A 121,636-nucleotide genomic window follows, 5' to 3' on the forward strand; every position below is an offset into this window, starting at 1 on the left:
AGGTAGAATCCTCTGAGCTCTGTTCTTGCCAATAAAGTATGGGGAAAGTTGGCTAAATCAGGGGTTACTGCCAGCCAGTGACATCTGCAGCCATAGCCTCAAGATACTTCAACTTGGCAGTAATGGTATATGTGTAATGGCTGGAAATGAGCAAGAAAGGATTCCTTCGTGAGTCTAACTGGAAAGATCCCAAAGGAGCTGGAATAAATACCTTGCCCTAGGAAGGACTAGGAAGAAGCTTCCTTATTGGAAAATCATGTGCATGTTGAGTAAGGATGTGATATCAAGAAGAAGAAAAATCTCTAGTCAACTTGTGACTAATTAACAGCCTTCTGGTAGAAGACCAGAGTAGCTGCCTCCTCCAAGGACAGAGGCTGGAGCTAAAAACACAAAACAGGAAGGAGAATTAGGGTACGGACTAGAATAGCTGTCAGGAAATGAACAGGAACAAAAAAAAAAAAAAAAAAAAAAAAAAAAAAAAAAAAAAAAAAAAAGTGGACAGTTGCATGTAAATAGTCCTGCTGAGCAGAAGGCTTCTGTAATTGTGAGAGAAATGTTAAAGGTTAAAACACTGAAACAATTAGACGTTTGCAAAAGTAGCAGGTGCTATGCTAAGGCCAGGTTTGCACCCCTCAACCAAATGGGAGGAGAGCTTTTGTGTGTTGTGGCAAAACCTCTGATCTGCATAAGAACGGCACAGGTGCAGAGAAGTGTGCTCCCACCACCAGAGGATGATCACAACAAACAAACTTTTGTCTAGCAATAAGCTGGGATTTGAGCCAGGTAAGTGAAAAGGTTGATAAGCAGCAGATCCTTCGAGGTGGGAAAATTCTTTTTATCATGCCAATGTCTTCCTTCCCCATGAGACTCAGGTGTAAAACTTTCCTCCCCATGGGGCTCAGGTGTAAAATTTCCCTCCCTCCAGCCCCGGGGGAGGCACTGGAACATAAGTCTGAAGGTGTTCATGCCTTCTGATAAAGCACAACTGGCTCAACTATGCAGGTGTGAGAAACAGCCACCATGTCTTAGAACGGATCATCAACCAACAAAGACCCCTGAAGTGCCCCCAAGTCATTTCTGGGGCCTTCCACCAGAGAATTAAGCATGATCCATAGTGTTGCATCAGACAGTGTAAAACTCCCCCAAGCAAGGAAGGTACCTGGGTGTCCCTACCTGAACCTGAATGTACGGAACTTTTGAACCCACTGAACTTCTTGTTTTACAGGCCCCCCCACTCCCAATGGGTCAAGACAGTGACCATCACTTTGACCTACAGACATCTAAATTGCATCAACCAAATATTGTTTGTGGACCCATGGGTTCCTCTCACTGTCTACTCTTGTCCTTTCTTTCTGCTTTTCTCTTTTCCTTATGTGCTATCTTTATACTTTTATATTGTTATATTACTATAGACAATGCAAAATGGCTACATATGTTCTTTCCACTGCAACCAAATTGTCCCAAAATATATAGATACAGATATATAGATATAGATATATACACACATACACACACACTGGTCATTCAATGTCATTTCACTCTAACGCACCCCAACAGACCTATTAACAAGAACCTCAGTTTACCTTGCCTCAGCAGTAGGTCCTAATAAATGTTTAAGCAAAAGAGAGGAAGATTACAAGTATCTGTAAAAAATTTTTCTCCGGCTCACAAATGAGTCCTTTCTTTCAGGCTTGGTCTTAGATCAACAACATGATGATGTTCTAAGATGCAGCCAATGATGCACAATGTCTCCTAGGTCCCCAGGAATCACTGCTTCCATCACTGCTCAGGTATGGCTGTGTATCTGTTCTCTCTTCTGTGCAATGTCCTATTTTCACCTAATGCTGAGTTCTTCCTGTCCAAGTGCCCTACATATTGAAAACTTTTCTGCCTAAGCACATTCAGTTACTCCTCCGGGAGAAGTCATCTTCCTGCTTTCTTTCAAAGGCTCCGGACCCCATCAGTCTCAAACAAATAAAGCAAATGTGATTCATTGCATGGGGATTACAAGACAAAAGGATTTGGGAAATGGGAGGTTGCACATGCCCTCAGGGTAAGATCAACAGAAGGGATGTCAAGAGAACAACTCTCAGGAACTCTGATAAAATTATTAAAATCCTGGCTACAAAATCTGAAAATATATTCTCTTAGCCTACATTATGCTAGCAAATTTTGCTATTTTGGTGTATGTCTGTATCCACGTGTATTTGATGGATGTCTTAGAAGTTGAATTTATTCTATGTCTACCACAAATCAGAGTTTATAATAAACTAAGAAAAGTAACACTGCATTTCTACACAGGCTATACGTGGGAGACTTTTTGGGACCATCTCTTAGTGAAGTCATAGTACAGTTTTTTCCAAGGGACTGTAAGGAAATCATAAGCTGCCCTCTATCACTGTTGTTGGTTGTGGGTCTATGCTAGATTTATTGTTAGATACATCATTTCCTGTTTGGAAGTTTTGTCACAAAAGTGACTATTGAAAATTACTATATAAAATTGACAAAATTGACTATGGCTTGCACTTTGCTGTACACAGACTATTTCAAAATTCTCAGCTCCTGAGATAAAATCCAAATTTTAATTTTCAGCATTGTCCATTGCTGTTAGTCACAAGTTTTGGGGAATCTTTTGTAGACCCAATCCTGTAATCTGGTTTAGTTCCTATATGAATTTGAGGCACCAGGAGATACACGGGGTCAGACCAGGAAGAACCATCACTGGATAGTTCAGTGGGTTCCTGGCTTATAAAACAAGCATAAATTAAGCTACACACTACTGAGGGTCAGGTGGGGCTTTTATCTGAGGTCACAAGAAATGCACTTTTGTGACACTACAACTAGAATTCCTATTAAACCAGTTTGTTCACTCTTTTGATCAACCTAATTTCCTTACCTATTGAGAAGTGTTGTTTGAGCTGTAGTAGTGTCCATTGCCAAGAGCATTAGACATGTTGATTGACCTGTCCTCACAGGCATCCTGTCTCCTGTAGAACTATTGATGCTTCCAGCAGTAGTTTTCAGGCAGCAGTTTTCCAGACAGTAGTATGTACTGCTTTTGAAATTCTACCTAAGGATCACATTCGGAAGGTATCCAAAAGGAAACTGGAATAAACAACTTGTTTTCACTTGTAAAGGAGCCTGTAGGGTATTTGTCTACATCACAAGTGCTCAATTGTCAGGGCCAAGGCTGAGCCCTTCAGCAATGGTGGCAGAGCCTCTGGGATAGCAGATTTAGGAAGGAGGGAAAAGTGTTGTGCAACAGCTGCTGTAAGAGAGGAATAAGCACGTGTGAAAGAAACAACACTGCTATCATCAGTGAAAAAAAATGGTCCAAAGAAAAGTAAGTTTGTCATAAAACAACTGCAGATCACAAAACAATGTAAAATACATGCAGAACCCCTCAATTTCAAAAGGTAAGGGAATATGTAATTGAGGAGAATGAAATCAGTAAAATAATTACAGGTTTTCAATAACTGATTTCTCAGTATATAAAGAAACTATATTTTGGTGTGGTTGTTGTAAGAAACCAGAATAAGAAAACTTCATCATATGGAATTATACAATACCTTTTGGTTTGTTTTGGTTTTGTTTTACTTCGTATTTTAAAATATAATGCAAGGCTTTGTTTTCCATTAAATGCTTCCATAGAAATTTAGCTGTGTGGAACTCCCCAGCAGCAATGATTTTTGTTTCATTAAACAGTGTCATGGCCCAATCTCTTTGCTTGTTTAACTGCATGCCATTTCACTGCCTCCAGGGGTATCTCTTATTTAAGGTAATAAAGAATTTACCCTGGAATCCAGATAAAGAACACATGGATAGATCCCACTCTGTGAGTGGACATGGTGCTTATAATGCAGGCAATAAGCTTCTAAGGCAGATGCCTGATTCTCCTTTTTACTAAATGGAGATCTAAATGATATAGTGAGAGGAGTTCACTGCAATTTGATCAAACCCTGACTGCGTCTTTGGGGCTGAGATGAAGGATGCTACAGATCCTGTTGACTACAAAGGCAGGTTCATTTAGACGGAGGGATGTATTCTGTCCACACTCAAGTTCAAGCAGATGAATCTTGTTCACACTCTCTAAGAGACTATAGGCACAACAGCCTGTCCTAATTAAGGGCACCTCTGGAAACACTGTCAATAATGGCCAGTGTAAAGAGCCACTACTTTTGTAACACCATAATACGTTGCCAGATTTTTGGGTCCTTAATGGTATACAAATCTTTGACCAAAATAAGTATTTTGAATACACACTTTTGAAGAAAACTACTTATTCTCACAATGAAACTATCATCTTAGTTTTTAAACAAATATTATAGTAGAAGAAAGAAACACCAATTGCTCCTAGAGACAAGAAAACTGGGCAACATAATTCCATATCACACATCTACATTTCACAAAACTAAAAAAGACCAATTACATAAAACAGGCCTTTAGTAAAGCTTGCCAGTGTTAGGTAAATGAATACAGATGCTGTGCATTGCTTGGAAAAATAATTTATTATGTTAGCTTACAAAAATGACAAGTTTTCATTTTATACTTTAAATTACAAGTACAGCTAGCAACTTTGATCCTGCAAAGGTACCAGCTATCTCCTGAGATGCAATGAGGACTTGCAACCCGGCCTTCAGGAGTTGCTTGAAGTAAGTCCCAGCAAAATTGTAATGTATTATGATATTTTTGTTACTGCCTCACTGGCTAACATTTTATAGTCTAATTGCAGAAACTAGGTACAAATGTTGATGTTAAATTAACATATGAACTTTCCTAGTAGAGCCTTAACCAAACTTAAACATACCTGCAAACTGTGCCAAGCTTTCAGCTTGCAGCAACATACTCAGAGCACAAAAGACAGCTTTCATACACTTCATACTGCAATCACTTGACATCATCTCACTACTTAGTACTTTGATTGGTAGTTTGGCTTTATAAATGAGATTTCATTCTGACTTTATACTGGTATAAATCAGGCACAGGCGTTCTGAAGTCAGAGCAGCAACTCAATAATAAAATTGGTGTTCTGGTGTGACATGAGTCATACCTCATGTGTAACCAAGTACCTCAAACTTCACAGGTTGGTAAGGACTTGTGCATCAAATCAACATGGTAATAGCTCCTCCTTTCATACATCTACAATGCATTGTTCCTATGTTCTGAAAGTCCAACCTGTATACTTAGTTTTATGTGCATCCATGCGATTTACAGGAGGTAACAGTCAAGCAGTAGTTTGGCTGAACTTGATCTAAAGGATCTTTTCCAACCTAAATGATTCTATGACTCTAGATTTTTTTAAAATTCATTACTACATACTTCTCAAGATCGTCAAGTTGGATTTTTTTCCTCCAGATGGCAGACAATGGAAAAGGTGGACTGCAAATACCTTGTGAAGCCATCTTGGAACAAAAATATAATGGGACAAAAAAGTCAAAACTGGTTTTATTTCATGAGTCTTTTGTTAAAAAAGAATACCAATAATGCTGGAATTTAAGATGTAAGATGTAATTAGCTTCCTCCTACACACATAAAAATCCCCATTTTGGGTACTCATTGAATTACTAGATCAGTTGAAAAACTGATATGAAACAAAATATTTAGTCATGGGTGTGAAATATAATTGATACATATTAACAGATGAACCATCTCTCCTTAGAGATGGCTTCAGTATTTTGACAAAGCTGTAGTAGACCACATTAAAGTGGAACAAAGAGCTGCAACATTTCAGAGTTTTTCAAATTTCATAAGTTTGATGTTATTTAGAAGTACTATGGTTTTCATTATATAACTAACTTTGATTTAGTCTTCTTGAAAAAAATAAAGGAACCTAACTGAACTCAAAATCTCATTTCTCAGATTCTGAAAAAAATTAAAATATAAAAATGAGATAGTGTCAAATGATTCCAAGTGTTTTGGAGTCTGCTACCATATGATTTTTATAAGGTCATGTATTTTTCAGCAAGCATTTGTTGTTCATCAGACCAACACATATGGTAGACTTGCAGACCTCCAAAATGCAATGAAAAAAATAGACAAAGAAAATATTTCTCTCCCCTTTTCTAAAACTCGGCACAAATTTGTAACTCCACTGATATTACAGGCCTCTGCTAGCCTTACTGCAGTCAGGCTTTCCAAGCATAAAAGGAAATCTTTCTTTTTGAGCAGTAAAATTTTACACTGTATGAACATGTTTCTACATGTCAATGTCTATAAGAAACAAAAAAGAGACATAACTATGTGGACAGGATATACCTGATGTCTACACAGGTATTAGAAGTCTGAACACACCTTTACGTTTCAGAAATCAAGTCTGAAGGAAACTGCAATAGTTCTGGTTACTAAAGTAAGATGAACTTCAAGCATGAAGAGCTGGCCTCCCTGCTAAACATTCAAGGACTTTATCTCAAGAAATAATTCAATGTTGAGGAATTTCATTCCACTATGGCAATTTCTATCATATTAACCAATACAATCAGGTTTAGAAGCATTAAACAGATCTTTCTGACTTCACACCAGCACAGAAACGTTTCATGTTTTCATATTTTTGTTGAAATTCTTCAGATTCTTTGTTGTTACTTTATACTATAGTGCAGTGACAATAGTTGACTGGGAAATATGATGTGATATAGTCAGTGTCACCTGTATGAAGTGCCTGGGAAAATCTTAGTTTTGGAATGTTTGGAATGTCCCAACCAAAATGCTAGTTCACAAGAATAATTTTGTTCCAGTTTTAGGACACTAACTGCAAAAAACCACCGTATTTCATTCAACTGAAATGAAAACAAAAGATCTGGAGGAAAGTGACTCATGATGTATCAACTAATTTAATAGCTCAATTAGGAGTGCTTGTAATGAAGTACCAGAATTAGATGGTAGGTTTTTTTAGCTAACCCCAAATTAAATAGAAACAGGCAGCACGAAATGGTGAAACGCGTTCCAGAAATCAAAAGTGAAAAACATACTTTCTTCTCATATGCTGTAAGGGAAAAAAAAAAATAGAATAGAATATTTGCTAATAAGCACATATAGAAATGTCAGCTTTAAAAGTGATACACCTTCAAAGCCTCAGTAATACACTGTTACTGACACCCTCACCTACAATCTAAATATTTCTATTTGTTGCTTTTTCTGGTAATGTAATACCACATCAGAAATTTGAACATTTGAACTACTTGTTAAAACACAGTGCAAGAGCCAGCTTTTCTTCTGTAGCATATCAGCTGCCTCCAGTGGAATTATTTCAACTTTGCTATCCAGTGCACAGCGCACATAACAGACTTTCCCTGAGTATGGAACATAGTTAAGTCTAAATCAAAGTGATCAAGTCTCACATGTTAAGAGATGACAGAAAATGGGATTGATGTCTGTTGACTAACATATCCAGGAGCTTCATTTTCGTCTGTCATTCTACTGAAATTTAAGAAATTACTAGCATTCTGGAAAAATGAAGTGTTTCTTGACTTTGATACTTCATTTTTCCATATTCCAAAAATAGAGATTTTTTGGCTATCATATAGGAATAATTTGTCTCACTTTAAAAACATTTTAGCTTTTTGTTAATTTATAGACCTCTAATCAATCAATGGACAACATACAAATGGATTCACGCTCCATGGCTAGTGAGCCTCCCTGCTGATGTAGCTCACACTGAACAAAGGATTGTGCATTTTCTAGCTTTATGACTGCACTGAAAACTGCTCCAGTGAGGACAAAACAAACAGCTCCAAGGTTTCTGATGGACTTGTTGACATTCTGTTAGTCAAAACATGTAACAAAAGTTCTGCCAGCTCCATGATGTCTTCATGGTTGCAGCTGTTTGAGTGAAATGGTGCTGTCAGTGCTGTACCCGGCAGTGAAAGCCTCAATAAAAATGGTGCACGCGTTGAGCTCCATACACCAAACAGCCACAGATACAAACGGTTCTCTTGGCCAGCAGCAAAACACAGCTCATCTTCATCATTTTCCACACTAAGTACAAAACTGCATCACTGGTGGTTTCTGTGAAATGCCGCATGCCAGAAACATAAATTGGACTGTTTCCCAGTTCCATGCTTGTTTAACACTGGGAGTGACACAGAAATCCTTTTGATGGTCTTTAGCAAATTTTAGTATCGCTTTTCAAAAATATTTAGGTGTCAACAACCGTTTATAAGGAGGATGATTTGATATTAACACACTGAAGAAATACACTTTGTGTGTAAATACGAGTAAATTTGAGTACAAATATGAGTATTTTAAGTCCTAGATTAAGCACCTAGATATCCTAAATTCGTTGTAGTCTCATTTTTTGCCTTGAATAAATAATATTTCAGGGTTAGTGCAGCGAAGTCTATCTTTTACCATTTCCTTCTACAAACTGATAGAATCAATGCTAGCAATCAGAAAATCTAGTAGTAGTAAGACAATGTTATCATCAGTAAACAAATATACTAAGATACATTTACTTTGGCCTGTGGAATAATCTCTAAAATTAGAAGGCATGTGACCTGATGTTAGCCCATTTATTAAGCAGCTTTTATTTTTGTAAGCAAATAAGAGTGTCAGAGTTCATATGAAAAGAACTTATAAGAAACAACCACCATCAACACGATGGGAACGTGAACTACCAAATTTATGTATGGAGGGTAGGTGAAGAAATCATGGTATGCCTTCTGACACACCAGTGTACTGTTGATGGCAGATGAGAAAAGCAGTCTAAGATCAAAACAACTTTGGTCTGAAGAGAGATGATAATAACAGACTACTCAAGAACAACTGTTGTATTTACTAAAAAAAAAACACCTATCAAGGAGCCATATCCCTAAAAAAAAGACAGCAAAATTATCCTAAAAGAGATATCTCTATGCAGTTCTTGTTTTTAAATGTAATGATTTAACACAAACGTGTTAACAATCATGTTCCATAAATATTTAGTTACAAATAGCAGCTGGTAGATTCCTTAACAAAATGACTAGAAATTTAAAAATATCATCACTTCATATTCTCACACTACAGATTTTGTCATTATTAGGGAAAGAGAAAAAAAAATCTCATTATCTCAGCCAGAGAAATGATAGATGTGCAACTTCAGCTTTAGAAACAGGAGACCTATTGTTAGCACAAATGATAAATGTTGGATGTTGCTGGATTTTAACCACAGCAATCTCCTTCATTTTGCTGTCAACATTCCCAGAAGCCTTACAGATTTTTGAATGACTAGGTTATTGCATTTTGCTGTTTTGTACTCTTGTACAGACCACTAAAATATTCTTCAGAGTTGAAATCTAATTTAGTTATTTACATAGAGAAGAAAATAAGTTCATATTCACAGGAGTCTATACACGCTTACAGTAAAGAGTTGAGTTGTGCTAGAGTAGAAAGTACTTAAGCATGAAAAAAAAAAGTATCCAAGATCAAATTTTATTTAGGGATCACTTTTATTCAGCTATAAATACTAGCTCTAAGGCAGTTTTTAAGCTAAGGGATCAAGAAGAAAAGTGTTCTGTAATTTTAATTTAATCACGAATTGCTTTCCATGTCTTCTACTGCTAGTTTTCCTCACAACTGCTTCTAAATTCTACAATTACATCAAAACAACAGGACTTTAACATGACGTCCTCCTGCACATCCATTTTTGACAAGGCTATATCATCAGATATTGACCTGCAGCTCACATTGACTTCAGTATCAATTACTTCTGTGGGGTGAGAAGGTCTTAGAAAAAGATAAATTTGTTACTAACACACTGCAGACACAAGGAGTTTAACATTAGTACTATAAAATTCCACTGTAACAAGCAGTGCTGCAAAAAATTATGAAAAAAATTTTCTGCATGTTATAGATACGAAAATGCATCCAGGTTGCAGACTTCTCATTTTTAGCCAAAAAAGTTACATCAGTCTTACAAAAATATCTAATGATTTCCTTTCAGATTAATACTGGCATTTTCATGCATGAAAAACCATTCAGTGCTACCCAGTGCAGAGACTATGCCTTGAAAGCCAGAGATTAACTGATACGTAGAGTTCTTAGCTCAGAAATGAATTTTAGAACAGTACTTTCTATGTTGTATGGGTTTTTCATATAGTTTCTTTATTTACTTTGCTGTAATAGATAGTAAAAATGTGGTTGAGCTTTGAATATCCAAGGTGTACTTTCACCATCCCTAAAGACTGGCTTCCATCAAAAATTTGAGAAGTAAGTGTAAGAAAATTGCTTTGTTTTGCACTGCAAAATTTTATTTTTTTATTTTTATTTTGACATTTCTTCTTAGGATGACATAATTACATAATAAAAATAAATTATTTTGTCTATTTAGTAAATATAATCTCAAAAGTAATTAAGCACTCTCAAGTCTGCTGTAAAACATTAGGAACTGAAGGGCATAAAATTTATAGCTTATTCATGTGACAACTATTTGATGCTCAAATAGAGGGCCAATGCATTTTTGAAAGCACAATATTAAAGCATTGTATTTCAGTACAGCATTAAAAAAAAGAATGCCTGATACTAGCTTATAAAATCTGTATGTACTTAGTACATACATAAAAAATTGCCTGATTTACCAAATGCTAAACAGAACAAAGATTTAAACCATCAATTCTTGTGTGTGTAGTACCACATTTTTTATTATTGAAAACCACTGCTTTGGGCAAGATTTGAGTAGCAGGTCATTAAAGGGTTAAAGTATAAAAAATACAGCTACCAGAATGGACAGCAATTTTTAAATGTGAAATATACAAAAGGTTTCATTTAAAAATTATCTGTTTTTCTACTTTAAAAACTGAAACTGTGCAGAAGAGTATTATTTCAGACCAATATGGAAAAAATATTAGTTAAACCACAAAGGGACAGTTTCACATAATGTCATGAATGGAACTTCAGCCTTCAGTAATGAGGAAACAAAATTCACTTTGTAATATGAACCTCTATCAAAGGTGGAAGAGAGACAAATATTACATGCTATCTAGACTGCCATGCCAAGAGGGTAAATTTAAGAAAGAATTTCCTGGCTTTAGAGTCTGTAAGTCTACTCAGTAAAATTTTTTTTTCTTTTTTTTTTCTGTGTTTGTGGTTTGACCTCTCCTGTTCTTCTAGCCCCTTTAGAAAATTTTACAAAAGGATATAAAACTGATGAAAACCCAGTCACATGGGCAAAGGCAAATATAGTAAGCACTGAACATACTTTAAGTTTTAAAGCCAAAATTATTCACCCAGCAGTAATTTCTGTCCTGTATAGTACAAAAGTCGATTCAATACTTGATGTAATAGTGAGGGATATCAGACTGCTTATCCATATTTTTCTAACAATATAAAGCAGTAGTGGTCCTGTTTTAAGAAGACATACTTCAGATTTCTAAGTTACAAGTCAGGGAATAAAATGTATAAATACATAAAATGGTAAGATTTTTACAAATTCCTTAGCAAAAGAGAGGACATTATATTTCTGGTATACCTTCTCAGCTAAGACTCTTAAAGCCCCATTTATTTACCTACAGGCATTTTCATGGTAAAAAAACCCATTAAACTTATTAAAACGGTTAGGGTATACATTCATCCATTAGCAATCCATGCACCAGACCTTGTTACCACATAAGGTGTTTTGACAGCATGATTTACTGCTTCATAATATATTTTGAAGTGACCTTTCTATGTTTTGGCCACAATTTGTAGGTACCATGAAGTCTGCAAGCTGGTGACATTTCCACCTCTGCTCTGATCTAATAATAATAATATTAATACAAATGTTGGATCCACCTAAAGTAAGTTTAGTTTATAGTATGTGTGGCTTGAGCTAAACACTGTTTCATGACATCCACACTCTTTGTAGAGAGCAGAAGTTTATTTGTTGATTTTTTTTTCTTCTCCCTGTCATGGTCTTTGAGATCAGAACAGATGGATGTGCCTGTTTTGTTTTCTTGACCCTCTGAATGATCAGATGTGCCAGAAGTCTGCAAAAAGCCAATGCCAGCACAACCATGCACAGCATAATATGCAACGAAAGGTAAAGAAAACTTTTTAACCAAATCAGATTTTCTTTTTAATTTTAAGCAATTTAATTTAATAGAAAATGAATGGAGAATAAACACAATCTTTTTTCTCATTTCTGTGTCAGATTTTGATGTTCTCAGCATGGTTTTCTGTTTTAAACAGGTTGAACACAAGGTGATGTCAAGGAAGTGCACTGTCCAGAGCACTCACTGGGACTACAGAACATTTCACCAGAGTATTAAAAAAGTCCTCTTTTGAGATGGCACATCATAGCCTGTGAATTACACCTGAGACACCTACAGTGCTAAAAGATGACAGTGCTTCAGAGAAGAAATAGGCTTCCTACATATGACAGAAGTCTGCAAAACAAAATTGTTTGAATGGTGTTAATGTTGCTACAGTACTCTTATAGCTTTGGCAAATCGTTTTAGGCACTATAGCAGTGATCCAGTCAGAAGCAGCTGAGAGGAGAATAAAACAAGAATCATCAGAAACACTTGCATTTCTTTAGACAACAGAAAATTCTTCTGTGATTTGCTCTTTGAGACCGCTGTAATAGAAAATTGTGTCCAACTTGTTTAGAATAGTGGTATCTGAACAAATACAAATGTCCAATATTGCATTTCCATAGTATTTTACAATCAATATGACACATCTTCTCTAACAGAGAACAAAACAGAATAAATAAATGAACATTAAACACTGCTTTTAAAATTTTCACAGCCACACAGAAATGCCTTTCAACACTCTTGACACAGATGGGTGAGATTTGGATTCTTTAAAGTGCCTAATTGAGGCCATCTGATAAAACTGTTCTGGCCAAAAGAATAATTCTAGACAAACTATAATATATACATGTTGAACCTGAAACCAAGATGTGAATTTTCACTTGCTTTGAGAAAATTTCATTTTATCACTTCTTCCTTAAATGATTTTTTTCAAACTGAGGGATCTAAAATCACAAATGTGTCTGTACAACACTGTATAATGACTCTCTCTAATAATAATAGGCAATTTCTGAATATTTTTTCATTATTAATAATGTTATTAAACATAATAAAAAACCAAGTGTCGGAACAATTCCTGTATAGGGGTGAACAAACTCATAGCAAAGATTAATGTCAAAGGTATTTCACTTCACAGTATTTCAGGAATACAATAAATTTAGTCTAGGAGGACTGCAGAAACAAATACAAGAGAATAGCAAAATCTCAGAAAGCCTTTGGTGTACAAGTCACCTACATTATCACAAGTGTTCATCACGATCCCTCTTGTTGCTCTTTGATTTGAGTGTTTGGCAATTGCTGAATCATTAAGGGTGTTCACTCCTACAGCAGATGGAATTACTACTGTTCAAAACCCCAAAAAAAGTGGAGTGGAATTTACCACAGAAAAAACTGGTGAGGTGTTGTAAAGTATTCTACCGCTTTCCTCCTTCTGCTTGCAGCTTCATTTCACTATCAGCAACATTTGCAGAGTCTTCCTTGGTGGCAGTTGTATCCAAAGGAACCATTTCTTTCCTAAGTGCTAGAAATAAGTCACACAAAAAAGGTGATTAAGCATCTTCAGAGTCACACATTAAGTCAGTTAGACTCAGTGATCTTAGAGGCCTTTTCAAACCTATCATTCTCAGATTTGGTTGACTGACCATTAGTTTTTATTTAAAACATATATTTCATTATATGATATTATAATTTATTCAGCAAGTAATACGGTGTTAACAAATATTCAATATTCATAGGCTATGAATTGAGAGACTGACTTATTTTTCTAGAGAAATAGATTTTAATGCTCTATAATTCAGGCATAGCCAAGAGCTTTCTTATACAAAAGAAATGTAGACTGTGTTTTAAAAAAATTGATTATTTCACTAAGATTTATTTTCAATTTATTTTTCCAGAATTTTTGTTAAAATAAGATAAGACAAACCTCTCAAAAAATTTGAGAAGGAATAACTTTACCAACAGCGTGGACTTAAGTCACCAAGTGACACTGAACAAGCACCCATACAATGTCGTACTGTGTACACACTTTGACAACAGGGTAGACATATAGTGCTTATTTCTAAATATATTATATTTCATCAAAATCCACACCATATGAATAGACAAAAAGTCTTATAATAAAACGCTGAAGAAAAAAAATCAAATATCCAAACATTTAGCAAAAGGCAGAAATTAAGGGAAGGAAAGTGGCTACCAGCTTATACAGCATACCCTTCTTCTAATGGCCTTCTCTATAGCACAAGCATGTAAGAAAAGTAGTCCTACTGAATATCCAGAGCACAATTTTTAACAACCCAGTAAAATTGTAGCAGTACATAAGCAAAAGTTATTTAGTAAGAAGCGAGACTTTACAGTTTGGTTAGGAGGGGTGAGATGTTTTCATTTTCAGAAGAATGAAATCACTGTGTTTGGGACATTGGTATAACAATGAGTTTTAAGTTTTCAGCCTGAAGTTTTCAGAATTGGTCCAAAGCTCTGCTGCTGTATGTTATGTCAGTGGTACCTCCTGTGGACAGTATTCAAAGCAAGGTGAAAAATCTTAAAGTTCACTGCTTAACTAATTCAATTTGCATTTTTCTAAGCGATGATGTCAAGTTTTCAGTCATTCCAAGTTCTTATGCTTAAGCAGCCCTAGTTCTGTTCTAGAAGGGTGTCCATGGCATAGTGATGTTGCAATGTCTTTTTACTTGTAAGTACATTACATTATTTATAAATGCCAATAAAAATAGTCTTAAGAATATATCAAGAAGTGTACATAGAGGGATAAAGACAGGCATCAGCAATACAGTGCAAGAGTTAATAGTTATGACAATAAAGCCTGTACTCAGGACAACCTGGTTTTATTCCGCTGTGGTATCAGTCAAACTGCATACCATGTTGACACAAGAGTGTTGTCTATCACAGCTTATGAAGCCCTGGAGCATAAATTCCCAACAACAATAGAAAGCCTCTAAGACATATGGTTTCTGGGAAACCATCCAGATTAAAACCTCAAAGTGATAAAATGTGCAAAGAGAAGGGCAGGACCCAATTCATGAAGTTAATGCAAAGCATATGTAACTCTAGGGACTTTTATACTCAACATTTCAGGAAAATACAGTGGCCATAAAAACAGTTTCTGAGGATTATTCTTTAGATTAACAACTATTAGTGACTGGACCAACCATTTTGGTCTGATAATACTATAGACTGCAAACCACATCTAGTGAATGTTTCCTTGAATAAATTATTTTCTCATTTAAAATTCTTCATTTCCAAGAAAATGGATACAGAAATAAAAGCATGTTTCCTCAACATATTTTAAAATATGTTTGTAATGGAAAAGCTGTTATAATTGCAGAAATTATACCAGAAACAAAACACAATGTTGATGTTAATTACTTTTCTTTTAACTGCTTGCTGTGTTGGCAACTTTTTAGCAAATATACATATATGGAAACAGATTATTGTTCCCTTATTTATTTTCCCATACCATTTGTACTTCTTTCTTTAACCAATTTTAAACTTAAATCCCATGATCCCCCCACAGACAAGTTAAATTATATCAAAAGAGTCTGCTCTCCTTCCAGGTGCTCTCTACAAGTCATAGAAGACCCACATTGGGAAGGAAGTTTCTGGTACTAATGATTGACTCTATAGTCTCTAAGGCTTCATGAACTGAAGAGAGATGGAATGGGGAAACATAAATCACAAAGGCTTGCAAAAGGCTCCAAAAGCTAAATGAAAGAAAAAAAATTCCATCCTTCTGTTTCTGAAGAAGGAGACAATTAATCACAGAAAATAGATGATGACATGTATAGGAAGATTTATTAAAAGCTACAGTAGGTTTGGGAGCAAAGATGTCAAATTATACTTCACTGTCAAAGTCTCAAATGATAATTAATTAATATCATTACTGAAATTAAAAGTTCATGATGTTTTTGTGACTATCATGACTGAAGTAGCTGACTTTTCATTTGCCACTCACTGGAAAAAGCTCCTTAATGCTAATACCACTGCAGAATTTTCAGTGTCCTCAAGAACTATACCAACGAAATACACATTTGACTGGTGGAAACTGGTTTCAGCATAAAGTGCCAATCAGTCTCAAACCAAAGTCTGTGAAGTAATCCACATATTTTAGTGCCACGAGAATGAAGTAGTGAATTGAATCACCACTGTCTTTTGTTAATCACTTATTTCTTTATCTCCAGAAAATTTAGTACTGAGTGCTGGTACGAAACAGTTGAATCAGAGAATAAATATGCAGAACTGTTTCATCACATTGGTATTCAGATCACATGGATCCTATTTCTCTTAAAACTGCCTAAAATTTATTAAAAAGTTTTAAAGCAACAAAGTCCTAGCTTGTTTAATTTGGGTTAAGTAGCATAAAGACATTGTAATATTTTAGGAACATTTATGCTGCATTTTTAAATTTCAGTAAATTTTTGCAATGAATCACTTTTGGAATTCTTGAGATTGGAAGGGACTGCTGGAGGCCATTTATCTGAACCTGCTGTGAGGCATTGGTTCCTTCTTTCTATACCCAAAACAGGCTCAGCTGTACTTTGATTTGCAAGACTTTGACAGGAATGAGGTTTAGGAAAACGGAAAAATCAACTCCGAGTCAAGGTAAAGTGTTCCTGAAGTACAGATGATACAGAGGTATTTGGTCCTATGCTTATTATTAAGTATTGTTGGGGGTTGGGTTCGGTCCTTCTTTCTCTGGGGAATTTTTTCCCCACGGGTTGCCAAGGGGACCGGGTGTTGGATACTTGAGAGTGCTTGGCTGAAACAAAGAGATGGACAAAAGGTGGAAGGGGGAGATAACGCAGGTAAAAGACACAGCTTGAGGCAGCTGCGTGCTTTTCTGCTTCCGGCGTTCGGGAGACGCGTGTCGGCCGCTCCTCAAGGAGCTCAGCCGCCGCAAAGCACGCCGAGCAGAAGCTGCGCCGCTTTTCTGCCTCGCCTTCGGCTTCTTCGGCGCTGCTCCTCTTGCTGCAGCGTGACCCTGCACCCCCTGCCCTGCCGGGACATCCTGCCCCTGCCTGCCGGGACACCCTGCCATCCCAGCTACCAGCCCGGGACTTTTCCACTGTTCCAGCTTGGTGCTCTGAGGATCCTGCAGGGACACCGAAACCAAACTGCCCTGGGTTTTGTGAAACAAAGCCCTCAAGGTTCTTGGTACTGTTGTCGTTTGTCATTAATGCTGTAGTTGTTTGGTGGGGGGGGAGTTTTTTTGTGTTTGTTTGCTTTGTATTACATACTAGTAAAGAACTGCTATTCCTATTTCCCAAATCTTTGCCAAAGAGCCTCTGATTGTAATTTTACCTAGCAGATACCTGTCTTCCTAAACCAAGACAAGTATGCTCTGCAAAAAGATACTAATCCCAACCCATAGATTCTGAAAGGAAGAGAAACCTTTAACCTCATAAGATCAGCTCAGGACTTACTGGTGAGCAGTAATGTACCACAGCACTCATTCTAAGATGCAATGCTCTCAACACAATGAAGCCTGAAATAGGACTTACCACCACACAGAATGCAACTTTCTAAATAGGTGTCCAGTACAGAAACTGGCTATATTGAAAAGAAATGGAAGGTGATACCCTTCTGAAGAGAAGTACTTTGATATCCATGTATTGATATGCTCAAAAAAAAAAACCCTTAAAACCCTGGTTTTTAAGTTATTTTTGACACTCATGCAAAGGTGTGCCTACATACCCAATCAAGACCTAACATGTCCTATGTTTTATTGAGCATTTCCTACCTGTATCAGAGATCCCATGACTTCACATGAACACAAGTTGTATACACACAAGGGGGTAGATAAAAAAAAAGTTAAAAACACTATTGAAGTAGAATTAGTGAATTCATCTTTCACTGGGAAAATGCTATGTAAGCATGTAGCACATGTAAGATCTTGGAAAGAATCCATGTTTGAGGATATCTCTCTGGTCCCTCAGAAGATATACAGGTTACACAGGTATGACTCATTATGCAGAGATTCAGAATTCAAGGGCAGCCCTTTTCTTTGGCATAGGTTTGGGTGACAAACAAAATATATTGCACGTCCCAGTCAAAGAAACCCAAACAACTATCAGTGGGATGTAATTAAGTACTTCCTAGGCAAAGACACCCCCATCCAGCATCTAAGACTAAAATACAGAAGGATACTTAAGATGGTTCTAGCACTTCTTATTTGAAAAGTAATGTCTCACTCTTTCAAGTAAAAAAAGATTTTTTAGAAGAAAAAAAATATATGTTACCTGTAGATTTTTTTCTGTGATATAATACTTACAACCTGAACTTGAAAGCAGTGAGCTGCACAAAAAGCTGTTTTGAGTTCGCCAACCAGAAGATATATCAGAAGTTTCAGCATTCCTTCTCACATCCTATAGGAACCAAATAAAAATAATTTTATCTGTTACTATCAAGCAGCTGCAAACTTTAACAAAAAGCATACAGTAGTACACATACAGGCACATGCTGTGATTTCACACACACTGGAAAAGACTGATTTGAATTCTCTGAATTCTCAGTATTGCGAGTTTTATCCCCATTTCACCACTATAAAATGTCTGCAAAAAACTGCTTTGCCTTGAAAAAAGCACTGGCAGCATTGCAAGTCTTTGCCACTATGGCAAGTTTTAAAAATGCTCTTTCCTGTTCACATCACATACACAGTTCAGGACATACCATATCAGCAGGGTAGACATCAGTGAATTATGACTTCCTCATCAATGAATAGTTCATATTAATTCACTTGAAGTTCCACAAGTAGTAATAAATATGAATCTATTTTCTCTGCCACTGAGGAAATTTAAAGTTCGTTGATTTCTCATATCAAAATACCTAAAGGTGCTTTTGAATATTTTGTTAAACCATTAAATAAAGTCTGCAATACAATGTTACTATTTATGGTTAAACCCATACAGCATAGCTTCTTGGAGGAAAGTCATTTGGTCTATAAGCTAAAAAAGGGAAGATAAATTTAAAAAGGCAATTTAAACAAAAATCTCTGAAAAATCTCTATTAGCTCTGCAGCAAGTAGTCCCCAGTTACAACACTATCCAAAATAAGATTAAAAGCTTGGCTTGGTATCCAAATTACTCAGTTTCTTGAAATGAGAAGAGGTAATAATGAATAAATGCATCAGTTCATAAAATACATAATTTTACTGCTGAATTCTTATCATAAACAGCCTCAGGGAATTTTGTTAAAACATCTTGCAATTTATCATTCATGCTGATACTAAGATTTGAAAACTAAACAGAAAAAAAATTCTACATTAATTTAGAGATACAATGAGCTTTTGTTCCATCACTGAAGAAGGATTTACTCTTGTTAAGACTAATGGGAATTATACATATTAATCCCCTTATGTCCTGATGAGAGACTTAATACCTAACATGTTCATAGCACAATAACATTTTTTAAATAAAAAAAGGTTTTGTCTTTCCATTCTGCTTCCAGAAATGCTTTAAAAGAAGAACTTTTAAACAAGAAAGGTGCTTCTACCAGTATCTGCAATACCAAATGGCTTTCTGTTTACAGAAATACTAACATATAGAATGTGCCTTTTGTCATGTGCTTCATTGACAATTACATCTGTATGTTGTGTTTGAGTAGATGGTCAATTGTCCATGGCAGGGAAACTCTCCTAAAATATTTGTTTCTCTACATCAAAACATTTATCTCTAGTTTTCTCTTTTGATTTTGCTTCTATTGCTGTTTTCTTTTACTACGTTACATTTCTGAGTTTTCCCCCCAATTTCATCTTTATCAACTGTTATTTGTCCCTTTCTTAGTTGCAAAATCAAGATTGTTGTACCTGATGGTATTCTGCCAGCCTATGACCTACTTTTATTACTGGAAATCTTCCATTTTAACACATACAAATAGAAATTATGATTTTTCTGGGCTTCTAAGCAACGGGTATTTTAAAGCCATCCGACAAAACTACAGAAGAGTAGGAAGATTGACTGGTGGCAAAAACAATCATGAGAAAGAGAGAAAGAGAGAGAGAGAGAGAGAGAGAGAGAGAGAGAGAGAGAGAGAGAGAAAGAGAGAAAGAGAGAAAGAGAGAGAAAGAGAGAAAGAGAGAAAGAGAGAGAAAGAAAGAGAGAGAGAGAGAGAGAGAGAAAGAAAGAGAGAGAGAGAGAGAGAGAGAAAGAAAGAGAGAGAGAGAGAGAAAGAAAGAGAGAGAGAGAGAAAGAAAGAGAGAGAGAGAGAGAGAGAGAGAAGAAAAGAAAGAAAGAAAGAAAGAAAGAAAGAAAGAAAGAAAGAAAGAAAGAAAGAAAGAAAGAAAGAAAGAAAGAAAGAAAGAAAGAAAGAAAGAAAGAAAGAAAGAAAGAAAGAAAGAAAGAAAGAAAGAAAGAAAGAAAGAAAGAAAGAAAGAAAGAAAGAAAGAAAGAAAGAAAGAAAGAAAGAAAGAAAGAAAGAAAGAAAGAAAGAAAGAAAGAAAGAAAGAAAGAAAGAAAGAAAGAAAGAAAGAAAGAAAGAAAGAAAGAAAGAAAGAAAGAAAGAAAGAAAGAAAGAAAGAAAGAAAGAAAGAAAGAAAGAAAGAAAGAAAGAAAGAAAGAAAGAAAGAAAGAAAGAAAGAAAGAAAGAAAGAAAGAAAGAAAGAAAGAAAGAAAGAAAGAAAGAAAGAAAGAAAGAAAGAAAGAAAGAAAGAAAGAAAGAAAGAAAGAACCTGCTTTTAGAGGAACATTCAATTTTGGTTTAATTTTTCCTCCTTAAAATAAAAAAAGGCTGGGACACAAGATTAGATAATTCCTGTGTGAGATCAATGTTGGCAACCAAGCTGAAACAAGTGTATCATAAGAAAGGCTAGAAAGAAAAAGATAACAGAGGAGAAAGGTTAATTTCAGAAGTAATTTCATGTTAAATGACCAATGTAAAAATTTTATAGGAAACATGGATTTTTTTATCACCTATCAAATATCTGTCTACTTTGTGTAGCAGGGGCACTATGTACACAGCGTGAACCAAAAATATCAGAAAGAATCAACTTTGATGTCCTCAAACCTACACTCTTCCAGCAATCTATTTTAGAGACTCCCAACCGACAAACAGTAAAATAAAAAAGAAATTTTTTTTTAAAGGCATTTGAGTTAGTTTCAAAGGAGTGTAAGAAAGGCAAGCATTAAAAAGGGTTTTTTTTAGTCTAAGCTAGCCTGATCACTGAAATCAGATTAGCACCCCTCTGTAACTTGGTTTTGAACATTCTGTTCTATTTGCAAACAGCTGTGACAGCAAAGTGTACTGTATGTCATGCAAAAACCCAATTAGGCCTGACTAAATGGAAGCCATTAAATGCTCTCGGTTGTCTAAAGAAAGAGAATTGTTTTGGAATGAGCTTTGTACTGGATTCTGATTATTGAGTTCAAATCACACAAGCTCAGTAAGTTCAGTCAGCTTAGTGCAATGTTATGTTCTACTGTCAGCTGATTGCATTCCACTTAGCTTTTCAATGTTTTCCAAATTTCAATAGCTAGTGATTTAGTAATGCTTGTAGGAGGGAAGAGAAATTCACAATACTGAATATTATCATCAGCAAAAGACTGATTGTGCCTGTTACCTCCTTTCAATTCTTTCTTACAGAAGAGCAAAATGGGTTTTTCAAGTAACTTAATACCTTCTTACAACAGCAACTTACTAAGCTAAAATATTCTGTATTTACCTTTTCCACTTTTTAAAAGACATACTGTAAATATGTCCACATTCTAAAGAAGGAAGATGGTTACAGATAAGTTGGGGAACACAAACATGTTTTTGATAGTGTGTGATCCTTGATTTGAGCTCAATTGCTTAGAGACACAGGTATGATACATTGCCAAAGAAACTGATTTTTTTGAGACATGCAGCAGAAATACTAGTATGACTCTTCAGGTCTGATCACTTATTTCAATCACTTCCATAAGGAATTGTAGTTCTGCTGAAGTAAGCTGCTATCACAATGACAGTGCTATGACAATGAACAAGCTAATAAGGGAAAGAAAACATGTTAATAATTGGAAAGTTGAACTCATTACAGGGAAAGTTTCTAAGGAAGAGCACTGGATTTGTATTGTAGGGAGTTAGTTATTCATGCTTTGCACTGCTATAAGTCCAGTGAGTGACCTTTAGCAAATCACTTCCCTTCTGTTTGCCTGGATTTCCTTTACATATGAAAGAGACATCATACAGAATCATTTGCAAAGAATGCAAATATCTACTACAGAAAAATTATTACGTGTGACTTATAAATTAGTCAACCTTTTTATAGAGGAAACAGGTTTCTATATCTTTTACTTGAAAGAACAAGAGAAAATTGAACAAAACAATTAAAAATTGCTGTAGACAGCAATTTGACAAAGCAGGTAAACACCTCAGAGTAGTAATACACAGTAAGATACCTTTCTGTGAAAGTTGAAAGATTTTTGGAAAGTATCCATGGCACTTACAATTAAGGCAACCCTTAATTGATCAAATTTCATGCCATGTCAATACACCTGCCATGCCGTCAGCCATGGAAGCTATCTGAAACAGAGACATTCACGCATGATTTTTGTCTGTGTTTGTACTAGGAGCTAAGAAGGTAAGGTTACGTTGCTGATTGAAAGTAATTGGGACACAAAAGTGGAGTGTACACACACGTACCTTGACTTGCCTGACTCTTTGTTTTGAATCTTCCAGCTGTTGCTGCAAAGAACTCACTATGTCTTTGTACTTCAAATACCTCTCCTCAATCATCTCCCTTCGGCAATGAGACTCCTAGAAATGCATTTAAAGATTTAGCTGATTTCATAATGTGAAAAGTAGCTAGAAATTCTGACTTTTGCAAACACGGGTATCATCAAGGATTTTCACCACAGCAAGAACCAATTAAGTATTAACTTTCAGAGGCTGAACTACAGGGGCCATACAAAAGCATAATGTTCTGTACAGAAAAATAATGTTAAAATGCACGTAGATTAAAATAGAAATGGCCTTATCCTTAACTGGTGAATGATTTCTTGTAACCCTTTCCAAACTTCAGCATTATCACACCTTCTAACAAAAATTCTGTAATGGTGAAAAATTAATTACAACTCTACAGAAACATGCACTTGAAGAAAATAAAGTTCTAAGGATCTGGACAAAACAGTATTTTCAAGAAGGAAACATAATGCTTCTCACTGAACTAGCTAATGATTCACTTGAATTAACAACCTCCTAGACAACCTGAGAGGTTTATCAAAACTTACTTCCTCTTTCCTTCTCCCTTCCTTTGAAAACATTGAGGGAAGAATTTGCTAGCTATTGTACAAAAAAACTCAATATGTTATTTGTAAATAGAAACAGTAATGAAGCTCCAAACTGACATCCTTCTCAAAGCTAAGGCATAAAGCTTAGCTCTCTTGACTAATAAATTATTTCTTAAACAAAACACTGTGTTGAGAGGGACTCATCTTCAGAAAATCATCTTTAAAAAATTAAGCATGATGGAGAAGGGCAGAGCCCAACTGAAACCAAAGATTCTGCATTCCAATCTCACAAATATTGGCTAAGTTATAACTATAATTGCGGATGCCTGCTGAGAACAAAATTTTTCCTTTAGTAGAAACAGAAGGTAAACACAAACCTCTGTCAGAGCAAAAAATCTCTTCTGGGGATACCTGGAATATGAAATTAAAACTACACATCTCAAAAGTATTGTTCATAAAAAACCCAAACATTTCAACCAGTACTTGCATTACCAAATCTGTTAATGATGACACTAATAAAATGGTGTAGAATTATTAACTGATGACCTCATGCAGAAACACAAAATAAACAATGCTCCAAACAAGTATGTTTTTAAATGTTTATGACAACCACAGATTAAGAAATTTTATATATCAAATAAAATGCAAATCATTATGTATGTGTTGATCTGTGGTTTAATACTGATTTAGAATTTATATTGGGCAAGGAAGTTACAAATTCTTTTTATTAAACCACCCACTTCATAAATGGAAAGTAACTATAGTACAGAGGTTTAGCCACTTAGCCACTGAAAAGCTAATCTGAGCCTTATTACTCTTGACAGTATGTCACCACTACTGTCAATATGTCCTACTGTGTCCAAACACATCTTGATTGGATAGTGGTGCTCAGAAAATAAGTGACAAGTATCATCATTATGTCAAAACAAAACAAAAAGTTCTAAAGATCATCTATCTTCATTAAGTTAAATATTGAAACAATTGGCATAATTTAATTTAAAAATTTCCATTTTTTAACATGTAATATCAGAATTTAGCACTCAATAAAAATATTCTGAAACAGTAATTATGACCTGTTAATGCCCAGTTATCAATGTTTGCCTACATTATGGAACAGTGTTAATAATTAGAACTAAATTTATAACTTCAAAAAGATCCATATAAACATGAAAATAAATTTCAGTATGTTTCTGTCTATATAATATGTACATATGCAACCGTAAATATCTTATTAAACAACTTATCTGTGCATTCATAGAGAATATTAATTAACCAAAACATTTTAGAAGTACTGAGAGAGTCAAATGAAATCTTTCTCACTGCAGTATCTTTGCAATCTTCTAACAGGCTCAGTTTCTCAGGCACAGATTCCAGGTGGTTTAAAGCTACTCGGGTACTCTAAAGAACAGAACACAAGTTAAAACATGAAAAAAGAATCCATTCTTTCAGCCACCTCACACATTAAAAACCCCAGTCTTATTAGCATACTAGTTCATGCTTCCCCAGTCCTGGTGTTCACTTGCCCTAAAGCTCAATCACATGCAGCTGTGGGACTCACTGAAGCAGCCACGCCTGAGACTCCAGCCAGCCAGGCCTGCTGATGGGAGATGGAGCTCTCCAGGTCAGGGGCTGCCAGGAGTGCCTGATGCCGCTCTTCACGAGGCTGGGGCTGACAGTTCTTTTGCAGAAGGTGAGCTGTGCTTGAGGAGTGGTCACCAAGTGAACAAGCTACGTAGCATTTGAGCAAACAAGCAAGAGAGAGAGTCGTGAACCTCCATTATAGTGAAGAAGCAGATGGACTCAGAACCGTACAGGGTAATTAGTCAAAGGACTGTTAGCTAAGGGTCTGTTAAAGATGAAGGCTGGAAGCAGGTCACAGCAGGTACTAGGAGGAAGGTTCCTCCATCTTCTCAGAATTTAACACAGGTAGGACTGGCAAGTTCTACAATGCATGTGAGGCTGTGGCATTAGAAGGTCAGACTACTGATGAGCTGGGTGAAGGTCTTTCTCAGATAATGAGCCCTTCTAAAACACCACCACCTGCACGTGGTACCAAGACCTCTGTTAACAGGAAAATGAAGGGTATTTGTAATACAAAACATCCTTCTAAAGCAAATGGAGGGCCCAATATGCAACTGGACCCAGCTCACAGGGAAGTCTGCTGTCTCCAGGGACTAGAGTAAGAGACGTTACTGATATGGGAGGAATACAGAGATGCTGCTTGTCACTGCAGGGAGAAAATTCATGGCACCAAAACTCTACTGGAGTTGAAGGTGGCCAGAAATATGGAGGACAATAAAAAGAGTTTTAAAAATACATTTTAATGGCAATAGGCAGTGTAAAAAAACCCTCATCCCCTTGCAGGATGAGGATGGTCACTTCACAAACAGGGACAGAGACAAGGCAATGGCATTTAATACATTCTTTGCCTCTGTCTTCAACATGGATGATTGACCAAGGGAATCACAGTGCCCTGAGCAGGAGGACCATGGCTGTGAGAATGATCAACTCCCAGCTTCGACCCTGAAGTTTTGTGGGATTTGCTGCTCCAGTTGGATCCCTATAAATCTATGAGGCCTGAAAGGATTCATTCAAGACTTCTCAAAGAGCCAGTTGATGTCATCACAAAATCTCTCTCGATATTTTTTGAGTGGTCTTGGGAATCCAGAATGGTTCCAGCTTACTGGAAGCTGGCGAACCTTGTCACAATTTTAAAGGGTAAGAAAGAGGACCCCAGGAACTACAGGACTGTCAGTTTCACTATAATGCTTGGTAAAGTTATGGAAAAGATTGTGCTAGGAGGTATTGAAAAACACCTGAAAGACAACGTTGTCATTGCTCACAGCCACCTTGATTTCATGACAGGACAGTCCCATTATTATCAAATGTTATTTCCTTTTATGACCCCCTTGAGTCCTATGTGCAGTTTTGATCATCACACTATAAGACATATACTAAACTGTTAGAGAGCATCCAGAGGAGGGCAATGAAGATGGTGAAGGGCATTGAGGGGAAGCCACGTGAGGAGTGACTGAGGTCACTTGGTCTGTTCAGCCTGGAGGAGACTGAGGGGAGAGCTCATTGCAGTTACAACTTCCTCATGAGATGAAGAGGAGGGGCAGGCACTGATCTCTGCTCTCTGGTGACCAGTGACAGGACCTGAGGGAATGGCCTGAAGTTGTGTCAGGGAAGGCTGAGGATGGATGTTAGAAAACGGTTCTTCACCCAGAGGGTGGTTGGGCCCTGGAACAAGCTCCCCAGGGAAGTGGTCACAGCACCAAACCTGACAGAGTTCAAGAAGAGTTTGGACAATGCTTTGGGCACATGGTGTGACTCTTGGGGATGGTGCTGTGCAGGGACAGTAGTAAGACTCAATGATCCTTGTGAGTCCCTTCCAACTCATAATAATTCTATGATTAATGATAATAATTCTTCCAAGCATAATTCTATGATTCTATGATTTTTTTTAATAAAAATATATGTGGTGAGCACTTAGCTTAGAATAAATATAGAACAATCAAATTTCCTATTTCAGATTAGGCATATGGGGTATGTACTACTGAAGACTGAATAACCACTCTAGGGAGAGTTAGGGCTGGACTCAACAATAAGATTTCACATTCACACCCATCATGCAAAAAAATGTAGTCTATTGCAAACTGCAAAGAACTGAAGAAAATAAATATATTAGTTTTGGTTTCGTGTGCAGATGAAGTTGGTTGATCATGCACAAAAAACAGTCATGTCTCACAGACCAGATGCTTCTGCAGCTTCTCAAAGACTGCCCTTCTATTATTTGCCGAAGAGAAAGTAAAACCACAACTGTTTGTACTTTCTGAACAACAGTTAGTATTTCCTCCACAATTCTAAAAATCACACTTCTTTGATAAGATTCTGCTAGTTTGGTATTCAATCAACCAATAATGGGTTTAATTAACCATATTACTGCCTTGGTACTTTAAAGCAAAATCTTACAACAAATAATATCCATCAATTCTGAAATCAAATATTGTGTTGTAAAGCCTGTGCAAACTGAGTTAACTCACCCTTAACTACAAAAGCTCTGTTACTAATTCTGGAAAATGTCAATTTGCCCACCATGAAAAACATTCCATTTAGATCCCAGACTTAAGACCTGAAAAGACTCAAAGTTTCAGTCACAACAGAAGAAAAATCAATGGGAACCTCTCTGCACAAACGGCATCAACTTCAAAAAGCTGGAGACTAGGAGTGAGGAGTGGAGAATTAGACATTAACAAGGTAACCTAAAAGAAGACATTTAAACCATCTGTTTAAAAGCAATTATGTCTGCCTTGTTGTTAGTTCCAAACATTCCGTTTTTAAGGTTTTAAGGAATATTCATAACAAACAAAGGTCAAATTTCATAAACAATGGGATTCATTTGCAGCTAACTTGGACTGAACTTGTAGTCAATACTCAGTACCAATAAACTAAATTAGGTAGAGGATATGAGACTCGTTCTTCTGTTTCTGAAATTATATGTATGCAAAAATATTATGCATATAGATATGTTTCTCTATCTATTTACCCACCCTGTTCTAATATAGATGATCTGTGATTCTCATCAAAAAAGGAACTCAGGTCCTAGGTGCAAGCCTATGCCTTAAGCCATCCCATTTTTCAACTCCTCTAATTTCAATGCCAAGACCTCATGTCAACACTGTCTGTAAGTGGATTTAAAGGAAGATGTTAATCATCTGTTCTTCCAAAGTGTCTCCTAAATATATCCCCTCTATTTCATGCACTTTTTGTAGCAGAAAAAAAAATTAGGTGTTTCTCTGCTAGTCCTTATTAGTTACAATATTAAATATAAACCCAAAAACAGAAGACCAGCCTTTGGGTTAGATGCATATTCAGTCCTTGGTTTTTTGGTTTTGTTGAGAATCACGAGGATCAAGAATGGTATAGGCTACTTGGATTTCTGAAAGGTGTTTTAGACTCCTAAAGTTTAAATCTAACTTCACATTCAAAATGATGGGCTCTAAAGTAACCATTGCTGCTCAGGAAGATCATGAGGCAGTGATACATATTACCAAGAATCTGCTAATGCAGTGCTCAGTATCAATCAGAAAAGCAAAATCAACACTCAGTATAATCAGGAAAGGATAAAAAAGCCAGAAAACATAACTGTCCCAGATCATTAATCCAATTGCATCTTGACTGCTGAGTGCAGATGTGGATCTTTAAAGGTCAGAGAAGTTGAACAAGAATTTTCAATGCTATGGAGTGCTGTTTCCAAGTGAGAAATGATAAATACAATATTCTAAAGAACAGGACCCTTCAGCCAGGAAAAGAGATGCCTGAGGGGGCTAATGACCAATTTGCATAAAATCCGAAGTCATATAAAGATAGAAAATTCTATATGGCTTTAAACAGAAAACTGGGCAAGTTCATGAATGAGAAAGACCACAAAATGGTTCTAAATTCACGGAAACTGCATTTAAGTCTGGAAGCTTTTGAGCTTTGAACGTCTGGAATCAGAACGAATGAATGGGAAAGAAAATACATGTCAGTTCTGTTCATACAGTCTTCCCTAAGCATTTTACTTTGGCCATTGTTGCGATGTCTATAGCTGGGCTAGACTGACCTTTGGTCTTGACCAGAATGGTTCTTTTTATATTCTAAAATTCCCACAGTCCTCTGAGCAGTCTGAGGGATTTGAATAGGATAACTCACACACTAACATTTTCAGAGACGGAAATGTGTGTCTTTTCCATAAAACAAATGAAAAGAATTGTAGTGATGTGCAAATAAAAACAGAAAAAAAGCCAAGTTTGTTGTTAAGGGAGGTTCAATAAGGAAGGTGGCAATGAAAGAATAAAGTGAAGAATGTGAGGGAAAGATGATGAAAGAGCTTTTAGCTGGCCCATTGAACTGGTCTGGTAATTAATTAAAATCACAGCAACCTTCTCAAGATGGCTCAAATGCCATACTTGTATCATTAATGACCACACTCTATTCTATTAAAAAGACAGATTTAGCCACACAGATAAAATGTGAAAAAGGATGTTAGGAGCACCTGATATAGACAGCAATTAAGAATTGTTAAATTTTTTCCCAGAAATCAGAAAGCTGTATGCCATAATGCATACAAATAATCCTACACAGCAATCACATTTGTCTGGTTATGTAAAACAAGCAACAGCAGGTACTGACCCAGTGCATTGATGGTACTGATAAGAGGAAAAAGCGCCCATTGTACTGACTGAGGCAGTATTAATGGCATTTTACTTAACAGCAGTTCTCTTTAATAGACTGAATGCTACTAATCTTTCTGTTTTTAAAATAAAGACTATTTACTTTTAAAAGGGGCGTTCTATGTTTTCACAGAGAATGACAAAACAAATTACTTATTTTCCATGACTTCATATAAACACTTTGATGTTTAAACTGCATGTGAACAGTTAATCCTCCTATACTGATGTGTTCTCGGTAAGAGAAGGTTTCACATTGTCTCAAGGGACAGATCTAAATCAAAATCAGACACATTTTATTTTTAGTCTCAAAGCTGCAATGCTAAATGCTAATAAATCAAAGCAGGTTTGTATATAGTACTCCTGAAGTTTGCCTTTATAGTCGATATATTGAAAACACATAAACACAAACCAGAAACCAAATTTCATTGACTTTCAAGTACAGTACTCCTTTCTTTTCTGAGGTAGGTAAAAGCAAATGGCTATTTGTATTGAACAGATTTTTTTTTTTTTTAATGAGAGTTGATTTAAGTACCGGTTAGCTAATCCCCAAAGAATAACCATAAAAAGATTAAATGCAACATCATTTTAACTGGCTGCAATGCATATCAGCAGGCAGTTACAATTCAAATGAAAGATACAATGTTAGAGCTGACCTAAAATTACTTAAATTACCTTAGTGTATTAAATACCTAAATAGCAAGAATAGGATGTACCCAGCATGTTTAAAAGTATCCTTTGCTTTCCCTGTTAAGATCTGTAAAACTATGCACTATCAGCTTCAATCTCCTGCTCTCCACTGATAAATCATACACTTTTCTTTTAAGGTGGTTCAGCTCAAGAGGCCTGAAGTGCTCTGCTGACTTTGATATGCCAGGCAAACTCCATGATAGCTGGGACATTCTGTGAATAGTACATCATATGTAGAGAGGGAACTTTTAGAGAAAACAAAAAAATGTATTTTATATCTTTATATTCCACATATATTATGACTCCAATTATACCACTGTTTTGATGATTTCAGCACATCAAGAAGTCAAATTATCTATACAAAGGTAGGCAATACATGTAATTTTATCAAATTACAATTTCAATGTTCAATTGGCTTTTTTTCTGTCTTACATTGTTTCATGAGAGTTTTAACAAGAAAGAACTTTTTAACCAAAAAATACACTAATGAAAACAAGTGACATTTGCTAACAAAGCATTGCAAACGTCAAATTACTTGAACATTTAATTTAGATTTCAGATGTCTCTGCATGGGGTGGACCACATTTTAATGAAAGGAACTTCATGGATGCTTCCTTTCCTCTTTGCAATGACCTGGACTGTCTTTTCTCTCATTCATGAGCACATGACATCCCTGTGCTAACTAGGGGAATTGTTTACATGAGAAAATATTAGGAAAGTATTTTATGAATTTGCAGTTGTTTGATGCATACTAGCAGCTGGAAACATGGAGGAAACTTGCCTTTTAGCAAGCCAGCTTTCTGTGAATCACCAGTCAGTGCCCCAACTACACAGAGGGTCCGTAGGACTAGTTTTTGAGAATCTATTCTTAATCATTTACTAAGATTTTGATCAGAGACATCCAGATATAATTCCTGGAAATTAAGAGAAATATAACACAAAAAGTAGAGTGTGTAAAGTAATGCAGTGTTAGTGGAAACACATTCTCAAAAAGTGTAAAGTCTTCCTTGTTCCTCATCTTTAACATTATGAAGCATTGCGGTCTAAAAATCTTTACATGTAATTTATGTTAAGGTTTTGTATGCTAACAGTATTTCATCAAACCTTCCAGAAAGCACTGCAAAAATTCAATTAACACAGCCTTCATGGGAAAGAAGAAATATCATTCAGTTTTTCAGGTGAGAAAAATTAAAATACAAAGAGAAGTGATTTAAACAAGGATTCACAGCAAATCAGTGTCAGAGTAGGAAAATAATTAGGAGTCTTCCTTGTGGATTTCCCTATTTTAATAAAAAGCTACACAATAATGAGAGAAAAAAAAATCTGTGGCACCAATGGGTGTAACTGATGCCTGTGCTCCTACACTTATAACTAGATCAAATATAAAGCATTTAAATCTAAAATGAAGGTCCTAGTAGCACATTAGAAACACCTACTCAACACCTGTCTGCTGTCAAACAAAAATTAACTTATTTTGTGATATATAAACCAAACTAAGAAAAATAAAGAAAGCACATATCTTATCAAGTTCTGTGGAAGAAGTCAGATACATATTCCACAGATGAAAGGCCAACATAATTCATATAAGAAGCAGCTGAGGGAGCTAGGGTTGTTTATCAGAGAGAAAAAGGAGGCGCAGGGGGGACCTTCTCACTCTCTACAACTGACTGAAAGAAGGCTGTAGCCAGGTGGGGGTAGGTCTCTTTTCCCAGGCAAGTGACAAAACATGAAGAAATGGTCTCAAGCTGCTCCAGGGAAGGTTCTAGTTGGACATTAGGAAGAATTTCTTCACTGAAAGGGCATTGGAATGGGCTGCCCAGGGAGGGGGTGGAATCACCATCCCTGGAAGCATTCAAGAAACAACTGGGCGTGGCACTTGGTGCTATAGTTTAGTTGACAAGGTGGTGTTCAGTCAAAGGTTGGACATGATGGTTTCTTTTCCAACCTCAGTGATTCTATGATTCTCTGATTTCTCATGAGAACCCTGTGGATGGAAGTCATAAGATCTCTCTTTAAAATTACATTTACATGCATATACCTAACGATCTTAAAAAGAAAAAAAAAGAGAACACTGTATACTACTACTCCTAGTTCAACTGAAATAAATAACTTTAGATAACTTAAGTCTTTTGAAATAAGGATTTTTTTCCTGAGATGTTTACTTTCTCTAATTAAAAACTGAAGGATTTTGGTTTATTAAACTTTGACAAAAATGTTCAGTATTTGCAACATGTGGAACACATTTTCATAATTTTGAAAGGAGCTTAGATAGAGCATGTAGGGGTTTCACTAGGAGCATTGCCAGCAAGTCAAGTGAGGTGATTCCTCTCCTCTAGGCAGCCCACATTTGATGTGCTGGGTCCAGTTTGGGGCTCTCCTGTGCAAAAGAGACATACAAGAGCCAGTCCAGCAACGGACAACAAATTTTTTAAGAGACTGGAGCATCTCTCCTGTGAGGAAAAGCTGGGATTGTTTAGTGTGGAGAAAAGAAGGTTCTGGGAGGTCTCCTCAATATGCACAAGTGTCTGAAGGGAAGGTGTTAAGAAGACGGAGCCAGGCTCTTTTCAGTGCTGCCCAGTGACAAGCAGTGGGCACAAACTGAAACACTGGAGGTTCCATCTAAACACAGGAAACATTTTTTCACTCTGAGGGCTAGAAAACTAGAGGTGATTGTATTAGAAAAAAACCTGAAAGAACAAGTGTAGTAAGGAGCAGAGGATGGATGAGTAGCTGGGGATTAAACAAGAGCAATGAATACATAGGGTGAGAAGAAAAATTAAGGAAGAAGGGAAGAGAAATCTGAACATTAGGAGAAAAGAAATAGCAGGCTGCCAGCACCTTCAGGAAGCAGAAGTTACTTGGTGGTAATGAGCAGAGGAAAGACTCTGGGAAGCCCAAGGAAGGGAAGTGACACACTGGCTCACTGATGAAAGGAAAGGAAAGGGCGAGGCAGGCAGGACAGAGGATCTCAAACTGCTCGTGGTCATTTTTATAAGATCAAAGAATGGCTGTGTTCTGGGAGGACCAGAAAGCCTTTGATGTAATGGTAGTTTTAGCAGGACACTACAGAATCAAAGCAAGAGGAAAAGAAAGTATTAATCCTTTGATTCAGTATTTCCTCAACATTCATACAAGCAAAGTATGAAAATCATGAAATAATCTCAAGTGCTTATAGCAAGACTTATTTATTGATGGAAGGCTCACTGAGAGAGACAGAGAGGGGGAACAAGGACATAAAAATGAATGGTGTCAGGCAGTCACATAATCTGTCTGCAAAATGCATTTGGTAGTGTTATCCTTCCAATTCTTCTTTTAAATTGGATGATAAACCAGAAAACTGATGCAAATTTGAGCCTGCTACTACAGGAGAATAATCTAATAGTTTTTACATTGCTGAGTGGATGCAGACAGAAATTAACTTTACTGGTATTGAAAACCTCACTTTCTTGAACATAAAAAGGCATTATGACAAAATGCATAAATGTTCATAGTGAACAGAAAATTCGTATTAAATAACAGTTTTGCTGAATACTTACAGCATCACTGGAGTTAACCTAGATTTACGGACACCGTAACAAGAAGTTGAATTGTGTCCAGAAAAGTCTGATCCAAGTATTCTAAGACAGTGATAACCTCACTTCTGGGTTCTCTACTGAAAGCCAAAAGCTGTTTTATTGATCAAAGGATATAGAATACATATGTTCACTGGAATAACTTCAGGATGTGGTTGATTTCAAATTAAATTTTGCAATCTTCTATATCACACTAGTACTAGTAAGGCAGAGGAACATGACTTGCAGCTTATGCTCACAAACAGTATGTAGTTTATAAAAATCCACTAAAATCCCAAGCACAGCACAGTAGCAGTGTGCACCTACAAAATGCATCCTGACCTCTTTTTGAGAAATACACTTTCCATTGAAGCCTCATCTGCGAATACAAAGCAGATTTTTTTTCCCAAAAAATCATACACCTTTCTCTATTAATAATACAGAGCCAAATCTAGCATGTAACAACAAAAGTACACTTAAGAATATAAACTAATTTTATTTAAAGATAAATCATATTCATTCTCTCAAAATGTCAGACTAAATAATTGATTATTAAAATAATTAGAATATTTACTTGTTAATAGCTATGAAATAATTAAATTCACTTTAATTAACAGCATTAAACCAAACAAAAAAGCCAAACAAAACACATAATCTCTAGATAATCAAAACCTCAGTTTTGCCTAAACTTGTTACTCCTCTGGCACTTCTCAAGAGTTGGAGGATTATTCCAGAAAACATCTAGGTTTTTCAGCTCCTTTTATATCCACTTGTGAGTCTGTCTAACAAACCTTGTTCTTCCTTACCTTCCAGCTTCTGCTCCTAACCTGCATAACTTCCTGCAGCAAGAAGTGGTGTACCTATCTATTGAATCTGATTGAAAAAAAGAGCCAAAATATCAAAAAGCTTCTTCTAAATGGGTACTTTTTGTTCTCAGGCTCCTTAAAGGAGTGATCAGATCATGTGCAATATCTTGAAGGAGGTTCATAATAACAGAACTTTCCTCTGGAAACTGGAGCTGGCTAAGGAAATAGAAGACCCAAGAAACTGCCTGGTACCATAGACAGGAGATGGAGCTTACAGCTCAAACAGACTGCTGAGAGGAGAAGGAGCTGACAGAGCTCAGAGCGAGGCAAGGGACCTCCTTGTTTGCAGCAACTCACAAAATCACTGAGTTAGATTAAATGAGGCCTGGAAGATTCATTCACCCAGAGCTCTGAATGGAATCTGAAAGGTTCATGTTACATTTCTTTCCCAACTTTTTTTTATTATCTAAGTTGGCAAGTTCATCACATGGCCACTACAACAATTTTACTGGCAAGAGCAGGAGCTGGAAATGAGTAGATTGTAGAGAAAGGGAGAACAGCGGGTTAGTGTGATAAATAGGTTATCCTTTTCTTCTATCTGAACAATAACTTACAAATCTTCCTTTTCAAAGTAGGAGACATTGGAAGTATAAAAAGGAGAAAAGCTCCAGAAAAAATGGAAAGAAACATTCGTCACAAAATACGAACTGAATTTACATGCCATTGGGGCATTTGCAAGCAATTATCCTCTGCCTGTGTCAAAATAGCTCTGGGAGCAGAAAGGACAAGGAATTTGCAGGCAGTTAAACGCATGGTTTGTGAGAAATGGATGGCAATGGATACATCCCTGACTGGTTGTCATGTAAGTAAACTAGGAATAAGAGAAGGTCCTGAACAGAATTAATGTCCTGTCAACAGCTGACAGTCACAGAGCACCATGTAAATTGCCAGGACACTGAATGTCAGCATTAGCTTCCTGCTTCCACAAGGCAGGTGTTGCAGCACAGCACGCTGATAACCAAAGAGCCTTTCATGGCTGAATGTAAGACTTTTTAACAGATTGAATACATTTAAAATATATTTTTGAAATCAGAAACCGTTTTCAGAGATACGGAGACTATCAGAAAGAATAAAATAATAATTTGCACAAATAAAGTTTAGAAGTTTATACTTGTGGCATTGATATTGTCTCAGCAGTGGTTTCTTTATATGAAATTTTCTGGATTTCTCATGAAAAGAAACTATGGGCCTGATATATACAATTTATGATATCTTATTGGACATTGCTACATGAAGAGAAAGAAGAATGGTTCAGAAATTATAGGGCAAACTGAAACTCATTCCAGCTATTCCACCTGATGGACTTACTACCTTGGGACATCTGGAAAATGCATTCATGGCATGTACAGGCATAAAGTTTTGCGCTTCCAACTTAATATCATACTAAATTATATTAATTAGTGGTTAAAATTATATTCCTTTACTCTTTCAGTTGCAGTGTTGATATGGGCAGATAAACTGATTCTGTCCTGCACCTCCCAGACCAAACAAGTAAGCGCACAGAGTAGTCACTGAAATAATTAGATCCATCACATGGACCTCAACCACTAGAAGTATTAGAAAAATAACATCTTTTGTATGGATAAAATCTACATTTCTCTTCCCAGGAATGGGATGAGGACTGAACTGTACAGAAAAATGACAACACTGAAATACACTGTATTTCCTATAACAAGTACACAAGTACTGTAGTAAAAATCTACACAGAGAGTTGCAGTGCAAAATTTTCACATCTTCTCTAAAAAGTAAAATGACAGTTAAAAACCCAGAACTGCAACCTTTTGTAAAAAATAAATATAAATAATATTTTCATAATTTAGACAAATTATCAGCAATGTAATTTGGATTGGTTTGGAAATTAATTTAAGAAACTTACCATTTCTAAGGCCATAATACGTTCCTAAAAGCAAAATACAAGATGCCATTAGAAAGCAAAGAATATAAACACAGTGTAACTCAAAGAATGATGAATAGGATTCATTTCGGGGTTTTGGTGGTCTCATATGTACAGTTTTTTGTAAAAAACCGACTGAGTAGGAACTGTTGTACTTAATTGGATGTCTTTATCACACTATCCCACTTGGAAATCTGCCCCAAAAATAAGAAACCACCCAGAAACAAGGTGAGAAAGGATTTGAAGAAAATTACTCCACAATATATTTTTTTTCAATTACTGCATTAGGTTTTAATATTGCTGATTTTACTCTTACATATCTCAAAGGATGGTTTTTTGTTTTTTTTTTTTCAGATCATCTCTGACTGTAAATCTAGCATGTTTTGGAATTCATGTAATCTTAGCATCAGGCTGAATTTTCTTTTACGCATTTCCTTAGAAAACTAAAAAGTAAATTCTGCATCTTTATTCTTTCATCCAGAAATAGCTCTGAATAATATTTTATTAATAACAGGATGACATTAGTCAAACAAATAAAACAAACTTGTGTCAGTTTTAATCCAGCACATAATACAGAGAACCCACACTTAGTTGATTAACTGTATAATTTTTAACACTCCTTTCCCATTGAGAAGTATTTTTAAGAAAAATATGACATCAGTAAAATCAAGATAGTTTACTCTGGTACTATATCCTGACTAGGTATGGTAATTTAAGTAATTTGACAAAACATATATTCAAGTGTTTAGGTGAGTCCACATTTAGAGTATGTGACCATTTAGACATTGCAGGAACTCTTACCTTACTCAAATATTACTCAATTTTTTCTCAGGCAAGGTAGTGTATCATATGCTAAAGTATTTATTCTTCCTTAGAAGCAGGTCTGAGATACAGATTATTTCCACACATCAGAACAAACTTATGAAAAAAAATACTATATTAAAAACTCAGAAATTTTTATTCTGAAATGTTTGTTCCTCTACAAAATTGCAGTGGCAAACACTCATATTTATTTAAAGATTCTGCAACAAAACACACTCATTACTATAAAAAAGATGGTATTTACAGATCTCATAAATTTCTGGTGATAATGAACAGCAATTCAGGCATGAATTTTTTCAGTTAAAGAGAACTACTTTGAAAAAGGTCTTAAGAGTGAGTGAGGATGGTTCCAGTGATAAAGAGTGCTTTCAAAATGACTCATGTGTTAAATAAAGTGCATTATATAGCTGCCAAATTCTAAAAATATAATAAAATCTTAAAATCTCAGCAGAAAATTTTCTGAAGAATAGCATCTAATGTATTTGGAAATTTAAAATTGACATTTTATACACTACTTGACTGTGAAAGCATGGATATCTGAAGGGATAAAAAACTGCTATCAAGCATTTGAATATAAGAACAGCCGCCAGAGCACTACAATTCACATACTTAACCAGAACTGCCAGTTTGGGAAAGGAATAAATCAATTTAATCAGGAACATGACAGTCAGGCAGGCACATATAGCCATGCAAGACACTACTATGATGCAACTTCCTGTAGTCTAAAATTACTCCTCATTCAATCAGAAGTAATATCATTAGAACAATTTGTCAACCATGAAGCTTCACATGAAAGCAGATGCAGAATTGCTTCACATGAAAGATCTTTTCACATTGATGTAACTAGATATGCACCTGTGTAAACTGCTTGCGCAGACAAGCTCCCAGCCTTGTTGAACTTGAGCTGCCAGAAAGCCAGGCCAAGATTTTTGTTTGAACAGGAAACAGCTGGATTGGTGTGTTGTGTAACTTTTGGGTCTTGCAACTTCGTCTCTTCTTAGTGGATCAAACTGTTTGTACACTAACTTCTTTGATACCTCTAACCCTCAAAATGCCTTCTATTTATTGTATGAGAAGAGAAGGCTTAACTTCAAAAAACTCCTATGGTCAAAACTCAGGTCAATACGTAATGTCATTTTCCTTATGAGCCTTATCTTCATCAATTCCCTCACAAATGTCCTGCTTTCAGTACACTTATAGTACACTTAGTCATTTGGTCATTGACACTCTTCATATTGTACGTAAACTTTATTTATATTCATATTGGGTATTGTTTGCAGCAATTTTCTGCTGAAAGTTTCTTTTTTTCTTCCTATATTCTGAAGAATACACACAATACCCTCCCTCATAGTCTCCAGAGCCTCACCATTCAGACATTCCAGCCTGTTTTTGCTTTCTTAGCCATTTCAATTTGAAAGGAGTATGTTTTCTTTGACTGTAATGCTTAAATACTATTCCAAAGCTGAGCTTAGTGTAAATCTGACATTTTAAGTGTAAATTTAAAGTGCTAAGCACAAACAGCTTTACTGCTAGATGACATATAATAAGGATTTATAATATTGCATCAGGTCCTAGCAAATACTGACTGGTCCATTCTTCCTCAGAAAGGTGACCGCAAAGATTTAGTGCTTCAGAGGCTTTAAATACTTACTTAGAATACTTTACTTTCAGTTTTATTTAGTTTTACAAAAGTAACACTGTCCAGAGAATTTAATTCAACCAGTGAAAAAACTCAGCAGTGAGTATTACTAGCTACTGGGTCTGTATTTGTCTGCATATATTTAAAAATCTGAATTTAAGCTATAAGGCAGTTCATAAAATCACAATGCTGTAATGCAATATGGTAGTTTCAAGAAATTTAACAAAAAATGTAGCTAGTTAATCAAGCAGAAAATATACCTGGAGAGCTCCCATTTCTTCCTCTCGTCTGTGTGTCTTCTCTAGTAGCTCTGCAAAATGAAAAATGGAACTTGTAAATTCGACTTCCTGTCTCACAGCCTGATAGAAAATGTACTGTATAAAACACTCACTGAGTTTTTTATTTTACAGATTTCACAACACCCCTTTTCAGCTGATTAAACAATAGATGAAATGTGTAAGTCATATATGATTGTTTCCAAGCATGGGCTGTTGAGGTGACTAAAAAACAGCCTCAAGAACACAGAAAGACAGTTTGACTGGGGGGGAAAAAACGCTTTAAGATTCACAGATAAACTTTTATATACTGGAACAAATCTTCTGGTATATTTTTAGAATTGAATGAAAAAAATCAGAGATTCTCTTGAAAAATTGACTAAAATTGATTGTCAAAGCTATGCAATTATATATGAAAAGTCACTGTAGAATACCGCAGACTGTTTTGACTGACAATAATTACCTCCTCATTAAAATGGAAAATAATTCATAGTGACAAAATATTAGAAAAGTTTCTTACAGGCTTACAAGATAAAATCTTAGTATCTAGTATTGTCATCTGTGACAATTACAGACATTGGCACATATATGCACATATGTAACATTTCACATTAGAAATTAATTTTGTTGGAATTCTGTGGCTTATATCATGAGTTGCTTTTCCCTTTTATTTCATTCACATAGTTTTATGATTAAAATCATGTTTTTGATAAATTGCAACATATTTAGAATTCTCAGAAACCTTAAAGTTATAACCTCATAAATAGCAGGAAAAACCAAAAAAACATGCTGCAGGCTCATTGCTATTTTAACTATCAGAAGTTCATCCATGAGTTTTGCATGAGAAGAGCATTGCTTTATCTAAGCCAGAGACTGACTCTGAATTCAGATATGCTCCAGATTGCTAGCAATTAGGAGAGTTAAGAGATTATGAAACTGCCTTGACAATGTCAGAGGACTGAATTCTTATTGTCAATTCCCTCAGCATCCAAGTACAAAACAGCTAAACAAGTACCTGTGAAGTACCTGTGTTTACTTCCTTAAGAAATAAAGTTTACTGAATCTTACATAGTCATGAAGAAAAGCTCCAATGATTTACAATAGTAACTACACAAAATATTCTACTGACATTAATTTGTCATCTTTCTAATCTTTTACTTTTCTCCTTCTCTTGTTATGAAACCTCCTAGTGAGCACCCCAACCCTCTTTTTTCATAGCTTGTTATTTCTGACTGCATGTGGATTGAGAATTATTTCCAAGCATCAGTCCTCTAAAGGAGATGTAGATAACATGTAAAGAATTTTAGTTAATTCTTTCATAAGCTGAGAGATTGACTTGGTATTCTTTCTTCTTAGCTTCTATGCCACTTTTCCAAATTCTTTCTTAAAATTAGTAAAATTACCATTTCTTCACTTTGTTTTGGTGAATTTATGTTTTTCTGGATAATTCTTTGGTATGCTTTTCAGTCCAGTGATCCAACTGCCACATAAATTACTGTAGACAAATGCACTACTGTCAACATTAGTACAAGTATTTTGGGTTGAAAAGTAGCTGCCCTGCATGTTTTCTCTGGGTATATTCCAGTATTAAATGTAAGTTGATAAAAATTTGTATTGTAATGTTAGCTTTAAAAAAATTAGGAGCAAGAAATAAGACCATGAGAAAAGGGTGGGAAATGAAAAATTCATCCCCATGTTCCTTCTGACCAAAACCCTTCAATGATTACGCTTGACTTGGCTTTATTTTCATTCTAATGTATTAAGATTCTACTGTACAGACACGATTGTTCTAAGTGAAAAGGTTGCTATTACAAGGTTCCTTTCTAGCATCTTCTACAAATGTAAAATAAGTTGAACTGATTTCTGCTAACAGTATCTAGATTTGAAAACTCTGCATCTCAAATTAGGGTTATCTAGAATCCATTTACTTTATTCTACTCCTGCCTAAATCAGTTGTCCTGCACTTCACAAAACTCTGTCCCTGGAAGGGCAGATAGGTGTTGACCTGTGCAGAGTCATCCTTTATGAACGTATTTTTAAAAATCAAGTTCTGTATTTCAACCAATGATTCCATTTAGTATTCCATGTAAAATAATGGCATGTTTTCTCCAAAGCTGAAGTAAAAAAATAAAAATTAAAGCAATATATATTAAAGAGCTATACAAAAAGTCATATATAACATATTATATCATTCCTCTGGACATCATTTACCATGACAGAGTAACTCTGCTTACTTGATCTGAAAAGCTCTGTTGATTTATCATTTGTACAAGACTTCCCATATTTAAGTTCTTGTGTAAACTTAAATATGTGTTATGTCATGTGCCAGAAAATACTGTTGCAATAAAGTTAAGACAGAGAATGCACTGTATCTGCAGCAGAGCAAAGATGGTCACTGGCCCTAGTGAAGGTTCCTTTCATGCACCCTATGAACAACCTCTGAGTTTTTCCAATTAAAATTTTGTTCATAAATGAAGTCGCACAGTGGCATGGGTTGCTACAACAACCCTGCTATCATGTTCTTTCACGGCCTAATGTAACCACAGGGTACTTGGGGATTTTTCAAAGCTATACATCATTATTCTCATGGGGCACAGAACACATCAATTTATAAATTTACTAGAAGAAATAGCATTATTGAAAAAGGCACCTTTAGGCATTGATGGCTCTTCTCAAAAGATGAATAATACATGGAAAAAGACAACAAGAGAAATGGGATGGAGAAATAAAGATATTCATCAACATATTCCCTTTTTATTTCTAGCTAAATATGAAGCTTGAAATCCAATAAGGAACTATAAGCTAAAACTATTGAAAAATCAGATATATTTCAGATGTTTAAAACCATTCAAAATCAACAGCAAGCTCAGGATATTGTCCGCAAAATTAGGGATCATACTTTTGTGCAGTAATACAAAAACAATTTATTTACAGTGCTTAAATTCCAAATCATGTAAAGATTGTATCTCACTGAGCTATGCATCAGTAAACACCAAATGAGTGTCCTTGAAGTTACACTACAGTGACTTAGATTTGACCAATCAAACTTACAGGAAAAATATAGGTTATGATTTAAAACATTTTGTCAGAATCATTATCTCTTGTAGTTTTCCTGACACTAAACCACCACAGTAAAACACTGCAAATACTAAGTTGGAGATGAAGATTATATATTCTATTATACCACATAGACAAGTGAGGAAAAAAGGGTTATTTGAACAGATGTTTGACACACCCAGCCCCCAGTTGTAATTTTTACTGCTGGTGAGAAGTATCAGAAAATAGATTTAGGAGCAGATATTTATTGATTGAAATGAGTAAAATGCAACACTACTATCTTATTTACCCTAGCTCATCCATTAATATACTGATAACCAACTAGAACACTAAAACTCCTTCATGAGCTAAAATGTTCAACTTTATCTCTGTGCTGGGTGTAACAAAGGTGGGAAACAGGACATTGACCTAATATTAACTAGAGCATCAATTACTTGATTTCAAACACCGCATGACCTCCCATTTTAGAAACTGAAGAGAAAAATCTACAAATTGAACCAACACCACATTTTTATGTTTACCTTGTTCTAGCCAAGGAGAACGCACAAATACAGAAGTGCACACAGAATCAATTCTTATAGCCATAGATATCTACTAATACACTGAAAAATCCTAAAATGTGATTCAGAATGCTCTGAAGCTGACATTCACACAATTCAGTTTTGCATTCGTAGGTAATATGGCTGTAAACTATCCTAGGTATCTTCAGGCTGGTAGATCTGACAGAATATTCCCACTGCTCTGAAGCAGCTGCAGATCACACAGGAAAATAAAAAACAACTCACATAGTACAAAAAATACAGCTACTACATGGCATTAAAGCAAGAAATCCAGGTTATTACCAGAAAAGAATGGCAGTCTGGAAAAAAAATGTCAGCATAATTTTTATATCATCAAGCTAAGAAAAGCTCTTCTCCAAAACACAAGTCAGGGTTATATATTAATAAAACTATTTGGAATTTCCCAAGGTTTGTAACCTTAGACACTGAGGTCTTAAGTTATATAAGTGTATATCAAACTCTTGAGAAATCACTTAATTAGACACCCTGATCATATTAGCTTTAAATTTGCTTTGATCAAAAATTATAAGGCTGTTTTATTTCAAGTATTTCCCATCATTCTCACTTCAAAACGCATCCTACAGCTTTCAGTCGTCGTTTGGATATGTTTCCCACAAAATTGCTGAACAGATACTGCAGCATTCCTGTAGATGCACAAGGCAGCCAAGCAGGTTTCCATCAAGTATGAAGGAATTTTCAAGCAGTTGAATAAATCAGTTTCTCTCAGTGCGAAATTACTTATCTTGCTCACATCCACACAGCCAAGTTTAATCACATATTATACCACTTACAAGTTCTATCCCTCACACAATGAATCTGACATGAAGGCCCTGTTTTGGGGGTGAATCAAGATGTTTCTAGCTGAACCTGTGTAACCAAAGTGTTTCACAAGATATAGATATATATACACACGCACACACACATATATATACACATATATATTCATGGCTAGTAAAGGCAGAACAACTGCCCTGTACCTGTGTTAGGTTGCGATGAATGGATTCACAGTACTGTCACAACTGCAACAGTCCAGAAACACTCAATACTAAAGGATGTTTCAATGAGGCTGAACCTTCCTACTGTCAGGCCAAAAACCACAAATCACTCTTGACACTAAAACAACTGAGATGTAAAACAGTACTGGCATGTGCTTCACACCATTTTAATTGAAACAGCACTTGCCACACATGCAAGCCATTAAGGCAATTTCTCATAACCATATTATTATCATATCAAAAAGAATTTTAGAGAAATAGATATTTCTTAGAATATTAATTTTTGCTAGTGTGGAACAAGGTCCATAATTTATTTGTATTTCAGAATGTGTTTATGTAATCCCAAGCAAGATTAAAAAAAATATCCCATAAAAGTAAATCTCAAATGATTTTTAATACTGATTAGAGCTTTTCTAGTTCATTAGCAAAATGTTGTATTAACATTGAGAACATTCCACTGTCTTTAAAGATTTTAGTTCAGTTTCCACCATTGCAAGCAACCCAATAATCATGATCATTAAGACAAAAAACAGCTGTTTATCTGTATGTAAATCAATAGTTTTCTCATGCACATTTAAAAAGAGTTCCAGACTTAAAAGAATACCATTTTTAAAAAGGAAGTCCCTTTTGCAATATTCTTTGTCTTTCTAGCTCCTAGCAATTTATTAGCTACTGTAGTTGTTAGCAAGTAACGGTCAAGATTTCAAGAGAATATACTTTACACTAAACTTGAACATTTTTTTAATTAATTCATTCTTTTGGTAACTTTTAGGTATACACCTGTATTTTTACTGTGTAAATTCAAAGCAGATTCTTCAACCTACACTGATGCATTTCCTTTCCTTAGCCTGAAGCAGCACCCCTAATAATAACAGAAGAAGAAGTAGAAGAAAGGTGTCAGAAGCTAATAAAGAAGGAAACAATTCACTGCTCAGATTCCCTAACAGAGTTACTACTATACAGGAAACTGAACGTACTGTTTTCTTCCTATTCCCTGAGGCTTAGGCAGATCCGATATTTTGTAGCAAAGTTTTAAACATTCCCATCTCCAATCTGGCCTGGTCTAGATTTATTTGCAAAGAAGCTAATTACTATTGGGGGAAAAAAAGGAGATCGCTTATAGAAGGGAAATGTAATTATTTAGAGACTGTGAGGGACAACAAAGAAGTGCAATTACGTATTCTCAGAGAATTTCTATTCAGTATTATTTACTCTAATGGCAGCTTGCAGAAATAAGCATCTGAGAGAACACCTAAGCATCTGAGAAAAACAGGATTGCATCTGGACCATCCATTACCTAGCTGGCCTCCATAAACTTAACTATTTCTTAAAAAGAACTTTTTAGAAATACGTTAACGGCAAAAAGCAGTGCACAAATAACATCAGTCTATTACAGTATGTGTACCTCACAAACAGGGAGAGAGAAAAGACAGTTGTTAAATGGTTTCTCTACCTGTCTTCAACACCAATAATGAGCTGAGGTCCCAGTGCTCTGAGCAGGAGAACCATGGCTGTGAGACCAATAAAACACCCAGGCAATCCTGAATTCGTGTGGGATTTGCTGCTCCTAGGTCTCTTGAAGTCTGTAGGGCCTAATGGGATTCTTTCAAGAATAAAGAGCTGGCTTTGAGAGGCCTCTCTCAATAGTTTTTGAGCAGTCTTGGGAAGGAGACCTCTTTGAGAGGTGTCAGTTGACTGGAAGTTGGCAAATGTTATCCCAATTTTCAAGGAGGGCAAGAGGATGACCACAGCACCCATGGAAAGGGACCTGGGGATCCTGGCTGATGGAAATCTGAACATGAGTCCACAGCGCCCTGGCAGCCAGGGGGGCCAGCCCTGTCCTGGGGTGCATCAGGCACAGCATTGCCAGCTGGGAAAGGGAGGGGATTGTCCTGCTCTGCTCTGGGGTGGCCTCACCCTGAATACTGTGTGCAGTCCTGGGCATCACAATATGAAAAAGACAGGAGGGCTACAAAGACGGTGGGTGAAATGCCTTGAGGGGAAACAATATGAGGAGTGGCTGAGGTCACTTGATTTGTTCAGGCTGGAGGAGATTGAGGGGAGACCTTATTGCAGTTACAGCTTCCTCACGAGGGGAAGAGAAGGCACAGGTACTCATCTATTCTCTGTGGTGACAGTGACAGGACCTGAGGGAATGGTCTGAAGTTGTGTCAGGGGAGGTTGAGGTTGAATATTAGAAAAAGGTTCTTCACCCAGAGGGTGGTTGGACACTGGGACACTGGTACCCTCGAGAAGCAGTCACAGCATCAGCCTGACAGAGTTCAAGACAAGTTTGGACAATGCTTTGGGCACATGGTGTGACTCTTGGGGCCCTTCTGTGCAGGGCCCAATGTTGGACTCAGTGATCCTTGTGGGTCCCTTCCAACTTAGCATATTCTATGATTAATTGAACCTATTTATTGTTTTGGATACCAGAATATTTTGGGACAATGAGTTTCTATAACTGAAGCATGTACTGGGTAAAGTAAAAAGTTTCCTTTTGTTTCTAACATGATGTCTGGAGTGTCAAGACTTCTTTATATGTATAATTATTGCTTCCTTCAATAAGTCTTCCTTGTGTTTCGTCCTGATATTTCTCTTTATTTCCCTTTCACTTCAATTAGTGTTTGATGTAGATCATTCCCTTATATCTCCCACACTTCATTTAGAAAACCTCTTCCAACTTTTCACTTGTCCCAAGAAACAGTCCAAAATTCTCCTCATCACTTTTATAACCTCTCTGTACCTGTCATTACCTGAACTATTACAGTGTTTGCCTTACAGTGAATTCAAAAGTTCAAGAGTGGATACATACATATATATATTCAAACACACAGCTTAAGTACACAAGATACTTGGTCAAGTTGCTGTAACCACTTCTACAGTCCAAATATGATTGCATTGGAGTAGTTTGTCTGAATATGAGATTAAATATATTAAAAAACTAAACTATAAGGTTACCAATCAAAAAATTATAGGTCCTAATGTGCTGCTTTTTAAGAGGCCTTTATCAAAAGAATGAGAATTTTTTTTTTCCCAAAGCTTTCATGAGATCTTTTAGTTCTATTCCTGGCTTCCCTCTATTCCTGGGAAATTTTCTGTGCTTCATTTCAACATGGCTAAAGAAAATATTTCTCTATCTTCTGACGTGAAGCTCAAATAAAGTGCACTGAAATCCATGCAAAATATTCCTGTGAACTTTCTTATGAATACAAAAGGTGACGACAGCCCAAAACTTCACTACGTCTTAGCAACTGCCTAAGGTATGAGCTGGGAGAGAGATGATGTCTATTATATTTGTTTAGGACCATTCTGATTCCCAACTGAAACTACTGTAGGGGGAGTATGAGGGAGGGTTGTGAATATAGATGCAGTTAACCTATCTTGAAGCACAGCTATAAGCATTCTGTTGCTTGCCTTTGAATGACACTTATGTACCAGCAACATGCTGTAGGGGATTCCAAAAGTTCCTGAGGGACCTTAGGGTTTCTAGTTAAAAAAAAAAAATCACTAAAGAACAACTTCCCAAAACAAGCATCACTTCCTTGATGCTTTAGTAAGTTCCAGTAAGTTTCATTAAGAAACATTTAGAGACACAGACAAATAAGAAGGCTAACCTTGAAGTGATAAAATAAAAACGTCTCATTCTGATTCGAAGACAGTTTCATTATGAAAATGTGATCAAGGCACAGGTCTTCTAGCTCTGTGGGGTTGAACTTACAAAGGTATGTATATTTATTAATCCTCAAGATGTATATTTATATGTATTTATTGTCAATAAATAAATATATTAGGGGGTAATGCTCACAATTTTTTACTGATGGGGTATGCAATCAATAAAATTTGGAGACTAGTGCTCAGCATTTAGAGCCTTGGAACAATTCTCTGAAGTAAGCAGACTATGGCTGGCAGTTAGCATTCAGAATTTGATTTTTGATTTTTTTTCAATAAAGGCATTTGGTTTTTATAAAGTTGAAATGTTTCCTAGCCCCTTATTCCAAAATTCTTTCTCCTTTATATGTCAAGCAGCATACATCGTAATGCACAGAACCGAGAAGGAAAAAAGCAAAGTTTAAGAAAAAGATCTAATGAGAAGGCTGTCTACAGGAAGAGAAACTGTGTGGGAAGAATGAGGAAGAGATGAAGGGATAAGAACGATTTACAGTAAAGGGACAGAACAAGAATGTGTGGCTTATTCAAATAGAGGCTCTCCTATAAGCAGCAGATCATATCTGGAGACCTTACTATAGCTCTTGAGCCAAGAGTGATTGGTATCAACTAATCTTGAAGTGCCAAACATCTTTATACATATAAGAGGAACAGTCTGTATGTTAATAAAAATCTTTCCTAAGATTTTTTTTATCTAGAATTATGTGTGTCATCTCTAAACAGCTGCCAAGTATCACAAATTCAGAGGTGGTAACCCAGGTATTGCTTGTTCTCTGAAGCAGTGTCCAAATAAACAAGCTGAATTGCAGTCAGAATAGAATCAAGGGTCTCATTCCAGAATCTAGAGAGATGCTACATCAGAATTAACACAGCTGGGATAGCAGTAAAGCTATTAACTCACAGTGAGTCACAACTGCAGAGCTATAGAAAAACTTATTTGTTCAACTGTCCTCTACAGAGGTGCAGAAGCATATTAAAAGCATATCAAGTCAGGCCACTAGAATTTCAGTTTCAGGCAGACTCATTAATCAATCAACTTGTCTCAGTCTTTTCATTGCCAGGAGTACTAAATCTATATGAGTGTCCTTGCACTACAGACTGTAATCTGCTTCAGTGCTGTAGGATGATACCACCAGAGCTTTTCTTATAGAAGCCCTTACTGAACCATGATTCTACTGACAGAAAAAAAAAAAACCACAGCAGGCTAGAACTTTCTTTATGCCTCTATTTAACAATTTCTTTTAAAATTTCATTAAATACACATATTTCACACTAAATTAATGATTTAGACAGAAATAAGAACTTTCTCGTCTGAAAACAAGAACTACAGATATTAAGAATGGTACAACCAAAAAAAAAACCCCAAACATGAACAAAATCATGGAAAAATGATCCAGTTAAGCAAAGAGTTTATCTGAAAGGCATGAAAATTAAAATGGGACCCACCAAATACCAAAAATGCAGTTGACATTTTTTCCCCATTATTTTTAATTAATGCCTTGGATAGCTAGTTTGAAAGTGGTTCGGGAGTTTCAGGATGGTAGCATTTTCTGATTTAAAAATTATCTAGTTGCAAAAACTATGTCCACAAATCTGCTGCAACCAGAAAGTTGCTGTGAAAATTAAAAACATCATACAGGTGTTGGTTGAATCTATGATCAAATTAATGATTTAAGCAATATTAAAACAACTCTAATAATTCCAAGTTACCCTCATCTTGTAACATCCTTTGTGTTAATATTATAGATTTTTTCCATTTAAAATGCTTAAGGAAAAAAAATGTATAAGAATATAGCAGGAAAAGCCAGCATTGTTACTGTCTATGCTCTTCTCTTGCATGAGTTAAGCAACATTTTCCTTAAAACTGCACATTAAACACAAAATCCAAACCTAAAACAATAACAACGGTGAAATCCCTCTAGTCATTATAGATTTTGGACTGTGCCCTCTATTTGCAGACAAAAAGAGCAAAATTTTTTTCAGTGCAAAACAAACTTTCCTCATGGCAAAATTTTTAGTATCATTAAATGTACTAATAAAATATTAATTTGATTTTGGTAACTGAGAAGATAGTTTCAAATTTCATCTTGCTTATTATCAAAAACACATATGCCAAAGAGAATTCATTAACACACGTACACATGGTATTTGAACAGTTAAACACTAGATTTGGAGTATGCTGTATGCTTTTCTTTGGACTACTATTTACTGAAATATCTATCAAAAAACTCCAGCTCTTCTTTCAGATTATCATTAGGGTGGCATGACTTGACTACAATAACAGAAGACTCTTTTCAGTTATAACTATGCACAATTTATTATAGGAAAAAAGTAAGATTTAAAGCCCTAAAAATAAGGATAGTTGAGGAAATAACTGAGATTTACTGAATTTAGAAATTATTCTGACACTCAAAACACAAGTCATAGTGATGTTCTGAATTTCTGCCACTAAGCATTGTGCAATAATTGTTAATGTTTCTAAGGCCTCAAATGCCAATTACTTGATTCCACTTCCAGCTGAAACTGTTATCATATATATAGGCATTGATTACTCATGCAGCAGTAACATAGCCAACCTGGAATGCAGGCAATAATGTTCCTACTAGAAATAAATCTTGAGAACAGACTTTAAAAAAAATCTAACATTCAATGGGCATGAATGAACACTTCAGATTTTACTTAACAATTTTTGCTGAGAAGCCATCAATTTTCAACCCTAACAATCTAATAGCATATCTATACTACAATGTAGTCATTTATCTTTACTAGTTATAGTAGTAGTATTAAATTATCTTTACTAATAGCTTCAAATAATCTAGTTTGGGTACTGATGACTACGTAAATATTCCTTCTTCATGTCCCACAGAAGCGAGTCCAACCCAGCTAACATGGTGCTAGCACCAAGTGCTCCACTTCCACTAGATGTGCTCAGATCACATCACAGACGGCATTTGCAGCTGCAGTTGCCAAAATGCAGGGAGGTCTCTTAGCTCCCTGCCTCTGATTGTGCATTGCTCTTGCTTACTTTGTCCTGCTTTGGCAAAATGACAAACCTGGACCTCCAAAAACTCCTAGTTCATTACAACGAGAACAGCACACTGGCAAAAACCAGACAGTCTCACGTGGCTAACACTGAGTAATATACGATTTTGGAGGGGTCTAACAAGGAGGAGACATGGGAGAAGGGTTGGAGAAAGTAGCACTGATGGGAGTGAACAAAACAGAAATAAGAATTCTGCCTTTTGTCTGCAGTGATATTAAATGTCTCTATGAATGGAAAACTGCAATTTGACCCATTAACTCATGATTATCTTGGATTTGTGTGTGTGAGCTATCATCACACCTGTCTGTAGCACAGATCTATGCAATAAACTGAACATCGGTCTTTTCTCCCATAGTTTTGATTAGAAAACCTATTAAATAACCTGGAAAGAAAAAAAAAAAAAAAGCAGCATTATATAAAAGAAAATATAGTAAAGAAATGTCTCAAAGCAAGATCCTCATAATAGTTGACACTTTTAACAGAAAACATTGTTTTATCATGGCATATAACATGTAATTGTTACAACTCTCTCCTGAATGGAGAAACATTTCCTTTGATAATGAATAAAATTTTCAAGGAACACACAGAAAGAAATTGAAACTTAATTTGTTTTCATTTACCAACTGCAAGCTAGAAAGAGTATTTGCCATTTCTTGTTTTAGATAATTATGTTGATATGTTTATAGGCATGGTAGCTATATAAAAATTATTGTACGGCATATGTAAATGACAAAACAGGAAATTGAATGCCACTTTCTTCAGTGAGCTCTCTCTCTTAATATCCTAGGATTTTCTTTTTTTGAAGTTTATCATCCCAACCATATTTATGCGTATCAGAAAATTTCCTTTTGGCTACATCTGAAAGGCAGCTGCAGATCTTGATGCAAATATACGCAGAACTGATCTTGGACCTATCAGCTAAGGACTGGTCAATGATTAAGGGCATCCAGGTTTTTGAAGCAGCTAGTGCAGCTCATTTGAATTGAAGTAACTGGGCAAACCAAAGGAGGCCAACAGCTGCAAGACAGAAAGGTTTTCTAGCCAAGGTCACTTGTTACTTGAGATGAGTAATTCTCCCAAGCCTAGAAGTGCATTTCTTAATTGAGCTGTTTGAAGATCAGAACTGAACAATCCATTTGCAATGTTCACAGTATAGAAGAACAGATAATATGGGAAGCTCAAAAATACTGGCCTGGAAATTAAGTTTATCTACCAGTCTCAGAAAAAAAGGGATCTTTTAGTAGGTTAGGCGTTTTGTCAGAAGAGTAAAGCACACAAAAAGTCCTATCTCCATGGGACTGACTCCTTGATAAATGCTGTAAGAAAGCTTTTAATTCTACTATGTATCACTAGGACCCAAACAGCTTCTAAGAAAACGTTTACTTCAGCCAAACAAGCACACGTGCACAGAGGTCAGTATGACTCATTCACACCCAACATAATGCAACTAGAAATTATATAACACCCTGTGTAATACACATGCTACAGAGGAAGATGCAATAAACTGAGCTGGAAATTATGAAGAAAGTCATAATAGCAATACTTGCTTCTAATTTTTTCAGCTGCAGTTAGGCTTTGAGTGTATTCCGTGGTGGGACAATCCTGTTGTTGTACTGTCCCATGGTAACTGATGGTATACAACTAAGACTTATCAGCTCAGCAGGCAAACATTTCAACTTTCAGTGAATGGAACATTTCACTTAATATCTAAAAATCTATTTTGGAAATAATACTATCTAAATGCACTAACTTATTATTCCTTCCACATAGTAATTTGCAAAAATCTACACAAGTATAGTAATTTTTTCAAAAACTTTTTATACGTAGATTTGAGCAAGAAATCTCTCCTATACTCCAAAAAAGAGAATATTAAGAGGGAAATTTCATATCATAAACAAATAGCAACATGGCAGTGGAGTATGTGCCATTTTCAACTGACACTTGACTTTTTATTTCTGATCAATAGAATTCCTGGAGACTGATCACAAAAAAACCCAAATTTACGCTACCGTTTGAACTGATTAAAAAGGTACAAAGGCATTAATCTCGGAATGGAGATTACATGGAGAAAAGTATATCCAGTATGAGCAGTATAATTAATGTACCATAAAAAAACCTATTTGTTATAAAAAGACACTGCAAATCTTATTACAAGGTTCATAAGAGTTACAAATAAATTTTGTTTATTATAGAATTGCTTATCCCATTCTCCCAACACCACATCATTTCTACAAGTAGAGAATTCAAATAGTAATCAAAGAAATAGCAAAATAACTCAAAATCCCACAAAAATGCCATTTTAAATGGGAGAATACTTTGAGTATTCTACACACCTAATCCTTTACCTATTTACATTATAGCTGCACATCTGTTTAATCTCAGCAATGCAAATGCAAGGAACAAACTGAAGTTTACACAAGTGTAAAAATGCTTGATGTGTTTTTATATGATGCCTCTTGCAGCACATGTTATAAGGCATATTGGCAAACCGAACTTTGGAAGGTGTTTTCAATAGCTGGGGCATCACCTCCGAGGTTGGGAATGAAGAGGGAACCAAGCAAACAGTAAACGTGCTTCACTGGAAATGCCCCGAAAGGGTATAACTGCTATGAGACATAGGTTATAATGTGCAGTGATCTGCTCATGCCTCTTGAGAACAGAAAGAACAATAGAAAACTACTCTTTTAATGTGCACCCATTGTTGAAAATTCATACTATTTATCTAAGGTTTTTATATCCTCTAGCAATCATATTAAATGGCTAAATTTCTCTTCCCTTGTGTCTTTACATTATGTACGACAAAATATAATTACTAAAATTAAAACTCCTGAGACCAAAAGTAAAGGTTTATGCCTTACCTCTAAAATATGCTTTGTACTGTGAAAATATGGTTCTAAACTTTCTTCAGAAAACAAGAAAATAACCAAAAGGAAAACTTGAGTTTGCTTTTCAGAAACTGATTTTTTTACTTCTTACCCAGAATTTTCCATGCTTTTCTGTAGCTTCTATAATTTTACCCCTTTGTCTAGTACAATTTTCCTTTGCTGCAACAACATTTCTTGCCGGCACATTTATTTCAAAAGGTCTTTTGATTGAAATAAGGGTTGGACTTTTTTTTCTATATGACAATGTACAGGTTTAATAATAACAATAAAATACAAATCACAGACAGCCTTCAGCTTCAAAGTAATATTTAAAATTAATCGTACTGGGTTTCTCTACTCTATCAAGGTTTCTGACAGTACCTCTTCCAGACCTACACTACTATACATATGTTCCAGTGCAACACACTCTCCTCTACACACTTGATCCTCAAAGTTCATTTGTCCCAAAGCACTAGCATGATCAGTAACAGATATTTTCCTATTTAATAAAAACTTGGTTTACTGTAAATGTCTGTCCTTCTGCTGTCTTGATGTGTACTTTTTACACCAGCAAACCAGTTTACTTGAGCTGAAATACAACTTCTTCTGGAACAAATCTTTCTCTTGGATCATTGTTTTCTCTGCTAAGGCAGTGCAAACAAAGTCTTTAGAGCAATTTAAAAAAACCAGAATCATCTCTTACAGGACACAGATTAAAAACACTGCTCAGGAAAAAGAATAATGTCAGATATGCAACTTGGAACCAGAATACACATGCAACTTGCACACTTCAGGGTGCACATCAGATGAGAACAAAACATAGGCAATTAATTTTAAGGTACAAGACACCTGATACTACTTTTTCTTGACCTGGCATCATAAAATATTATTTGTATTGGTGATTCAGATGGAGAAAGAAACTACCCAGCTTCTGATGACCAGACCCATTTACAGAGCATATACAGCTCGGTAAAAATGCTCTGATTACAGCTGGCATCTATCCTAGTGAATTGACACTACGAGTACTGTCATTTCTTCCTAACCAGATGCAGCGTGGTTCCTGGATCTGTGAATAATGTAATACTGCTACTCAAGTAAGTTAGATTATTACAAGTTAGTGAATCATCATGAACAAAATTCCCAATGAACAAAAAGAGATTAATTAGAAAAACCTCATTAAGTAGCAACAAATAGAATGCTCAAATTCAGTCACACTATATTTGTACATTACCACTTAAGGAAATATGAAATGCTAATTTTGTGAACTAAAAGCATTTTATGCTGCCATTCTTATAGTAACAACAGATTAATGCATGAAAAATGCATAATCATGCAGATGAATGGCCCACATAATCATACCATTGATTCTCAATTACAGTAAGGGTGGAAATTTTCATAATTTAGTAGGAATAACAATGCCTTTATTTTAAATAATTCTTTGGAAATCAAAATTCCTTCCAGATAATGAGCAAAATCTGTTGCTTACAGCAAGACAAATACTTACTTTAATCAAGTTATTTTTGAAATCACATACTGAAGTGTTTTAAGATCAGAAAGAAACAGGAGTTGCAGCGTCCTGTAAACACATTAGATTTTAAAATACAATCATTTTTGAAACAGTCAAAAAAGAAATCTTAGAAGGCTTTCAGTTTTTATTTCCCTCACATCGCAATCTTCCCACAATATCAGAACCCAGCCTGAAGATATTATACTATATACATACTGTATATAAGATACATGTATCGGAAAGGATAGAGTATTTTTGTATTTTCAAATTTGAAATGTTTTTGCAACAAGTTAAAAACGTTCCAACTGTAAAGTGCAGATCTTATCCTACTCTTTGCTATTTTCTCTGTTCCACTGTATTATGAATAGTCCATGGTACAAACTCATTAAAACCAGTCTGTGTAGATAGGTCTCACTGACCAAGAATGAAGTATTAATATTTCTCTGGCTTTTACGAGAATAAGCATGCATATAGTAGAATATTCACATTCCACTCTCACTTAAGAAGCCACTTTAATAAAGCATAACCCAACATACTTATAATCCCTTTAATACAGCTGAGAAACATCAGCTCAACATTCCCAACAGCTTCCCAAAAGGGAAGAAAGCCCCTTCTTCCTCAGACACAGGGATGACATGAAGCTACGCAAAGCAAACTTCCTTCCAAGTTCCATGACATGTCTCATGGCTTGACAGAAGCAAGGCATCTGAAAAACCCACTTCTCTGCCAATTTAAGTATGCTTCTGCTAAAAAATAAACTGGTTTGCAACAGGCATTAAGAACTCGATAAGGAAACTGTGGATTGCCAAATAGGTATAAGATCATTGCATTATATTCAATAGTGCCCGAACTTAATTCTGGCCTTTCAGCTTTCTTCATAAAAACGTGTTCCATGGATTTAAAGCACGTTGCGTTAGAACACAATTATTTCACTAGGATTTCTTAATTTTATATAGTGTCTTGCAAGAAATGGTATACTGTCTGATCATTTGATTTTGCAAGTAGAAGCAATTTTCCATACAGACAACATTCCAACCTTATTTTCAGAAAATGCTGCTCCTAGAATTTCAATCCAATCAAGAAAGTAATGTTCTACAGCTGAGTAATCAAATATAATTAAAACCAGGAAGACAAAGTTTTGTCCTGACAGCTAAGTATGTACAACATTGATGCAGTATGTACACATGCATGAAGTGCATACATATATATTTCAATGAATCTGTTTTCATGGGTTTGCATTTGGTTTCTTTCTCTAGTGGTAGGCATCTCAATTCACCAGATATAATAAAACAAACAAAATATCCACAACAAAATCTAAGTGTTAGAATTGTGAAACAAAAATTAAGGTGATAATTTTTACGTTTAAATGTTTTCCACTAGAGATTTACATACTAGCAATATATAATGTTGCACAAAGGTACTGCTCAAATACTCAAAAATAAGTACTGCAATATGAAAATGTGCATTTTAAAAAATAATTCTCAGAGTAGAAAGGTGGTGTAGAATTAAGAAATCCAACTGAGGAACAGGAGACCAAGTTTTACCCTCAGTTCACTCTTTTTTTTTTTTAATTACATAACCAAGAGCAAGTACATTCTCTTTGACTAAGATACTGTATCTGTTTAAGCAAAAAAATTAAAACCTTACAGCAACAATGTTTACTAACAGTGCTTAATAACCTGCAACTCAAGTTCATTAAAATAGGCAGAAGTATCCAAATCAAATTGCCCTTGATGATGTTATGATCTTATCCTAGAGACATAATAGGTGCAGACAAGAAAAATACTGTGACTCTCTCTGCCCACTCTAAAGAAGATTCAGATATACATGCCCATTATTACTTGTGAATTTTTAAAAAAATACATAGAAGAAGAAATTATTTAGTAAAAACTATTAGTAGCTTATTTTTCTAATCACTCATACTGTATGAACTGTATAGTTAATTAGCTTGCATTGCTTGGCTCTAAAACATTTTTAAGGATTTTCCCCTTTAACTACAAAATATGTAAAGCATTTAAAAGTACCAGTCATAGTTCCCATTTTCTTAAACCAAAACGAGAAGGAAAGAAAAGATGTTAGATACAGACAGCTGTTACCTTGAACAAGCTGATCAGAGTAAATATTCAACCTAGGAATTTGCCATATTTAACCCACCAGAAGGAAAAAATGTACAAACAGATTAAATATCACTAATTTAATCTCTAACAGACAAACCCAAAACCAGCTAGATTTCCTTTTTTTTCAAGAATTCACTTAAAATGTATATTCTGTAATTAAAATTATTTTGTTGTCTACAGTCAACATTAAGAATTGGTTTTACTAATGACTGAAACTCTTCTATTTTGGTACTGACAAAGTACTTAAACTTCAATTCTCCAAATATAGATTATCATCAGGACTCACTTTAGGAAAAAAAGGATTTTTAAATAGCATATCAGCTGAAAGGATATAAAAGCTATTAACATAGCAATGACCTACACTGAAAAACATATACTGTTACAGGCTGAAAAATTCTGGGCAAAACCATTACAAGCTCTAATTTTGAAAGATATTGAATCTATGATATAGCAAGATGCAAGATTTTAAACACTCCTTTAACTTGAAAAGCTTTACTACACTAAATCTTAGATAGCATTTTTTCCATTTCTGTTGAAATTTCCAACATGATTCATCTGTATTTTAAACTAAGATAGCTTTGACCAAGGGAATAGGCATAACATGAGAGGAACATAGAGCCCTTGGTTCAGTTTTATTTCACATAAGACAGCATATTATTTAAATAAACTGACATCTTTTCAGATATTAAAGAGATTCTTCAGGATATCATTGTTACCTAAAGAAGAATAAATGACAGCATGTTTCTGTTATATACTTCTCAGAAAAATATTGAATTCAAGATAAGTGTGGAAGTGCCTGTGTTGCTTGGGGTAGGGCTTTTTTGGTTGGGTTTTTTAAAATTTAACAGATGTAAAATGGTGATATCAGTTCAGCATAGAAGCATAATAGTACATAACCTGAAAGCATGACAGCATCTTTCATATAAATTCAAGGAGTCCTGGTAAAGTTGTACAGTTGATTACAAGATTCTCTTTATTATACAGTGCTAAATCACTGCTAAGCTGTAATTGTGCTTATGAAGAGTCCAATGCCATCATTACATCAGCTGTAAAAAAACCCCAAAAAACCCACTAGTTCATGGAACACCAGCTATTTTAGCTTGGTTTAAAGAAAGAAGTCATAATTCACAAAGGAAAGAAAGAATGAAATCATACATTTTAATTATTTAATATACACTGAATCCCCATCCCCCAGGTTACTTTTGTTAATTTTGATTTAGTTTCCAGTATGTGCAGGTAAACCAAGAAATAAAACTAATAAATTTAGTCTCTTACTGTTAATGAGCAGTACAAACTCAGTAATTTAAAGGACTAATCATGCCTTCCAAAACAAAAAACTGTGCATAAGTTTCAGGTAATCATCTAAAGCACTTGATTCAGAAAGAAAAAGAAATCAAAGGAAGTCTTTAAGAACTCTTAGCTATAGTTTGATCCCATCTCTTACCTTCTCTTTTTTTAAAATGGCAGCCATATTTTTATGAGTGCATAAAAAGATAATGTCAAATGAAAATGGCTTCAGAAAAATACTAAATAATTACAGCAATGCATGTCCAGTCAGATATTTCCAGTTTTCCGATTAAAAAAGTTCCACAGGGCAAGATTTCTAAATTATTTGGGTTTATTTCCATTCTTCTAAGACTCTGAACGCAGGTTCATTTTGGCAAAGTTTAAAATAACTTAGAAGTCCTCCCTCCTCCTTCCCCCATCACATTAAAAAAACTAAGCATTATTTAAAGGGCAAGAACACTATTAAGAAGAAACAAATCATTTTAATAGTAATGATATTTCAACTCTATGCATTCTGAAGCTCACTATGAAAACCAAGTACTATGAAGAGTTTCTCTGAAATCCTTCAGATTCCTTCCTGTATGTATGCTTAAAAGTGTTCTCTCTAGTTGATGCTCCCATTCACTATTCAATGAAAGATGACCTGAAAATACCTTGTGATGTTTCTTGTTGCCACAGAAAGGACTCTTGTTCAGACAAGGGCAATATCATGCAAAATATGAGAAACAGAAATTTAATAAAAAAGAAAGAAAGAAAGCTGAAAGGGCAGAATCAGGCTTAAAGTTGTCTTCAAAACAGCATATGTACTTTACTATTAAATGAAACATAATAGGTCATAATAGAAAGATTTTACACTATTCTGATTTTCACTGGTTCCCAATCTCATACTTTTCCTCAGTTTAATAACAGAGATTGCTCAGTGTCAGTATATTTACACTCAATGTACTACACTGTTTCTTATTTTAAATTTTTACTCTTTCTGCTTTAGTGTTCCTAACTCAAACAAAAATTGGACTTACTGACTTTAAAATAGAAAAAACAGGAATATAATTTGAAAGATTAGATTTTGTCAAAGCAAAGTTTTACCTACATTTTTAATCTACTTTAATATAACGGGCTCTTTTCAGTTTATGTTACCCACAGCAGTTGAATAACAGATAGTCCTGACTGAACCTAACAGAAGAAAAAGAAATTAAAATAAACTGATGTTTTGCCTCACAAATCACTAAACAAAATCTTTGTAAATTTTACCTGTTTAAAGTGATGAAACTAGACGTAACTGTATGATTCATAGAGTTGACACCATCACTAAAAACAGCTAAAATATAAGTCTTTCAAAATTTGGTTTTTATATCCTCAAACCTAAGACAACGCACAACGACAAATGCATGAGTGATAAACTTAATACTTAAAGAAAAACACCACACACTTGACCAGTACAGTTTTGTGCTTGTGACAAAAGCATCTAACATTAGTGTATCACAGCTCAGGACTAAAACTGTTACCTTCTTAAACTTTACTTAGCAGCATAAGTATATATATATAGCAGTATAGATATATATATATTAAACCTATATAAGAGAAATTTTAATTATGTAATAATTCAAATGTGATTATAGAGCATTATCTCAGTAGACATTGAGAACTGGTACGGAATATGTCCTGCATCACCCGGGACTTTGTGTAAAACAGTATTTGCAGAATATTTTGAGATAAATTAAATCTGTAAATTGCAGCAATGCACCTCCTCTTCTTACATCACTACAGCCATACTAACATTGTTTCATTATAAAAAAGAACAGATATGGCCTTGCCAAATATGTCAGGTCTTATTTTGCTAAACATTTATTTGTTGACTATCCATGTCTTCTCTGAAGTAGCAGTATATTATCCTGAAAAAAAAGAACTGTGCAGGCTTCGTGTCCACCACTATATAACACATTATGTCTAGCTTACATACATGTCAATATATTTCAAGACTTTCTTGGAAAGGCAATTAAAGTAAATCTGAGTTTATAAAACCAACAGGTCCACCCAGGATCAAATACGGACTTTCAGTGATTTGAATGATGAGGTTTTCAGACTACACAGTCTGGCTAGATCATATAGAAGTGCAATAAATGAAAGAAATTTGTTCCAGATCTTGGGTACAATTGCTGACAATGGCATTAAAAAAACCAAAATTCTTGTTACCTAAGCTAATTTTTGAATTGATCTTAAGAACACCATGGCATGCTCAGTGATTCCAGAATGCAAATTAAATTCTTAGTTTAGAAACTGGAACTCACGCATTTTATTTCATCAGATCTTTGTACATTTTGTTAACATATTGAATACCAAGTTCAATGCTAGTGAAATAAATTTGATTTTAAGACCAAAATCACTCTAAGAGGAAAAATGGAATCCAACATTGTTACTTACTGAAATATCCCATTGTACAGCATGCTAGATAAATACCTTGTTCAGTAGTGAACTGTATCCAAAGTACCAATCTATAAACCTGAAATCAGAACTCACATCCTCTTCAGTTCTTCTGTATTTATAAATATTGCTAGACTTCTGAATTTCTAAACTCTTCGTCATGATACTCTTATCAAGAACAGAAGACAAACGTAGCTGATCTTGAAGCATCACCAGATAACTATGAAACTTCTGCTACTCTGTAGACAATGCTGAAACTCTGTGCTTCCCAACTGTATTTTGCTTCAGTCTCTGTTTTCTCATTCATGAATCTTTATGCTAGCTTACTTGTTTTGGTCAGGATCATACCACATGGACAGCCAGTTGATACCACCACAGGTACCACTGTGATAATGTTAACACTTTTGCAGAGATTCATAAGGAAGTTTCAAAAGCCTACAATATCCTAGGTATTTACAAATGATCTGGTGAAGGGAAAAGACAAAAAAAATTACATAGTTAAAAGTTTTAGTAGACCTATTTAGGCTAATAAAACTCCCTTAAACATGTTCATCAACAAAGCAATTTAAATATTTATGCCACCTACTTTTGATATGCCCGCCATAAATCTCTATTTTTATTCTTTCTTCCGAAGTCCCCATGAGTCAACTTCATTTTCAGATCCACAGGAAGGAAATTAACAATTTAATTTCTTGAGAATACAATTTCTCTGTCTCATTTTCATAAGTTTTGATTTATGTGAACTTAAATTAATGGAGTATTTTCAGACTATTATCAGGTACTCTGACAAGTGGTTTGTGTCAGTGGGGACAGTCAACCACATCCATGGATATTCACAGTTATTCACAGAATCTGATAAAATGCTCCATCTAAAATCTGCATCATTCCAGCAGAAAGTATTTTCATCCATTTCATCAAATTTGACTGAATATCCATTTTATTTAGCAATACTGTAAAGGATACTTTGGTGTTTTTAAAAAAAAAAAAGTGAAGGCTTTTTTTATTCATTAAATACATTCTGCCTTCATTTCCTTTATTCCTGCACCTGAGATTTGCCCATAATTTCATTACTGTGTGCCTTAGCATTGTGTAAGTACTTCCATTTTTTTAAGTATGAAAAGCCAACCAGCATTCTGTATCCTTAATTTTTTTTTTTTTTTTTTTTTTCATTTTAATGGATTGTTTTCTCCTTTTGGATTAACACCATTTTTATGCTTTTAGCTGTGTTTTCTTTTTTCCCCTTTGGGAAAGTAGCTTTTCCTATTTTCATGTTCAAGTCATTTATCCATTTACATGTTTACATTCTAGTACTTGCATCATAATCAAGGCTGGGCTTTTCATTCAGTATGTACAAGTATTTATTCAAGATATGAAAACAGTCAGATTTTGTCTTGCACCCTTTTTTTAAATAAAAAACCCTTTTTAAACATCTAAATGTCTCACTTGGTGAACAACAGTACTCAAAACTCACATTAACAGATATACATTCTACTATTTATCTTCTACAATTTCTAAAAAATAACTCGTTTGGTATAACGAAGGTCATAACTTTCAAATTAAAAAGAAAAATCTAAGTTGACATGACTGTAAAACAAACCAATTAAATTCACATGGAGATTGTAAACCCATTATTCTTGCATACACTGTCACATGCACTGTCATGACATGCACATGTCAAAAAAGATAGAAACAAAACCAAAAAAAACCCAAGTGATGTACAATATCATTGCTCACCACCAAGCAATGTCCAGCCCCTTCTCCAGCTGTGATTGGCTCCTCCCAGATAGCTCTCCTGTGTTTGTACACTGGGTATGATGTTTTAATTTATGGAATATCCCTTTGCCAGTTCCCCTGGCCTGGCCATGCTCCCTTGCAGCTATTTGTGCACCTTCTCACTATCAGAGCATGGAAAACTGAAAAGTCCTTGACTTAGGGTGCAACAACTAAATCATCAGTGTGTTATCAACATTACTATCACACCAAATCCAAAACACAGCATGTTTCAGCTACTAGGAAGAGAATTAACTTTGTTCTTGCCAAAACCAGGCAGTTTTGTTTTTACTACAATTCACAAAACGTTTCCAATTATAAGTCAGCTACAAGAAGCTATAACTATACTTACTAGAAGTTTACTCTTATCTCAATCTACATCAATCAGCACGAAGTGACAACGAACAAAATAATGGAAGAGAATACTTATTCTGTCCAGTTATATCAGTATGGAGTCCTGAATAAAGGCAGGAACAAGATTTCTGAAGAAAACCTAAAAGGTGACACCTTTCCTTCAAAACTGAGAGAACAGAATACAATGAAAGACCGTATCATGACACAGCAAGCTGTGCAAATAGCAGTCTAATTCAGCCTGCCTCAGACTCTTGTATAATCCCTTTTTGCCCTGGTCGTGCAATGTCCCAGATGGTACAGCTGGAAAATAATTTCTATATCCACTGTGCATGATGTAAACTCGTGTGTTATTCAGCCACTGCATTGGTTTGAAACACGGTTGATTGTATTTGCCTTTTTGTCAGCAAGGGAAAACAAAAAAACACAATTGAAACATTATTCTTGGTTATCACTAGCCCATTGCAGTTTGAAGTAACTAGTTGAGAAAATGAATGTGCCATAGAAATTATAATAAATAGAATTTAAAGTTCTTTCTCCCTTTTATTAATAAAAATGGAACCAGTAACATACCTCTTTTTTCTCTGTGAACTTCTTCCAAAAGTTTTTCTTGGTTTTTTATCTGTTTAAAGAGAGACTGATGTTCAGTCTCCTTTATCTGTGTAAAGTGCTTGAGCTGTTCTCGGCTTTGCAGCAAGTAGCATCGCAGCTTTTTTTCCTTACTTTCTCTTTCCTTTACCTCCTCACACAGCCACTGAAGCTTAGTCTACATTTTTAAAAAAGATACAATAAAAAGTAAAGAATTCTAATAAAAATAAGAGGACATAAATCTTCACTGAACAAATTATCTCTGGAGTCACAGATTACTCATTTGTAGCTAGCTGAATAATAATAATAGAGGGCATTCAGATATATTAAAAGAACATAAGTTGATTTTCAAGAGACCGAAAAGACATATTTTAGTTGATAATTATATGTGAAAAGTGATTTTCTTTTATACTATTTTATTTCTTTTAAATCAGAAGCACAAATTTGCTAGGGTAGACATGGAAATTCACATTGAATTAGTGCACACATAGACACCTAGAGATAGGCCTTCCTTTCAGAAAACCTTTTCTCTGTTTTATGTTGACAGAATTAAAAGTATTTCTCCTTTCTAAAAAAAAGTGACATCAATCCTTTTTAGTCAGCAAAAGTCAATATTTAAGGTTCACTTAAAAAAGAGGAGAAAAAGATCTGATTGATAAGGCTGTAATCAATATAGTAAATCTAGAAGTGATTAAATGGAATACTTTCACACAACCTATTGAAAAACAAAAGAAAATAAAAGTGGCATTTTAAGCAGTCATTCATTCTAAACTTCCCCCTAGCAACTAAGCAAATTTTGCTAAGAAATGTATGCTAAGTATTCATAGGTGCTCTTTCAAAGTTCGTCTTAATAATATGTCAGTGTCACTTTTTCAAATAAAGAAAATCTTTCCTCCATGACATTTCTCCTTTGATTCCAGTCTTATCTCTGTTATCTACAGTGGAAGTCTTTCTTGGTCTGCAAGTCTTAGACAGATCACACACACCATGAACAACATTCTCTTACATGCAAACATTTGCAATTATTTTTTCTTAAGCCAGTTCTCCTGTGGCTTTGACCTTTCTACATAAAGCAAAAACGCCAGTTGTCTTCCACAGTTTGTGATCTATTTTGATCATGAGAAATTTACTTCTTTTAAAAGATACTGGGTAAGAAGTGTGCTGTGTGTGAGCTGAGGGAGCTGGAGGAAAGCTGCAAAATGAAAGGCAAGATTTGAGTTACAGGCATCACCTTGAAGATGTTCTCAAGCATGTGTGCTCCCACACTATAGGATTTAAAAGCTTCAACAGGGAAAGAAAAATCATTCATTTTCCAATAATCCAAACTAATAAATTTTAGATTGAATAAATACCAGCCTTATTTAACATCATTTCTAGCCTTGTGATAATGCTGTAAGAGAAACTTAACCTGCTGGCTACATTCTCATGCTCTACTCATCTGAAAAAATTTGAACCAAATCTAAAGGCCATCACTGCTCTTACTTCAATGCCTTTTTTTTTTTCTGTGAAAGCAACATCGCTATTTATTTTGCAATAGAGATGGCTATTTCTTGTTGATAAAAACATTTGGAAAATTACTCTATATCAGTTGAAATAACAGTCTGGAAATATCAGAATAATTGCCAAAGGGATGCTTTTGTATTTTCCCTTTTAGCCTTGAAGTGCCTTTTTAAATGGACCTTCAACTGAAACAGATCCATCCATTTACAGACTCATCCCCTCACTCAATTGTTAGGGCTAAAAAGGACCTTAAGGATCACCTTAGTTCCAACCCCCTGCCATGTGTTAGGACACCTCCCACTACACCATCAAATGTTGAACATTAGCTTACTCAGTAAAATTTCAGAAGGTTTGACTATTACCTTTGTTTCTGCTAACCAGCGATGAGGATCATTCAGTACTGTTGGTGTAAGGGATATTGCCTATGAAAAAGCAGGTGACAAAGACATAACAGACATAAAATGGGAATTAGACATAGAAGAAAGAAGTCTTTTCTGCTTACTGGAAATTCATCAGAGAAATACATTTTTTATCAAGGAAGATTAAGCCTAGTGCTTGACTTCTCTCAATACAAATATTTATCCATCAAATTCCTCCTGCTTACCCAAGTTGTGGCAGCAACTTCTTGAAGCAAAGTGTGAAACTTTTTAGAAACCTTGGCAATACCTGAAGTACTGGGCAGAGGAACAATATTACAAAGGAAACTTCTTACCTTTTAAAAAAAAAAAATCACACCAGGATCACAAAACTAACTTTTATTTTCACATTAGCTGTCTAGACAAAAATTCGCATTCAGAACTGGTTTACATTTGCCAGTGATAAAAAAAAGGAATTGTAAAAACAGGGATCTGCAAAACTTTATCCGGAAACCAAAAACTCTGCACAAGGCGAGGAGCAAGTCCAAGAAGGCATGGCTCAATGACCAAAAATCTGGCAACTACAGCAGATTGCAAAACTTAATTTAAAAAAAGACCTATGTGTAAGGATATGGAGGAGAAAGCTTGTTTGTGAAATACATTTTTCTCAGAATTCTCATCTAGTTTTGTGCTGCAACACCCTGACTCCATATGTAAGAGGGGAAATGGTGTCAATCGTGAAAAATATCGATTTAAAAAGCAGCCCAGTCCAGTCAAATGACCCGGACCTACAAACTATTCTGTTTAAATAGTAAGACAAAAAAAAAAAGTAATCTGAGTGTACTCTGGGTTGCAGCTAAGGCTAAAAAGGCACTAGGTCAAGCACTTATTAAGTGTGGCAACAAGCTGAGTCAGTCCATTCTCTATTCTCAGAAGCACAATGTTGATTTAAAAGGATTAGTCACTGTAGGATCATATGGAGGGAAGAAGAGTTTCTGTACCTGAGGAGCAAATGAGAATGCTCAAAAGAAAAACTACAGGAAGACAGGGGTTGCAGGAGAAGTAGTAAAATAGGAAAAAAAAAAAAAAAAAAAAAAAATGTTACAGCAAACGACCAGTTTCCTGAAAATTTGAGTCTGAGTCTTCTGGATGCAAGGAGATGCTCCTCAAAAGAGGAGATTACAAACTCTTTTCATTTTCAGTATTCAGTTCTCTACATAAAAAATAAAGCATTCAAGTGATTTTTTTAACAAAACATTTCTTTCATTTTCTCCCAATTTTAAAAGCATTTTAGATCTTTTTTAAGGACTACCTGATTCTAGGAACATGGCCTAAAAAAACCTACCTCAAAACTTTGGCTAATAAAAGGTCCTTTCACATAAGCAAAAGGAGGACTACTCCTCAAAAAAAAAAAAAAAAAGGCAAAAGAAAGCAGTACCAATGAATGCACAGATAGTTCTTCATAGTATCTAGTATCCCATTCTAATACTTGGCAATGTCCCTCTGTACCAGCTACATATTCATAATTCTACTGGAATGATTATCTATGCAACAGTGGAAACAATCCATATGAGTTCCACTACAAACTTTTCATTAAGAAAAGAATAAAACCTGCAGCATACTTAAAACTTAGAATTACTTTGAATTTCTCCATGGAGTCGCGAGAAAAGATTTCACAAGCAGCATCAATTTCACTTCCTATCATGGAAAGAATGGATTGCTGTTCCATTTCTAAGTGACGCAGTTGATCTTTAAACTGCAGTCTGGCCTCACTCATCTTTCTCAAATGATCTTCTTCACTGCTGATCTGTTTTTCCTGGAGTGTAAAAGGAAAAACAAAAAAAAATAAATAATTGCATTAATAATATAACATATGTCATTAGCCATGTATCTATCTGTCAATCCTATAATCAGACCATACTCAGTCATGCTAAGTTCAATTCCTTGCCATGGAAAAATAAGACCTTCTAAAAGTACTTGTAAGTTCTTCCCTTGATTCTCCTTATTATCCTGTAAATCAGTTATGAAGCAAACGCTACCAAATCCAAATTCAACAATCATAAACCCTATTTTCAGAGTCAAAAACAGATGTTCTATTACAAATCTCCTCAAGAGTAGAAAAAGAGCCCAGAGAAAATACTCCCATTATTATCTTTTGCCCTGAATCTGCTACAGGCATCTAATTTCTATCATCACAAAAGAGATCCCAGAAGGAAAATTTTATAGGCAGTCAGTGTACCCTCAAAGGAAAACTACTCAAAGAATATCTCATAGGAGAGTGAGTGGCACTGAGGAAAGTATTTTATGCTATCATCTAATGTCAAAAAGTTGACTAAATATGTTACGTATGTTTTTAAAATTCAGATTTTCTTCTTTATATCCATGATAGAGCCGCCATAAAACCAAAACTGATGCTAGATTACACAAAATACTGAATTATGCATCATAAATACAGAAAAATCTATCTTGTGAGAGAATAAGTGAAATTGAAACACACCTGTCCTGCTGCTGAGATAAGGAGGATGTGATACAGCAAAGGGCAAACACTTTAACAGGCAAATTCTAATGTGTGCAAGTTGCACCAAGAATGGTGAGAAGAACAAGGACTTCAAACATTTATTAATTGTGGACCTGCACAGTGACAAGGCACAACTGTTTGAAGTCTATTTGTTGGAAATCTTCATGCACTGCTCTTATGAGACACAAGTGTGGAGTTAGGTAATGTCTAACACCCAAGTTCCATGAATGGGATATATATGGAATCATCGATGTTGGAAAAGAACTCAGTTATCATACAGTCCAACTAAAAACCCCATACTGCCAAGTCCACCACTAAACCATATTCCTGAACACCACACGTACATGTCTTTGAATACCTCCAGGGTGGTGACTCAACCATTTCCCTAGATAGCCTGTTCCAATGCATGAATAAATTTTTCCTAATATCCAATCTAAATCTCCCCTGACACAGCTTAAGGCTATTTGCTCTTGTCCTATCACTTGGTAATCAATCACAAGACCAACATCCACCTTGCTACCTCCTTTCAGGAGGTTGTATACATATTTATGTATAGGTGTTATTTCTACTAGCAAAATAGGTATTTTTAATATAGGTGGCCTACAAGTGTAAAACACCCATACTGGATAAGAAGTCTGATTTTTTCACTTAATACAAAAATACTTGAGACAGTTATTTCAAACCTAAGAAATCCTTAGAGTTTTTAAGATGACAGGTTCCAGTACTTCTATACTACAAAAATGGGAGTTGAAATAGCAGTTTTGACCTAGATTAGTATTCTGAAAGTAATAAGATTGCATTGTATATATTTCCAGTATCAGTATTCTGTTATCTTACTATTCACTGAATGCAGTCCATCACACGTCAAAGTTCATTTCCAAAGACCATGACTAAAACAGAATACATAACTTTATTTTTTTATTTCTTATCTGCCTGTTTTTCTGAATGTGCCAACATTCCTTATCATTCTACATCCAGAGCCTACAGGAGAAAATAAGTCACTAATGACTCAGAAGAGCACAGAAGGAAAAGGAAAGAAACCAATCATTTCCCATTATGCTCTGCTCTTTCACCTTTCATGAAAAAAAAAATCTAAGCCAGCTATAATACCTATGTCTCTTTGAATTAGTATTTGCATTAAGAACAGAATATTAAAAGTATAAAAAAGCGTGGAAAAGAAAATAAATTACTCAGTAACACAATAAGCTTCTGCTGCATTGCCACAACTGTAAGCTAGTATGGAATTTCTCAAGCAGTAATATTATTACCCCCAACTCTTTTGACAATCCACAAAACCAAAACACCAAATATTCTTTTAAGTTAACCATTTATGCAATCTAATAGAAGTCTCCATCTGCCTTTACCTTCAAAAGTTGAGACCACAGGTTTGCATGCTTAAAAATTTCTCTGATCTTTTCCAATTTGGAGATAAAAGATGATTTTGTTGTAAAAACAGTGTCTCCTCAATATTAGGTAAGGTTGGAGCTAATTCAAAACAGACTACAGAAGCCCATGTACATTCCTATAAACACATTTTCTTAATAATAGATATTATAGAACTAAAATGCCAACATAGAAAAAACACATTTTCGAATTTTTGTTTCAAGTACTTTTTACTAGTCTGACAAGTTGAGCTTTTAAACCACTTCCTGATAGTTTAGCAAGCTAAAGAAATGCCAGGTTTAACATTTCTCTATCTCTATATTATAAAAGAAAACCCCAAAAAACCAAAAATCCTCCACCCCCACACTAGTTAGAATTTCTTTTTCTACACTTACATTGCATATCTCCTTCAAACTACCTCTAAATTATTCATAGCTCCACTGCATCTTGAAGAAAAATATGAAGAAAACTAGAAGTGGTTGATTAAATATTTGTTAGTTACTTATATTAGAGATGAGGCAAGCAACAGGATTTATATTTCTTGTCCTAAATAATATTAGTGAATCTTTGGAGGGATACAGTTCATAATCCAGCCAAAGCATTTTTGTCTTCTTTCATTCATATAGAAACCGTGTACTATGGCACGACTGGGTATATTCTTTAATACATACATGCTGGGGTTTTTTAGATTTACCATCTATTTCTATAATCCATCATTTATTTTAGGTATTTATCAGCACAGAAACAAATCATGCTTAAAATCAGTTAATTTTACCTTTTTCTCCAGTTCTCGTTTCACAAACTCACATTTCCGTTTTAGTTTTATATTTTCTTCCTCATTTTGGGTTAATTCTTCTGTCAATTTATCACACTCAGCTTTTATTTTTTCCAGTTGTTGAGACTGAGTCTTGACTATGTTTTTCTCTTCTAAAAGTTCCATCTGATGGTAAAGGGAAAACAAATTACAAAGTCACTGTACGGGTTATTTTAAAACACATACAAACTCTAAAGTTGTGTATCAGTGGAACAGTATTGCCAAATGGTAACTGTGAAAAATTAAATTAAGTTCTACTAAGTGCAATTACTTATCTGAACATGGAAAACATGCATCACAGAGTTGCAGAACCATACAGTATTTTAAAAGCAGAAAATAGAAGACTCAGATTCTTCATTTCAGCTCTGCTACACTCATCAGCTTACATCATCCTGAGAAGCCTAGTATTTATGCAGCTTTTCCATTACTAAAATAATTTGGAATCAGAAACTCTAAAACTATCATTTAATTTCAGGAACCAATACTAAATTTATATCTGAAAGGAAACAACAGCAAAGATTTAGTATTTTTAAGTTCTAGAATTTTATGGGTTTACTGCTATTATTTTGTGCAATTAATGGTATTCATGAAACTTTGCAGAGAAAAAATGAAAAAAACATATAAGGATCTAGAAAGCCCCCAAAAGAATGAGTAAATAATGTATATTTGTTTCCAGTGAAAAAAATAACTGACTGAAAATGAAAGATTTGAGAAATGCTCTACAATATCTAGAAAATTTTAAAAAATACAACAAAGAAGCAAATTAACACACACATTACTCAAAACCAGTTTCGTATTAGATGAAGTGTGGGATGCAGTTAAATACAAAAATAAACTTGCAAAGTAAATTTCTTTCTGAGGAAAAGCAAAAATTCTATTTCCCAATTACACTATAAACATAACTTTTACGAGGCAGAAGTATAGTGAGAGAACTTTTATGAATTAATTTAGACACTAAATCTAGACACTAATTTAGACACTAAACAGATTACAAAAACTCTTCCAAAGGACAATTTGAGAAAACTTTGGCATCCATAGTCTACAAAGACTTAAGAACACAAAGACAAGCCTGCAATGCATAAAACATTTTCTGTGAATATGCTTATAAAAGTCAACTTTTCAGTTCCTACTAAAGGTAATTACATTATAATATCTATGCAGATGGAGACAATCTAAAAAAAATCCCATACCTATATTACCCCTGAGACACAGAAGAGAAAGTTAATACTTATTAATTTCCAGTACGAACAAGGTAGATACGAATATAATTTAATTGATCTTTACTGAACCCAATTTCAACATTTAATAATCTTCAGGAAAAAAGTGGATGGCACAATTGGAAAATATAAAGGAAACAATTTAAAAAGAAATATACACATATACATGGTTTCATATGTACCGATACATAACTCTATATAACCTTAGATCAAAGATTAATACTTCAAATACTTCCATTCTGTCAGGCAGTAGGAAATTTTGTATGTCATCATGCTAAGAAAATAACCATGTTTTTACAGCAAATGAGGGTATGTATTAAAATTAGGGTACAGATCCAGAGCTTCTGAGCACATAGCCAAATTAGGACCACTAAGCAAACCACTTGCCTTCCTGTGCCTAGTGTATCTATCCTTTTAAATACCAAATAAGACATCATAGATGCATTGGCTAAGAACAATTTAGGATTTTCTAGCAGAAACCAAATTAAAAGTTAAAGCATCAGAATCTCAGTAATGAAACAGTAAGATCCTTCTTAGCACTGGTATCTCAAAAAACTCTATGTTCCTCTCCAGTTCCATTGCATCATATAATATTTTTATGGTGCCTTCCCTACTACCCCAAAAAATCTTTAACTACATTATAATTTTTCAATCCAGTGCCACACTACAGAAAATCAGGCAAAAGTGAGGCAGAAAGTACCATAGAGAGGAGGCAAGAGAGGAAAGAACAACAAAAAGCAGAAGTCACTTCTTTTTACAATACATGCAGAAGTTAGTCCTATAAACACAGGACTCTGTACCCTTGATTTCCTGGAAGTAACTCATAAATGCATCCTCTTTTAAGTTTAAGGCTTTGGATCATACAAATATATTAAATTTCCTTTCAGTCCTCAAGTCTCTCTCAACCGACCTTTATTTTTAAAGCTCTAACTATCTTTGGACAGGATATGTATATTCTTTCCCAGAAATAGTTACAAAGGTTGGACACAGCTGAGGCATAAATAAGCTCAATTATTACTGTAACAGTAAAAGACAGCTGGTTGCTAGACACAAAATCTTAGCAGCCTGAAAAATAATATTAATAATAATAGGTTAAAAAACCCCAACTTTTCCTGTTGGATTTCCCTAAACACTACTCTAACATCAAAATACTTTCAAAAAGGGAAAAAAAAGATATTATGTATGTTAAGTTTACCTTAATTTAGAAGAAAAGTATATCCATAAAATTGAAATCCAAATGCAATGTAATGATGAGTTCAGACAAAAAGTAACCAAATCACCTGCAGGATGACATGTTTTCATCAGATCTTCCTAGAGATGCATATGATTTTCTATTTTGTTTCACTTACAGTCTCTCAATGAAGAGAATCTTATGCATTATCATTTTGTATACATCTAAAAAATTTGCCTACCCTAATATCTTAGAAAATTCATCTCCCTCAAACCTTCTGCTCATAAAAAATATATGTAGATTTAGGGGGAAGTCATGGAACTGTAAATGAAATGTGGAAGTGAATTTTTTTAATCCTCGGTTTAGGTTCAACAATCAGTAAAAATAAAAAGGTCCTAACTGTAGGATTTGCCATTACATACAAAAACACAGGATCAATTTATTTTTTCTTATCATCATCCAGAATACACTTTCCTTCTCTTCACTTGACAACAAATACAAACTCTTAATTTCAATGTCATTGTCAAAGGAAAAAAACACTTTTGGACAGATCACTTAAATAATGCTATACGCACTAAAAATAAGTCCAATGTTAAGCACTACTATCAAAATATTTGATTTTAATGATCCTTCTACTAACAACTACCTAGGGGTTTTTTTATTGCTATCTTCACTTAAAGGTTTCTATGTTACCAGCTGCTTAAGAATTATTATCAAGTCGTGAATTATACATGAAATAACTAAACACTAGTACCAACAGAGATCCCTGAAGGACACCACTCACCACTGCTGTACATCAGGACTCCATCTGGACACTGAGCCATTGACCACAACGCTTTGAATGTGACAATTCAGTCAATTGCTTATCTATCTCACCCATCAAATCCATCTCTCTCCAATTTAGAGAGAGGGATGTCGTGGGGCACTGTGTCAAAAGCTTTACAGAAGGCCAGATAAATGACATCTGTAGCCCTTCCCTAGTCCCCTGATGTAGTCACTCCACCAGTGAAGGCCACTGGGTTGGCCAGACAGGACTTGCCCTTGGTGAAGCTGTGCTGGCTGTCCCAAATCACTTCCCTGTCCTCCATGTGGCTTAGTGTAGCTTCTAAAAGATTTTGTTCCATGATCTTCCCATCATGAAGAGAGATGAGGCTGACAGGTCAGTAGGTCACACAGCCCTCCTTTCTACCCTTTTAAAAGATGGTGTCCTGGGGTGACTGTATGCTACAATGTTTCCCCCTTTCCAGTCACCTGGGACTTCACCTGCCTGCCATATATACCACAGCATGGTATATTTCCTTTCATTTTGATCATAGACATATACATTTTACTATTTTTGAACTAAGATTTTGACCTAAAACTGGTACTGTCACATTTTTTACCCCGAACTTTAAACTTTTACAACGATCTGCAACAACAGGTGTGTTAAGTGCTTTAAAGCCCATGCTTTATAACCATCATTCAATGGTAGGGGCAGTGTGGGGAGCGTGTGGGAGGAGGGGGGAAGTCTGACATTGGAATTCTTCACAATAAGTACCTTTAGCATTCTAATCTGAGCCTCTGCATCATCTTTTTCTTGTTTAAGGAGCTTCATGAGTTCTTGAACATTTTGTTCATGTTTGATTTTCACATTTTGTAACTCTGATCTAAGATCTGCCAACTCCTGCTGGTGAATTTCTCTTTCCATCTTCAGCTGCCTGTTAGCTGAAATCATGTCTTCATGACTAGATTCCTGCTGTTTCTGGAGGTCTGAGAGGCTCTTAAGTAATTCCTTTTTGGCTTTCTCCTCTTCTGCTATTCTGTTTGTTAGTTCCACACGTACGGCGCTTAAATTTTTTACATCTGCTTGCATTTCTAGGAGTCGTTCTTGGTCTTTTTTATGAAACAAGTTAATAGTTGTAAGTTCTGTCCTCAAGTGTTCCTTCTCAGCTTGCATTTGGTTTTGTAGAAGGACTTGTTTTTTCAACTCATTCTCCAATTTTTTTACAGTACCTTGAACTCCTTTGATCTCTTCTTCAAGAGATACCTGGTGTGACTCCATTTCATTCAGTTTTACATCTTTACAGTGGAGCAGTTCTTCCTGCTGGGCTCTCTTTGTAAGCACATCATTCAGCTCTTTCCGCAGGTTTTCTATTTGGTTTATAGCTGAGAGAAGCTGACTTTTGAGATCATCTTTTTCTTTGAGGGTCTAGGAAAGAAAAAAAATCCATTCTGATCTGAAATAATTAAAGGCAATTGTTGGAAGGATGTCCTTAGACATCAGGAATGTCTATGGAACAATTAACATATGTATATGAAAATATAAAAATTTTGCTTGCTATGAACTCAAATGTACTCAAGTGTTTCTTTAAATTTACACACAGATCATGTGCAGTCTCAAACATGGACTTGTCCTTAAATTATCTAGCCTTCTAAGTAGGGATAGTTTTGGTTAATTCCCTGCTTCTCACATTCTCTTTGCAGACTGAGAAGTGTTTCTTTATTCGTTCCTCCAAATAGCAAGATGGAGAAAATGAGGTAATAGAGTAATGCAGCAGCATACAGGGATGACTACTGGATATATACACAGTACCTACAGTCCATTCCATATGCTGACCTATTTTCTCTTCTAAAATATTACATATGAAGGTATACCAACTTTAACTTATTTTTTAAATTATGTACAGTAGATGTATCAGTGGCAGTTAAAAGCTTGGTTCACTTATGCATCAAGGCCAAGAAATAACAACATCATCTCCCAGATAAAAATCAATCAAATGTAATAAAAATTCCACTAATTTCCCAGGATCTTAAAGGTTTTGGGTGTTTTTTTCCAACATTGATATATTTCATGTTAAAACTACCACAGAATCACAGAATGTGTAAGCTTGTGTAAGCTTGAAAGGATCACAGTGGGTCATCTGGTCCAACCTCCCTGCTCAAGCAGACTTATCCTAGAACACTGGCACAGGATTGCATCCAGATGGTTCTTGAATACCTCCAGTGAGGGAGACTATGCAACCTGTTTGGGCAATCTGTTTGAGTATATCAGATTCTTTAAACTCACTTAATAAATTTTATACTCAATTTTACTGAGCATTTTCACCAATTCCATAGCAACACACATTTCTTATGAATATAGAAATATTACTTGAAATAATCCAGAACAAAAAGGCAATTAGGGTTAAAAGTGTGCAGTTAAAAATAATAAAACAATCTGCAATTACATCAAGAATAAGCAATGCAAAGTAAAATACAAATATAATAAATTGAGGACATGGACTAATGACCGTCATGGTTTTCTTGGGAGAAAAAAAAATTTGCCAAACAAAAAGACCCTCCTAAACCTATCTTGTAATTCTACTTGAAGGATTTGGCTAAAAAAAAAACTCCAAAACACCACCAAAACCCAAACAACACCAAAATTCCAATAAAATTTCAAACTACACCCGTAAGTTACTTGCTTTGAGTATGTCTTTCACATTACACACTTAAAAGAACATACATATCAAAAGATGTTAGGAACTCCACTATCAAACAATATTAAGTACAACCACATGGGCAAAACTTCAACCAAATTAGCCCAGTAACTCCAAAAGCATGAAAGCTAAACAATCTTTCTATAGCCTATCCACTGTCTGCCAGTATTTCAAAAATCTCAATATTGCAAGCTATGATTGCAACCCAATTTTGAAAATTTTCCATCAATCCTTCGATGTCTTCTAACAGAAATCAAAGAAATGAACTGCCATTTCTTTGTTTTCTCTATTGTTTTTATAGAATCAGTTTCTACAGATTCACAGATTTGTGAATCTGTTTTTGTCACTGATGTTAATTGTCTGTATTTCAAAGCCAGTTAAATTATGTTCATTTAATTACCAAAAGTTTATACTAAATACTGCATCTAGATCAATTATATCCCTATAAGTAAACTGTTTCCAACTTATATTAAGAACATGAAACATCATTTGTACTTCTTTCTCCTTCACAATGACACAACGTTTATTTTAAGATATGGAAGATCGAATAAAGAAACTTTCTTCACCAGTGACAATTACTTCGAACTTGTCAGCAGGACAGTCATGACTTTAAAAGACAAATACTGACAGTAATTCTTAAAGGGAGCTTAAGCCAAAGTTTAAGCACTGCATTTAGCATGTGAATATACTTGCCACATAAAAAGTGCTAAAATCCACGTCAAGGAGTCTTATGCAACGAAGAAAATTCCAATATTCCAAAGAAAATTCCAATTCCAAAATTACAATATAACAGTGTTATAAAGTGCCTCTACAAAGACCAGTCTACATGGTGTTTATATGAACAGTGATTTCAGAACATCTTTGGAATCTACCGCTTCTTATTCACAATTCATCTCTACTTTTTGCTTCTTATTTGTCCACTTGATAGACACGCATGATTTTGAAATTATTCAGGTCTTCTTCCTTTGCTTACAACCTCAATTTTCTTAGGCAAGAGTGACCAACTTCTTAAATGTTTGAGAATCTTACTTGCCCAGACAAGCGCTTGGGCTAACAAATAAAAGATTACAATAGAAAGAATTGCTGCAGTATGGATAGAGGAAATAATAATAAAAAGTAAGGAATATGATGAGCAGTTCAGGAGACAAATAGCAACACCAGAATCAGAGTCTAGATTTGCTGGAGTTTATTAATTGCAACTCAGCCCCACTGTGACTTCACCTGTGCTTTCACCATGCTTGTATTCATGTACCAACCTCAGAACAGATCATAGGATCAGAAACAACACAGGATTAATAGACATCCCACATAGCCATTGAAAACTTCAATTTGAGCAAGACAAAGCAGAGGATGGAGCCACCTCAAGCCCATCAGATTCAGTAACCTAAACTGGATGGATGCCATGAGAAAATATGTGAAAAGAGGGTAGAGCACTATAAAACAAAAGCCATACGATATGATAAGACTGCACCAGCAGAGGATGAAAGTTAAGAGAAAAGCTCACAGCATAGAGTTAAGCACTCTATTAGCCACTATAGGAACAAGCAACTTTTGACCCAGCAACTGAAAAATACAGAACCACAGACTCATTGCCAACAGAATGATGTTTTATACCATTATTCCAACACAGGACGATAAGCATTAGCATTAATGTGAGTGCTTGTCTTTAAAACAGTGTCAGCAGCTGAACAAATAAAGGAATTCTTCTAAGTCAAAAACCCAAACACCCATGTTTTTTCCTGTCAGAGGAGGAAAAAGAGAGAAATAAATGGTCTGCCAGACTGAACGAAGACAAATGAAAAACCCAGAAATGCTACAGAATCAATTTTCAAATTGATTTTTCAAAGAAAAAGTTCTGAAAATTAAACAAAAGAGGTCCAGAACTTAAGGCGGAAAGCTGTTTAGGTCACAGTTTGCATAAATAAACTCCTTCTCTTCATTTTTAAAACAAAGGAAAAGATACAAAAAAAAAAAATCTACCAATCTTACCTGACTGTTCTTGTCCATCAGCTCAATGACAGTTTGATTTTGTTTTTCCATCTCACGATCCAGTTTCTTACACTTCAATTTCCATTGGCGAATGGTTTCCTGGGCTCTCACCTTCAAATCTTCTCTTTTCTTCTCAGTCTCCAGCCTGAGTGCCTCTGAATGCTTGAATTCAGTGAGATACCGTTCTGCTTCCTTGGTACTCTCTTCAACCTGTTGAGCTAACTCAGCAGACTGGAGTTCAGTTTGTCTACGTCCATTCTCACAAGCCTTGTAGCAATCCTGTATCTCCTTTAGCTGGTCCAGCATTTTTTCCTGCTGCTTTTCCCTGTTTTCCAGGTCAGATGTTAATACCTGGAATCAACATAGGAAAATACAAACATTCTCTAAAGATACGCAGTATGAAACTTTATCAATCAACATACAGCAATATTAAATCACACTTTTATTTAAAATATGAACAGTGTAAAAGATCTGTTTGACTACCAAGGAAAGCCCTGTTAGCCCTCTGCAATGCTAAAGAATTTCAAAACAAGACATAAAACACATACTATTCAATTCTTTCTGCATTTGTTCCTCTTCTGGTTGTTCTTGTTATTTTTCTGTATTGTAAGTTTGAGATCAATCACTGGCCATATATTACATACTATACAAATAAGAAATAAACCAAGTAATAAGATATAAGGAGATTAATGTAAACAGATGAGAGGAAAATGAGTATTGGAAAGGAAAAAACAGCATTTACCACAACCACAGTAATTTATAGTATATGAGCCAGTGATATAGAGTAATTTATGTACAGTATGCATATATATATATATATAAACAGTGATATACAGTAATTTATAGTATATGAGCCAGTTGTTACCCAGTTTTATGCTGGCTGCCTTTATGAAAGCAATGTGCTAAATAAAGGTATATTTGATAGTACTGAGTACAAAGAATACAGCAGCTTGGTAAGTGCTTCTAGAACAAGATGCAAAGATGCTTGAGAATGTAGGAGGCATACATAAACCTTTCAAAAATGAATTAAATTGAAAACACACCTTTTAAAAATAAAAGGTGATGCATTTCTCAAATCATATTTCTCTGAACAGTCTCATAAGAAACTGAGGAAAAATAGTGTCCATACACCTTCTGGAACGACACACTTATAAATCAGTTTTCGAAGATACACTAGCAAAATTATATTTTACTAAGATCATCACACAGAAATTCACATTAGTATTCTGCATTTTGGACCTATTTAGACTGCTTTCATACCATTCAGTCTTTTCATTAATGAAAGATGAATTTGATAGATCTGATCTACAGCCAGTCAAACATATTATCAAGCCTCAGGGGGTTGAAATACTTTAGAGAAGAGGATTAGATTGCAGAATGACTGAAAAAATTACAGATGTAGCCTGAAATAAACAGACTGCCATTCAGAATGAACAAGGGAAAAGTATCTTATCTATGAAAGAATATACAACTTTACAGATGGATACAGAATGACTATTGAGACAAAGATACTTCCACAAGGTTGGGGGAAGGAGGGAAACTCGGGTTTGTTGGTAAGAGCTCTCTCCTTGTCAGTTTGTTCGTTTGGTTCTTTTTTTCCCCTTCCAAACCAGGGCAACACCTCCTGGGAGGCAGTAAATCATAATGATCTCTTCAGGACAGTATTTGCTGTGCTAAAAAGATAATCAAAACAAGCTCACAAGCTACAAGTGGCTAAATTTTAATCAAAACAAGCTTAATTTCCAATGAAAACGGATTATAATACTTCTTTAAAGACAAAGAATCAAATTGAGTATAGCAGAAGTTAAAAATAGCCTCATAAAATACAATCAGATATTTCAATTACCATTTCACAGATTTTCTAAAATGGGTCATCATTTTTTCAGTCATGTGATTACACATGCCATTATCACTTCCCATTTCATGTCTTTCTGCAGACACCATAGAGGGTATCAGACTAAATTGATGTAGTACTCAATGTTGCATCATTAAAAAAATAGTTATTTTTTTATATACTTTCCCCAGAGTACACACTTCATTAAGAAAACTATAGCCCCTACAAACTTTTTAATGAAATATGAGTCTAAGCTTAAACACAGAAAATGATGTTCAATTAGCTGTAAACATTCCTCTTATTATGCAGAAGTAAATCAACCTCCAACTTATTGATTTACAGTACAATAAAAAAGAGGAACATTTGTTTTAGATATTTACCTTGAAGCGCAACTAATTTATCAACACAAATGATTTGCATGAAGAGGAAAATTGGATTTTGACATGGATGTAACAATATAAATGTGACTTTTAATATTTTCACATTTTGTAAAAATGAAACAAGATAAATCTTAGCAAAGAGTTTGCACTTTGCTCTGAAGAGTTAAGCCAGCACAAACCCAACAGTTGAAATAAGGTGGAAAACAGCATCATAGCAAGTCAACATTTCATGCAGCCAAGCCTGTAAAGCAAGAGGATAGAGAAAGTATCTCCACACACTGTTTCTGTATCAGAACAGGAGTTCCATATGTACTGATCTGTATTTTTGAATTCCTAGTTGATGCATGAGAAATGTGCATCCCTGTGTTAACATGGTTGCAGTTGCCAAAATTCTGTCTGATCTATAAGGGCTTGCACTGCTGGCATTTAATTAGCTAATAGCTTCATTTGTAGAAGAAAAGGTAAAAGTAAATTTTAGTGAGAATGTGAATCAATAGTCATAAGACTGAAAGACTTCTATTACTGAAGAATACTAATATTAAATAAACATATCAATAATTTTCTCTCAGAAAAACTGAAATATTTTAACGAACTGACTGCTGTACTGGACAACACTACAAGAATACTAACACCAAATTCAAATGAGGAGTAATTAGTAAATCAAACAAGTTCCCAGGCACAAGAGTCTTAAAACAGTTATGGAGAAAGTACAGTATTGCATCTTAATAATTTGTACATTCTGTTTATTTCTTAGTCATAATAGATACATCTTAATAGTTAGTCATAACAGCCATATCTATATGGCTTCATGCAGAAAAAGGGATTTAAGATAGTTGTATACATTTGGAAGATCTCATAGCTGCACCCTTATGTAAACTACAGTAGCTGAAATAAATATTAGATTTAAAAATTATTTTAGGATTGAACTCACTTCTAAACATGAGCTTAAAAACATGTTTTAACCTTTTTCAGCCTCTCCATTTTACATCCTCTACATTTTACTGTGATTTTATGGCAACTCTTGGAGGTTAAATGTACAATGCACACAACTCAAATTGTTGCAAACAATGACATTTAAATAAATCAAAAGAAATTTCTAGTATCACATGTACATCAGAGGCAAGTTAGATCCTCCCCATTAAACAAAGATAAATTACACCCAAGTCAAACATGACTGGTCACTTCCAACTGGGAATCACACTATCTGATAGGAGCAGCTGTTAGAACAGGCTTGACAAAATGCTTTGTTGGTACACAAGTTTAGAAATTCACATCCTTGCATTCCTTGATGTCTCATTAAAAGAAAAACACACTAGCTATTTTCTAGCTATTTTCCTGTTACTGCCCGTTTAGAAGAAAGGCAGTGGGAAGCAGATAAGAAGTACAAAGTATTTTCTGTTGAGAAAATGAGGGAAGTCAAAGATTTCTAGCTCAGAGAAATGACAATGACCCCAGCTGAGCACTCTTGCAGGAGTATTTTCAGGGCAGGAAATTAGTATTATAAAATCATTCTGACCCTTAAGAAAGCATGTTCTACAAGCAGAAGTTTTAAATAATTGTTTTTTCTGTGGGTTTTTACCCCATTAATTCCTGTCACCGAAATAATTAGTTTCTCAGGCACAATGAAAGAAAAAAACAGAATGTTTTCAGTTAGTTATGGGTTTTAGTGACCAGCTAGAATACAAATGCTGGTGGACACCATGAAATGAGTTCTGCTTGTCTTATCCTCTATAGAAACATTTTAGGTCTTTTTAAACTTACTCAATGACTGAATTTCATAAAGCATGTAGGAACGTATTTTGAGTAGACCTTTTTTTCCACATTCTTTTCAAACTAAATTTGATATATTAGTTTGATTTAAGTCAGCAGAGAAGCTGACAAAGTAAAGGAGCAGCAGAAGTAAACTAAACGGTATAGTCCACTAAATCTGTGAAAAGACAAAAGAATAAATTCCTACATTGGAATTTCCAAATTGATGCAATATCATTTCAAAGGTAAGTACCTTTATTAGGAAAATAAATACAAAATCCCTTGCTTACAGAATGCCAAAATACAAGCAGAACAAAAAGTGAAGTCCTTGACTACTGAAATAATACACATGGTTTTGCAAAAAAACTCTTGTCCTGACAGTAAAAGACAGAAGAAAATTGTTACTGTTCAGGCATACTACTACCAATGGCAAATCTACCCAAGAGCAAGAAGTACAGAAATTTCCCATCTTAAATAAGAATGCTACTGCCTTCTTAGATCTCACTTTATCGTCAAAGCCTTCTAGCTAAAATTCCAGTACAAAAGCCTGCTCTTATCCTTTCTACAGAGAATCACATTAAACATTACATGCTTACCATAAAGAAGACTAGTAATACTTATCATTCTATTATTACATTGCATCTAATTGCTAAAAAAAGGAAAGTTGTCACCTACTTTTGTTACTCTACTGCACTATCCCATGGAACAAGCTATCACAATTTTAATGTTGAACTTTAGTTCTGAGGAATGATGAAATGAGGATAAGGAAGTAAATACTACCTTATAAAAGTAGTTCCAAAAACCATTATTAATGGAAGGTGCTGATAAAATCAGGTCAACTAGTCTTTGCACATGGGAAAGAGAAGCAATCAAACCATGAAATAATGGGCAATAACAAATACCTTTTTTGGTATTACATGGGAGAGAAAAAAGTCAGCAAACCCAAATCACTCTTCAAAGTTACTTACACAATAATAACGAGCATGACAGTTACACTTAGTTTTAAAGGTTAATCCCTAATTTGATATACCACCTAATGTTAAACAGATGAGAAATTATTTAAAAAACAAAAAATTCCACCAAGCAAAAAGCAACAAAACCCAATTTACCTGTATGTGCATTAAAAGCTGTGCTTTCTCCTTGTCCTTACGCTCTATACATCTCTTCAGTTCTTCTACCTCTGACATTACAGCATTACGACTCAACTTTGCTTTAAGTTCCAAAATATGTTTCTCTAGATCTTGCTTCTCTCTCTCATATCTTTCAGCTACTGTAAAACAGCAAGAACAGAGAAACAGACTCAGTAGAAATACCAGCTCATGGTAAATTAATTTTAACTCATTTAATTTTTGGCAATTTGCTTCTCTACTCGAAACTATTCTACAGCTACTGATTTTGACCAAAATATCTGTGCAAAATGGTACACCTGTATCACAACCTAATAAACATTTTACTGAATGAAACAGTATTTTTCAGTCATTTTATAGGGGTTTCTACTCTTCCCCCTGCACACAGCTGCTCCCCTCAAAAAAACCCCCAAAACAACAAAACCACCTAACCCCAACAAAACTGAATAAAATAAAATAGGATGGAAGAAACAGTGGGGAAGTTCTGGTGTAAATGAAATCTGGCCATCAGCTTCAAGGCCAAGGTTTTATCTCACCAGAGTAAATACTTTCCCATTTGAAAGCCACATTATCTTTGAATTTTATGTCTGAATCCTGCAACTACAACCAAAAGTTTTGATAAGCGTAAGCTATAAATTCTCTCAATCAGAAATTCAAATATCTTTAGTCATAAATAACTACTTGAGACAAAAGAAAAAAATATCTATTTGTCTTCTTCCCATATATCTTTGAATAAACAGAAATAACACAGCAAGGTGAAACACAACAGCAAAAATATAGAAATATAGGCATGTATTTTAACAGCTACAGTGCATTTTTATTTTCTTCATATTTTTACAACTGCTTTGATTTTTAAGATCAATAGGAAAATTAAAATATGCTTTTTTAACATGAAAGGCATATTGCTTCAAATAAATTAACTTTTAAGCAGATATATTAACATGATTGGAGAAAAACTATTGAAATTAATATTTTGCATCACATTTCTGAAGCTAAGCCACATACAAAATATACCCCATTTCCAGTGCTCTGTATGAGATTTGTAAAATACGGAGTCAGAATCCCATTTTAAAAACCAAGATAATTCAGAAGCTGAAGTACAAAGAAACAAAAATATTTCATTAGCCAAACCAATTAAACATTCCCATAGACACTGGACCCTAGAATAAAGTCACTATTTCTCTATTACCTTGAGTAATACATTTCTGTGTTAATAAGGAGAAGGATAAAGACCTTCTCTAATGCCTTTTTTGATTATATTTGAAAAGTTTAAATACAGAGAGATAACTAACAATTCATTGAAGACCTTGCTAAAGTGGTAATTTAACATGCAATTATATTGAAATTGTTTAAAGTATTTGTCTTCTAAATAAAACTATTCCAACTCTAAAACTCTAACATAGTGCAAACAGAAGCCTCAACTGCATCATACAGAAAAATTTTCTTAACCATTCGGGAACATGTTGCTTGGAAATTCTACCAGAAAGTCATCAGCCTTATTAATTACATAGTCAATTACTCGTTATGATTTTCAAGATGGCAGAATTCAAACTGCAAATGGACTGAAATCCAAGTTTTCTGGAAAATTATCACTTAAAAATAATACACATTTTTCTTCTGTAAAAACACCATTCAGTTTGCTGTAATTGTCTAATTTGTTTTAACCATGCTAATCAAAATATTTGATTATAAATTAACTCTCATCGCTATTTGTCTGTTAATATTCAGGTGCCAACATGTATTAACCTAAATCCGAGGAATTAATTGGCTGGTTCTGTTGAAATAATAGAAGAATTGGACTGCAACTCTAAGATAAAATTAATGTCCATGCCTACTAACTAGTTTGCAGGTCTCTAGTGCAAAATATTAGTTGTACCTGCTCTAATTCTTCTGTCATCATCTTGTACATCCGGGTAGCTCTGGCGATGCATAGCAGCATATGAAATTTGATGTTGCAATTCTACACGGTCTTCTTCTGCTCTCAAAAGCTGGGAACGAAGATCCTCAACCTAAAAGATTACACAAGTGCAAGCATCAAAAGTTTGATGAAAAACAGAACACAAAGGTAAATACCATACTTTTGGTAAAGTGCTAAAAAAAATTACACAAAAAAATTATTTATAAATAAGTCTCGACAGTACTGCAGACGGTAAACAAAAAGACAAACTACTTAATTACACACCACAAAGTGATTATTCAAAATTAAAGGACATCTTTTAATTCATGTTGACCACAGGAGAACATTAATTTCTCTAGACCAAAAAAAAAAATGCTACCATAATATATGTTGCAATTCTCTTTCTATACAGCTAGTGAAAATGTCTATACAAATTTAATAAACAATATGTTTTGTTTAAATTGTGCTCCTTAAAAATACAATGTATTTATTCATAAGAAACAAAGGGGCTCTTCACATTTTTCCTTCCTATCATATATAGTATAGCACTTACAAGGATGCCAACATGTAGGAAAATAGAGAAAATCCAACATGCTAAAGTTGAATTGAAGAAAAATACCTCTAATTCGTATTACCCTATATTCCATTTGCAATGATTTAAATTCAAAACAGTAATATAGCTAATTCAAACTTCTGCTAGATCCAAAAGTCAAACAACTAATGCTAAAAGATGAGAATGCCAATTGCCACTTGCCTAGTTATTTCAGTCTTTTTATGCAGCCCCTCTAAAAGAAATATGTTTAGGAGAAAGGACTTTTTTCTAAAGTTATAATCCAAATTCCTACAAATTTTAAGTTTAATCATATATGCATCAATAGCTATTGTTTAAAGCACACATTAGATGCTTTTTCAGGTATTTGTTTATTTACTTTTATTGCATGTTACAATGTAGCAAATACTCCTAGGTCATTGATTTATGTGATTTCACCAATTACAGCACATGCTTTGCAGAACAATGACTACTAATATAGAAGTTGTTCTAAAGCATATTATGAAAGGAAATTCCACATAATGTGTTTATGCACTCAAAACATATCACTACTATCACTACTATAATTAATACATATGAACATATACACATAAAAGTTTGGAAAGCAGAAAAAAGTCTAACGAGCTCAGTCCACATATGATACACACTTAAACCTTTCTTTCTATATCTCACTTTTTCCTTCATAAAACAATGTTATCAGAGGATGAGATAGGAATATTAAACAAAAAGACCCAGATACAACCTAATATGAAAACCCTAGGATTTTTACCACACTAAAGCAGTTACCTGATGCAAAAGAGCTTCTCTACTGCCTTCAGATTCACTCAGCTTTTTCTGGGACTGCTCCAATTCCTGCTCAAGCTTTCATTTCAAAGGATGATGAAGAAAGAAAAGCAATGTAGGCATCACAGTATAAAAGTGTATTTTAACATTTAATTTTGACACAAATTCTTCATATAAGCATCTATCTAAAATGCGGTATAATACACACAGTATTTTTTTATTTATCCAAAATTTTAAAGAAACCTTCCTCTGTACTAAATCATTGCAATATTTATTTAAATTACATAAAGAGAATTTTACTTACAGCCTATAATTTTTGTACAGTATTCTGTATTGCATAAAGATACAAATTCATTTACATTATCCAGAACAAAAATCACAAAAGCAAAATTTTACTGGGTTAAAAATGAAAAAATGGATGATAAGTTTTAACAAAATTTCAAAAACATTGCTCCTGGATTTGAAACATACTTTCAAACTCAAAATTAATAACGACTTCATATTTTAAGTCAGCTTTGGTAAATAGTTTATTCATAGAAGAGTTAAAGATTACATGGATCAGTAAAACTCTAAGTGGTAAAACCTGTGGGGTTTCTGTGTTGTGCAAGATGATGTATTTGAATTACTCTGGAAACAAGATGACTAAAAAAGTGAAGTGCCCTGAATTTCATAAAACTGAAAGTTTTCCTCAAAACATGATATTCATAATGTGTAATCAGGTAATCAGAAGTAGTCATCAAACTGATGACCATTTAAAAAAAGAAAAAATAAAAGCAAAAGCTACTAAATATTTTCTGACTTCTTCCATAAATAGTTCAAAGATCCACTTGGAAATAAATACAGGTTTTGACAGCAGAAATTGTTATTGTTGAGATAGCAATCTCAAGGAGGATGTTGAGAGCCTGGCAAATGGGCAAAGTAAACAGGACCAACATTAAGGGAATGAAGAGAACAACATAACAAAACATTACATAAAGGCTTAGCATAAAGGGGTATAACTTTGAAAGATGCTAAACTTGATGCAAGTGGAAAAAAAGACTAGGACAAGTGTAACAGAGCCCTAGCATCCTGCTTGAATAGAAATACAAGAAATTCTGTTTTCTATGAAAAGATAGAGTGAAATATGGCAACAGTTCAGGAAGAGTAATTAATAACAACTATGGTGCAAAACAACCAGCATGAGTTAGTTGCAGGGATGAAGAAAAGCTGCTTTGAGCTGCTGCAAATAAGCAACAACAGACTACATACAAAGTCAGAGACAAAAGAGAGAAAGAAATCAAGGATAATGCCCAAGTTTTAAATCTGTTTGTCTGGCAAGATGGAAGAGTCATTAGAAGTAACAGACCATAACTGAAGAGATTTGAAAGAGAGACACAAGCTGAGCATAGCTATATTCACAGTGCCTCTGATGCAGAAAAAAATCCCACACCTTGTATTCTTAAAGAGTAAAGGAAGTTTTGTTCTGCTGGTTTCACAGAAAAAGGAAGCATATACTGTAACAGATGACACTATACACTCAATTAGAACCAAACAAAAAGGAAAAAATTAAGTCTTACCTGGTGTTTTTCGCTTTCATATTTCACAAGTTTTTTTCTCATGAGTTCTTCTGTTTCATCTGCTTTAGCATCTTGCTTCCTTAAAACCTTTAGAGGAGAAAAATATATTGTAAACTTCATCACAAAATTTACAGAAGCCATCATTCCTAGGCTGTTAAAATTAAAGAATCTGCTGATACATTTAAGAAAGAAGATCTAGACAAATGCTTTCTCTCTGCATCTAGTATTTCCATGTAGAGCCAATGTATATTGTTATGAAAAGATAAATATAAGTTCATGCATACATAAACACACCCATGCAGAGAACAGGGACAAACAAAGTCTAAAGCAGCACTAACATCCTTCCGATGTATAGAGCTCCAGACACTCAAGTTGACCCCAAACACCTTTAGATTAAGGTCTAAAAGGCTCAAGAGATCCCCTACAGATTAGCTGTGTACTTATCAGAGAAAAAGAATATATTTTCTAATATAAAGTGTGCATGTTATGAAATACAATGAACTGTAGTCAAGAAAACACCACCATAGGGTTGTGTCAGAAGTCAAAAGAAAAAAGTAAAAAAAAGGAAAAGGTTATTTCTTCTGAATCTTGACAGATGCTTACAGCTACAGAACCACAAGTGAATCAACCGAAACTTTCCTGATCAAAGCTACCAACACTGATGTGCCTTTCCTTGACAACAAAAATAAAAAATAAAACAAATCCACGGGGACTTCTCCTATTCCCTCTCAGACTGAGGCATCTAAAACCACATGTGTATGCTTCCTAAACCATCTTATAAAAATAAAAGTGCATTAAATATATATTTCAAAATTTTGTCCCTCTGCAAACCAATACTATTTGCAAAACGTAGCCAATCATTGTCAAAGGAAGTATTAGACATGACAGATATTAATGACATGTAATATTTGCAACATAAACAACCCAAGTTTAGATATCTCAAGCCATAGCAAAATCATTGGGTCATTTAAAATATCACTTAGAAACATCAGCTGAAAGAGCTCAGTAGCCATATATTGATAATTTGCCACGAATTTCTGTAACTGTTTATAAATCACAGTTTTCATCTGTGCAACATGACCAAGCATTTTTCACAAATCAATTAATTAGGTACCTTAGCACAAATCTTTTATTTTCATCCCATATCTTGAAGAGTAAGTATGTCTATCCTTTCCATAATTACATACTATAACAGCAACAGAAGAACAAAAAAAATAGTCTTTCCAGAAAGAAATGCCTTTTTCCCAGTCTGTTGTTTCCAAGCAGCATTTTCATTTTACATTTTAAAGGAATATCTCCTTTAACAAATACCCCGTCCCTATAAATTGTGCCATTTCATTCAGTTTTTGAACATTTTCTCTTCACTGTATACTGGAGAGCAATTTCAGTGTATGAAAACAGAATACAAGATATTAATCAACTTCAGTGAAGCCAGGCATTCAGCTTCAGAAGTCTTGGCTTTAAAAGTTGCTTTCTGGAGAAAATAAATGGCTTTATATACTTACCTCACTCTTATAACCTCACCTCAGTAAATATAAGTTTGGATTATCCTTCTGCCTGAACAGCTTACATTAAAATCTGAGACTGTGCAAGACATTAATCATAACAATGCCACTGAAAATATTATGCCACATAAAGAGTTATACTTTTAGTCATACTGATCCCTAATCAGATAATAGAAGACTGTAACACATTTAAGGTATTTTCCTAAGTATACAGTAGAGATTTAAATCTATCATTCCAGTCAACTATAAAACTCAATACTGCACACATTTTACTCAAAAAGGCTCTTGGGAGAAGTCCCAAAAAGCAACATGAACAAAAGTCTAAGATCATCTCTTCAGCTAGTGCTGTTTTTGCATTACCCAAGTTGACTGGGTTTTTGGTTTGGTTTTCGGTTTTTTGTTTATTTTTAATGACCAGAAGTACCAGTTCAGAACAGCCTACTTAAAATATATGATGTCTATAAACTGCAATTGACCACTAGTTTTACAAAATTAGAAGATTTTTTATAGACAGTCAACTTTAGGCCAACTTTACTTTTGGCACTAAATTAATAATTAACATAGTACCAAACACACATGTTTTCACGTGCAGATTTGGCTAGAGATGTCAGAATAATAAAGAAAATATTACAGCTGGGCTGGATTCAGGAATGCTAGTAAAATTTTCAAAGATTATTCCTGCTGAAAGCAAAAAATATCTCTGCATCAGTAGCACATCCTAATTCCCAGAAGAAACCATGGAAATAAATATGCCATTTCATCTTCACTGACTGATATTCAGGCTATTAAACAGGAATAATTTCAAACAAAAATACATCCTTTACTATAACTGATACTATAAATATAACCTTCAGTTTTATTTTCGGCATATTGTAAAAATAGCCCATAGCCATTTCATTTTAAGGAAAAAAACAGCTCATATATATAGATAGATACCCCAGTTAAAATACTGCAAAAAAAGAAGAAATGTTACAGTAAATGAAACATTCTACACATGCACTGCTTGGATTGTGAAACATGCATTGTACCAGTAGGTGCCAGGTAAGCAGTTAATCAAAATGTCATGAGGAAATGGAAACATCTGGTCATCCACAGCCAGACAAATGTCAACTGTTACTGACAATACAGAAATGGTACGGGTAATAGTTAATTCTGTGTTTTGCCTCCTTCCTGCATTCCTTTTAAATAAAATTCTTTCTTCTTGTTTTGTGCCACACTTGCTTTTTCTGCACTAAAGATCACTATATAAGCTTTCTCTTGGGAGGGGTAAAAGAAAAAAAAAAAAAAAACAACACCAAAACATGTAAACATCCAACTGATTCTTTGATTTCATTTGTTGTCCCAAAAGAAGGGGTTGAAGAAGTCAAATGTCAAAAATAGGAACTAGAAAAAGGATGCTAAAAACAACAGTTCAAGCACAAACTCCTCCTTGATGGCTCCCAAACAACAGGCAGGCACTGCCCAGAGAAGCTGAAGCACCAAGGAATGGGAACAGGCCCACAGTCAACAGGATTCTCCTCCCAAGATCCTCCTTTGAAAGCATTAGTGTCCAGGTTGGTCTGGAAGAGACTGACAAGGAGGCTGATGAGGCCTTGGAGGGGGCAGGTATACAGGAGGCCACAAGGAGACAGAATGTCCATGTACAAAGGTCTTCACAGCATGGCTTTGGGAAGGACCAGCTACAAGTTTCACTGCCTGCCTAGGTGGTTAGGCTAGATGAACTTTTAATTTGACCAAGGAGAGCAATTCTTACAGGTCTTTATCAAGAGTTCAGTAGCATAAGACAGCATTAGAATACAAATGTAACTGGTATACCCCAACTGAGCATACCTCATCCACATACACAGGTTCTACTGAACCCCAAAACTTCAAAAACATAATTTACTGCTTGAAAGAGCAATTTTTCTTTTACATGAGGAAAACTATGGGCGTGATTGCAGAACAACTTAAATTCTCAATCTTTCCAACTTATAACCTTTCAAAGGTTATTATAACTTTTACAGAAACTTAAGCATACTAACTTTTCTCAGAGTTCAGAATTTGCCCTCAGTTTGGTTTACTGTGTTGTTTTGGGTATTTTTTTGTTTGGTTGTTTTTTTTAACAAAACCAGATTTTTTGAAAGCTGTGTACAGACCACAAACCAAAACTTGATCTTTCAAAGTAAGAGTGATCAGTGGGTTTTGCATACTATCACAAACATACAGGCAAAACAGCCTCATGCTATAGTTTGAAGTAAGGCAAAAATGTACCACATCCTAATCTGAATGAAAATACTTTCCCTAACATGCTACATTGGTGATTAGCATGGCTCCAAGTATGCTACTTAAACATACTAGCCAAGCAGTTAAAGAGATACTACCTAGCTATTTCAGGGACAGGTATGTATGAAACTTGCTCATTTTCCAAGCAAGAGTCAGATTCAAATTACAATCAAAACAAACCATTGGCCACAGGTGGCATGCCACAGAGCCAAAGAGCAAGTATCAACCATGCACTAAAATATCCAGGTGGCTCAGAGCTCAGATCAAGTTTATGTTTGTCTAAAAAGATCAGTGAGAAAGATATGCAAAAAAACAAATGTTCAGTAACACTTTTGACCATCAGTTTACTGCACTCTCTGTCCACTAGCTTCTTTCAGTTCACGGTATTTATAGTGGGAGGCAAACAGAATCTAAGTATACAGCTGCACAAGGAGAAAGGTAAAAACTGCTTCCTGGCCTACCCAAGTTACCAGCTTACGACATAACTGTAGTCACTGCCTCACCACAGCCAGTGGATCTAAAAGGTTCAATAAAGATGATTCTGTTCACCTAAAGCATGCCAAGCATGAACACATGGACGCATTTCACCAAAATCCAGGAAGATAAGTACAAAATTTTGTAAAGTCATCCAGGACACCCAACACACAGAAAAGAACTCAAAGAAAACATTTTTAAGAATGATACTTGATCTTGTTGTAGAAAACAGATGTATAAATGCAAACAAAAAGAGGTGATGGTGTCTTTATATTTAAAGAAAAAGAAGCAATGAGGAATCTCAAAATAGTTGTCGTTTACATAACAAATGCAGTTGTTAAAGCAATTCATGTATACATGTCAATACCACTGGCAAGAAAAGAATATTTGTTCTTCTTTCTAATCAAAAACATGTTTATTTTAGGAACATACAAAAAAGTAGGATATATGATTTGCATTAATTTGTTTGCTAATTGCTATTTTCTAATTTGCAGTAATTGCTGTTTAAATGTACCAATACCCACTAAGGTAAAAGATACAGAAAATATACAGAAAATAGTGTTTATTCAACTACACACAGCACAGACAATTTTAAATGCAAATTTAAAACTTAAAGATACAAAATCTTATATGTCAAGCTTTCTTAATGGTCAGTATACACCTAGATACCTTCTTGGTTCATAATCAGTCTATGATTACAGTAATATTACAATACAAAAAAGTTTTCACATTATTAAAAAAAAAAAAAAGAGAGAAAGAAGAGACAGACAAGAGAAAGGCCAAAATAAATGTATTGTCATGTTTTGTTAGATCCAGAAAATATATAATTTAATAATTGCAATTTAGGAAGGTGATTCTTTCAAGACAGTAAAACACTGACAAGTAGTGGTCAGTTACAGGCACTGCACTTTACTGAAAAAAAATAACAGCATTTAATCCTCACAAATTTCACAAGATTTCTTAATTAGAGCAACTACTGATCACATGCAAATGTCAAATTTGATTTGGTTTGAAATGTGTAACAGGCAAACGAATGAAAATATCATATTATTAAACAGCCAAAAATGCTTTAAATAGTACTTCTCTATAAATCATTCAGGTCATATTAAATGACAGGATTTCAAAGCTCAGTCCAAACACTACCCTCCTTTCCAGTAATGTTACTTGGGAAGCATCTTGGAGAAATAAATGAAAACAGAAGTAGACTTCAATAGAATGTTACGTCTGTGCAAATATTACTACAAGACTGAGGCCACTGTCAAGAGTTAAGAGTCCATCTAACTCACAAATCGAATTAGAAGGGACAAAAACAGAATAACAAAACAACAAGCTCAAAATTATGCAGAAACATGTTTCATCCAAATAACAATTGTAGCAAAATATTTATTTACTTTATTCTCACTAGGCTACCAAAAAGTACACAAGGCAATTCAAGTATGTTCTTTCTAAAATACAGCAACTTAAACTGTATTTTAGAAAGGGGCTCCTCAGAAAAAATAACTTACATAACTAAAAGAGAATTTACACAAAAAAGGACTAAACCATCTTAATTCACAGCTGGACATGTTAGGGGAATAAAAGGTCAACGATGTACTTAGTATTTCATATTCTTTTTGCAGGAAATTCAAAAGATGATCTACCAAGGATAAAGGTACCCAGTGTGAAGGCTCATGATCACATAGACTGTGATCATTCGTATGATCTATGAAAGATCATATGAAAATTCTTTGAACTACATCTGAACTCATTCACTTGAATTCAAATTTTCTTTCTAAGGAAACTACGGCAGTGTCAATGTATCTTTACAGATTACAAGCCATCATCCCTTTAAAAGGATAAAATAAGATTGCTCCATTCCGCAGGTAACACTATCAAATCACACAAATACATTGCACTAGGCATCCCTTTCTCAGTCTGAAGGCAAAACTGAAGAATCTAGAAGAGGACATAGGCATATTAAAGAGCAATGAAAACTGAAATTCACCACTCTAGTTCTTTTCATCCACTTGGGAACCAACTGGGGGAAAAATGAAACAGTAAGTCTTTCTGAAGGATTCCAAGCCTTTTGATAAATGTGACTTTTTATCTATACCAAAAAAAACCCCCATCTGATCTTCTAAAATATGATGTCCTTGAACAGTCTCTAGCTTTACATGAAATACGTAGATCATGAGCAAGGTTTCTCAGCATCACTGCACAGTATAACGCCTTCTCAAAAGCTGTTGCAAACACTAGAAGTGAAAACTAAGGAATTGCGTATTTTTTCTCTATTATAGTATCCTATTGCACAGACAGAGAAGATTGCAAATCTTATCTTAAATGGAGTGAAATAAAGTGTCACACTACATTTAGACACAGATTTTCCAAACAGGAGTAAAATCAAAAAGAAGTATTTTTCATATGTTTTCTAAAACAAGCAGAAAAAAAAATCTAATAGCAGTCTCAAATTTTAATTTATATTCTAAACATTTCTATTTTTCTCCTAAACAGTATTTTATATTTCATCAGATGTTGTTGAATAAAACTGAAATGCAATGAAAAGTTGTCTGGGACAACAGTGCTTTTGATTGCTTGTTGAAATAAATTAAAGCATTCATTTGCATGAGCAAGTAAAGTTTACATTTTAGAAAATAAAACATTTTAATTGAAAAAATCCAGCTAATAACTCGCTTTTGTTTGCTTGGGTTTTCAGGAAGGGCATAGGGGGTAGGTTCTTAGGAGATTTGGGGCATTTACTGAAAAGGTCTAAATATAGTCAAGACCATATAATGAAGGACTGAGACTATGCTTGGTATTATCTGGCCATCAAAACAGTGTGATCTATACTGAGAGTTAAAAAATGTGCCAAAGATATAAGCACTTTTGCCAGTTTGACAGGTACAGGCTCACAAATGCAATACATCCTAACTAAATCCTAAATACAGGGGAAGCTTTCATTTGCATACCTCCTGTAACTGAAGAGACATGTGCCCCAGCTGGTCCTGGCGCCTTTCTACGAGCTGTCTCTCAGCACGCATTTCTTCTTCTATCTCCTGAAGTCTTCTCTCTACTCGTTCTGATACCTTCAAAAGGGAAAAATCCATGCTGTAGGAAATTAGTGTGCCTTTTCATACATGTGAAAATATCAATGGCAAAAATGTAAACAGAGTATGGGGCAAAAAGAAAAGAGAACATAATTTCTATTTTATTAAAGCAGATTTAGAATGGTAGAGAAAATAACTAGTTATAGCAGTGAGTACTCCAGAAGTACTCAAGCATGGAACCAAACTTATCTTGCTGGCAGTACTCTCCTTTAGGTGTATGCATACTTTTCTCTACAGTGGTGGTTCTACTCAAGTGTTAAATATCTCATTATCAAGGTTAGAGCAGCCTAATGTGAAGCTGCAATACAAAGTCTTAGCTTCTCTGTCACAAGCCTGATTAACCTCTGGAGGGACATTTCTTTCACATCTCCAGCCTGCAAAACAGATCAATTTTTGCCTCTTTCATGATCCAAAATCTATGAGTAAAAAGTAGTAAACAAGAACTAAGTACATGAGATTGACCGTAACAACACAAAATAATTATGGCACTGTAAGCCTTTTTCCCAGTATTTTGAGAATCCATGTACAGACTAATACAAACAACAACAGGTGTTTATTAAAGCAACTTGGATTATGAACATAAAGGCTCATTCAGACTAGAATACAAGAACTGCTTCATTTCTTCAAGCTGCTAGCAGACAGCACCCTCTTGAGGCAGCAAATTAAACTTGTTTTGTTAAAGATTAGCAAGAAAAATATTTATGTACCAGTTCCTCCCTACCTTAAAACTAATTATTTTAAGCAACCACTAGAAAGCAATATAACCATTATCAAATGACATTTAGATAAAAAGAGAAAAATAGAGATAAAAAGAAATTAAAAATAAAACACCATTTGACAATTAGCTCTTGATCTACGTGGAGGTGAATAAGTTCTCATCTTTCTCTGTTGAACACACTTCTATTAGCACTAGGCATATGCATGGATAGGAAATTTTATCATGAGCAGCACAACTTTACAGAAACACAATTAAGGCTACACTTATGTTCTGGGCTTCCCAAGGTTTAATGAACAAAACACTCTTTTTCTTTACAACAGAATACACCTCTCAGAAAACACTTCTTGTTTGTGCAGCCAGATGAACAGCCAGCTTACAGTCTGGAATATTGTATCTTTTCCTAAAGTCATCAGGAGATGCCTGGTACTACATTCAAACCAGATGCTTTCGTGAAGTAAATAGTGAAAGCTCTGCAGCCATAATCCAGAAGAATTACTTATTAAAAACGAATGTGTAAAAGATAAAGGCCACACTGGGATGTTTGTTTTGACACATACTGCTTAGCCTTACTTTTCAGAATTCAAAAAATACTCCAACTAATAGAAACTATGACACTAAGTAGTAAGGACAGAAAATAACACTGTCATTAAACTTGTTCTATCTTTGCGGAAAGCAAGGAAATAAGCTGTCATCCTTTTCCCCATACATATCTAACATAAAGAAACAAAACAGTAATGTTTTAACATTTTTTTAAAGTTTTGACTATGTGTTTCCAAAGACAGAAGCTTTCTCAGCACTCACATGTACCTTTTCAAATGAAGCACTTTCTTAATAGCACTAGAGCTATTAAGAAAGAAAACATATAATTTTGACTTGACAGAAAATTCAAAAGTAACATCCCCCAAAGATGGCATTCCAAAGGAGAGTTCAGTAACTTCTTCACTGTCATGGGTCCAGCATGCAGAGCAGATAACATGACAGTAGGCAGCACTGGACAGGCTTTAGACTCCTGCAGAGTTCAGATTTCATTAAAAATTATCACTAGCTCAGAACAAGTAAAAAAGTAACTTTATGAGGTGATTCGCCTCGTATCTGACTTATTCAATTCACTCCAGAACAAAACTGTATTATTTCTAACAAGGTACTACAAAAGATGGATCTTAGATCATTGTATTTGTCATGGAAATTTCAGTTACAGACATAATCCTCTCTAACAAACAAACAAAAAAACCTCCCACAACCAACACAAACCACCAAACATTTTGATGCTACTTATAACACCTATTTGTTTCCCATACTTTGTACATTGCTATGGTATTAGTAACACCTTGAGACTTCAGGAAGGCTTTAATCTCCCACAAGAATTATGTTCCCTGTTTTTGTAGCCTCTCTGACCTTCCTCAAGATTGTCACAGAAGCGGTGGCATACAACAACAAGGATTAAAAAAAATTAGAAACAGTTATGTGTTATTTTATTAATTAGTACATACAAAGTAAACTTAAAAACATACTTGTCTTCCTTTGTCCCGAATGACCCTGACTCAGGACATTTTTACCATGAAAGTATGTATCTTGACCTCTGAATGTTATCAAAAATCTTAATGTAGACAAGTGGTTCACCAAAAGACAGTAGAAATAATAAGGAGGTTCTACACAAGGACATGACATGAAATACTAGCACTAAATTACTGCATTCAGAACATATTAGAATGTGATTTCAAGCATGCATTTTTAGCAATACAGACTATCTGAATAATGATGACACTAGAGCTGTGTCTCCACATACAGCTTTCAGGTAGCAGGAAAAGCTATGAAAACAGATTAAGCTATCAAAAAGTTCCTCCCTTCTCCTGCAATTAAACACAAAGAACAGAATGTCCTTTTTAAAACTAGGGTGACATTTAAGTCATGCAGCTAAATAAAATCTTGCGGAAGATGCTGGATGTTTACTGTACAAAGAACACCACCCTACTTATTAAATTTCTGTCCTGTTTTTCCGCTTTCCACTGTTATTTCTAGTGCAGAAGTCTTGCTAATAGAAATCTATTTCAACGGGTTTTCTCTGCTGTTCCTCTTACGACCCATTTTATTATCAATGCCTACTTGAAACAGGAGTATTAAAATCACAAAAAGAGCAAACTTTTTTCAGAGATAAAACTTTAAATATTGTTGAAGTCTTCCCTCATGGCAAATGATAATATGTGCTATACCTTTTAAAAGTAACCTGTACAGTACCAAAAATCCTTATACCTGATCTGATCTGACAATAATACTGGCCCTCTGAGATATCATAACCACAGTAACTCCATGTAAGACCCCTTTCAGTTGACACTGCCGTCTTTTTCCAGAGACAGTCTACCATGATTTTCTAACAGTACTATCTCAATTAAGCATCCACTTAACTAAACTGCTCTGACGAAGTTGCTTTTTATGTATAAAGATCAGCACCTTGTGCTATTTGGGATGTGTTTCTATCCAAGCAATTGCAATAAAATATCCAAGAGGGCTATCTTATATAACCATAAAGTGAGTAAATATTCTTTCAACTGCTTATATGCCTGTCTAGCAAACATCTAAACCCTTTAAAAGAACAAAGGAATCTCACAAAATGTCTAGGTAAGAAAGATTTTGATATAGAGTTGTAGAACCAGAAAGGCTTTTTAGCAAAACTGCACATAGATTCTCAAGTACAAGGCCATGGAGAGTGCTTGACTTGAAAGACGCATCCAACTATGCATGAGTCACCACCTTCGATGTTGTCTGGTTTTTGTATTGGGATGCAAAAGCTCTCTTTACAGGTAAAATTGTGTGCTTTGATTGTGTTGTGTGAATCTTAAAGTAATCAAATTCAGCATCAAAAAGGCTCTAAGAATCATAAACTCTTATAAAAATAAATTCTGAACTAGTGACTCAGAAGAAATGTAGTGACTTAGACCTTTATCATCACACATCTATATACAGGCAATTTTCAAACAGCTCTGAATATACTGAACTGTAAGAATTTAGATATACATCTCTAAAAAAATAAAGATTTAAGGACACTGAACTGAAAACAATGTTTCTACCATGAGCTCATCCTGTGTGAAATTATCAAGATTTCAAGTTGACAATTAATTGCCAACAATCATACAGCAGAATATAAATACAAGGATGGCAATGCTCAAGATGATAAACACTCCCAAGTGAAGTCATAAAGGCACTAAGGACAAAAGTTCCGGCACAACTTTGCATAAAGAAGCTTTAAGAAAAAAAAGTATTTCATCTCACCCAACTCACTTTCACCAATGACAATCAATTCTGAAATAAGTAATCTCATTAGAAGAATTCTTAAATGCATACACATACTAAAGGATGCCAAATATCTATGAGAACAGATCCTTGTTTCTACTAGCAGGTCAAAGAGCTAGTTATTTCTTTCATTAATGAACAAACAGTGGATGTCACCATTCCAGAGGACTCAGAAAGGGTTGTTTCTCCCATGCAAAGGCACTGAACAGCTGTAATGTAGCCAGCTGTAGCAGCTATTTTCTTGAGAACCACCTTGGTTAAAACTGAGTTTGCTAATTTCCTGGTACATGAAAGAGAAAAAAAAAAAATAAGTATACTGAGAAGTCTGCTACAAAAAAACCACAGCATTTTGCAAGTATCAAGAACTCTTTATCAGATAAACTTACTTTACCCCACCAGGCTACTAGGAGAAACCAAAATTAACATTCTAACAAAGACAACCCCATCATATTTTTCTACAAAGTCTGACAAAGCAAGTCTTCTTTCCCTGATGAACTCTATCATATCAAGAACATAATTAGTACAGATAGTGTCTCTTGAATCACTGTCCAACTTAATCGAGTCAGGAATTTACACAAGTACATTTATTAAGTCTGCTGGTACCAACAAGTGGTCCACGCCAACAGTATTTTTATCAGTGACAAACACATCCCTACAGCCCTTCACAGAGCATTCAGTACCAATTCATGCAATTTCAGAGCAAGATGAATCACCTATGGAAAAATGTGCACATGTAACACTTGCTCTGAAAAGTCACCTTTGCTACTAATATCACAGTAAATGCTTACATAAAGCATACACTCAAGCCTTATGTGTCAAGAACTACCGACAGGATTCTCACCTACTAATTACTGGGGTGATTCTCAACTTCTCTTGTTCCTACAGCAATACACTGTTTGACTTCAATCTCAACAGCAGATCTCTTCCAGATTCAAGTAACATAGACTGCAGTTAGTCTGCTCCCAGCAGATACAGGAGGCAAAAAAGAAAGGACTGTCATGGCTGTCCTGCCTCCTTTGTTACATTTTGTCATGAAGCCTTCAGAGAAAAGTGCAGCCCAAAGAGACTCCTTCCATTTTGCTGTACAGATAATAAGGATTGAAAAGGACAGGGAGGGAGGGAGGGAGGGAGGGAGGAAGGAACAATAGTATTTATCATCACAACATGAGAAAGCTTGTATCTTTCCAAAGGTACTTTCAACAATTATAATAGCACTCAAACCAATGTTCAAAGTTAAGAAGCAGCTTTCTCCAAGGCTGTGAATTTTGAAACAGAAAAGTTCACAATACACACACCTGTAAAACACTTGCACTTAAAACAAGCACCTGAAATATAAAACTGGTCTTGCTGATTTCTTTATCGAAGGGTAACATTTCAACAACCTATAGTAGACCAAATAAGATCATGTTCATCTTCAGATACATATCACTGTGTGAACCAATTACCAACACACATGTTAAACTAGAAGCCCACATCTTGCTTAGAATACCAGACATAAATAATCCTTTTAATCTTAGTCACACTCACCGTTTCTTGTCTTTGGGACTCAGTGAGCTTTTCAGACAATTCTTCTAGAGTCTTTCTTAATTCAGCATCAGTCCTTCATGTAAAAATATAGGTAAGACAATATTTCACAGTGCAAAAGCTAAGTAACACCCACAATAATTTTAAGCAGCAACAAGCCCCCAGAATTTTTTGCTGATTCAATTTGTTTTACAGCCTACTCATAATAGATCATAGCTTATTCATAATATATTATAGCATAATTAGAAAAAAGCCTCAAGTGGAAAATTCATGATAAAAAGCATTCCCATTCCTCAAGTGAAGAAACAGAGCATCTAAGCATCAGCTAGGTATCAGGTCAACAAGTACAAAATTATGGACACATCTACACAGTCCTTTTGACCAGTAGTTTCCTACCAGGAATTAACAGTCTAATTCCTGTTATTGCTATTGAACAAAGCACCACATGTTGAGAAAGCATATACATTATGGCCTACAGGAGAGCTTGCCTTGAAGGGACTCCAGTAACCAGAACAAACTAGGAGCAAAGCTGTAATAAAAGAAATTCCCTAGTCCTTGTCATTTTGTGCATATATTTTTAAAAAGCTGAGGGAAGCCCATATATTATACAAATTGGAATTGGTAGATGTTATTTACAATTATAAATACTGCAGATGATGACATAACACAGGCAGTTCATAATCCTACTTTCATCTACATGTTGCACAATCCATCAATCTCCCCAAAATTATTTTTTGAAATAAGACAGTTTAAGATTTTTTTTTCCACACTGTTCTTCACGTGGACTTATATTCTGTTTATACCTATTTCTTCTTGAAAGCTCACGACTGATATCATCTCCCAGGCGAACTTGCTCACTGCTGAGATCTCGAAGAGACTGGTGGAAAGAATGCAGCTGTAAATAGAAGTACACAAATCAGGCCAAGGCTTAGGAACCCTTTTTTCTGTGGTAGTCCAAAAACACATATCTACTATATACACACTTTTAAAAAGCAGATAAAAATAACCTAAAAAATAATAAAACTCCATGAACTGTAGTTGAGCCTGGATGAAGCTTGTGCACTTCTATTTCAATCCACCCTTCACAATACTTGCTCATCATAATTTAACTTTCAGTACTTTATTTGCTAAACCAATTTTTCTAACTATGGGGTTTTTTCTGTGGTTCAGAGCTTAGACACTATACCACCTCTTTAACCTAATGCAAAGCAAATTGAAACATCTGAACAAGTAATGTTCAGGAGAGACATATTTCATATGTCATTAATAGATACTAGTATTGGTAAAACAAAGTTCTGCCCAGCAATATATGCTACTATGAATAGATTACATAGGAACTCGAAACAAAACAAGCAGAACAGTATAATGTATTCAGGAACTACCAAGAATAGGTATTTTACCTTGCCCAAGACTTTACCTACTCTTTTTTCAGATCTTGGGGGAAAAAAAAAAAAAAAAAAAAAAAAAAAAAAAAAAAAAAAACACACATCTACTTTCCTCTGTAAAACTTCCCATGTTCCCCATTCACCAGGGTCCCAATTTATCATCAAAGATTTAGGGTGCAAATAAAAAATGAATAGGTCATTCACTCTTCATGATATAGAAAGTGACAGTTAATCCATCCTAATGCAACCTATTGGTGTCAACAATTCCATGGCCAGGATTATCGTTATGGAAAACCCTAATTTACAATATTCCTTTGTTCTGTGCCCTAGATTTAAACCTGGATCTTCCACAACCAAGCTGACTCCCCTCAACATTCAGACACAGGCACTACTACCTCCCTGTGTGATTAACCAGAAATTTCAACCTGACCTGAGAGACTTTGAAATAACACATCATATTTTAAAAATGTATGTGTTAAGTAAGGAGAGATACTTAAATGTGTTAAAAGACCATTTGGCTGAAAAATTACTTCAGCTAGAAAAAGTCAGAATGGGAATAAAGAGACAGTGGTTACAGAAAAAAGAGAAAGCCACAACTTTAGTTAAGCAGTACTGCTTTATCTCTGGTCTAATTTCTACCTACAGTCATGATCAATGGCTACTTCTAGTTCATCATTCCTCAAAGCACTATACTCTTCTCACAAAATAGTTAATGGAAAGAAAAGGGCCATATTCACTCACTGAAAGGCAAGAATAAGGAATAAACCAGCAGTTATCATCAAAACTGGAAAAAAAAAAAAGCTATTTGCCTACATAGTTACTTTACATAAAGAACTTTGTATGCATTGCAGGAACTCCCTTGAATAAAATTTCCAAGATATTTATAGAATATCTAGAAATAATCTAGAATAGTCCTAAGGATTTTGGATGGTTGAGACAAAAGACTTCCATATAACTATTTCCTTCCAATGATTATTTTCCACATTTATCTTGGGGAAGGAAGGAATGAGGGGAGAACTAAATTGAAAAGACAATGAAACAGGGTTAAATAAAACCCTAGAATTTCTGTATTTTCCAAAAAGTCAACTGAGAAAACTTGTTGTAGTTAAGTTTAAAATTATATGGAAGCTGAGACTGATTTAATAAAGCCAATATGAATACCTTACAATCAGCTTCTTTAATATGAGTCTACACAGATTCACTCAAGCAAGTCTAGCCACCCTGTCTGAAAAAGCAAAAGCAGGTAGTGAAATCTCCTCTCTACCTGTAGGATAACATCCACTATAATCTTATCCATTAAGGTAATTGATTTCTTTTTTCTGAAGTCTGCAAGCAGATACAAGTTAAGGGGTATGAAAATTACCTGTGGCACACACATCCTCTCCTCCACCCGACATCTGCCTGAAATACAGGCTCAAATTATCCCACTCACAGGTCAGACCAAAAACTAAGATGAAGAACTACCTGGTTCAAAATCAATCCAAGCTATGCTGAAGTAAAAGCAAAAGCAGTAAGACACTATGCCATTAACTAAAGCAGAATAATCCCCTTACAGCCTCACGGAACTCCAGCATGAAAGTAGATGTTAATTGGCTAGAAGGGACCACTGGAGATCACCCCATCCAAGCCCTCTGCCAAGGCAGGGTCACCTAGAAAAGGTGACACGGGAACTTGTCCCGGTGGGGTCTGAATGTCTCCAGACAAGGAGACTCCACAACCTCCCTGGGCAGCTTGTGCCAGTGCTTTGCCACACTCATTGTAAAGTTTTTCCTCACGTTGAGGTGGAACTTCTTGTGTTTTAGATTATGGCCATTGCTCCCTGTCCTGTCACAGGGCACCACTGACCAGTCTGGCACTATCCTCTTGACACACATGTTAGAGATCTTAATATACGTTACTGAGATCCCCTCTCAGTCTTCTCCAGACTAAACAGGCTATTCAGAGATTCTTTTTTTTTTGTCATTAGAGGGCCTAAAAAGTATGGAAATTATTTTCCTATTTTACTTTTGATATCACTACCATCTGCATCTTTTCCTCTATAATGATTTGCATGATATCATGACAGATACAAGAGGTAGTCACCTCTTGTAATTAAAAAAGCCTAATGAAAAAAAGCCTAATGAAAAAAGCAGGTAACCTTGAAAGCACAAATCACAGCTGAAACATCCTTAGCTGCATCTTCAGAATCACCTCATTTAATGTAAAAGCAAAGAGTCTGGTGACCACATACTGCCTGTTTGGAAGCGCAACTCCCATTAGTACTCTGTACCTGGTCCACACTATCTGCCTCATGGACAAATCGAACACTTGCAGATCTTGACCTCCGATGTTTATTGCCCTGTGAGTCTCCATAATCCCTGAGAGGAGAAGTGGGCAGGAAGTGGCGGTTGCCTGTAGTAGATATGAGATTAAAAAAAGGTAGGAAGACAAAATTTTGTACAGGAAATTTTTCTTTTTGCTTCACGAAAAATGCATATTTCATCCTGACAATAGCCTTCTAGGTGACATTACAGAAAACACAACTACTGAATTACATAACATGCATATGACTCTTTTAGCTCTTCTCAGGATTCTTCTTCAATTTAAACATTTCTTACCCATGACATACAAGTATTCCAGAAAGAGGAATTGTACAAGTAGTTTTTCCTCAAATTTTGTTTCCCCAACCAAACCACTTTTTTCCTCCATGTGAATCTATCAGAGCTTCAAACTATTATATTTCACAGCTTTTACATAAGAATGAAATTTTTAGAGCTTTCTACTAAAATATATTAAATACTACCCCTCAAAAGAATACTTCTCCCAAATATACCTTTTCGCAAAATAAAATTAATTTTCTGAGACAAATGAGGAAAAAAACCTCCTCTTTTGTGGGTCATAAATAATTTCTGGTTTTTTTCTTTTCCACTGTTTCCAAACATCTATAATCCCATGCATTTAAAATTTAAATTCCCTTTCTGCTGTGAAGCAACCTTCAGAACTGCAATATCTTTTGGATTTAGCTTTAACTTGCATGTACCTACAACTCAACTTATGCAGTGGAAAATTATTTTTCTCAGCTGCAAGAATCAACGTTTCATTTTGATCTCTCGGGATATCAGCAGAAAAGACTAACAGAAACAGAAAGCTGGAAAAATTTACTCCATCAACAACTGCATAACTTAATGCAGGTCTCCCAAATTTCTAAACTCAGTTTCTTTGAAGTAATCAATGATGGCTTTCCTTAAGACTATGTCTACACACTTTTTTCATTTCCTCTTTGCATAACACACCAATATGACATAATTCAAGCATACTCAAGCCCTTTAAGTATTTTACCTGATGTTCTTTCTCCATCCAGGTCACTGGGATATAAGCTTGAGAGAGATGCACTTCTCATTCCAGAGTTTCGTGTTAGTCGCTGGCTCCTTAATTGACCTATAGATTGCTCCAGTGTTTCTTTTAACTGCAGAAAAGTTATAATTTACTGAAATATAAATACAGACTTGCTTTTTAAAAAGCATGGAAAGTATTATTTCTTTAAAAGCCATTAAGAGAATAAAAGCTATTTTTAAGCCAAGTACAGCTATGAATTAATAACAGCTTTTCTTCAATATCTCATATATCACATCCCTTTAATTATAGCAAAACATGCTTCCAACACTGGCAGCTTCAAATATCAAGTTTCTTAACACACTGGTGCACCACATGGTGCACCACCATGAAAACTCGAAATTTTGTCTCCTACAACCAAAATAAGACCTATTTGCCAGAAATGCTCATTAACAGTCATGCAAAATCCAGAAAATAACTTTAAAGAAATTATTTTTTACTGGAATTTTTCCACCAGCCCTACCTAGAATCAATTTTACATATGGCTATCAAATTTCCCTAAGCAGCTTTACAGAAACCCCCATTTTTAGAAGTTTCACTTTGAGGAAAAGGAAGCCATTCCCAATTTAAGAGTACAGAAATAGCTATATTCAAAAATTAGTTCTTCATTTTTCAAGCTTACATCCTGTTTTTTACAATTGCATTTGTTAATTTTGGTTCTTAGCCACTTGCTTTGTCACCTTTATTTGACAATCCACAAAACACCAGCTTCTAAAGGTTCTCCTTTTAAGAGAAGCTTCTAAACAGTGGTTAAATTGATGTTTTACTCCTGCAGAATTGTACACTGGGTTGGATCTCTTCCTCTGACGAAAACAGCTTTCTTTTCTACAGATTTGCTTCTTCGCTCTCTCTACCTTCACACGTAAAATATTCCTACATTTTACATGTGTCTGTTTCAAGGCAGCACCTGCTGCAGCTTGTTTGTAACAAAATTGTAAACCTCTCTTGCCCTAGCAGTGCTAATTGGTTTCGCTTTCTCTAAGACAACTGTTTTCAAACTTGTAGAAGACTCATTTTAGAATTTTCATCCTGTCTGTAATTTAGACCAAGCTGGTCAACAGATCCAGAAACTGTTAAAGAATGACAGGAAAAAAAAGGCTACACCAGTATGATCACAATCCCATTCCCTGCTATAATGCAGTTTTTATCTTATCACTTCTTCATGCAAAAGAAACTTGTTTCCTAATGCTCTATTTCATCTACACACATCTTGTACTTGGCATAATATCATAACATAATCTACTGGGTACCTATAAACCAGTAAAGTAATGAGCCCACAAAACCTGTCAGAATTTCATTATATAACATATTACTATATTATGGTTTAGTTTGCTCAAGTAAATATTAAAAGCTTCTGTTTCCAGCTACTTAACTCCTTATCTATTCTGTCCATTAATACCAAGTTTTCAGCTATGAGTTCAACTAATGGAAAAGACCTAAGAAATTAAGATAAAGTGAAAGTTGCTCACAGTTGTTATTGCTTTGGTTTGTTCCTTGTTGTATTCTCTGTATTGTCCTAGCAAATGGTCAACATGTCTTAGATTTCTGTTGGTATCCTTAAATAAAAAAGTTTTAGAAAAAAAGTCAAAACAGAAACTTCCTCTAATCAAACATTACTGTTGTCTTTATTCTGATTGATTTGTACGATTAAATTGAAAACACAAGTGCTTTCTAAAGGGTCTAAGCATTCAAAATCCTATTCAAGTAACCAGAGCCTGAAGGGGTACATCATGGCAAAAGGGAGGAAAATGGAGAAAAAGAAAAAAACAGAACCAAATGCTGCAAATTCAGAACAACATTAAGGCCTCAGCTTCAAAAAAAAAGTTTTTTCAAGTTTCAGCCAGAAAAACCTTTTTAATGCAAAAACCTTAATGTTATCTACTTGTGGAACAGAATAGTTCTCAGGGAAATAACAAGTTTTTGAAGGTGAACACACTAGGTAAGGTCACTGCATGAGTATTCTCTGACCAGATAGACACCTGGATCAGATGGAAGATCTGCTGAAAAGCAGTCCACAGAAAGCAATTAGCTTAAAATCAGAATTTCAGAAGAGTAGCTAGAAAGAGGTCAGACAGAATCAGAATACCAAAGAATCCCTTTTAAAAAATAGCCAGTCTGTATTCTTATTAACTTATTATCTTTTTTTCTAGATTGGTGTTTATTTTCCAGATAAGAAGTTTGAAGTTTAAATTGATCATTCTATATTGATTTTTCTCTTCTCATATATTAAAAGGGAAAAAAATATTGCTTGCCAAACATACACAGAAAAAAATACAAAATAAAACATACACCTACCCACCCACTCTAGGTATTCAGAACTGTCAGCTAAAGAAGAATGAGAATAAATTGTCAAGCACTAATGGTGTCAGGATAGCTAAATGTCTCCTCCCACTTGCAAAACAAATTCAGATATTTACTCTGCACCCTCCACTTTTCTTGCTCAGTTACATGTCTCTTACAGATTTAGAAATAATGCTTCTCCCAGTGCTTTTTCACATCTAGAAAATATTTGAAATGTAAGCTCTATCCTGAATGAATTGAGTGCTTACATATTTATCAGAAATTTGGAAATTTTACACAGTACAAAGACAATCAAGACAAGGCTGAAACCTTCTGCTAGAAAACGTAATGCCTCTTGTGAGAACCTAACAAAGCTGATTTGGCCTTATTCAGTTTGCTGACTTTATAAATGGTATTCCCCAACACATTATTGTTTCTAACAACATTCTATTACCATCTGAAATAGCAGCTGTGTAAAAGTGTAACAAGCCACACACTTTCAGCTCGAAAGCAGTATGATCAATTTCCCAAAACCATTTTTGGTTTGCACAGAAAGCAATGTTTCCCATTTGTACAGTAAGTTCCACAACTTCAGAAATTAAAATTTGACCCTGTGTTACAGAAATGCAAGCTCTACAAATACTTTAAAACTGTATTTTGTAAACAACCTGCAAAGTGTTTGCTAAAGTATGGATCTTCTCTGTAACTTCTTCAGCACCATAGTTCTGAGCTCTGCTGTGGGATGCTCTCAAAGGCCGCCTTCCAACTCGACCCGTAAGAAAGTTGTCTGAATCACTGGATGAATCTGCCATCAGTATCTTGAAGCCTAGGCAGGAAAACCAGAAAAAGTGACATGTTAATTCCTGTCTGTAACTGAAAAGTCTTGCACAATACTCCCAAAGCAACCTCATAAACTCAGATAATATTTACATTAGCCATTCTGTATGGGTCAGCAGGATGTACTTTTGAAGCAGGTCTTCCAACTGCTCCTCAATTATTACCTTTGTTCACACCATGAAGAAGGGTCAAGGAGGCAGAGCTTTTTAGGAGCAAATTAAGTGAAAATATGCACTCTCACTGCTTCCAAGTGTTCAGTACCCATGATAAAATTGTGGCCCAAAGCAAATTCACCCTCCAAAACATAGAGTGGAGACATCAGTGTTCTATCAATCATCCTGGTCTGCAGAACCACTCTCCTTTACCTCACACTACCCACTAAGCTGTCTTCAGAATGGGGATTGCTAAATCTCAAGGATGGCAAGATGAGGAAAAACAGGTCAACAATCATCAGATGGGTGAAATTTTTAAAAACTACAGACAGCTGTGCCTAGTATAGTAAAGTCACATAGTAACTGATTAAAATAACAGCCCTCAAAAGGTAGGTTAGACTGAATTTTTTTCTTAAACTATTACACACTGCAGCAGTTTGCCTTAAGTTCATGGAATGGCTTGGTGAAAGAAGAAATAGACTGCCAAACTCTTGAAACCCTGCAGTCAACAAAAGAAAAAGTCACACTAAAGCTGTCATTCTTCTAGCCAAGAGAGATGAAATTTCCAAAAGAAACCACGATGGATTCAAATCTTATATTTTATATGGAGGCAACTTGATGTTTTTCCAGGCCCTTACATTTAATTTTAAAAAGCTGCAAATTTGTGTCCCCCAGACTTGGATAAAAACCTTTCAAACATGAAAGAAGACTAAATCAACGTGCTCAGTCTGCGCCCAAGTACATCAGTATTCCTTATATTTTCTTAACTGGTGAATTTACCTCATCTTTCCTCTTTTTACCTCACTAAAGCACATTTTTACTAACAGTATCAGAATTTTTTTATTCCAGTGCCTCACTCTTGTCAGCTGCAATGAAGTCTTAATGAGACTGAAAAAGAATAAACACTAAGCACTAGGAAACAGGAATTATGGGAAACTTTCAAAGACAAAGAAAAATAAAATAAATAAATAAAACACTGGTAGAAATAATCACATGGAATAATATTGGTTTTACTGTAATTTGGTAAAAAAACTCAACAAAACCCAACAAACAAGTAGACCCAACCATAAGATTCCCAACTCCTGAAAAGCAAAGACTGGAGAAAAAAAAGAAAATAAAGATTTAGAGGAGGAAAAATCAATGGGTTTATTTTCAACTGTCCAATAATAGGCTCATTAAGATATATACTAGCAAAAGCACTGAAGAAAGGTCAGTAATCAAGGTAAACATAAAAGAAAGCTCAGGAAAAGGAGAACATTTCATCTGAAGAAAACTTACTATTTATGTTTAAGCATTCCTCTTGGTTCTCAGGAGCAACCTAAAAGGAACCACAAGTACTTTTAAGATGAAGAAGTTTGTTACACATACAGCAACATCCTCATTTTAAAATGAACTGTGCAAGTTTCACTTTAGACTAAAAAAAATAAAAATCACAAAGAAGTAGAAATTTGTAGAAATGTTCCATATGCACATTTGCCTGTCAACTGAAAAAAAACAAACAAAAAAAATCACTTTTTCCAAACAGATACACTAATTTCAGCACATGATCATATGACCTACTTGACAGCAAGAATCACTTGGCTCTTATTGGTTTTAGTTCTCACAGATCATAACCCTTGTTGAACTGATGAAAAGCATCAAAATTCAGTATTTTCCTTCCCTGTAGGAGCCAGAGCATTTCAGCTTCACTAAGGACTCTCTTTAACAGATCTGCCAGGTAAGAAGTAGAGCTGACAATCACAACATCAAGTTCTTCGGCTCAAGTAAACAAAAGATAAAGTCAGTGTACACAGCTTGATTATTCCTCAAGTGTTTTATTTGTTCAGCTCCACACAAACGAACCTATCACTAGGTAACTAACTTAGTGTTAAAGGAATGGTTGAAGTCTTGTAGGTAAGACTAAGCACGACGAAAATAAAAAATTATAGTCATTCCAGAAAGGGACCTGAAAGGCCCTTTCCTTCAGTGCTCGTATTTGAGCCCGAAAAAAGACAGGAAGGTGATCGCATATGGCGGTTTTTCACCATTGCGCCTTCAGGGTTAAGCACCATATTTCATGATCAACTTGTCACACCGTGCTCCCGGCAGACTTCAGCAGCACGACACAGAAAACAGTTCCTTCACACCGTTCATAAGCAAGCAATGCTCCCTGGAAATCCTCCTCCCGGAGGGCACGCAGGGAACTCCACTAACACGGACTCCAGCTCTGAGTCTCCTGGTTCTTCGGCCCAGAGAGGACCGCGGAACCCAGCACGGCGCCGGGCCTCCGGACTGTCCCGGGGAACCCCGCGCCTCCCGCCGCCGCTCCCGTCCGCGCCCGCCCTCCCGCTGCGCTCCAAGCCGGACAGCCGCCTCCCGCACACCGCCCTGGCCGCGGCCCTCCCCGCAGCCCCAGCGCTCACCGCGCAGCGCTCCGAGGCGAGGCCGCCCCGTCCCGGGCACCTTGCGTCCGCCTCACCTCGCCGCTATGGCAACTTGAACTAGCCGCCCTGCCGCCGGCTGCCGGGGCCGCGGGCCGGGCGCCGGGCCCCCCGCGGCGCTCCATGGGACAGGGAGTCCGCAAGCCACGGGCCGGCCATGGAGAATGAAGTGTGCGGGACTTCAACTCCCGAGAGGCCTTGCGGCGGCAGCGCGGCGAGGGACGGGCAGGCCCCGCCTTGCTGGGAGGCCGCTGGGCCTGCAGAGAGGTGGCAGCGGTGGGAGGTTTCGCAAGTGGCCTGGTGTTTGTGAAAATTGTTCTGTGAAACGTTAAATTTCTACAAAATACACGTTGGTGTCTACAAACATGTCAGCTAAACGACTCCGAAGAGCAGAAACAAAAGCCGTTGCCCTGGTAAAGCCGGCGAGTCTGTTCCGAGCAGACGGCTGATAGCCGGGAAAAGGCGTGTGAGCTGCAGAGAGCAGCTGTTGCTTACAAGGAGGCATCTCCCTTCCTGTTCCTCGGCTTCTTCTTGGTTCCTTAGCTCACGCATCTCCCTGCTCCCAAATGGTGTATCCATTACCCTCGTGTGCAGTAAAAACAGCCAAATATTACACATTGCTACTCTGACTGGCTTTGAAGAGAGAAAAGGAATAAAAAGTGTTGTGGCTGATTACAGGAAATGTCTCCTGGGCCTCTGAAACTTGGGCAGGGCTTACAATAGGCCAACACGCACCGGAATATTTGATCACCTATAGGTGAGCGCTCCAGCCAAAGGTAAAGGAAGTGAGCTGGGGTTTTTAATACATATTATGTGCATTGCCTCTGGTATTTACTCCAGGCAGTGACCATTGGCCTTTGAGCACAGTAATATGGCGTGGCTGGCAATCCATAGCGCCTACCTTCATTCCTGTCCTTCAGGACTCTTTCATGAGCTCACAGTGCTGCAGGCATGATTGAATGCCATATGATTACAACACACTTCAGGTGTAAGTCAGGTCTCCAACACTGGCAGCATTCACCAACAGTCAGGGCAGTGGCTGCTGGCCCCTGTGCCTTTGTGGTCATGCTTAAGAGACATTAACCTCATCTGAGCTGAAGGCAGGTGAGACACAGTACAGGAATGTAAGGATATAATTTATTTCATTGCAAGTTGAAGCATTAGCGAATAAGTAGTAAAGAAATAAGTCTTCCCTAGCTTCAATACCTGGGTGTTGTCCTGGCCTTTCCTTTGCAAACTGCAGCATAGTCAGGTTGTGTTTGCAGGTCTAAATGCAAGGTGGGAATCAGGGCTGCTGCCCAGTCTTCTGCTTATGGTGGTCTCTAGGAGACAGGCCCTGAATTTTCCTGAGTTCTCTGTGGGTTTTTCTCTCAGCTTTGTACCTGGCAGTGGACTTATTACTCCACAGACTCAACAGAATTCATCTGTGAGCAAATTTTTTTTCCTGCCCTAGTAGTGTCTCTCAGACCATCGCAGAGAGGATGAGGGGGTACGTAACGTGTCCTGGATGTGACTGGAACATATATGAGAAGTGTATTTACATCTCTGCTGCATGTGAGCGCGTCTGACTTGCTGCTTCCACAATGTTCCAGTGGAGGCTGATACCAGTGCCTGAGGCGGACAGAGGAGGCACAGCCACTGGTTATAAAGACCAGGCTAACCGTGCATGCACCGACTGAGAAAGTAGCTAGTTGGCAAAGAGCACTTGCTAGGTTGTAGCAGAAGAAGCAGATGCTTCCAGTGCTTCAAAGGGCTGTCTGCACACAGCTACATTGTCAACTGCAGCGTTGCACAGATACTCTCTTTCACACATGCATATGAAATAAAGCTTATGCCAATGATTTTCATAATAAATATAATATCCCCATCAAGTTAAGTGTGCCTTGCTTGGTATAAAAACTGAGATACTAAAAATTGTTACAGAAAACATGTAAGCACACATATATGCCAAGATTTCTGTCGTGGTTTAGGGATGGTATTCCCCAATTAGTATTCCCACTGAAAAAACCCAAACCTGCTCCCTCACTGCCCTCTCCCTTTCCACCCTGCCCCCCCTGCAGTGGGCTGCAGAGAATTGGAGACACATAAGGTAAAGATCACGGGTTGAGAGAAGAACAATTTACTGGAAACAGCAAAAGTACTAATTACATAGGATATAAAAAGAAACGATCCATGGAAAATAACCCTGCAATAATAGGCAATACCAGGTGGCTCCCTCCACCACATTTCCTCAGCTGGAAGGAGCTCCTTTTCCCCAGAAGAAATTCCCTTTCCCCTGCACCCAACAAATGGCTTAGGTGGTATAAAATAACCTTCAGGTCCTGACCGAGCCCCCTTCTGGTTACTACTAAAATGAACCCTGTCCTGATTGGAGCCAGGACATCCTGGATTTTGTGTAACTTTGCTGAAAAAGATTCAAACCATCCAGATCCCACTGCTCTCAATAGAGAAGAATTCAGCATTTCACTGATGTTTTCACACTCAGTTGATTCGGTGAACATCAGTATAAAGTAACAAACTGCTTGAAGTGTCCTGTGGGTTTTGTACAACACATTTGGTGCCAACTTCTGGTGTCTTCTCTTCAAAATTCGAGGAATGAAAGAAAGAACCGGTAATTGTGATAGGGTTGCTAATTTACCAGCTAATTTCATATTTCTGGAATTCTCTTTTTGAAGCTGAACAGTACTGTGAAATTTTTTTGTTTGTTTACTTTTGTCATAAGGATGTTAAATATGTGCATAAGATTGCTACAGAACATCTTCCGTTTGAAATGAGGATGGTGAGAAATGATGTAACTGTGCACAACAAACCACTATAGTAGACATAATTATAAAGAAGTTGTTTAACTTTACAAGAACAGAACCCTTTTATTTTATTAGATGAATTTGAAAACATATATCCCAGCATGTTGTTATCTGAAATGCTGTGTTGAGACAGTAACATGACAGTGCTTGCATTTAGAGAGGCCAGCATTATCTTTCCACTTCAGGTCAGTGCTGCTTGATTAATGCTGTTCTGACCCTTGTCTAGAACAAATACATAAATATAGATCTTGGCTAAAACCTTCAAAAACAAAACATAAAACCAAAAACCAAAAACAAAACAAAAGCCAAAATGAAACCAAACCAAAACAAACAAACAAAAAAGGAAACACTCTGAGCCATTACATTACTGCATATATATAAATAAATGTGTATTGAGTCTGAGGACACGGACATTAAGGGAAGAAAATCCAGAAGGACTGTAACTTTAAAAAAAAAAATCTTTTTTTTTAAGCTTAAATTTAATTTTTTTAATTCTTGTATTTGTCACTAGTGATGCCTTTCCATGCTATACTACTTGTCCTCTATGACAAGTTATTATTCATGTAGCTTTCAGGAGATTGTTTCACTATTTCTTTCACAAGGCTAAAAAAATACCAACAAAAACCCACAAAATAAATAACAGATTCATCTTTCATGGTACTCAGAAAATGAGTTCTTTTATGAACAGCTATCATAAATGCATAAAAGAGGAGAAGCACTGTGTGGTAGATGAATTATGACCTAAGTCAGTGAGCCATTTTTTATTTATGATTGTTGTAATAAACAGTCAAACTCTTCTATTACACATGCTGGTCTCCTTATTAAAGGAAGTATGTGCCATGACCCAAGTAAAAGAAAAGTGCAAGATCTGTCTGAAGTCCGAATTATGAGGGCAAATCCATTTTTGCTGGAGGTTATTTCTAAGTCTGGATGCCCATGCAAGAGATGGAGACAGAGCAGAATGAAGTCAAAGATGGCCAGAAAGCTGACTTTAGGTGAAGAGGCACAAGGAAAAAAAATATATAAAGAGAGACGTAAGTCCATAGGCCCTGGAATGCTGCCATGGATGCTGAGGTAGCTCCTGACATGATGAGGGACACCAAGATAATTAATCTCTCCATTGAGGAAAAGCTGAGAAAGCTGGGCTGTCTAGCCTGGAGAGGAGAAGGCTTTGAGGATCTCATCATTATGTACAAATACTCGAAGGGAGAGTATAGATAAGATAGTGTGCAGTGACAAGAGGCAATGGGCACAAATGGAACAGGACTTTCTATCTGGACATCAGGAAACTCTTTTCAGTTTTGAGGGTGACCAAATACTGGCACAGGTTGCACAAAGAAGTTGTGGATCTACATCCTTGGAGTAATCAAAAGCTGTCTGAATACAGTTCTGGCCAACCAGCTCTAGGTGACCCTGCTTGATCGGGGCCTTGGGCAGATGGCTTCCAGGGCCCCTTCCAATCTCAATGATTCTGTGATTCAGTGGTTCAGTAACTCTTTTTGTAGACAAATATACCTGCCTGAAAGCAGCTCTCATCATTCTCACCTAAAATAATTGCTTAAGGCCAAGAGATAATTTAATCTTGCTCTTCCTTCTGAGCTCTCGGAATTGACAGCCTCAGGCTTTGGAAGGCTTTGCAGTAGTACCTCCTCTTTATCCTGCAGCCTACTGGGTATTCCAGTTTTCACAGTTTTTCATGGATTTTTCTTACAGTAAGGAAAAGCACAAGAGTTCCTCAATATCCCTTAACCATAAAACTCAAAAACTACCTTGAAATAGAAGACAATTTTTTAATATGGACATGAATCTTCAAGAACCTAAAATAAAATTATTTCATATAGCTGTTCAAACACTTGATGAATGATGCTGTGTCAAAGCAGTGTGTCTAATGTATTTTTTTTCTAACACGCCAGAAATTATTTACAATACTGAAATACAAGCAGGTAGGAATTGGCATACCTTCGAAGCATCTAGTATGGCAAAATATGTGGATTAGTCAGAAAAAAAACCCCACCAACAAATCTTTTAATCTACTCTTTACTGATTTATTTTCCGAGTTAAAACATTTCCTCATGCAGATATTCTTAGATGTGGTTGTTAATATGTGGTGATCTCTGTGGAGTGCCAATTGGACCTAATTGCTTCTTTGCTAGAACCTGTTGTGGTCTATCTGATTTGTGTGTAAACCATATAAGCAGTGAAAGGTTAAGTGAGAAACCACATCAAATCTGGCAGATGATAATAATGTTATTTTTTGCAGAAAGCACCAGAAAAACGATGGAATTTGGAACCTTGCAGTGCTTGAGATGATACATACTAAATGAGAAACTGTGGCTGTCACTAGAGGGGGTGCCTGGAACAGTGGAAAAATATGCTTGTCAATTCTTGCAGTGTTTAAATTAACAGGGACATGCAGGGGTCTTTGAAAAAGAACCAGAAAAAAGAAATCTGCAATATACTGTGATTTAAAAGTGATTTTTTTTTCCTATTTGTTTATTTGAATCAGAGCACAGGACATTTTAATTGATAAAAAATACTTAATTTCTCTAGCCTCAGGGCATACAATATTTTGCATCTCTGTTCTTAGGATTATATTTATAACTGTGGATGTACACTTGTTGGTGATACTTTTAGTTCATTAACTGGTTTTAGTATATAAAAGAGGAACATTTATTAATATCCTACAGAGTTGAAAAGTTGCCAGTCACTCTAAGCTGCTAGATGCTATCACTTTTCAAAACTGATGTGATCAGAACTATTGATTATTGTTCTTTTTTATGGCTTAAAACACTCGCAGTCTTGACTAAGCTAAGCAACTGTGTTCTGTCATTCCTTCAGTACAGGTCATGTTTCTAAACCCCCCATTTTCCTTACTATCATGTGAATAATCCTCTTTGTCTACTTCTTGATGATAAAGTATTCCAGACGTCACTATAAATGCAAAATGAAATTGAATAATTGCAACATATTCCCCTATTTCTGCCATGCAGGATGTGTCTCATTGCATGTAGCTACCTGTGTTTTTCTATTCGGAATTTACATTCTCATCTAGAGTTCAGAGACCTCCCTAGCCTGGGGTTATCTGTAGACTTACAAATAAGCTATTAGTTTCCCCATCACTGGGCCTGTTCTTGAAATATTTGAACAGAAGGACTAGGAATTGTCTAGAAAAAGCCAGAGCATGGCAATGCAAAGCTAGTAGCTCCCTCAGGGCCAGCCACCAGGAGCCACAGGGGATCCTCCTAGAGCAGCAGACAGGGCTTGACAGCCCATTCCATCCCAGCGGCCCAGCCACCACCCCAGGTACTGTCACCTCCTCAGGGAATTGGGACAGGCTAAGGCTGGGCCAGGATGGCAACCTGCATGTCAGGTCTGGTATAGCAGGGCCCATGGCCAGGCAGGACAGCTGGAGACCAGCCCCAGTGTGCTGGTGCTGGGGCAGGGACTGATAGCCCTGGAGGCTGACACGGTCCTGGGTTTTGTGCAGGCTGGGGGAAGGTCCTAGTGGAGGTCAGACAGGGGCAGTCAGGTCCATCAGTGTTCTCAGCTCTGACAGGCTGCTCTAGGGGGGACTGCAGGCTGTAAGCCAAGCGTGACCACAGCACAGAGAGTGACCTTGCCAACAGGACACAGTCCTGCAGCATCGCAGCAGGACTGAGTGGGTGATATTGACAGTCACAGCAAGGCAAGGAATGAAAATAGATCCAGCGTCCAGATAGGAGGAGCAAGAGACACCTGAAGACCAGACTACAATATAAGTCCAAGATCTGTCAAGGAGACAGGACTGGAGAGAAGACAGGAGACAATGCTACGTTCCACATTGGTGCCCAGTAAATGCAGTCAGCAAGACAGGACTGTGGGGATCAGGCTGGGAATGAGTTCAGTGTTTGAATAGCTCAAGCCTGAGCTGACACAGAGCCCTAGAGCTGTCAAAGAGGATACATGGTTCAGAGGTGAGCAGGTTGACCAGGGCAAAGCCCTGACAGAGGGAGACCACTGAACAGAGATTGCAGACTTGTAACCAGAAAATTCCTTAAATGTGCTGGAAACTACAATGCAAATATCATCTTGCTTAAAAGGTAACTTTTCTGAGTGAAGCCAGTGTCCATGGGAACACCATGTGGTTAGCAACAGTCATTTTTCTCCCCAAGCTCTATTGATGTTCCTGGCTCAGAGTGGGCAAGCCAAGTCTTGAAACACAGAAGGAGGCGCATCCAGACCTGGAGCTCTTCTCAGGCTGAAGGTGCATGTTCTGTCCTGTTTCCTTCAACGCTATCAGGCCTTCAACAATAGGAGTCCCTTGCTTCTCTCATTTATGGTCCAAGCCCAGAAATCATATATTAAGTAGTTCTTATTTATTTTAGAATCTGTTCCCTACATCTTTATGTCAGTTTTGCCATTTTTAGTATACAATCTTTTATAGTTTCCATTTTTGATCCCTTAGAAATAGCTTGGAGGATACTTTTCCTGTCATTAGGACTTTCTGGACTATCATCACTGCCACAGAGCTGTTGCCATGCCAAAGCTTCTGATGCCAGGATCTATATGCATGCTTCTTTTCCCTAATTAATGATAGGTAATTCAAAATACTTTGCTCTCAGTCAAAGAGCAATGAAGCAAATTACCCTTCCTCTTGTTTAGGAATCTGAAACACAATTATGACAGAGTAGCTAATGCAGGTTACCCTGTTAGTTAAGTACACCAGATGAGTGAGTATTTAGTTTATGATAACTATAGTGGTTTGAAAGCAAAACCAGTGAGAGACTCCAAGTCAGAAAAACAATTTAAAAGGAGGGGGGGAAAAAAAAGTAAAATAAAATAAAATGCAATAGTACAAAAGACCCCTGAAAGAGTCAGAACCTGACACCCTGTTAGTTAGGGTGGTGGTAGCAGTCCAGATGAAGCAGTCTTGTTGTATCAGTGATTCCGTAGAAAAGTCTGGTAGCTCTTGTCCTCTGAGAATCCAGTGGGTAAAGACTTCCATACTGTCCCAAATCCCAGATTACATGCATGGGGGAATGCTTGGATCCTGCCCCTGGGCAGAGCATCTCACAATGGGCTGAAATCTTTCTATGAGTTATGCAGTGGGTCCTTGATGGCCCATTAAACAGAGACAGCTCCCAGAGGGAGTTACCTATGAGTTATGCAGCAAGACATTGATGGGCTATTAACAGAAGATAGTCCGGAGGGAGGGGACAAGAGAAACACTGCCCCACCTGGTTTCAACAGCTCATGAGGATGGTGATAGAAAACATACTTTGGGCACATTTTACATTGTAAACCAGGACAATAACCTACTGAAATGGCTCAAATCTTGGGAATACTTATCTTCCCACCAATAAATCTGGTTTTCCTTTGCTTTGTCTATGCCCAGTGAAACATAAAAAGTAACTCTGAAGTAGAAATAAAAGTGGGAGAGAGGTGGGCTGCCAGAGAGTACACACAAGATACTGCTACAAATCACTCCAGCAGCACTGTAATTAGAGATGGGATACACATCTTTGGTCTTTTCTGGCAAACTAGGTCATGTTGTGAGAAGTAAGAACTCCTCTGTTGTGCTCAGAGTTGTACTAGGTCATCAAAACTGGTTGTGAGAAAACAAAGATTAAGATGGAAGAGAATTTTATGCTGCCTGAAGCTGACAAGCTGCCTCTTGACAGGGCCAGGCAATATTGTTTGCTGGATGAAATAACTTTAACTTGTACCCACTGCACCTGGAAATCAGGTGTAGAATAGGCTCACAACAGCTAAGAGATAGGTCCAAAAGACAACAGAAATTCCACTGATGATATATTTGTTTTGCTAGATGGTTTTGTATGCTTTTGTCTCAGCCTACATCAACCAAAATATTTCTTTGCCAAAGCCAAAAGAAGCAGAGTTTCATTTCTCATTTTCAATAAGGTGTACAGTGTCCCTGGGACACGCTGTTACTTTGGCAGTAAGAAGAAGAAAACCAGAGGAGAATGTAGGCAGGTACAGCATGATTTTTGTAACATGCAACACATTAGGTGAAGTTTAAGTGGTTGATTACTCCCACTGGGTAGAGAATCCAAGGCAAGCCTAAATCCACTTAACTTTTATGTTTGTTTGATCTCTGATATATCTGCATTTAATTTTTAAAAATTATTGCCATGGAAACTGCAACATCATGAGAAGAAAAAAGAAGGCAAGTCCCACAGATCCTGGCAAAAGCCTCCCTACAGTATGGGTGGGCACTGAGGTGGTGTTTCCAGATCTGGGAAAGATCAGTGGGATTGAATGGAACATACAGCAAGGAACCCTGAGCTTGCCCCATTACCCCATTCTTGTGATTTGCCCTCAGAGATCAATAAGACCTCAAATTATTATTAAATAATACAGTTGTGTCCCACAACTGATATAGTAGGTGGGTGAGATATTTTATCTTGTCTGTGGTTCCTAAAACAGGAAGACAGGCTATGCCTCATGAACACCAGGCAATATTACCCTGAGTGTGTTGGACAACAATGTAGGTTTTGCAGATTCTAGCAACTGTGGTAATGTACTTGCTTACTCTCAGCTATGCCAAACAGGTTATGGTGTGTCTAGTTTCCACAGAGGACAAGATGGGTGGGACAGGACCAGATGGGGTAGCAGCACAGAAAGTAGGTGGGTTTCCACTCTCAGAACTTGTAATGCTTTGTGGCTTTCTTCTTCATGAAATGTGTCATTAGCTCTTGGCTGGGAAAGAACATGATCCCACTGCTGAGAGGTGACAACCTTGAACGCCTTGGTAGCAGCCTCAGCAAGCCAGTCTGGCTTATGCCATGCTGGAGTAATCTCCCTTAGCACTGACCAAAGTTGTGAACAGTTACAGAGCCCCATATCTGACTTGGCGAGACTGAATCACAACTTTTGTCTCATCTGTGCCTCTGTGGACTGTGTATCTCTCTTGTTCATTTGCCTTGAAATTCAGTAATCTGCATGTGGCTTTGTTGTTATTTAGTCAGGTTGGTACAGACACCAAAAAGTGCTGGTGAGTGGTGGCTCCTGCTCCTAGGGCTGCAGGAGAGTTACAGGTGTGAGCGGTGTGTCAGAACGACATGAGTGAACAGGGCATAAGACAGCCAAAGTTTCTAAGGCAATTCACCCAATGCAGTGTGAAGTTCTCTAGGACACTGTTGTGGGTACTTCAACTTGTCCCCTCTCTGGGACACTCCTAAGGATACCCCATCCTAAATAAGATAAGTGTAACTGATGGGATTTCTCACTTACACAAGATCTAACTGCTTAGCATGAGCCCATAAGATCAGGATTTATATTATATTTCTTTATGGCCATGGTATAATTTGCTTACCTTAGAAACTGTATTGAGGGGATTCATTACATTTAGGAAGCACATAGTGGTGGACTGACTTAAAGTACTTTTGAAGTGTTATATCAAAATAGTATCTGATTTATTGTTCTCAAAACGTTTGAATAATGTAGCTGAGGGGGGACTATTTATCCGAGAATATTTTAATCTAATTTATAATGTGCATAGGTTACATTTTCAAGTTTCCTCCTCTGAAGATTACAAACATTTATGTTGACTTTGTTGTTGTTGTTGTTGTTGTGTACCTACTTAAGGTGACAATACTTCCACTTTATTTCTGTCAAGGTTAGATTTTCCCCGCCATTTATTTTCTTTGGTGAATGGATTTTATCTTATCTGATAATGTGGGAAATGCTACTCTCTCCTCTTTTGCTTTATCCTGTCATTTTCAAAATCACTCTTTTGAATTTTCAGTGCTTTTTAAACTGCTGTACATTTAGTGCATATCTAACTTGCAGTCAGTGAATATTTGCTTGTTGTGAAGGTCTGCTTTAATGTCACTGCTTTCACAGGTGATTTAGTATAGCTCTGACTCAGCCCTCTTC

The 121,636-nt window shown here is 35.8% G+C and overlaps 1 protein-coding gene across 6 annotated transcripts; it reads right to left on the reverse strand.

Annotated features, from left to right (window-relative positions):
- Window positions 1-12,590: 12,590 nt before the first annotated feature.
- CEP128 (centrosomal protein 128) lies at window positions 12,591-111,075 on the reverse strand. Of its 6 annotated transcripts, none has more exons than XM_066188596.1 (25): window positions 110,993-111,075; window positions 109,813-109,852; window positions 108,214-108,371; window positions 106,735-106,821; window positions 105,212-105,338; window positions 104,163-104,284; window positions 101,312-101,403; window positions 100,512-100,584; window positions 94,841-94,957; window positions 87,655-87,741; window positions 86,102-86,176; window positions 84,745-84,877; window positions 82,851-83,011; window positions 77,779-78,129; window positions 73,869-74,519; window positions 69,905-70,069; window positions 66,868-67,044; window positions 65,235-65,294; window positions 63,358-63,550; window positions 39,129-39,178; window positions 36,390-36,413; window positions 24,512-24,589; window positions 22,605-22,718; window positions 18,262-18,355; window positions 12,591-13,500 (listed from the first exon to the last, which is right to left on the reverse strand). In XM_066188596.1, exons 3-25 carry the CDS (start codon window positions 108,355-108,357, stop codon window positions 13,394-13,396), a joined length of 3,282 nt encoding a protein of 1,093 aa, XP_066044693.1. In that variant the 5' UTR covers window positions 108,358-108,371; window positions 109,813-109,852; window positions 110,993-111,075; the 3' UTR covers window positions 12,591-13,393. The 6 variants fall into 6 exon arrangements, with proteins under 6 accessions (XP_066044693.1, XP_066044694.1, XP_066044695.1 ...); XM_066188597.1 differs by having other exon boundaries at window positions 110,937-111,027; XM_066188598.1 differs by lacking the exons at window positions 109,813-109,852; window positions 110,993-111,075 and adding an exon at window positions 108,547-108,736.
- Window positions 111,076-121,636: the final 10,561 nt, after the last annotated feature.

Source organism: Chamaea fasciata, unplaced genomic scaffold (assembly GCF_029207755.1).
Source record: "Chamaea fasciata isolate MVZ Bird 193981 ecotype frontalis unplaced genomic scaffold, bChaFas1.0.hap1 SCAF_7, whole genome shotgun sequence".
Classification (NCBI taxonomy): domain Eukaryota; kingdom Metazoa; phylum Chordata; class Aves; order Passeriformes; family Sylviidae; genus Chamaea; species Chamaea fasciata.

What these genes read in the sequence shown, in the direction of transcription:
- CEP128 (XM_066188596.1), bottom strand. Translation starts at nt 108,357, where the DNA reads ATGGCAGATTCATCCAGTGATTCAGACAACTTTCTTACGGGTCGAGTT. An exon ending in AAACCAAAGCAATAACAACT is followed by an intron (nt 105,339 to 106,734) that starts GTGAGCAACTTT and finishes ACTTTTCTGCAG; the next exon opens with TTAAAAGAAACACTGGAGCA. An exon ending in ATGAAAGCGAAAAACACCAG is followed by an intron (nt 86,177 to 87,654) that starts GTAAGACTTAAT and finishes TTGAAATGAAAG; the next exon opens with CTTGAGCAGGAATTGGAGCA.